The sequence below is a fragment of the Pituophis catenifer genome, unplaced genomic scaffold (assembly GCF_029215685.1).
Source record: "Pituophis catenifer annectens isolate HBS135680 unplaced genomic scaffold, rPitCat1.0.hap2 SCAF_1, whole genome shotgun sequence".
NCBI classification, from domain to species: domain Eukaryota; kingdom Metazoa; phylum Chordata; class Lepidosauria; order Squamata; family Colubridae; genus Pituophis; species Pituophis catenifer.
Window position 1 is genome coordinate 144,299,412 of NW_027256881.1, and position 144,179 is coordinate 144,443,590.

At 37.3% G+C, this 144,179-nt stretch overlaps 3 protein-coding genes across 6 annotated transcripts in view; 2 read left to right on the forward strand and 1 right to left on the reverse strand.

Annotated features, from left to right (window-relative positions):
• Nucleotides 1-3,172: 3,172 nt before the first annotated feature.
• On the reverse strand, nucleotides 3,173-81,589 carry ATAD2B (ATPase family AAA domain containing 2B). Its single transcript, XM_070933016.1, has 28 exons — nucleotides 81,133-81,589; nucleotides 69,911-70,065; nucleotides 65,782-65,828; nucleotides 65,082-65,235; nucleotides 64,058-64,160; nucleotides 62,826-62,934; nucleotides 62,144-62,260; nucleotides 59,859-59,934; nucleotides 58,931-59,029; nucleotides 57,642-57,753; nucleotides 57,271-57,386; nucleotides 55,465-55,639; nucleotides 53,765-53,853; nucleotides 51,649-51,808; nucleotides 50,851-50,941; nucleotides 41,996-42,307; nucleotides 38,604-38,736; nucleotides 34,911-35,097; nucleotides 33,133-33,318; nucleotides 31,452-31,587; nucleotides 29,009-29,190; nucleotides 23,930-24,089; nucleotides 23,112-23,234; nucleotides 15,368-15,505; nucleotides 11,204-11,887; nucleotides 10,233-10,333; nucleotides 7,843-7,971; nucleotides 3,173-6,436 (listed from the first exon to the last, which is right to left on the reverse strand). The coding sequence occupies exons 1-28, from the start codon at nucleotides 81,322-81,324 to the stop codon at nucleotides 6,395-6,397; spliced, it is 4,308 nt and encodes a 1,435-aa protein (XP_070789117.1). The 5' UTR covers nucleotides 81,325-81,589; the 3' UTR covers nucleotides 3,173-6,394.
• Nucleotides 81,590-91,060: 9,471 nt separating this feature from the next.
• On the forward strand, nucleotides 91,061-111,685 carry UBXN2A (UBX domain protein 2A). Its single transcript, XM_070933017.1, has 7 exons — nucleotides 91,061-91,328; nucleotides 96,107-96,157; nucleotides 99,625-99,742; nucleotides 100,583-100,696; nucleotides 101,763-101,896; nucleotides 104,926-105,084; nucleotides 107,359-111,685. The coding sequence occupies exons 2-7, from the start codon at nucleotides 96,117-96,119 to the stop codon at nucleotides 107,552-107,554; spliced, it is 762 nt and encodes a 253-aa protein (XP_070789118.1). The 5' UTR covers nucleotides 91,061-91,328; nucleotides 96,107-96,116; the 3' UTR covers nucleotides 107,555-111,685.
• A 2,564-nt stretch (nucleotides 111,686-114,249) lies between these two features.
• MFSD2B (MFSD2 lysolipid transporter B, sphingolipid) overlaps nucleotides 114,250-144,179 on the forward strand; it is a 55,293-nt gene continuing 25,363 nt past the window's right edge. For 2 of the 4 annotated variants that reach the window (XM_070933022.1, XM_070933021.1), the window contains exons 1-8: nucleotides 114,250-114,630; nucleotides 122,066-122,191; nucleotides 123,964-124,088; nucleotides 131,656-131,779; nucleotides 133,094-133,172; nucleotides 134,678-134,826; nucleotides 143,472-143,562; nucleotides 143,664-143,785. In XM_070933022.1, the coding sequence (XP_070789123.1) occupies nucleotides 114,496-114,630; nucleotides 122,066-122,191; nucleotides 123,964-124,088; nucleotides 131,656-131,779; nucleotides 133,094-133,172; nucleotides 134,678-134,826; nucleotides 143,472-143,562; nucleotides 143,664-143,785 (951 nt within the window). In that variant the 5' untranslated portion in view covers nucleotides 114,250-114,495. The remainder of the gene's footprint in view (nucleotides 114,631-122,065; nucleotides 122,192-123,963; nucleotides 124,089-131,655; nucleotides 131,780-133,093; nucleotides 133,173-134,677; nucleotides 134,827-143,471; nucleotides 143,563-143,663; nucleotides 143,786-144,179) is intronic. The other 2 variants (XR_011599776.1, XM_070933019.1) reach the window with 1 other exon arrangement.

The following is a 144,179-nucleotide window of genomic DNA, read 5'->3' on the forward strand; positions in this document are numbered from 1 at the left end:
TTCTTTTCTGAGCTCATTTTGGCCTCAGTGATTTCCCTAACCTTTGCCTACACCAGGGGTCTGCAACCTTAAACACTCAAAGAGCCATTTGGACCAGTTTCCCACAGAAAAGAAAACACTGGGAGCCACAAAACCTGGGTGGGTGTGGCCAACTCCACATCACTCACTTCCACCAGTCACATGACCCCCCCTAGCCACGCATACCCAGCCGGTCATTAGGGCAGAGAACCAGTTGTTAAAAAAACACCAGGAACCACAAAATCCTTTTTACATCTCTCTCTCTCCCTTCCTCCCCCCTCCCCCCCTCTCGCTGTATCTCTCTATGTCTCTCTCTCTCCCCCACTCTCTCTGTCTCTGTCTCTGTCTTGGCCGCTTCTCCATCCACCGCCGTTGCCCTTACCTTCTCAGGCCAGGCAAGGAGTGACTGGGAGGGGAGGGCGAGGGGTGGGGCCAGCCAATGGTGGGATCACCTGACAGGGAGCCACAGCAGAGGGCCCAAAGAGCCGCATGCAGCTCCAGAGCCACAGGTTGTTAACACCCGGCCTACACTCAGAAAGTTGCCCTTCAGTCATGGCTGGTGCAGCCTTGTGGTACTGCTAGTCATCAGGGAGTTATTGCAGCAAGATTGTGGCAGATATGGAATTCAGTACTTTGAAATATATCATTGTCATCGGCTGGTGCTCAAGTTGAACCAAGTGATTATTTCCCCCTGCTTAAAACAGACATTCATAAACATATAGCATACATGTTATATGAAAAATGTATATTTGTGTATCAGAGGTGGGGAACTTTATGACTTGTGGACTTCAACTCCCAAAATTGAACTCATGGCTGGCTCAGGAATTCTGGGAGTTGAACTCCACATGTCATAAAAGGGCCATAATTCCCCCACCCTGCCTTAAGGAAATGATTGATGTCACCCAGGGAAACACCTTGGACTGATTGAACAAGAGATTTAATAGTAAAGGTTAAATAATGATCTGAGTGATTGTGTTCTTCACTTTTGATCCCTGGGTGGAATGAACTTTATTCAGGCATATTGAACTTGCTTTCCCCTCGCTCTTCTTTGAGTGAAACCATTGGGCCAAACCTTTTCACAGCTCCTTTTTCCACTATTAGCAACAAATAGGGTTACTCTGAGCCAGTTTACAAGATGAAGAGATATTAGAGTTATCATTCCTCTTGTGAAAGAAAAGGAAAACGGTGGCTGTTAGCAGCCAACAAAGCAAAAATTCCTGCTTTCTTGGTTGTTGGCAGCTACAAAAGGGCCATTCAATATAGAAAGCAGTACAGGATTTGCCATAAAAGCCTATATTTACCTATTTTCTTAACCAGAATCGAGCTAAAGAACTACCACTGCTTTGAGGAAGGGTGTCAAACTCATGTCACGGTGGCGTCACATGACATATCAGGATTTTTATTCCTTTTGCTAAACTGGGTGTGGGCGTGGCCAGCATGTGACGCATCTGGCTCGCAGGCCACCAGTTTGACAGCCTTGCCCTAGAGCGTTGGTTCTCAACCTTCCTAATGCTGCGACCCTTTAATACAGTTCCTCATGTTGTGGTGACCCCCAGCAATAAAATTATTCCTAAAACCATTGAAAATATGTTTTCCAATGGTCTTAGGCGACCCTGTGAAAGGATCATTCGACGCCCAAAGGGGTCCTGACCCACAGGTTGAGAACCACTGTCCCAGAGCAATGACAAACTGATCCTGTCATTGCTCCTGTACTGACTGAATTTAGCCCTGCAAGTTGACAGCTTACTGATTCAGCTCCCTACCAGAAAAATAAGCTTAATTATGCAAATAAGCTTATGCATTTGCATAACTAAGTAATCAATAGTAAGACGTCTACAGAGATCCTCAGTCATCCAGATCATGGTTGTCCCAAAGATGCTTTTTTTCAACAGGCAACTGGACTTTCTGGTTTTTCTTTGAAGATGTTTCGCTTCTCATCCAAGAAGCTTCTTCAGCTTCTACAGCAAGATCCTCCTTAACTGAACTCCATAAACCCTCCTAAAAGTGTCCTCCTCTACTTGTAAGCAGCTAATTCAGCATATGCTGACTCCAATTGTTAGGTTCACCAGAGCCCCGTGGTTCAGAATGCCCCCTGAAGGGAAGAGGCAGCAGCACCATAGAGCAGACAGCTAAATTTAACAGAACAGGGCTGCCTGCACACTAAGGGACTCTGCTTTCTACTGCTTTAAGAAGTGAAGATTCAGAAGCTACAGCTGGCACAGAAGGCAGCAGCGCAGGCAGTTCTTAGGGCCCCTGAAGTGGCTCATGTTACTGCTTCATGAACTGCACTGGGTGCTGGTCTGTTTCCAGGTGCAATTCAAGGTGTTTGTCATCATCTACATGGCATGAGTCTAGTCTGCTTGAGGAACTGTCTCATCCTGATGGGACCATCTGCCTTGGCAGAGGGAGCAAACTGTGGATCTTGTTAGCCAAGGAATTTCGACTGGCGGGATCCAGAAGAACCTTCTCTGTCATGGTTCCTGCCCATTGGAACCTCTTACACCCTGAGGTGAGATTGGCTGCTACCCTCCTGATGTTTTGAAAGAGCCTCAAGACTCGAGGTGGTGACTAATTAAAATTCAATGCCACCTGCCCCCCTCCCTCTGTGTCCAGCTTCCTTCTTTGCCATCTTGTCTCCTTGGTTTTAATTGTTTAATGTTTTTATTTGCTATGTTTTTATAATGGATGATTTTAATGTTTTTCAATGTGTTTATGTTGTAAGGCACCCAGAGTTGTTGGATACAAGATGGGCAGCGAATACATTTTATGAATGAATGAATGAATGAATGAATGAATGAATGAAAATCTCTGCATGAAAATTGTTCCTAATGGAGTAAATCAGAATATAAAACCAGAGCAACTTAATTACACAAACTAAGGGGTGCTCAGAAGATATGTGCCTCAGTAGGAGGTATTTTTACTTTTTCCCAAGCTAGTTTGGGAAGGGAATAGGAAAGAATGATACATCTAAATCCACCTTTGTGAACCATAGACCCTAAAGCTGGATCTATGGCTCCCCATTAACAAGAGGGTTTGCTTTTGCCAGAGCAAAAGCCAACCTGAGCGAACCTACCAATCAATGTACACCTAAAATTAAAACATAACCATTATCAAAACGATCAAGAGACTCAGGAGTTTTACTTGTTCTCTTTATTCAAGTATTTCACAGCAGTTATATTACAAATTACAGTAATATGTTCAAAATATCCAGAATTTTAAAAAATTAAATAATTTACTTAACTAATGCAAATAAAGTCAAGATGCAAAAAAGCATAACACAATTCTCTGAATGCAACTTATAGAATCCAAGATTTATTATAGCTGATGAAGTAAATCTTATTTTATCAAAAAACAGACACACATGAATAACCCAAAAGACATCCCCACTTCTGAAGTAAACCAATGTACAATACAGAAAAAAGCAGGTACAAGCTCCAATTCAAGCTTAATGTTGAATTTATATAAAAGGGAGAGAATTATGAGTTGCTGCACATATCCAAATATGACCTCCAACTTAATAAAAACTAAAAGAAAAAAACGTAAAGAAAACATGGGAATGTAAATTGTTAGCAAAATGAAAACAAAACAAAACCAATCACCCAGTTATCCTATAATAAATACATTGGCATATGAGAAAACTCAAATAAGACTGAAAACACAAAACATAAATTAATCACAGCTGAAATTCAAGCTTGCAAACACAATTAACTCCACAGCCATGGTTATCTTAGAGCAGTTTCATCATTATCCCCACAGAAATTTAACCTCCGCCTGGCCTAGGATGTGGCCTTGCACAGGAGTTCATTGGTGATTCATAACAAGATACAGGAATTGAATTTATTGCCAATTCTCTGTGGCAAAACAAGAACAAAAATACAAAGAGAGGCAACCTGACAACATGAATAGAATAACAGATTTAACTCTACAATTGCTAAGCTATTAATAAAGAAAAGCAATACATGGTTAGTGTGGTTTTGGAGCCAGAAGGATGGATATATAATTTTATTCATGTTGCCCACTAACACATTTATAGAAGCTAATTCTTCTCAAAAATCTATAACAATTAGAGGAAGTTCCTCACTTTTTTTTTTTATCAACATTCAAAACTACAAATATTTTTTCCCCTCAACTGATAAACTGGAAGCATTTTTAATGCCAGGCTTGAATTTAAGATGCTCTTTTGAAAATTATTTGACAACTATTTTAAAGGATTTAAACTTGTACAAATTTAACAATTTGTTAAAAATGTATGCAGTTTTTCTTCTCACAAGTGCTGCTGCTACTTGAACTAAAGAATCATTGAACTACAATATCTTAAAAAATGCTGCAAGAACCTGAGACTTGCAAAAAATCATTTTACCAGAAACTTGCTACAAAAAATCTGCTACATTTTATTTCTGAAAGTTTTATAACAATCCTCATCATAATACAAAAATGCTAATGGACTGACAGCGAAATGGCCTAAGCAGATATAATGGCAATAAATATTAACAGAAAAATGAGAAAGTCCCCCCAATCAAGTTTCTAAAATGAAGTACTAATTTAAAAGGTTTTGATTTTAATCGCACTTTCCCACCTAAAAATACAGCATTTCTACAGAAGTCACGTTCAGAATAGCATCCCTCAATGCCTCTCAGGAACCCAAGAGCCAGCGAGCGAGTGAGGTTGGCCTGGGGAGGCTCAGCTAGAAGGACCAGGCCCGGATGTCAACTTGCAAATAAAAAATGGGAAGGAATTACTGGTGTAGCCGATAGCCAGAGCCTGATTCTCAGTTGCGGCCGGCACACGGGGTGACAAGTACCTTAAGCTTCAGCATGTAAACGGCAGCAGGACAGATTACAACCTCCCGTAAACACTGTTGGTAACTGAAATACAAAAAAGCTGAGGTAGCTAAGCATCTCTGCTGTAGTCCAACATTGGGCGATTTCATTTTTGCTTCTTGGAAGCAAAACACAATGAGTTGCATATTGGGGGGGGGGCACTGTACTCCCTCAACTACAGTTTATATTATAAAGGGATATTAGTTTATAGATGACACTAAGACCAAGAGCCATGGGACCATGCTGACCTTTACATGTTGATCTGAAACAAATCTGGGTGAAGCAGATTGTTGGCTGCCTGGAATGTCCTCTTCCTTTAATTCCTAAAACAGGAAAAGTGTCTGAAAACATTCAACTATCACTCAGCTCTGGAGAACGGCAATATTTCAGGGGCTAATTCAGAAGTTCAAGAACTAACCATTTAAGGCTACTTGGTCATTTTCTCTTTAATACTGTCCCCAAAATGAATTGGGGTGAATCAGTTTGGTCTAATTCATATGAAGATGAAGGACTGCAGGACCTACTTGCCTTTCCTGTCTATGACCACCCAGCAAATCTTCGCTTCCACATTAATGGAAGTTTAGAAAGAAACCTGTTTTTAAGGACTTTGAACAAATAAAATGGAGCAACATCAAAAAAAAAAAAAAAACCCACACAACTACAGCCACTTAAATATCCACAGTGAGGCTTTTTTTTTTAAGGAGTATAAAGTTATTTTAGAAATGAATACATCTTATCATTTAAAGATAAAATGAGATTAAACTCATTTTCATAATTTGGATTATCTGGAGAGCAACAGAGAAATGTTAAAACATAATACTGGCTGACATATGACAGTGCAGGAACCTGAAACTGTTCTTTGGGAACACAGGCTTTTAAAAATAACTAACTCTGTCATTGGCTACAATCTCAACTTTTTAATAACTTCCTCCTCCTCCTCCTCTTCCTCTTCCTCTTCCTTCTCTTTTTCCACCATCACCACTGACTAAAAAGGCACATTGAAGGCAGCTCTAAAGAGCCTCATCTTCATATTATTGTATACCAAAGTCAATTCCTTAGTACCACAATTCTTCACTGCCAGCTTTAAAAACAGGCTTCTGTCCTTTACCTCAGAGAATAAAAAAAAGAAAAGCAAAAACAAAAAAAATCTTGGAAATTGCCCACTTAAATAATCAGATCTGCTCTATCCAGTTTGTGGGTGTTTTGTCAGCCTGCTCCAGTTTTGCCTGAAACTTCTCATAAGATAACACATGTAGACAGCAGAAATGAAAGCAGTTTCTGTAGCACCAAAAATCTCTGTGTTGTGGCATTATATTCTTTATTTATATCAAGATACAAATATTTTGAAGTTCTGTTTGGTTCTTGTAGGCTGGCTGGTTTCAGTTACCTGAGACGATAGCACCAAATTCATAACAGAACGTGAGACCAAGAGCGAGCATGTTAAGACCAAGGCTCTGCATATACTTGGTGCAAGTGGAAAGCGAATGGCTCAGAATGACTGCTCTCCCATGAGCAGCCAATGAAAAGACAAACCCGCACACCTTGGAGAGATGTGTTCACAGGAATGTTTCAAACATATCAACTGTTCTTTCCATTTCCTGGAAGGAAACAAGATTATTTGATTATTCATCACCACTCAGAGTAATGTTAAACAATAACATTTCTCTACAGAAGTCTTAAGAAAGAGACTTCAATCTCTTTAGGGTTCTAAGAACTTCCATGCTCTTCATAGTAGTGCCAAAAACTAAGAGACAATTTGCACTATAATTTGGATAAACTTTACTTAGACAAGAGCATCCAACATTAATAAAAATGACGTTTTGTCTGCTTTGTCTAGTGGACCTTGAATGATAAATTAAATAGGAAAGTAAGTGACAATCTTTACATTTTCTCTTGGAAAACCGAGATAAACTTTCTCATTAATATATTTCACAAAGGATGTAATTGGATGTTTTGTTTAATTTGTTTAATACTCTATTCCAGAAAATCACTTCACAGATATATGTTTAACCTTGAGAAATCACACCAATGCCATTTCACCTTAAGAAAAGTAGACAGTTATCAATCAATCAATCATGGATCCATCTTTCAATAATCACAATGGAATTAAAAACTAAATTAATTTTACTATAGAACAGCATTCCAAAAATCAATTACCATTATAACATTTTCACTACCAAATTAAAAAATTGACAACTACTGAGGGGGGCATGGCTTGCGACTGGCGGAAGGACACAAACTCTGGAGCTCCAGAGTAAGTGCCGACATCTCAGCTGTTTTGGGGTCCAAAGAGGACCATAGCCGTAGGGTCGGTGAAGAAAGGGGGCACAAGCTGGCGTGGACAGGGCATCCGCAAATTCCCTGTAGCACCAGCGAAGAGCCTTCAACTCTACAGCTGAGAAGACAGCCATTGAGAGCTGTTACAAAGCCGGAGCAGTCACGAGGGAAGGGAAGAAAGAGGAGAGCTCAAAGTGTTTAAACAACACTTAATGCAATACAAGCAAATTCTGGACAAAATTGAACAGAATTTGGTGCAATACTAGAAGAAGTGCCTCTGCCCTTTATCAGTGGGGATGGAAAGACTGCTCTTGTTGTGATTGTGGTGCTGATATGCAAACAATTAAACATATTATGCAAGATTGCCCACAATATGTGTTCCCTAGAAGAACTGCACGAAGCAACACCAGATGCAATCGCCTGGAGAGCTGAATTGGATATCCAGTTATGTTTTGCATATAATTATTTGGACAATGTGCATATGTCTACTTCTCTTCTGTCATGTTCTCATCTTACGCTAAATAAATATAAATAATATTGAATATGAAACAAAACAAGTCAAAACATTTTTTTAAACAAAGTAAAGTAGTCTAAACACTTTTAAAATAACATTTGTTTTCCTGCTAGCAGAAAGCTCTCTGATACACAACTAGCTGGGCTTGCCTTGACTTAAAGAAGATCAGATGAATCACTTACAGCATGTTCTAAAAACAGGTTGCAAACTTACTTGTACAAGTTGCGATTTGTCATAATCTTTACGATGCCGATAGATGCACTGATTAAGTAGAGAGTAGAGCCTCTCCAGCTGGTCAACTGTCAAGTTGTCACTTTTTTTAACCAATAAATCGAGTAAATTCTATGAAGAGAAGTTTGGAAAAAGCTCAACATTAAGTTTGGAGGCAGTGTAACATTTTGCTTAGTAACTGTTTTATGTGGTAATTATGTGATCTAAATTACTAGAAAATTTGTATTGATTGTCAACTGTCAACTATGTGCAGGGTTGAACGATGAGGCTTTAAAGATTTGTTTATAGATAAGACATGGGAAGAAGATATTTTTGTTGTTGTTGCATTTTTAGAAAAAGTGATAAACTATAGCAGTGATGGCTAACCTCTTTGCCATCGCGTGCCAGGAGGGGGGGGCGGGAGAGGTTCGCGTGCGTGTGTGCCCACACCCATAATTCTATGCGACCCAGCCTGCGCATGCGTGCGCAACCCTCCCTCCCTGCTCCTGGCACGCGATGGCCCGGTAGACCCGTTTTTCTTTCTCACCTGGGTTCAAATCCTCTCTATGCATCTGGGGAGGGTGAAAACAGCCTTCCCCACCCCCTCCGGAAGCCTGAAATGGCCCATTCCCCAACTCCCAGTTCGACAGCCTCTCTAAGAGTCTCTGGAGGCTGGGGATAGCAAAAAAGTCACTTCCTGTCCAACCTGGATTTGGAAAACGGGCCGTTTTGGGCGTCCGAGGGGGTGGGGAAGGCTGTTTTCGCCCTCCCCAGATGCACAGAGGGGATCTGGAGCCAGGTGAGAAAGAAAAACAGGCCTCCCCCACCTAGAGGCAGGAAACAGCCTGTTTCCCTACTTCTGGTGGGCCCAGAAGGCCCGAAAATCAGTTGGCTGGCATGCGCATGCGCGCCAGAGCTGAGCTGGCGTGCCCACTAATATGGCTATGCGTGCCACCTGTGGCACGCGTGCCATAGGTTCGCCATCACGGAACTATGGTATCAAAATCGAAGTTACATTTGCACAGGACTTTCTGGAAGGAAATGAAAAGAAGGTGATAAAAAAATAATTTGTGGTACATTATTTGATGGGGTTAAATTACAGTATGACAATTGTCTCAGGTAATCCTTAATGGAATCTCTTCTGATTAACGTTGAATGATGATGCTTTAAAGATTTGTTTATAGATATAAGACTTGGGAAGAAAATATTTTCTTTGTATTTTTAGAGAAAATGGTAAGTTATTGTGTAAATAAGTGAAAGAAATATAAAATTTACTTACTAGATTAAAGTTAAAATAGTTATTGTCATTTTTTAGTGGATTTTTGCTGATTAAGATTACCGTATTTTTTGCATTATACGACTCTCTGGACCGTAAGACGCACCTAGCTTTTGGGGAGGAAAACAAGAAAAAAAAATCTGCCCCTGTCTCCCATCCATCGGTATTCATCTGGCTAGCGTTGTTGCAGCAAGCAGCAAACAGCCTGGTCAGCTTCAGCATGTTATCGCAGCCTGATTTAGCACAAGCAGCTGATTGGTGGTGAGATCCCGCCTCCCGGAATACAGCTGATCAGCTGTTCCAGACCGCGGGGATCGCCACTGCCTATCACCACCACAGTGTGTCCCCTTTTCGGCCTCCACGCACCCGTTTTGGCCTCCGCATGTCCCATTTTTGGCCCTTTCCAGGCGGCGGGATTGCTGCCACCAGCATAGCAACAGTGGCGATCCCTGCTATCTGAAACGAGCCGAAAACGAGACGTATGGAGGCTGAAAACGGGGCACGCAGAGACCAAAAACAGCTGGTGGGTGGGGGCTGGCAGGTGGGTGGGGCTTTGGCAACATTCGCTCTATAAGATGCACAGACATTTCCACCCACTTTTGGGGGGGAGGTTCATCTTATAGACCGAAAAATACAGTAAATGGTAAGGCTTTATTGATTGTGAATACATAAATATGGAATGAAAAGATTGTTAAGAGATGTTAGAGAAGTTACTGAAATTCTTTGTACTTCTCTTGATGAAGGGGAAAGTAATTTCTTTATATTCTTCTTCCTTTTTTCTTTTATATATTTTTCTTCTCTCACCCATACTTCTCCTCTCTGCACTTTCATCTTTTTTGTATTTTCCTTTGTATTAGTTTTTATCTTTGTATTTTTAAACTCGAATTTACAATTAAAAATTATTTCAAAATTCTATATATTAAGGGAGTCTCTATTTTTTTGGTTGAGCAACAATACTAAATTATAGTAATTTGATACAACTTGACTTTATGAAATACATTTAATATATAGTGAAACAGAAGGGGACATATTTTTAATTTTGTAACAGATACTTGGGAAAAAGAAAAGAGAAAGAACAAAATTCTTTCTCTTTAAGAATGTATCCAGTTAACCTTACCATTAGCCTGACACGGTCAACAACTACAGGAGGTATAGGGTCTAACTGTTCCTCTGGAACTTGTGTCAAAGTTTTCCGAAGTTTCTTATTTTTCAATGTACCTGCAAATAAATATGGATGAGATTACAATAATTCTAAGATGTTATTCAACTGCATTCCAAGCAATGGAGTTAAATTTATTAAACGGAAATATTTGGACTTAAATAGTTCTCGTTAACTTGTTTTATAGAAAGTGGAGGCAATGACAACATGGCTTTTTAGTTATTTTTCATCATTTTCCTTCTCCACCCATCATCAAGGCTAATATTCCTCCATAGAAATGGGGGAAGTCACAATGAAATTTCAAATCAACCTAGGTTAAGCCTTTCCTTCCCAACTTCTTCTGAATTCATGTATCTATCCAGTTGACCAGATGTTCTGAGGTTTTTCCAAATATATAAATATTAATAATATTATAAATTAATATAATTTATTGAAAACCTCAGAATGTCTGGTCAACTGGAGAGATGCATGAACAAAGAAGAAGTTGGGAAGGAAAGACTTAATCTAGGTTGATTTGAAATTTCATTGTATCTTGAAGCCAAGATAAACTTGGTCAAAAATGATTTGAATCAAGATAGATAGATAGATAGATAGATAGACAGATAGAAAAGAAATAGATAGATAGATAGATAGATAGATAGATAGATAGATAGATAGATAGACAGAAACATGCATACATACATACATACATACATACATACATACATAATAATTAATCTTGATTCAAATCATTTTGAAATCAGCTTCAAAACATAAACATATTCCAAGCAAAATATTTTGCCCTAGCGCTGTGCAGAATTCAAGTGCTCATCTTTTTTGGGGCTTCTGTGCAAAAACATTTCTTCCAAATCATTTCTGAAATCCTATTCTGCATTTACCTCAATTATGAGATGAGGAAAAGAACAAAAAGTAATATATATTTCATGTACCTTCTTTATCTGATTCGGTTTCTTTAGTTTCCATATCTGTGCTTGGTGATTTCTTTTCGTTATTGCTGCACTGTGAAATCTCACTACCAGATTGTTGTAGTACATGTTCTCCTTCCGGACTATAATTTGAAGCCTCTGATTTTTTGGGAGAGTGGTCATCACTTGTTACCCCTTGTTTGGGTGTACCCATATCAACAATGAGACTGACATTCGACGGTTCACATTTGTCATACTGACATGGTGGAAGAGGTGTGCCTTCAGAGGCCTCACCATTTAGATGGTCCCTCTGGGAACCCGACTCCTCCTTAGAACCCTCTTCTACATTGATCATAACCTTGTTATTTACTACCAAGGATTCATTGGAGCTCTCTTCTGTAGACGGAATGCTATTTTCTTTCCCGACTGTCCCATTATCAAGTCTCTGTTCTCCATGAATATCCATGACATCACATGATGACTCATCGTTTGTTAGAGAAAGATCTCCAGTTTCCTCTCCGTTCTCCTCAGTGCAGTCAATGCTTCCTTCAAGCTCTCCATTTTCCAGGAGTTTGTTATCGTCTCCTTGATTTTCATCATCTGCAAACTTGGCATCATCTTCATCTTTTTTCAAATTATTCACTTTTCTCTTTTTAATAATCCCTTTCCCCCACTGTGAACGTCGTCTTGATTTCCTTCTCAATCGAACTGTATCATGAAAAGACAAAGTATCATTTAATCGACTTCATTATTAGATATTTAAATAATAGTGCTTTTTAATCTATGAGTAAGATATTAATAAAGTCAATATTGTAATATTAAAATACCACCTACCATGGTGATATTAAGATCATCCAAGGTACCTTTGATTCTAAAAAAAAATTTTTTAAACCCCTCTGTACATGCATTAGTCCAAGCAAAATATTGCAGCAAACTTCTGAATAGAAATATTTTATTCTGCTACCCCAAACGGAATGATGATTACTGCAGGGTGGATTAACAAAATGGAGGCAGTTTTTAATATTTTAAAAAAATAGAATTGTAGTAATTATGTGTTGAAAACCAATCCATGAAGCAGAAATCAAAGAATATTGTTAAAAATGTAATAGTGTAATTAAAAATGGATTAATTCCTGATTGTATGATAAAATGGGCACAAAATATTCAGGAACCAATAATGATGGAAACTTGGGAAAAAATATTGTTTAGAAACGTAAAATTTACGCAAGCACAAAATTTAAGAGAAAATTTTTATAAAATGTTTTATAGATGGCATTTAGATCCTAAAAAGTTGGCTTGTATGTTTCCAAATTTACAATCTAAGTGTTGGAGATATGATTGTGATGATGCCACTTACTATCATATATGGTGGACTTGTAAAAAGGTTAAAGCATTTTGGATTAAAATATGGTGGATTATCCAAAATATTCTTAAAAAGAAGATAAAGTTTACTCTACAATTGTTTTTGCTGGGTATAATCACAGATTGTACGGTTATACAGACTAAATTGATTTTAAATTTAATAACTGCAGCTAGACTTTTGGTGGCGCAATATTGGAAGAAGGAAGATTTGCCTACTATTGAAGAATGGACATTAAAAGTAGCGAATTTGGCAGAAATGGGGAAGATTTCGGCATATTTGAAAGAACACTCACAAGAAAGATATATATCGGAATGGAGAAGATGGATTGATTATATTCAAAACAAATATCGGACTAAAAAGTATCAAATAGCTTATGAATGAATAGAAAAATTAAGAGTACTGATGCTTAGTTAGTAAAAGGGGAGTTCAAGTGTGAAGAGGGGGATAGGAATCCTTAGTTTATTAGCTTAGTTTAGCATATGATTGTCAATTGTATACCCTGTATTTTGTTCTGGGAAGTTCGGGGGGGGGGGAGGAAGGGAGAGAAGGGATGGGGAAATACTTGTAAAAAAAATTTTTGTTTTTTTTTCTTTCTGTAAAACTCTTTAATAAAAAAAATGGATTAATTCCTGTCAAAGTTCAGTACCTTCAGAGCCTTGGTGTCTGTTTTAAAGCAACTATAGATTTTTATAAATTTAACAGAAAAATAATGTTTTATGTGTAGCAAAACAGGATAGGTTTTCAACCTCTGATATGTTACGAACGATCATTATCCTGTCTGTATGATTCTATTTAAGAATTCCATCTTGAGATGTGGGTGGAGAAGCAATTTGAAACTTAAAAGAGCTTTTCTTCAGAGAAAAAGAAGCCATTAACAGGGATCAAATAACCAAACCAATTTCTAATTTATAAAGTAAGATTCAAAGATATTATAGAATTTGAGAGTTTAAATTAGAATGAATCTCCTAAAAGTATAATTGTGACTACTATCACATGGAAGTCCAATTAGGAAATTCTCTAAAACCAATGATCTTCATCTTACCTCTTCAGAATTTCAAGAAACTCCCATTCTATCATGAGTTATGAGAAGCTGAACCCAAACCTTTCTACATGTAAATTATATATTCTTCAATAAGCCAGAGTATCTCATTAAAATCAGCACTAGCAATTTAAGCAACGCAACAAAAGAGAAGACATGAAGTGCATTCTGTCAGGCCAACAAGAAAGACAAAATAATTCTGTATCTTGAGAATATTAGTTGTCATCTACAAAAGAAAGAACTATATTTCTGATGTGAAAATGGGCTGGCAATGTTAAGAAAAAAAATAAACAAAAGTTGGCATGTATTTCTAATATTTTGAGAGCACATTTTTAGAACAAGTGGGCCAGGCTGAAAGTCCTATGGGCTACTAGACACTGTTTACAAAGGATATTTCTGAAATTACAATATTTTCTTTGGGCAAGGATAAATCTCAAGCCTTAAGGCAAAATAGCTGTCCATGAGGTTTCACTAATTTTACATGCTCAAGTCATAATTCAACATCAGATATAACCTAAAGTCAGGCAAGTGAGCTAAATAATTAAATAACAACATCAAAAATGTAAATGTGCTTTTGACACCATCTACTGGTAATATTAAGCAACAATCTGCGGTAGGTTCTATAACTAAGCAAAATTTATATTTAGTATAGTTGTTATTTGATGCTTTAGTTCCCAAAATATACAATGTGCATTTCATCCAGTGCTGAGTGAAAATACAAATAATTTTTATTAAATATAAGCAAGGAAATTAGCAACATGTGTGTGTTTGTATGTGTGTGTGTGAACTTGTGGTGTGGCACAAGGAAACAACAATTAATGACTTAATAGCCAGACATCCACCTTCCAATTAACAGCTAAAAGCCACACACAATCAGGAACCAAACAAATACAATGTATAGAAAAAGTCCAGTGCACATATTCTGGAGGGAGAGAAGTTCCCAGATGATGTGCTACAGCTTGAACCTGAAAGCTCGGAATAATAAAGCTTTGGTCTTGGTGACCAACTCAGATTGGATCCTGTATTAGCTTCCTCCCAATCACATTGCAATTTCCATATTTAAATGAGAAAATAAGTAGAACTTGAATTTCTTTTGTTTAAAAATGAAAACATGCAAATAATTTACACAGTGTTTCTTCCTCAAAGCCTATGCTCCCCAAGCAACTTCCATTTACCTCATACTGCTAAAATGTGGTGGCAAAATGGTGGGGTTTTGTTTTTTTTACTTTTTTTTTTTTTTTATAAAATTCAGATTAAAAGTCCAAAAGTTTCTTTTGGGCTTAACACATTTAGTTTGAGCAATTCTACCCATAAGCTCTAACAATGGAAAAACCATCATCTACTCCCCATGATGACATTCTAATGCGCCTTGGGGCTTTTACAAGGCCAACCTCCCCCCCCCACCCAATTTATTTTCCTAGCTTTCTAGAACCTGAGCCAGATTTTTTAAAAACTGTTAATTACAGACAGGAAGCCAATACATGATATCAAACTTGCATGAATAGGTAAAATATAGCAATTTAGTTTTCTATAGTATCAAAAGGAACTTAGATGTCTAAAGCTAACAATGTTGAAAAGCCTTTCCATTCGCTTCCACTTACATGAGAATAATATATCCAATTAAGGTTTTAAAAGGCTAATAAAACTGCTTTTATTGCCAAAACAATCTAAGAAGAGGTAGAGACAGAAATGGTGGTGAAAAAGGAGGAGGAAGAAAGAACAAAGGGTCTTTCACATGATATGCTCAGACGGTCTTCTGGTCACACAAAATAATCTGAAATACTCACATGCACATTTGTTTGCAGAATTGTGCCAAACTGTCATTGCATTTTTTTGCCGGTTCAGGAACGCCTCTTCAGCTCTGTTTTCTGTTTTCTGCACAGTGGAACCATGAGCATTTGTTTGCTCTGCTACAACTGATAAGCCTGTGCACAGAAGGTAAACACAGAAGGTAAACACATTTCAATAATCCAAGCAGCATTAACCAGCCAAGTTTTGGAAATCTGCTGGAATACTATATTAAAAACTGCACAACAGTTAACTGTGTTTATCTTAACACAGACTTACACAAAATATTTATATCAAGAAACTTTAGTTTTCTCCAACAAACGCAAGTATCAGACATATAGCTTCAAACCTATCCAAAAACTGTTTTAAGGGACACTCATTTGGCTTATACACAAAGTTTAATATCCAAAGGGTGGGTGGGCGATTGGTTGGTTGGTTGGCTGCCATGCAAAAACATGGCAGCAAAACATACAGAGTGTATATTGCATTAATTGTCCTATAGCCACCTAGCAGGCTCCATCCTATCAGGAATCCGCAACCTAGCTGACAAAAACCATTTTTAAGGGCCTTCTGGAGGCGAGAAAGCTTGGAATCAACTGCACTTCAATGGGAATGATGTTCCAGAGGGTGGAGGCAACAATAGAAAAGCTATGATCCAGGGTCCTGCCCAACAACATTCCATGGTCAATAGGACCCACAACATACCTCTCTTCATCCTATAACTGTGCTGTAATCCGCTCTACAATGCCAAGGATAAAATATTAACCTCATATTGGACACGACAATTAAACTGAGAATGGGATGGTTTGTATAAAATAATCCAATCATTTCAGAGTAAATGTTTGGTTCTAGCACAAGGCTATATGATTTATAGCTTAATTTCTGTGCTATAATTCTAAAGTCCTATGAGTAAGTTCTACGCAAGGTGTTAATACTGGCTTACAGAGAAAAGTGGACAGAACTATGCTATTTGTTAAGGCACCATCAATGTTCAAATACTATTGCACTTTGACAATAAATTGTGCTCAAAGTTGTTTAGCTTCTCCAGGAAGTGAATTAATTATGCTTTAATCCTTGGAAATCAATAGGACAAGTAAATCATGACTAATTTAAATTCCCCTGATTTCAATAGACCTTAATTTAACGTACATTCAATTCAATGTTTTTTTTCTTAGACCATATATACTGTTATTTAATATTTTAGCAAAGGATGTACACAAGTGCTTTTTTGTGGATTATTTGTCTATAAAACACCATTACAGCCTCCAGTAAAGGACAGTATAGATTTATTTTAATTATGATTCCTGTAGCATCAATGGCTTGCAAAGTGTTTTATAGCTCTTTTCTCACCATCAACCCCATCTCAGGAGGATTGCTTCTACAATTTTAGGGAATGTCAATCAAGAGTGATGAGAAACATGCTCAGGTTATTGATAAGAAATTATGGCTGAGCAAAAATCTGAAACCATGCACTCGGGACAGGAAGAGGAAGATTTCTAGAAGAAGACTTCCTGTAATTGCCGTAGCAAGCTGATAATTGGACAACATTTATGAGAAGAATTGCAATGGGAGACTGGATCCAGGCTGGCAAAATCTCTCAGGAGGAAGGAGAGATGTCCCTCCAGGCAGCAGGTCCTTGTGAACAGATCACAGGAACTGCCATTTTGCAGTTGGCTTATAAGAGTCAGGGCTGAGAATTCGGATTCCACCAAACTCACACTTGTAATGCAATCTTTTATTGGATGTTAAACTTGACTAAGCCTTATTCCTTAATCATTTTTTGGATTTTTTAAATTGTACTGGAAAGAGTAAGACTCTTCAGATCAGCAAGGTTTTACTATACTAATTGGATAAATGTCCTTCTCCTTAGAGAAAAATGATGTAAGTTTGATTTTACAAGTTTTGTATATATAGATTTTAGAAAGCTAATAGAGGATTAAGGGTTCCAAATGGATTTGGAATTATAGCTTTGAATTAATTAGAAGAAATTTTCCCATGGGAAATGACTATCGTTTTGGGTTGTTCTATGAAAAGGGTATCTTCATGTTTGGACCCTAGAGGGAGCTAGAGAATCAAGAAAAGAATGGGCTTCCGGTTTGGCTTCCGTCGCCGTCAGACAGTCTTTCGAGACCGCCAGCCCCGTCGCCCATAAAGAGCCGCCTTTACAGCTGAAAGGCGGCTCGAAAAACTCCATTTCCTTAAGGAAATGTGAGACTGAGCCGGTGAGGGCAGGTAGAGCCCTCTGCGAAGTCCCCAGAGTTCTTTTTTACTCTTGGGGAGGAAGCAGGTTGTGGCTCCCTATTTTCGCTCGCCGCTGCTCCGGGCTTCGGGAGAACCCTGCGTTTTGCAGAGCCAGGCGATGGGACCAGACCAATTAACGAAACTAACAGATCATCTGAACAAGTAGGATGAAATCCGATCTGGGATCCTAAATTGCAAGTATTTCTAACCCTAAGACTGATTTTAAAAGTAAAGAAGAGTGAAAGGAGGAAAAAAGAAAGTTTAAAATGGCGACTGGCTGAGGCTTGAGAAGAAAGCTGAAAGCGAAAGTCCTTCCGTTTGAATAGTTTAATATGTTACAAAGTATCTAAAACAATAGCGCTGGCTAGAAGTGAAGAGAAAAATTCTTATTTCATCCTTCTTCCTTCTTAGAGACTTGATATTGATATTGTCTGGAGAGAAGTCTTTTTCTTTAAAAGGGAAAAAAAAATTTGTTTGTGTGGCAGGATGGCGTTAAAACTGACAGATAACCAAGCTGTGTGTGGGGGGGGGGCTCCCCCATTTACAAACCACATGAACAAGTTGTGAGCTTGCAGATGCAGAAGAATGGATTTACAGACCTAAAGGAATTTGTACTGGAGGAGATGGCAAGACATGATAAGATTATGAATCAGAACCTTGAAAATTTTAGACAGGAAATTAAAGAGTTGGTTCAACAAAAGTATGATATCCTGAAGCAACATATGAAAAGTTTCTTAGATGTAATTATGAGGATGGATAAAGAGATCAATTTAGAAATAGAGTCTAAAATGAAGGAAGTTGATTATAAGATTTATAACTTGGACAATAAAATACAAAGAATTGAAAATGATTTAATAATGATTCAAGAAAAAAGCTCAGAAGTAGAGTTTAAAAAAATAAAGGAAGCTGACTACAAGACTTACAATGTAGATAATATAAAACAAAAGATTGAAAATGAAGCCACAATGATGCAATTCAGATTCATGGAATTTGCGGTCAGAATTAGGGGAATACAGGAAAATAAAAGAGAAGATTTGAGAAAGATGCGTGCTGAAGTTCTGGCTGGGATTTTAAAGGTTAGTCCTGAAGAGGTATCCTGCAAGATTGATAAGGCCTACAGAGTTAATTCTTGGGTGGCAAAGCAAAGGCAGCTGCCTAGAGATGTGGTGATCTACTTTACTGATAAAGAAATAAGAAATGATATTGTGCAAAAGTCTTTTAACTCCACTCTTGAAATGCATGGAAGGAAGATTTGGATATTTAAAGAGCTGCCGCCCAAGATGTTAAAAGCTAGAAAGGATTTTGATTTTTGGTGACTGAGCTAAAGAAACAAAACATCCCATTTAGGTGGGATGTTCCAGTTGGTATAATATTGAGATATCAAGGAGAAAGATATCAACTAAATACTGTTGAAAAAGCGGAAGAATTTTACTACAAGGTTCTTAAAATGAGTTCAACATCTTCATGTATAACACACGAGGGGAATAAAGAAAAGCAAAATGAACAAGAGATTGAAATTCAGGCTAAGCAGATGGAGGTGAAGGTAATGGAAAAACAACAAGTTACAGAGGCTTTTGTGGACGAGCCGCTTCTGGATTCTCCTTCGGAGGCTATAGTTGGATTACCTATAAATACAAGAGAGGCGGCTTTGGATTCTAATGTGATGACTTATCAAGCTACAGACCAGCATGGAAATCAATCAGTTGATATACAACTCCTAGAAAGGCAACCAGGATGGAGATCTAAGCCACAAAAAGTTAAGAAAAGAAGAAGCAGGTCCTACAAAAATAAAATTTTTTAGACTAAACAACAGTGTAATGCCAGTTACTTAAGAGACGATTAAATACATGAAAATATAGCAGAGGCAAAGTATTGGTTTATACTATTTTGAGGAGAGTGACAGATCTCTGCAGTGCTGTACTTTTGGGATGTGGAAGATGGCCTTAAATTGAGTGGATTGGAACTTTCTATTTTGGACTCTTTGACAAATGGATTACGTTTATGCTGAGCTACAAGGCAAGAGAACTATGGGATTGGGGCATGCAGAAGATCTGGCTGTTACCCTAACACTCGGGTGGTTTTTTATATACGAAAACATTTATTATTGATGGGGGCAGATGGTAATTGAAGATACTGAACATACTGTTGGAATTAGAATTTGATGTTACCCTAATATGGGTGATCGAATTAACAATCTAGTTGAAAGACATTATAGAAGATACCATATGGATTACAAGTTTAAAGTCATTTGAGGATTTTATTTACATATGGAAATATTTTTTTTAGTGGTGTGGGCAGAAGAACAAAAATATTAAAAATGTTATGTATGGTAGACCTGTAGGAAAATGGGTGGAGTTGGGTTAGCTTACTGATTGTTTAGTTTAGGAAAAGGGATGTTATGTTATATTAATATACGTAAAAGACTTGAATTAAGAGATATATGTATGGGGGAGGAGGAAATGGGTAGATTATGAGTTGAAATTGCCAAATTAGGATTTATTATATAATTTTACAGCTGAATGTTGCTCTGATATGTATAGTACAGGGGGGATATAATAACACTGTTAGAAAGAAAGGGTCAGTATATGGGGGATGGAGTAAAAGGATGGTAAAGTATTATATAATCTGTTATTAATCTGGGTTTTATTTTGGAGAAGCCACAGGGGGAGGGGAGGGGGAGGGGGGGAGGGAGGAGGGGGGAAGAAAAGGGGAGGGGAATTTGTATTTGAAAAACTTTTTCAATTAAAAAAAAAAAAAGAAAAGAATGGAGCATAACGTAAGTTTTTGAATACTGGCCTGCCAAACGTTTTGATAAAACAGTCAGAGCATGTTGTAATGAAGTGATAGAACAAGCTGTAATGGGTAATTTTGAAATTATTTTGGAAAGGGACTTAAGTACAATAAGCAATGAGGAGGATATGAAGAAAGGTATGGGCATACAAATGGAACTGATTACTTATTTCATAAAGGAGATGTACTGAATAATCATTGACTCAGGAAAATGACTTGGATAACTTTTTCTAACTGGATATACAAAAGGGCTCTGTTAAGGTGTTGAACTTTATAAGAAGTGGCAAACAAAAGAACAAATTTTACTTATTGCATATACAAAAGAAATTTGTTTTAAGTTCTGAAAAAAGTTAGCTTAAAAAAGATGAACAGAAAACTAGCCCTCAGACCCTTTTTGAAGAGGTTAAAAATGTAATGCTTGGTCAACAGTGGAAGCAAGAATATGGCAACGGTCAGTAGGGCATCAGGGACCGCAGAGTGCTGGGGGAGGAGGAGGGGCAAAAGGGCATAGATGGGGAAGAAGATAGGCAGGTAGAGGATTTAAAGTGGTCCTGTAATCGAAAGTGTAGGCAGACTGCCAATACCTGAATTTTGATCACATGGCAGTTGGACTGCTGTAATAACTGTAATGGGACCGATCATAAATCCCTTCTTTCAGGACTGCTGTAACTCTGAACAGTTGCTGAACAAATTGTCGTAAGTCAAGGACTACCTGCATCTTCTTCACTTCACATACATTGGCATCGCTAGAAGCAGGATTTTGTCATACATATAATCCTAAAATGTTCTGATAATTTCAGAGCAATGGCCTGTTTCAATGATGGCATACTGCATTAATTATACTATTGTTCAGTATTCCTGATAAAATTCTAACACTTTTATATGGATGATTGTAAAGTTTTAAAAATGCTCCCAGTGTTCTTTTTAAAATTAATAAAGTGATCTCTGTTCTCCTGCAAAAATAAGAGGTTTCACAATGCCCATATCATAGAAAACAGCTAGAATGTTTACAAATGCATACTATTTGTAATTAATAATGAAATATGGCAAATTATTAATAGGCTGCTATGATTACACATTTGATAGGATTCAATATCTACGAGCAGAAGAGGAACAGAAGTGTATTCTTTTGTCCCATGCTTCTTGCCGTGATTCCAGTGGCAGGGATCTATGATGAAGAGAACGGAGCATACAGCTCAGTGAACTGAGAGTAAAAGATTGTGTGGTAAAAAAAATAAGAAGCAAGTGTAAGTGATTTTGTAAGTGATTCCTTCATAGAACACCTTCCATGCAATTATCAATTACAGTATACTCTCTTTTCACTTTGAATGTTTGGCTTTTCCTTGGAGAGGTATCTGAGGACACAGGGGGAAAGATGTAGCAAAAATATATTCCACCCACCATATTCTGCTGAAGGATCTTGGATATTACCCCATGGTATGTTAAATGGCCTAAGGTTAAAATGTTGTTCAGTTGATACAACAAACATGGCTTATGTTCAATAATGAATGAGACCGACCTTACCACTCTCCTCTTCTCTATAACCCCTCAATGGCCATTGCTAGTTCATTTTAAAATTCTTTGAGCCTCTTCCTGGAGCCTAGCTTGTGTAACAATTATTATGCTGTTTGCCTGTAGCTGCTACCTGCTGTGAACCAAAGGAACAAAACTAAAACAAAGCTTTGGATTATTTTGTGTTTGTCTCCCTGATTAGTGAAGGCAGCAAGGGCAGAGAACACACTACTCTTCAAAAAGGAACAGATATTGGGAAGGTCCGTGGAGTGGAGGGCAGTAGCCAGCTGCCCTGATCAGATAAATACATTCATAGCTATCAATGCCTGGGACTGTAGAAAAAGCTAGACGTTACCACAATCTATTCAAATATATTATCAGTTAAACAGATATAATTATAATTGGTCTTGCAAAAGCCACTTAGGAAGTAGTTAAAAATCTATTCTTAAACTGGATCTATAGTTAAAAGTATTTGTGGAACAAAAATATAAAACTGCAAAAATGCCTACAAACATATAAAAATGCCTACAAACATATAAAAAGGAACACTCTACTGAAATGCTTGAGTTGGGTACAGTGCAGCAGCAGTCTTCAGATTTCTTATTCCAAAGAGATACATTTCATTTTTGTGTTTTATAAATAGCATTTCCTGAGACAAATTGATTTTTTTTCCTGCATGTTGGAGTTATTTGAATTTAAATATTCAACTAACAAGTTGATTCATGTATTCTAAAACCATTATTTAAGATAGCATCTGAAATAAGCATGATTATTAATTTGCTTAGTCTTCCAGCAGCGACTTGAACATCAACTTTTATTACAAATAATTAGTACTAAAAATATTCTGTCTGATGACTTCAGGTCACTAGAATCCATATATCCTTTTTCAAAGGAAGGAACTGGAGAGAAGGATGAATAAAACACATTGTTGTGCATATAAACTTTTCTTATAATGGGTGTCCAATGAATATTTCACTAACAACTGAGAATCTGGGACTATACAAACAGTATTAAATTTACAAACTGGACTTAAAGGGTCCATTCTCCAAATCAAAATAATGTAAATTAAAAAACAGTGCAGTTCAAAAATTCTTTCTTCTGACAATAGGTTAATTAGAGAGAGTCTATCAAGAATTCAATGACATTTATATATTTTCACTGCCATAGCAATAATATAGAATAAAAACAGGATTACAATACCTCGTTTTCTTCTTGCTTCCTTAATTTCTTCACACATTTTGTTGAATTCTGGGTCCAGCTCAGCAGCAATGATAGCATGTGCCGTATCCTTCAGAGTGCAGGCTCTGTGTCTAATAATTTTATCTATAAAATGAATATAATATAACTTTATAGTATCATAACACACCACAACCACAAATACCTTTTTATTGATTTTTATATTTTTAATAATTTTTGATAGGTATATAGGTATATAGAAGTACTGGTATATAGAAAAAAAATGATACATGTACATCAAACTGCAATTAACAGAGATTAAAGAAATCATATTTCCAGCATGAATCAAGTAGCAAATATAATGTAAATAGAAAGACAATTTATGTCCTCCCCCCACAAAAAAAAATAACAGAAGAAAGCAGAAAATGAGCGAGATGCGTCACTGGCTGCAAAACCAAAGCTGAAAATGAGGAATGCCTCTGAAGATTAGCCTAACAATCAGTTGTTGCTTGCAACTAACGGTTGGCCTGGTGAATTTAACCTTGTTACTACTCGTCTGTCATTTCATGCCTTCTCCTACCTTCTCCTACTTCTCCTGCCTATTCTAGTCTTCTCCCATCTTTTTTCTATTTCTTCCCGCAGCACCTACCCCCAGTGGTGGGATTCAAATAATTTAACAACCGGTTCTCTGCCCTAATGATTTCTTCCAACAACCAGTTCACCAAACTGCTCAGAAGGTTAACAACCGGTTCTCCCGAAGTGGAGCGAACTGGCTGAATCCCACCACTGCCTTTAGAATATTCTTTCATATTTAAGCAAAAGATGAAATAATATTTTCTTACCTCCAGGATCTTTATCAGGATTATATTCCAAAGCATTGCTGCAGATAAGATCTATATCTATGAGAAAATCCTTTGCACTTAAATAGTTGTGTTTATCAATTTTACTTATTATTGTAGAAAGATCCATTGGTTCTTTGATCACTTCAAGATAATCTGAAACCTATAATAAAAATGCAAGAGTGACACAGATTTATCATAACTCTTATATTCAACAGCTTATTTACATTTGCAGAATGTTCAATTCAAAACACATGAACCCTCAAGGCTACAACTAGCATTGATATAATCAATATATTATACTGCTGTGTTCACTCTGAAATTCATTTACTCTGGCACAATTTAAATATTTGCTTATACCGAAGTCATCTTGTTTTGTATAAAACAAGTATTTTTTAAAAAAATCAAAAGTATAGCATACGAATAAAAGACTTCAAACAAATATTAAAGAAGCCCATTCACATATATTTCTATGGTATTTAGAAGACTTAGCAAATACGTTTTACATTACCGGTTGAAAACAGAATCACGAGAGTTGAAGAGTCTACAAGAGACATTACATATTATGGGGCAAAGCTATGATATAAAATCAGGAAAAAAGTGAAATTTCACCCATATTACTCGTGACAGATCCACATTACTATATACTCTGATTTGGGGGCAGGAGAATTAGGTCAACATTTGTGGATCTCTGCACAAACAGCAGTGCTCAGTATAAACATTCTTAAAATACAATGCCTACTTAGAGGTAAGGTGTCCAAAGTATTAATCCAATACATAACTTAAATAACTCTAAAATATTAGTGAAGAAAAGGAAAGGAAAAGAAAAGAAAGGAAAGGAGATAATTTCTCTTATTTTAAAAGCTGTAAAAATCAATTATTACAGGGCTATGCAGATTCTATATTTGAGGCCGTGTAGAAATTACAAAAAGAAATATTCATAATTAAAAATTATAATGTGGAGAAGTATTAAAAGGATGTAGAATCTAATGCACACAACATGCAGGAAACTCAAGCAAAATATAAACCTATAGCACAAACAAAACAAGAAATCTGACTTGGGAAAATGCCTTCTTAATCTAATCCATTTATTCCATCCTCTCAAAAGAAAATTATATACTAACAAATCTGGGCCAAATCTTATTCATTGTTTTGAAAAGGAGAACAAAAATTAAATGTCTTTGTGTAATGGAGGACAAATTTGCAATAGTTAATCTTAAAATGTCAGTAACATGCCAGGATTTTAATGTAAAGTTTATTATGCTGAACTCTTTAAATTTTTTTCTCTTGGTTATATAATATTCAAAAGAAAAAAATTTCTAAACTGGGTCAGGCTCAATATACACAGCAGTATATAACGGAACACTTTAATGATTCATTCCCGTTATGATTTATGACCATTCCACATCTGTTATCAACCTCTTTATGATTACTAATCAAAATAATGTAACCCTTTAAACACACACCATTCTTTAAAATTCTACCATTTCTTTTTATGACATCAGGCTGAGTTTTTGAAGCCATTCAAGCAAGAAGGCTCAGTGCTTAAAAATACCCCTGATGGTCAGTGCCTCTCAAGAACTCTCAAGATGACTCTCAAGAACCAGATGGGTTCAAACACAAGACACTCTAGAATGAGTCATTCTAACCTCACCCACCAAACTAAAAGACATGCATTTTAAAGTAGGGTGCTGGGAAATATAGTAGCAGAATTCTGGATTTTTTTTAAAAAAAGAACTCTAACGAACTCTACCACCCATTCCTTTTCAGCCTAAAAGTCTGCTTTTTAGTGTAGACTACAATACTGCTTCTTGCTCATCCTGATTTCAGCACTGATATTCTCCCAATTGCAATTATAAATTATAAATTCAAATAAATTAGTAAATGTATACACCTCTGTTAAAATGCCAGGATTCTGAGATGTAAAAAAAAAAAAAAAAAATCAGACCAGCATAGCAATAGCACTTAAGACTAATATACCACCCCATAGTGCTTTATAGTTTCCCGTCCCCAACCTTTATGGCTTGGCAGCCATAAAATGGTTGGGGACCCCTGCTTTACAGCACTCCCTGGGCGGTTTACAATATCAACATATTGCCACCAACAATCTGGGTCATTTTACCAACCTTGGAAGGATGGAAGGCTGAGTCAACCTTGACCCATCAGGATCAAACTCCAGACTCTGGACTAAATTAGTCTGCAATGTTGTATTCTAACCACTGTATCACCAGGGCCAGTAGTGGGTTGCTACCGGTTTGCCCCGGATTGGGCGAACCGGTAGTGGTGACAGTGGGAGGCTCCGCCCACCCACCCGGACATCTCTGTGCATGCACAGAAGTGTCACACGTATGCATAGCGAACAAAATTGAAACCCACTACTGACCAGGGCCCCTATTTTTTTTCTACTTTTAATGTAACATAAGTTGTACAATTCAATTGAAAAACAAACTCAAAACTTTTAAGCAGGAAAAATAATAAAAATGTATAATAAGATGGTTTCATGATTATGCACACCCTTAAACTAGAGCATTTTTTTATTTTATGACAGCATTCAGTCTTTTGGGTTAAGAGCCAATCAGCATGGCTTATCTTGCCTTGGGAATCTTTGCTCCCTCTTCTCCTTGCAAAAGTGCTCCAAATTTGTCAGATTGCCAGGACTTCTCCTGTGCACAGACTCTTCCAGTCAACCCACAGATTTTCAATTAGATTCAGGTCTGGGTTCTCACTGGGCCATTCCAAAATGTTGATCTTCTGGTGAAGCCATTCTTTTGTTGATTTGAAAGAATGCTTAGGTTTTTGTTTTGTTGAAAGGTGAAATTCCTCTTCATCTTCAGTATTTTAGCAGAGGCCTGGAGGCTTTGTGCCAAAATTGACTGATATTTGGAACTGTCCATCATTCCCTCCAGCTTGATAAAAGCCCCAATTCCAGCTGAAGAAAAGCAGCTCCAAGCATAATGCTGCCACTACAATGCTTCACTGTGGGTATGGTGTACTTTTGATGATATGCAGTGTTGCTTTTGTATCAAACATACTTTTTGAAATTATGGCCAAAAAGTTCAACTTTGGTTTCATCACACCATAACACATTTTCCCACATGCTTTTGACAGACTTGATGTACATTTTTGTAAATGTAGCCAGGCATGGATGTTTTTCTTTGTAAGACAAGGCTTTCATCTGGTCACCCTACTCCACAGCCCAGACATATGAAGAATACAAGCGATTGTTGTCACGTGTAGTACATAACCAGTATTTGCCAGAAACTCCTGCAGCAACTTTAATGTTGCTGTAGGCCTTTTGGCAGCCTCTTGGACCAGTTTTCATAAATTTTAGAATGACATCGAGTTCCTGATAATATCACTGTTGTGCCATATTTTCTCCATTTGTTAATGACTGTCTTCACTGTGTTCCATGGTATATCTAATGCCTGCAATTTTTTTATACTCTTCTCCTGACTGATACCTTTCAACAATGAAATCCTTTGATGCTTTGTAAGCTCTTTGCAGACCATGGTTTTTGTTGTCAGAGGCAACCGAGTAAAAGTCAAAGAAGTCCTACTAGAACAGCTGAACTTTATATGGGCTTGAACGGAGTCACTTTAACTGATGGCAGGTGTGAAATGACTATTTACCATGAGTTTGAATGTTAATTATGAACACAGCCACACACCTATGGATAAGAAGGTATGAATACTTATGCCACAGGTGTCAAACTCGCTGCATCACATTGATGTCACGTGATGTATCATGATGTTTTTTGCCTTCGCGTAGCTGGGGTGGACGTGGCCTACGAATGACGCATCTGACATATGCAGTCACATTATTCTGTATTGTTATTTTCCCCTAAAACATTTCAGTTTATTCTTCAATTGAATTGTACAACTTATAGATTACAGTAGATGGGGAAAAAATCTGAACTGATTTATCTTGGCCTGATTTTTTTTTACCATCTCAAAAACCTGGCTTTTTAATAAGGGTATGTAGACTTTTTATGTCTTTTATTTAGGCTCCAAGGTGTGTCACCTTCTGCTATTTCTCTGAAATTAAAATCCAGCCCAGTTATACACTTGTAAAGTGCAGTTTCTTTAGATCAGCCTTTCTCAATTAGCACCCTCATATGTTGGATTATTCCCATGCTGATAGAAATATTAAAATATAATTGAACAACCTGAAAATGTTAGGATAAGAAAGGCTGGTTTAAATCATATAAGAGCACATAAATGATACTCCCTTTAAATGTGATTAGGGGATTTGGGTTGCAAAATTCCCTTTCAGTTTCTGTATCTCTTTGCTGTCACCTAGTGGTGATCTGTATTTTTGCAGCTCATATCTTATAGCTCTATCTGTGAATAATCAAACCCCGTACATGCTAGCATAATGGAAATTACATTTTTTTCCTAAGCACATCACAATTTTTATTTCTTGAATTATTTGTGCAAAATTGAGCTCTGAAGTTGACCAAAATGAGTAGATGTCACAAGATTAATCTAAAAAATGACATCCTATCTATAGAAATGACACTATAAAAGCTTTGCCTCATAACAATTAATTTTTTTTCTTTTTCTGCGCAAAGCCCACATTTTTTTTAAGTGGCTCAAACTTGACTAGGCAATTCCAATCCTTTTGTTAATTTGTTATACAATAATTACAGAAATAGTAAGATCAAATAGCGCAGTTAAAGCCTTTAATTTTTCAATTCTCTCTTCAGCTAGAAAAAGGTAAGAGGAGAGATTAATGTCCAATTTGCAGAATTTTCTGGATTAGGCAATATAATTCACTAATTTTTTTCTTACACTTCCAATAGCTCAATGTTGTTTCTTCAGGCATTTATTTCTGTGACCAATTAAAATTATTGCCACATTATAGAAGTTACAGCCTGAACAAGGCAGTGTTAGCCAGATGTTTACGGCAAGATAGCTGTGGCTTTAAAAGTTAAGATTATGCCACCATCCCTGAAAATGCGCAAAATAGGTTAGATGTAGATATTGTCTATGAAAATAAGTAAGAGGTAAATTTTGGATTAATTGCTAGTAGGTCAACTTCATTGTTTGCACATTACTGAAACAAGACCTCTTCAATATCCACCGGTTTGCTGAAGATGTTAAAGCGCTTGTCTGTAGCCAGCCTCTTGGTAACATCTCTGAGAAACAACCGCAGCTCTCTCAATGTGTTTTCTTCCTGGTCTTCCATTCTCTGCTTTTCTGCCTCTGATAACTGGCGGGTAGGAGGTGGCAATGCAAGAGGAAGCACCTCCATATCGGAAACAGCTAAAACAAAACTTGAAGTCAGGCAAAGTAGGCTTTTTGATTATAACCTCCACATACTAAAACCCCAAACCATTATGCTCATCTCAGTTTTCTAAATCACAGAAGAACCACTGAAGTGTAGAACTTTACAATAAGCAATTGTACCCATCCTTCTTTCAATCAAGGAGGTATTGACACCAAACACGATGGCAGGCATTTCAAGCTCCTACGTGACTATTTATATTAATGAATACCAGGATAATTGTGCAAAGTATAGAGCACAGAGAATATGTGCTCCTCCAGATATTCTACAAGTTTCCAGCATTCCTTCACTACTGCCCATGTCGATTGGGCTAATTGGATTGAGAAATTCAAGAATTCAGAATTGGAGGACCAGAGTTTCCCCAGGCTGCTGTAAAAGATTATGCAGTAAACCCGTGATGGCAAACCTGTGGCACACAGAGCCCGCTCTGCTGGCACAAGTGCCATTGCCCCAGGTCAGATCTCCATGGCGTTTCTTTTGTGAACTTTTGTTTCCCTGCAAACGATGAAACAGAAGCTCACAAAAGAAAAAGATCTTACCTCTTGCCACGGTGCCGGTGCTGGGATGCCCCGCCTCCTGCCAGCCAGCTGGTCTTCGGGTCTCTGCTGTGCATGCGTACATGTCCGTTCACATGTCCACGTGCATGTCCACATATGTTCGTGCACACGCATGTCCACACACTCGTACCTTTCAGTTTGAGCATGTGCACGTGCAGTTTGGGCACTTGGTGTCTAAAAGGTTTGCCATCGCTGCAGTAGACACATTTGTGACACTTAATTCCAAAAGGAGTTGGGACCAGCCTTAAGAGCCATATGCTGTGAGATTATAAATTCCCTTCAAGCATTTTCCAAGAGAATAGGACTTTTTCAGGCCAATGGTTGCATTTAGTTTTTTAAAGTGGTATGCCAAGTAGCTCCATAGGGAAAAAATGGCAAAGGCTACTATCCAACTATCTATATCAGAGGTGTCAAACTCAAGGCCAGGGGGCCGGATGCAGCCCGGGGGGTGGTTAGATCTGGCCCACGGGGCCATCCTGGAAACAGCAAAGGACCGGCTCGCAGTGCCTTTGTGGGTGACTTTGTTTTCACTGGTAGAGAATTGCAGGAAGCTGTCGCAGCCGAAAACAGAGCTCGGGAGCCTGTTTTCGCTGGCAGAGTGCTCGGGCCACCACAGGCACCCCCGACACTAGTGATGTCGAGTTGGCCACGCCCACCCTGGCCACACCCATCCTGGCCCCTCAAGGTCTAATATAATCCTGATGCGGCCCTCAATGAAATTGAGTTTGACACCCCTGATCTATATACTACTAAAATTCTTGTGTCTGTAATTTTTTAACTGGGCAAAATAGTGCATCATATTTCAACCAAAGTACCTCAAATGGGCTAACTTAAAGAATGCTACAACCCATTACTCTCAAGGGAATGAAATTTGGGGAAGTTGTGGCTGCTTCGATCCACTGTGCTGCTGTTGCTTCAGTGCCACCACCATGCTGCTACAGTCATGTGATCCTCATTTTCAATATTGGCTGACAGCTTCCTGCTCCCTCGTGTGTTCCCTCACTCTCTTCCCCAACCAGCAGCAGCAACTTACTTGTATTCTGGGAAGGGAAGGGAGGAAGAGGGAGGGAGGGTTTCCAACTCTCACTATCAGTTTTTCGTAAGGAAATTCAACAATGACCCAACAAGTCAGATTGTCTAGTTCGATTTCTAATTATCCTCACCAATGAATTCCCCACTCTTCAGAGCTATTACATAAAATGTTCATGCAGGTCATGTTTTTAACTGAATTACCAAAAAAAAAAAAATCTTCTGGTTAATTATTGCCACAATATTCTATCACAATATAATTCAGTAAGAATTTTGCCTGAACAGGCAGCATTCCACCTTCATTTATAGTGACCTATATTAACTATTTCATCCCAGACTTGCATTTACCCAGCTTGGAAATATAATCCTGACATTGTTAACCATTCAATTTGGCATGACCTGCAATCTTTGTCACTTAATTTTTTATGCTCAAGTCTGCAATGTGTATTAGCTGCTAATTGTGAACAGATCTGGGACATGAACTTTGATTCCACCTTAAAGCTAAAACTGAAGAGTTAGGAAATTATATTTGAACATAAATCCCATGTAGTATAATGGTCTATTGATGTTATTTTTAATGTTCAAATATGCAAACAATATTATTATCATATGGAAAAGATATACATTCCAGATTTTCCAAATCATTAATTTACCTGTGTGTTTTTTCCTTGGAGGTGGCATTGATGCCTGATTGAGAACGAGCTCTTGGAAAAATTTGTGCCTGTCTTCTTTGCTAGGTCTTTGAATATAAAAAACCTCCTCATACTGAATTTTAAAGATGCACTTCACCTACATGAAAATAGCGGCAATTAGAAATATTGAAAATACATTCTGGCTATTTCATAACCAATGGTTAATGGTTCAGCAGTGAGGAAGAATATCAATCTGTATGTAGAGAATTGAAATATTCTGCCATTTCACAATTTATGTTGTCAGGAATATTTCAAGTCCCTGTAGGTATACCTGTTGCCCTTTCTCTATGAATGATGGACTACAATTCCCAGTGGCCCACATCAGTTATTCCAGTGGTCCAAAGAATGAAAATTGTAACCCAACACTACTGATTAAATGCTATGGAAGGATTTTTCCATGGTGTCTATAAAGTAGTATCTGGTCTCAAATTACTTTCTCAAAATAAACTGACTTAAACATCTGTTGCCCAGAATATTGAGTCCCACAAAACACTGAAAAATCAGAGCAGATGGCCGGAGCCATGTACCATTTGAATATGGCTACAATAATAGGTGAATATTGAAGAGGCTGGTATCCAAAGAACACTTTAGGCAAATCTAAATAATCATAGAACATTTTCTCTGTCTCCCCTCCAAACTGCAGACCTATGACCATGTACTCTCTGCTTATAAATTTGCTATGAACATAATGGAAAGACTGATCAACATTACACCTTGTGGTCCATGCTATGTTTAAAACTGGGCTGCTCTTTTGTATCTATGATAATAAGTTTTATAACTTCTTTTTGTCTAACTTTTCATTTGTAAATCTTATAACATTAAAAAAAAATTTAAAAGATAATCCCTTCCCTCCCTGCTCTTTCTCTACTACTTTATGAATGGTCAGAATGACCATTCAAACTTTTCTATTATATATGGTATAGCAGAATTAGATAGGTCATCTTGGCAAGTAATAATTTATTATTAACTAGTTATACTGAGTTCATTGGCAATAATTATTGTCAAAACAAGGTAATATAAAAGAAAATCAACAGTTCACAATGTTTTCCAATTAATACAAGGCCAGTTATTTCAGCAATCATGATGTAAAAACATAAACATATAGATCAGATATTTCTTCCATTTTAGATCATTTGTAAATATAATTACCATCTAGACAAAAATGTGGAAAGCCAGTTTGGTGTAGTGGTTAAGATACCAGGCTAGAAACTGGGAGACTAAGAGTTGTAGTTCCACTTTGGACACAAACTCAATTGGGTGACCTTGGGCCAGTCACACTAGGAGTCAATGGCAAACCACTTCTGAAATTTCATCAGTAAAACTGCAGTCAACACTGTCTCAGAGGCACCCCCCCCAAAAAATAAAATTTTCAGCCTCTTATAATTCAATTTTTTTTAAAAAAATTCTCTGTCTAATAATTTATGTTAGCAAATTGCAACCTCTATTTTTAACACATAGCAACAGAATTGTTAAATTCCTTAGGATATAAAAAGATTCTTACATAATGCAGTGGAGTGGAGGTTTCCCTCCCCCATACAAAAACTGACAAAGTTTTGCATCAACAAATTAGGATGCTTCAGATCAGGTTTGCTATTACCTAAGTGGTGCTTGTTTATTTCCCAAGAAATTACTCCATGCTCACCTCTTCAGGCAACTCACTATACATTGTTTCAGAGGTAGAAAGTAGAAATATTGGTGAGAACGATGGTATGTCTTGCAGCAAAGTTAGAAAAGTTGCTCTCACAGTTTCACTGACAGCTTCCCACCAATCACCAATATGAGGCATGTAAACAATACTTGGTAGGGTTCTCCTTGCTTCACGAAAGATCTAGTTGAGAATATTAACATTAACAATTATCATTAACTAAATATTTAACCAATACTTACAACTGAGGGCAGAAATAGTGTTATGGAACATTTCAAACAGATGTTTTTAGTAGAATATCCCTAAGCGTTTACATGCGTATAGGAGCATTTGTCACATAAAGTATATTTATGGTTTCAAATTTTCCTTGGATAACCTTGATTTTATAGGCCCCAATTTAGCAAACTTTGATTTTACTTGCAAACAGCTTATTTTGCAAACCAATCTATATTGTTTTGCAAACCAATCTAGACTATTTAAATTACCTAAAGTATGTACACTGAAATAAATAACATAAATTTTGCAAATTTAATTTTATCAAATATTTCACTTTAGTAGAACTTTTCCTTGAACTTTTCCATTAAATTGTTAAATAAATGCTATATAATAAAACATCAATCTTTTACTATAAACAATGGCTTTGCACCTAAACATTAAATATTACATTCACTGCATACATAAAAATTAATATTTAAAATTGCTATCGGTATTAATTTTGAAGCATAATTGCTTATTGAAAAACTATTTTTCTATACACCAAATGGGATCTACGAAATCCCTACAAAATTAACAAACAATAAATTATTTCTCTCTCCCATACTGTCTTTGCTCCTCTATTATAAAAAGGGACACAATATATTCTATTTGCCTGAGAGTTTCACCTCCTCACAAGGCAAATAGAACATAGGCAAGATGACAGATCATTCCAGTGGTAACCCCCATCCTTTGGAAAACTCTTATCTCAGAAGTATGGCTCCAACAAATTAAGTTCAATTCTACTACTCTGTTTAAATGTGTTTTTCGTATTTCATTTCTGGAGCTTTTTTGTCTCTTATAATTGGGGTGGGATATGAAATAAAATGAAGTACTGTGAACTACAATACAATAAAACTGGGGAAAAAATGTTCACTAGTCCAATATCTGTCTTGGGCATAAACTGAAGTCCAGAAGAGAGGAAAAACTATTTTAAAATATGAAAACACCTGTGAACTGATTTTCTATGCTGTCCTGAAACACAATTTGGTGGTGAATAATTTTGCTAAATCTATCTTTTTTTAAAAGTTGGTTTCTGAAATGGTTGCTGCAGCATTGTTATCCTGCTCAGTGGCATGTCTTAAGCATATTTGCTTAATTCAAGCTTCACTAGGGAGAGCAAGTAGTTCATTCTGTAAGGATTAATCTTAATCTAATTTAAACAGATTCCTCTCCTCCACTTGCTGTTTTTCATATATAACCAGTAGCTGTATTTCTTCTATGACTGTGTGCTTAATCTGTGTCATTCAAAAACAATATAAGCATAAAAAGCTATCTGACTAACAAATCAGAGTAAAAATAACCAGAAAGAAGGTTCTTTCTTTACCTCTGCCCACCTCTTTTTCAAAACTTTGTTTTATATATGGAATCTATCACAGAAGGATCCTTAAGTATTTCTAGCAACACTATACCTCAGAGGAACACTGATATATTCAGCATTTATAATTTAATGAAGGCCTCTATACACATTGAAAATTCAATAGGTGCTATATTAATCAAAAGCGATATAAATGCAAACTAACCTGTGCGCATGATTCTTCAGGTGTTTTGGCACTGACCGAATAAAGTGCTGGCAGATCTAATCTGTGTACAGCAATTTTTTCAAGAGAATGTAATAAAGCTGGAGCAAGGTGTGAAGTCTGACCTGAATCCCTTTCTCCGGAAAGCAGTAATCTTGGCCTGTAAGATGTGGGCTGGTGATAAGCTGACCTGCAACAAAAATAATATTTTGTTCAGATCCACAAAGCACTTATCATAACTTCTATATTTTTACTACGTTAGCAGAATGTGAATAGCCTGAAATATTTCATTGTAGTATATTTTCAACATTGTCTAACTATTTATCAATACTTTGATAGTCAAAATATTGTGTTTACAATTTACACACAAAGAGATTAATGTGAATTGTGCTATATAAGCAATAAAGCAAAATGACTAATTCCACATAAAAGACTTGTTCCAGCTGTGCTATATCCTCCCTGCTCCGGGCAATACAACTATCACAATAAAAACTATTGAGGAATAACTCTGAATTATTTTAAACTATTTTACTTTTTACTCTGTTTTAAACTGGAAATTCATTTAGGCAATGACAAACTGTAATGATCATAATGAACAAAAACAAACTAATTCAGTTCTAACACACATACACAACAATTTAAATAACCTATATATTTTCTGTTGTAAAATTTTAAGTATGAAGTTTATTTGAATAGTCTTTTTGCTTATATTATAGGGATGTATTAAATATTAAGAGTTTCACAACACACAACCCAACACAAAAAATTAAACTTCTTTGAATCATTAAAGCAACCATGTCTCTTGCAAAGCTCTTCCGGGTGTTCTGGAAGATGCTCTGCTATGCCCACTTCACTTTGCTTTCTGCCTAGTGAAATTGACAATCATGTTGTTCCCCTAGAAAAATTACCCTAAAAGATTTCCTTAAAACACTACAAAATTTTTACGGAATCAAAACTCGAATGAAACTTTCATATTACAGATGAAAACCAGCATATTTACTAGAGAAGTGATATCAAAGACTTTAAGTGTGCTACTGATTTTTAAAACAACTACAAAATATCACTATCCTTAATATAAATCTCCCTATATTTTATTGGTTTTATTATGATTGCAATAAAACTATTCTGAGTAAATATGTATATAGCAAAATAAGAAAATGCAGCTCTTGACCTGCATGAAACTTTCTAGATGGCCTACACAGGTTGGAGTGCCTGCCTACCCCCTAAATTGCTTCCATTGATTCCCAAAAACCTGCAGCACTGTTTTGTTTGTTGTTTGTATTCTGAAAAGAAGCCTGGACCAGAGCCATGATCCATCTATGGATAAAAAAAACTAGTCTTTTTTCCACTGGAAGGGAAGAATATAATTGTTTCCATCTGTTCTTAAGAAAACCTCTGCAGAATTTTTTTCTGTCAGAGAATTGGGAGTCTCAACAAGTCTTGGTGCCACAATGCCTCCTATTCATGGGGGAGGGGGGGAGAGACACCCAGTTTTTTAGAATGTTATATAAAAAGCACAAGAAAGAAATTAAGTGTAGGAAGTAAACACTTTTTAAAATGAACCTATCTGATTTGGTTTATGTTTCACAATAAATTTGTGATCAGCCTCACAAATCCTTTCACTGGGCAAAAATCATATAGGCCTCTTACTGTGTCTACAGAGAGCTGTATATCCTTTTTAAAAAGATGTTTCTTGCTGCAGAGGGACAAGCCACAAGATTATCTAGAGGTTTCAGTGAAAAATGCTCCAGGCATCGGCAAATAGTCACTTGAATTTGCTTAGATTGATTTAGTATTGGATTCTGACTGATCAAATCCTCTCAAGATGACAATAGCAAGATCTTCTGTGGCTCCCTAGACCCAGTTTGAGTCTATAACTTCTGAGGTCTCTTCTCAGGTCAGGTTTTCAGATATATTAACACACCCACCTGTTTCCAGATCATCCACATTTCACCACCACATGTCACTTAGTGATGTTCAAAGTTACAATGGACCCCACCAAAAGGTGCGGGGGACTGGTATCCAATTTGGTGGGTCTTGTTGTGGCTCCGTTACCTGAGCCTGTGTCATCGGCAGGAGAGGACTCCGAGAGTGAAGGAGAGGAGTTGGCAAGGCCTCCCTCTCCAGGACCCTCCTCTCTGGCAATGCCTTCAGCGTCCGCCGAAGGTCAAGAGATAGGGCCGGGGCCAAGCACGTCCACGCAGCCACAGGTGGACAGTCATCAGTGAAATGAGTCTTGGCTGGATCCTCGGCAGCATCGCAGAGATAAGCGCGCGCAACAGAAGAAAAGGCGTGCCAGAGATTAAGCTGAGTCACTGGACCACACCCCACAGGGTATAAAAGGAGGTGAGGTGGCCATTCAGACTCTGTGACGGACAAAACTAACTACTATCAAGTCACATTGTATCTTTGGAAACAACATTATCTGCCTTGGATTTATTTTACGAACTGGACAATGCTTGAACTGTGTATATTTTGTTTATGAGTAAAGTTCTTGGCAAGCAGTTACTGGGTGGCTGCCAAGCCTCTTATCGGAAGAATTGGTTTTCTGCCAGTTTATTTAACCCCCGGCTGTCTGTTTGTGTGCGTGTGTGAGACGGGGACAGAACAGGTCTTCCTGAATTCACAGTTGCTATTCAATGGTTAGATGGCAGCAGTGGCTAGGAAAACCTTTATGCAAATTCATCAAGCGCATCAATTATCCTATCAGAAGCAGGAGGTACAATCTTTCATGCTTGCGTTTGGACTGTAACAATACATTCTACATGGGGCTGTCCTTGAAGGCCATTCAGAACGTGTAGCTGGTCCAGAAGGCAGAAGTACAGGCCATTAAAGGCATGTCCATATGACATCTTTGTTTTGTGAGTAACAATAGTTATAAGCAGACTTTTGGGTGCAAGTCAAGGTGCTACCTATTATCTATAAAACCCTTCATGATGTAGGGCCTAGGGAATTGTCCATTATCCATAGCTCCTGTCCACCCTAAATTATTTGACACAGTTGGCATAGTCAGGGTTCCATCAATTAAACTATATCACCTGAGGGGGAAGTGCATCTTATTTGCCATAGCACCTGATTCTGGAACAATATTCTCCCAGAGGTTTGTGTGTCCATCACAATGACCTTATTTAAACAAGCCCTTAAAACCTGGCTATTCCCTCAATGCCTTGGGCTGGAATGGATGGCAGACCCCTTGTGAAATGATTGGCATATAGCAATTCGGGTTATTTTTCTCTAAACATTTGCTTTTTGTATTGTTTGTACAGTACATTGTACACTACCCAGAGTCATTATGGAGTTGTGCAGCCTATATATTAAAATAAACAAAATATGATGCAAGGCCTAGTTTACTTAATTTCACTTAAATATTTACCACAGCAATGTTATTTGTAAAATAATATTTAACTTCGAACTGTGAGGCCATATTATTCCACCACACAAACTCTATTATAATTGCATTGGATTACTACATTTAAATATATACTTTTCCACAGAGTCATTAAATAGCTATCAAGAATCATTATTTGTACTGTTTGGTTCTTAAAAGCCTAATGTGAATATATGAAAAAATTGTTAGACATCTCAATTTTTATATTAAAATAATGTTGTACATAATATACTAATATGCTTACTTGGCATTGCAAGAGATATGTTGTTTAATTCTTGATGAATACAGTACCAGAGTTATTAACTTACATTGTATAATGAAGGTAAGGTTTATGTACAGCAGCTGGTAATTGTTTCTTTGGTGATCCCGGCTGGCAACTTGTTTCAAATATTGATGAAACATTTTCATCTTCACTATCATCCAAAATTAAATTTGGTGCACCTGTTTAATTAAAATAAAAATTTTATTAATATATAATATTGATCCCCTTAAAAGTACTAAAAGTACAATTATTTTCTAACACAGATTAATATATGCAATCCTTTCACATAGAAAAATTTAAAACGTCAACCCCAACATATTCAAATATTTAATCTGTTTGAAATTCTTTCAACCCTGTTATAGGATTGATGTTCTCAGCTATCAACACAGTTCCTTTAGGAGCTATCATTCTGGTTAGAAACAGTGATAAAAAGTAAAGGAAATAAAAGTATTTTGTATCAACTACTTAAAAACCTCCTAAGAGTCTTCATCAAAATATTATCAGAACACAAGTTCCAAGTAGTCTCAACATTTTCTGACTTTGAGGACAAAATAACAAACAAAATCCAACCCAATGAGATTTAAAGGTCAGTCATGCAATTTCTGCATTCTTATACAAGGGGAAAACTAAGGCATCTTTTGGGTTTCTGAGAATGTCAAATTGCCAAGTCCGGTCTAAATATTGCTAAACAAAATGAGCTTGGAGTAAATCTGTACTCTGAAGAGAGCAATAATAAACATAGAACACGTTATGTCAGAATATTCATATATAAAAAAACCCAAAATAAATATTTTTTCCTAATATTTAGCACTTCACTCAAGTTCATACATAAAGCTGCTTTATTTCAATGCCTTATCTGTCATTATTTAGAATAATTAAGAATAGATAACACAATATTTTTCCCACCCAATTGTCTGGCTAAACACAGTCCAGTGATTTATTGAGCCAGGAAAGAATTATAACTTTGCATTTGCAAGACTTTTCACTGCATCACATTAATGTAGAAGAAGCTCTGAATGATATTCTTCCCGCAATATTTTCCAATAAAAGTAAGAGTTGCACTTATACAGAAGTGATACTCATTGCCCATTATCTCACTTTATTCACCTAACTATTGGGGACTGATCACAGCAATGTCTAAAAATCAATAACAGTCATCTATCAAATCAAGAAATATATAACTAATTAAATTACTGTACAGGTAGTCTTTGACTTATGACTGGTCGCTTAGCAACTGTTCAAAATTACAATGAGCCTCCATAGGGCTACTTATGACCAGGATTTGAAGTTACAATGGCCACTCTCTCCCCACAGTCACACAATTGGTGCTTAGGAATCAGCTCACAGTTGTGGCCATTTGCAATGTCCTACAGTCATGTGATTGCAATTTAAGTTTTTTTGCTGGATACCTGCATTTACTTCTGGCAAAAAAGGCCCATTGTGGACAATGGATTTGCTCAATGACCAATTGTGGTCAATGACCACAATGATCACAATTATCATGGTTCACTTAATGACTGATGCAAAGCAAATCATAAAATTGGGTGCAATCACACGAGGACCCACTTAATGTCCAGCATGATTTCCAGGCTCAATTATGGTCATAAACTGGGGACTATCTGCATTTGATTATTTATTTATATTTATTGATTATTTATTGATTATTGATTATTTATTGATTATTATAAGCCACCTCTTGGTGGCTTATAATAAAATGACAATTTAAACATCTAAATTCTGACATATATGAGAATAAGAGAAATAAATATTGTACAATACATTGTTAGCAAACTCATGAAAATGCTTTCTGGAATAATTCACTCTTTAATCATTTCCAAAAGGCTAGAATGGAGGGATTGACCGACTGCCTGAGGTTGTGTTCTCCTCTTCTTGGCCTTTCCTCATTGTCAGGATGATTTATTTGCCAATCAAACTACAACTGCCAATCAAATTGCAGCACTGGGCAGGAGGGCAGGCAAGATGGCTGCAAGGAAGTTCTGCTAACACAGGCCTCATTAGGAAGAGGTTAGGAACCCAAATCCAGGAGTCAAAGTAAAGAGACAAACTACAAGATCAGAAGAGGCTACAAAAAGGAGGCAGCGACTGAGAAAACTAGAGTGGGGAGACAGAAAGAGATGATTCCTTCCCTCAGAACTGTTATGAGGCAAAAGGTCTTCAAGCCTTTTCCTTCGAATGGAATAAAGACTCAGAAGAGGAAAAAAATCAAGAAGGCCAGTCAGAAACAAGGAAAACAAAGATTAAAAAAAAGTAATAGTAAGCAAAGATTTTTTTAAAAAAAGTAAAGACTTTGACAGAACAGAAATAGCAAAAATGAACTAAAAAGAAAAGACGGATTGAATTCTATAAAAATAAATGTCTAAGTGTCTAAGAGTGGTCTTGAACAATTCTGCAGAGATACACTGGGAATAAGACAACAGAAATATGGAAGTCACGAACAAATATATAGGGAATATAGAATAGAAAGCTATGAAAATATAGTAAGATTGGACTTTGAAGAAAATAGTGTAAACAGCTTATAAAGAACAGTTAAAACAGAAAATTGTTTTATTATTAAGATTCATTTCTGCACTAATCAAAGGCATTTATAATCTACAATATTCCTCTATTTGTAAGCTTTCCTGTTGTAAAATAAAAATCTCTTTCCATCCATTGAAGGAAAATACAAAAACCCAATCAATTTCCAGTGTTTTGTGTCTATTGAGTCTGGGTCAATTTGGTTATTAAATGATTTTTTAAAAAAAGTCTTACAAAAGTGAGCAAGACTGATTTTCAATGGGTATTCTAAGACAACAGTGCTACAACAGAGAAGCAGCGCCACCTAGTGGGAATTTGAAGGATAATCGTAACGACCACTTGTTCAATGTCATTGTAACTTCAAATGGTTTCTGAATGAGTGGTCATTAACTGAGGATTATCTGTACTTTTTTTTTCCTCAAAACTCAAGGCAAGTTTCTGAACTTTTTGTTTTCATAATGGTTTCTGAATGTTTTCCTGAAGCCATCCCCTTGGCTCCCTAAATTCAGAGAGCAAAGAACTCTCTTAAATTATTTCATATATGCCCAATTTTTTTTCTGCCATCAACTTGTTTTAATTGGTTTTTTATTATAATATGTAACAGTACAACATTTTTCGGTTTTGTGGTGTTAACACATATATATGCATTATTTACATGTTATTACATATTATTTACAAAAATGTTGCATCTTTGCATTGGTTATAGTTTAAGAGATAGTACAAATAGTAATGTTCAATTCTATTTGGTCATTATTGATTATTCCTTGTGCCCCTTTTTTGTTGTTTTTATTTTATACTTTATTGCCATTCACTTCTACGGCTCTATCATTTCAAAAAAGCAATCTTAGATTTCTACAGGAACTAAGGGGTTGCCATAAAATGGATTAAAAACATAAAAAATACCTTCTCTTTTGTCACCCTGACTGAATTCAGCATGAGGAAATACTTTGTGTAAAACAGCCAGCATTTCGTTGAAGGTTCTTTCCAACAATGGTCTTATGATGGGAGACAAAGCATGCCCTGATGATGTTACAGCACGTTGAGAAGCAGGCACGATATTCTGCATTGCATGATAGAAGTCTTGTGCACTGAGAACTATTGAAGAAACATCAAGCTGCAATTTTTGACTGCTCACATAGATCTGAGGATAGCGCCGTCGCAGGGCAATCAAGGCAGCTTCAGTACAAAGTGCTTTTATGTCAGCGCCACAGTATCCTAAGGCATGAAAATAAAACATACAGTGGTTCTATTAAGCAGTATCGATATTTTGTGCATGTCAAGCACGTCCACAAAGCTGAATGTGAGCAGCAATATTCTACTGCACTGAGCAGTGTGTGTAACTTAGATGATCTAAGAAAATAAATATTGAAATTATCTTTTAAACAAAGAATACTCAATCCACATGAAGAAATCTGTGAGAGAAAATCTAGGAACCTATAAAAAAAGGTGAAAATATACACAAACAAATTAATGTTAATGGTGGTCTATAGATACATGAGTGGAATTGCACCCAAGCTAGCTAGGTAATAAAGCAGTCACCATGACAAAATGGATTCTCTTCCTACACCAAAATGTCTTTTGGGAAATGAGAACCAGAATAGATCAGGCACGAAAGGATTTGAAAATTTTGTCATTTCACATATAATTTATAAACACACACATGCACGGGGGGGGGAGGGAGGGAGGGATGGGGGGAGAAAGAGAAATCAATTTCAAGAAAGTATTTGGCAAATGACATCTACCCTGATTTAATTAAAAAAAAGAATCTTTGCTTTGGGTTCACAGGGAAGAACTTCTATTTTCTACACTGAAAGCTCAGTAACTAAACAAGGTAGTGAGTTCTGTCCCTCTGCTTCCATGGTAACTATTTAATGATCATCCTCTCCAAAGATCAAGGAGCATCCTCACTGCTAAAGTGCAAGTTTCATAGATCATTCTCTGAACAGCTACAGTTAATGTGGTCCTGCAAACCTTCACAAAAGCACAAAATGTTTAGATTGCTATAAAGTTTGGGCTGGAGGACCTTGCAAGATTATTTCCCATTTTCTAAGGAGGTTTGAACAAAATTAAGTGGTTTGTAAAATTAATTCAATTTTATTTCCACTATCTGAGAGCCAAGAACTGGGATTTTTCTGAGCAATATTCCAGTGTAAACAAACAAAAATCCCCTTTTCAAAATCCATGTTCTTTCATAGTATTTGCTATCAATAAATGCCACAAAAATCTAATTTCTGTGCTTTATTAGCCTCAATTTTAGCTCTCCATGGATTTTTTAATTATCTTATGGCTCATTTTCTCAATTTAATTATCAGGAGATCCAATCTAAAATTAAATCCTAATCACTTTCCTTTTGGAACGAATTGCGTTCCAACATGTTTCCTTCTTTTAGGCAACTCTGTTAAGTAATTATACTGCTCAACAAAGTAAGTGCAATCTTTCAAACAAAAATTAGATATTTGTACAGTGAAATATGCAACACTTAAAATTTATACAACTTGGCTGTAATCATTTTATGTCTCAGTGCATTATTTTACCATTCCTCTTCACTGACAATTGGTATCTTAGTGGATATAAATACTTTTTAGTACTAGGTGTTAGTAAAAACTATCTAAATAATAAAACTCCCCTTTGAAACATAGTAAGACATTGAGACAAATAAAAGGTAGCTATTAGCAGCCACTGTCATATCACTCACTTATCTGACCATCCATTGGCAATATTCTATGTCTGTGTAGTGACCCTGGAGGCTGCTAAAATAGGAAGTTTCTGGATGAATAAGCTCTCTAATTAAAATTCAAATGATGCAATGTTCAAACTCTGGCCTGGAACTACAGATTACTAGGCATAATACACTAGTTTATCAGGAAAAACAATAAAGTTATTTACCTGACACTATAGTGGAAAGCAGAAATAGGCACCCTTCCCCTTCCAGAATGTTGACCTATCATTCTAATGATTCATTGTCATTGGTTAGCTAGTGGAGTTTGATAAATGGTTTATTTCAAAACTCCTGTGAGGGGCTCCTGGTTATTTATTTATTTATTCATTAATCAAATGTATGTAACTCTCCATCTCACAAAAATGACTCTGGGAGACATACAACAATATGATAAAAAAAATATATGTAAGAAACAATCAATACAAAAATATAAGCATCAACATTAAAAGATAAATATTATAAAAACAAATATACAAACTCTAGATAAAGAGAGAATAAGAATAGCCAGCTCAGCAATGAAACCATCTAAGTGTGTCTCCAATTCCCTGGGAACCCCAGGCCTGATGACACAACTAAGTTTTGAGGAACTTCTGGAATGTCAAAATTCCAGAGCAATATCATCCTAGAAACATTACCAACTAAAATTTTATGCAACATAGTTGCTACCCTCATTATATAAAACAGATCAATAAACTGCCAAAGTGTCAGAAACAGTACACAAGGGTACTTAATTAATATTGTAAAATATTGCTATAATTTTTGAGAAAAGAATATTAAAATGAATTAATGAATCTTTACAAAAGCACAAGTTTAGTTTAGTTTAGTTTATTTGATTTATATACCGCCCTACTCCCGAAGGATTCAGGGCAGTGAACAGCCAAACAATAAAATACATAAATACAAAAAATTTAAAAACCAGTTAAAATCAAATTAAATCATTTTGGCCCAGACAAATTAAAACACCCCAATAATTTAAAAACAGATTAAAATTTACATATTAAAAGAGGGAGGAGATTAGGCCAAGCCTGCTTGATGGAATAAAAAAGTCTTCACAGCGCGGCGGAAGGTACGCAGATCCGGGATCCTCCGTATCTCTGGGGGGAGCTCATTCCAGATGGTTGGTGCCCCCACAGAGAAGGCTCTCCCCCTAGGGGTCGCCAGCCGACATTGTTTGGCTGACGGCACCCGGAGGAGTCCCTCTCTATGAGAGCGTACTGGCCGGTGGGAGGCTATTGGTGGTAGTAGGCGGTCCCGTAGATTATATAACAAAAGTTATATAATTAAAATTGCAACTCAATCATGTGAAAGTGCAGAATATGTGACATATTTCTGAGAACATAATTCTTGCAAAATGTGTCTGTTTGTCTATTTATCTATCTATCTATCTATCTTTGAAGGCTATCCACTCAGAATGATTCTGGGTGACATATGGAATCAATACAACAATCAAAACCATAAAAAAAAGGAAAAGGCAGCCAAACAGTCAAAGAGAAGAGGGTCAGGACTGTTTGGATCTCTGACAGGAAGCTGCTTTACTGGGCAGGTATCATGACAGAGAAGGCATGTCTCCTACATTTCTTCAGATTACATCACTTAATAAATGGAAACACGCATGCGGACAGTCAGTTCTTACAAAATAGGCAGATGTAGGCAACCACCAACATCTTGAATTGCACTTGTAAACCTACTGATAACCAGATCAGGTAACAGTGTTACATGGGCATAGCATGCCATGGCCATAACTCCTTGTGCCACCATGTTCTAGACTACCTGAAGTTTCCAGATAGTCTTCAAGAGCAGTCCTCTGTTCACTGCATTGCAATAATCCAATCAAGAAATAACTAAGACATGAGACCATGTGAATAAGCGCAACACACCCACTCACACACACCACATATCAGGGTGGATTTGATTTAAATTGAGTTGATTTAAATCACAATTTAAATCATGATTTAAATCACTAGTAAAAAGGCTTGATTTTAATCAACTTGATTGAAATCATAATTTTTAAAGAGCAACTATCATCTCTGCTACTCCTTTGACCCACTGTTGACTCACCAATAGTCCCAGTGTTGCAGAATATACAGCCTCATGCTACATAACTAAGCTCCATTTCATGCTGAATAAACTAAATTATTTATGTATCTTAAATAGAAAACTATCTTACGATAGATTTTTACCCCAAAAGTTTTTTATTAAAATAAATTCGATAAAAATAAAAAAAATCTGATTTAAATTAAAAAAAATCCAATTTAAATAAAAAAAATCTGTTTTTTTTTTATTTATTTTTTTAAAAATCATTGATTTTTATCCACCCTGCCACATACTCTGGATTTAGGTGTAAGTGCAATTGTAGCACAAGAAGGATTTATACAAAGGTCTCTGGGCTGCAGCTGCCATCTGTTCCTCAAGTAGGAACTGTGAGCTTTTTAATGAACCAATATACAAATAATAAAAAATAAAACTCAAGCTTGCTCATAGCATAGTTGATTTTAAAGTACAAATAAAGACAGTATAGTGTGATATTCTTTGATTTACTCTGTCTTGTAACAAACAGAAAGAAGAAACTTCAGGATAATATTCTCAATAGTCTGATTATAGATTATAGGAGAATTGCTTTCCTGCAATGTGCTAATACACATTATACTTAATACACAATGTAATACACAGACACACACACACACAATATTCACATTTTAAGTTTTAATTAATTTTTATATTTTTATACTGTATTTAATTTTATTTTTTTCATCTGTGTACACTGTTCAACAGTAAAATATCTTGTATGTTTTGTCTGCATTAAAATGGCAAATAAATAATAATGCATTTTTGCAATGTGGAAATTCATAATATTTTGAAAAAAGATGGAATAATAAATAGAAAAGAATTCCACATATAAAAAGATATGTAATGTTAAAGAGTATTAAATGAAGTATGATTTCAAGAAAGAACTAGCATGCAAGAGATTGACATGAGAGACATAATATGTTTTGCATTTACCAAATTGTATTTTGGAACATCTTTACAGTTATTTTGCTTCCGTATTTAAAAAGAATACAGCTTGAAAAATTTGTCTGAAGTAAAACTGTGCAGAAATGGAAGCCGAAACTAATATAGCTTGATGCACTCAGATCAAAATAAGAAACTACAATTCAGAAAAGTTAGTCTTAAAGTGGGAGTAAAATAAGAATTATCCAAGCTTTATGGGAGAACTACAAGCATCCTAAATAGCATTGGATCTGTTCTGCCCCAGCTCCGGATTTCCGAGGATATTGACACACACCAACGGTCCTTATCAAATTTATTAAGTAGCAAGAATAAACAAGACCGGCAAAGGTTGGCAACCAGCCCAGAAAACAAGATATGATAAACCAAAATACTCTGATAATAATATGAGTTGTTTCCAGCAAGAACGCACTAGCTGTATGCAACTTAAATAGGCTAAGAGAGTGGCCAATTATCCTCAAGCCCTACTCTCGAGTAGACCTCCTCCTCCTGAGTAGCCACTCGTGCCTTTTGGCAGCCCCGCATGCTCGAGCATTGAGGAGAGGCTCCTCCACTTCGCTCTCTCCACTTGAAGGAGCCTCTGGAGGTTCTGAAGGCCCTGGCTGAGTCTCTGCCTCTGGCACCACATCCTCTTCAGCCACCTCGCTGTCCGACGCGAGCGCTGGCTGCGCAGGCTGCTGGCGCAACCCCACACCAGCCTCGTCGTCGGGATCAGCCACAATCCATGCAGGACGCTGGCGGGCCACAACAGGATCAGTTAGTAAGTCCTCACAGGCAGAAGATGCCTTAGAATATACACATAAAATATAGAAAAGGGATACTAATGTGAAGTAACATAATCTAACTTCAGGTTCATCTGATGACCTCTGCTAGGTAAAGAACTTGCCAGGGAGCTGAAATTCAAGAGAGGTTTTTGAATTTTAATAATGTCTCCAATGAGACAGTCTCTCAAAAATTAAGTATTTTAATCACAGAGTACAGAATGTGTAACAGCAAGTAATGAGTTAAACAAAAGAGGATGTAGTTAAAAGATAGAGGGAAATAAGCTACATGGAAAGTTATAAATTCCCAAGTAAATAAAGTTCAGTTGTCAAAAACCTATAATTCAGCCTTGTTCCCTATTTAATATATTATTTTCATTCATAATATATATTTAGAGCGGAAGAGTGCACTAAGAAAATCAGGCTGTCCATAGACTGAAGGCTTAGATTACATAAACTAAGATATATCATGCTAAGATGTGGAATTAATATAAAGAAATATAAAGAAGTTATAGATGAAGCAAGTGTTCTTGGAAAGTGGAATAAATAAAGTAAATTTAAGTGACAAAAACAATGAGATTTGTTTCCAGATGGAAATGGAAGGGGAGGAAAAGTCTTGAATTTTAGTTCATGTCACAAACCATACATTACAGAAGCAATTGCAAACTGGAACAACTAAATTGCCTAAAGAATGGACACCCCGTTTTTTAAGAGCAGATTTTAATATTGCCTTAACTGGTTTATCACAAAAAAAGTATATGGGATATCAGCACATATCAAATATATCTGATAGATACTATAAAATAACCACAGACTGGAAGAGAATTTTGACTGAAGAGTCCTCATGCGTATGCAAGGAAATGTTTATAAATTATCTATTAAGTACAATTTGATGCAATCAGGGTGGTCTGTTAGCATGTAAATTACTTGTGTGGGTTAAAAATTCTCAAATTTTCAAGAGCCAGAAGCATGTGACTTTTATTTTATAACCTTCTATCATTATCATCCTGATCTTACCAATTACTTCCATATCCATATTTTTTTCAAATTGTTTAGAAAATGTTACATTTCCATTTAAACCTGCATTTCAAACTGCAGAAAAATTTCTGCAGGGCTTCAAATTGGGTTTTCCTAAGACCCGAATGGCATAAGACACAGGTAGATCACCACCTACCAGTACTTTGATAATGCATTCTGGGTCCCTTTTTCAAAAGATGACCCAACGAAGTATGCTTCCATTTTTTTTATGCCTTTCCTAGCCATGGGGCCGTTGATCTCGCTACAGTGATCTTGTGAGACCCGGCCACGAATTGGAATGTATAGGTTTTAATGTTTTTTTAAACTTTTGTACGGGATATTGTTCGCATTGTTTTATTCTTTGTTGTTAGCCGCCCAGAGTCCCTTGGGAGTTGGGTGGCATAAAAATGTGACAAATAAATAAATAAATAAATAAATAAATAAATAAATAAATAAATAAATAAATAAATAAATAAATAAATAAATAAATAAATAAATAAATAAATAAATAAATAATAAAAGTTGCATTATATAGGTATTTAATGCAGGTTTGTATGCAGGATTTCTTAAAGCCCCACACAACTATAAAGTCTATTAAAACTTTAATTTTCCTTCCAAAATAATTTCAGGCTTAAGAAGCCATACAGTAATAACTAGGATTTGTGTGCAGATTCTAAGATCAAAATAAAACATTAAAACGTTTAAACTAAGCACAAATCATTGAGTGAAATCTATGCAGCCTTTTCTTCTTTATTTCTTCTAAATCTATCTTAGTGGCAATATCAAAAGCAAGCAAACTTTTCTCCCTAGAATTCCACACAAGAGGTGAATAATACAAAGTGTTTATCAATGGCATCAAATAAAATACTAAGTAAACATGTGAGTCTAAAAGATGCACATAAATTTTTAAAATGCCAAACAGATTATGTATTACAAGCTTTTAAAACAAAAGGTGGCTCATCTTTGTAAATGATGAAAAATGTTATTCTTTTATTAGACTTGCACAATGTTTGTGAGATTTAAAAATATAAATCTATTTTCAGTGGAAAATTCAGAACAAAAACTCTGGGATTTTCTCTATTTTAGATTTAGCAGATTTTCCTATAAATCTAAGCAATCACAGCTCATTATATGGCACATTTTTATAAGATTTATAAGAGAGTCTTCACATTCATAAAATATCACTTTTCAAACTGGAATATTGGCCAATGAAGGACCCAACTTGTATTTTCTATCTGCTAAATGGTTGCTGTAGAGTCACTAAAAGAATCTACATGAAATGGATTTGGCACATGCTTTCTTACACCAGACAAAGCTTAATTTGTCATTTGTTGGATAATTGTTTTCTTCTCACCAGGAGATGTTGGGGTCTTTGCAGATCAAAAGTGGAAGAATGCTGCTTCGGAGATAGATGTTCCTGTGGATGAAGAGGATAATTCGGATGTGTACAGTAGCTGTCTGAATGGACGGTGTTCAGTTTAAAATGTTACTGTTCTGTTTGGAGAGTTGAATGATCTGATGCCGTTGTTTTTCAAAATTGAAGACTAACACAAGATTGACAGAAGATGAGCATTGTTTTGAAGAGACTGTGTTTTTTAGTGATGTATTTGCAATGCTAAAGTATGTCTCTTAGCAATCTTACTCTGATGCTCTGTCTTTAGTAAGAAACAACTACAACAGTTGCTAGTGTAGTAAGATTTATTTTGTTCAACAAATCTACTATGCAGAATTTCATGTCTGGTGTTCCATAATATGTTTTAGGTATGTAAAAGTGCCCAACTCAAGAGACAGAAAATCGTATCCTGTGCCAGTCATTCACTTATGCTAATTATACTTTAGAATTTGGAGGATTATTAATGTAGATATTTCTTAGTGCAAACCATATCATTAAAATATAGAAAAGCAAGCATTTATCCCAATTTTATTTGTGGAATAATTATGGCTGATATTAATTTTTCCTTATAAAACTTTATCATATTAGTTTTGGAGTTATTTTGCTTAGTCACATAAAAGAACATGGATCATGCCAAGATTTTTCAAAATATGTTAAGATTTGAGGTAATGACAGGAAACTTTGGCAAGTGGCATGAAAATAAATATTTACATTTTCTGACATGAATTAACATGAAACTTCAAATATAAAATGGAAAACTTGATCACAATTAGAAATTTAATCAGAAAGCTTCAAACATTCTTGAATGTTCTTTCAGGAATGAAAATTTACAAAGCAAAAGTAATAAGATGATACCACTCACCAACACATTTTTCAGCTAGTTCTCCTAAAAAATGATTGGACAATTTTGGATTCCAGTCCCTGGTATGAATTTGTAAAATGTGCTTTCTTGCCTAACAGAGAAATAAAGAGATTTTAAGAATTTCATCACAAAACTATATCAAATACATCACATACAAATAGTTCATCAACTTCTCTTTTAATATATTTCCCCTCAAATCATTTAATATAGAAAATTTACTGAACTAAAGAAGTATCATAATAAAGATTGCTATTGGAATGTTTAGAGTATCAGTAGATAACAAAATTGACCCTAATATATTTTATTCTAAAAGCAGCTAAAGAAATATGCATTATTCTCTTTTAATGCTATATTTATAATATTTATATAGAGAAGTAAATAAATATTATAAATATAGCATTGCCAATCTAATAAATATAACTGTAATGATTCAAAGGAATTTCAATAAACATATGCTAATATAAAAATTGATGTTGTGAACTATGCAGAAATACTTTGGTTGGTAAACAACATGCTCATAATCAATGAGCTTGTTGGACATGACTGTTTTGAATAAGTTCCACACTCATATTGGAATGAAGTGCATTTTACCTGGTTTCAGGCAAAAGCTGACAATTCCACTGGGAATGCGGAAGGGTCTAATATCTTACATTGGGACTGATATGATTTAACTGCCACAATTTTCTACATGTAATAGCATTATCTGAGACTATGAAGTTATCATTTCAAAAATTGGCTTGGAACATAAAAGCACAAGAAAATATAAGACACACAAAGATGGCCTTTTATATGCCTTACCTTTTGATCAGGCAAGCTAAAAAGAAATTCCCTGTCAAAGCGACCTGGTCTCCTGAGTGCTGGATCTATAGAATCAAGTCTGTTTGTAGCACCAATGACAACTATTTCACCTCTGTTGTCCAATCCATCCATGAGTGCAAGTAATGTAGACACAATAGAGCTAAAACATATTTTAACATAATTTTGTTTAGGGCAAAGCATTAATAGATACATGCAGCATTTCAAACTTAACTTTAAACAAACAATACTGAAGTGACAAGTACATATTGCCAAAACGTAAGGTAAAGGTAAAGGTTTCCCGTCCAGTCATGTCCAACCCAAGGGGGAGTGCTCATCTATTTCTTAACCAAGAAAGCTTGCATTGTCCAAAGACACTTCTGTGGTCATGTGGTCAGCATGACTATATGCCAAGAAACACAGAATGATGTTATTTTCCCATCAAAGTGGCACCTATTAATCTACTCGCATTTGCATGCTTTTGAACTGCTAGGTGGGCAGGAGCTGGGGCAAGTAATGATAGCTCACCCCATTGTATGGCACTCAGGTCTCAAATTTCGACTCCAGCTGACAAGCTCATCATCTTTAACCACTGAGCCACCACAGCTCCTTTTGCCGAAAAATAATTAATCCTATTTAGACGTTCATGATTTCATGAATTGGTTCCAGTTTGTGGCCCACTTTTCAATTTCCAAGACACTTAAGTTAGTGTGTTTGCGTGAATTAAAACCAAAATTAAAAAAAAATCTTAAATATCTAAAATCATTAATCAACTTGAAAATCCTGACTAAAATGAAGTCTTACCTTCTTTCTTAAACACGAAAACTATGGGAGCTAAACACAACTCTTAAGGAAGTATTTTTTAATCTGGGCGTGATGCAAGTGATAGATCACTTCTATGGGCTAGATAAATGGAATTTTGAAATCAGGCTACATTTTTAGGAGATCTTCTATTTTCAATTTTAGTGTTTGGGCACACTCAGATAGGTGGTCTTAATTAAGATTTAAAGGTTAAAATCTGTATTTTAAATTAAAACTGAAAACAGTCTGCAAATTTCATGCACTTAGTGTCATACAGTAGCTACCAAATGTTGCACTAATTGTGTAAGACAAGGAAGTCTTTCATCATCAGATGCCATCTGATGCCAACTTCACTCTCAGATGCCAACTCAATTGTGGTGTAGAGTTTAAGATTCTAGCTGAGAATCATAGTTACTGTTCTGATCCATTCAATAACCTTAGTCTGAATGTTAATGTTAGACTTACAGAACAGTAAGTCTAAGACAGAGGTAAGAAAGAAAAGCTTCTCTTCCCCTCAATTGTTTCTTCAATGTTTTTATTTAGAATTAACCCGGATAACATAAATATTTTAATTGTGATGCTATTAAAAAGCTAGAATACCATCTAATTATCATGAAGGTTTTCTTTGTTAGATAATAATCTGAAAGGAAAGGAGGAAGTTTGAAAAAGGCCTATCCTTTTCTTGAATTAGTCAGTCTCTCAATCTATCTCCAAGTAGTTTATTTATTTATTTATTTATTTATTTATTTATTTATTTATTTATTTATTTATTTATTTATTTATTTATTTATTTATTTAATTTGTATACCGCCCTTCTCCAACAGGACTCAGGGCAGTGAACAGCTATGGTAAAACGTAACATAAAATTTAAAAGCAATTTAAAAAACATTAAATAATTTTGGCTATCCATTTAAAACAATTAATGTTTATTCTCATCTATGTCCTTTTTGTCTCTCTGAGTAAAGTAGCCCTGTTTTCATTGCACATTAAAATGATTCCTTTTTGTATACCAAGAACACACTAAGTTATATTCAGCATCTAAGAAAGGCCAAATGCTACAGTCACTGGATCAATGGAATATGGAAGGCAAAAGGAACTGAGTTAGGCTGAGTAGCACAAGCATTTGATAAACTAGATCTCTAATTGTCCCAAAGCTTTTCAAAATGGCAACTGGGCTTTCTTGGGTTTTTTTTCTTTGAAAACATTTCTCTTATCATCCAAGAAGCTTCTTCAGTTCTGACTGGTGGGGAATGGAAGAAAACCTCCACTATTTATGCATCCAATGCTACATATACTAGAAGTAATATGCTAACCTCACCTGTGAATTTGGTCTTGTCTACTGGAACGGACTGGGGCCAAGCCATCTATTTCATCAAAAAAGATTATGGATGGCCTCATCAGGTATGCCTGGGGTAAGCAACAAACAAAATTAACTGTAGATATGAAAATAATTTTTATACTTTTAAAACCTACGAGAAAATTTATCTTTAATTGCTGTATTGAATCAGAAACACTAAGGCCCTTGAGTTCACTCAGAATTATAAAGCCAAGAAAATGCATTAACTCTGCCCTGTGTACATACTGCAGATTACCTTTGACAGCTAATAGGTAGGCTTCACGATGCAAAAACCTGGTAGCCTCCACACGAGTAGTGATAGGGTGGATTAAGATTGGGAGTAGCCCCATGTCAAATGTGAAAATAAACTTTAAAAGCTCTGAAAAAAAGAAATTGGGCCATCTTTGTAGAAGCTTATTGAAAAATATTTCTGCATTTAAAAGCAGTTGATTTTTTGAGTTTTCTGAAAATTTCCTTTCAGCTAAGCTCAGCTCCCAATGACTTTTACTAATGATCTAAAACTCACAGAGCTTTCTTGGCAACCTTACTGAAGTGACTTGCCTCTTCGTACTTCCAGGATATATTTCGACAGACTATCCTACAGCTCTAATCTTTCATAGTGGTCTTTCATACATGTACTAACCAGGCCCATCCCTAGTCAGCTCCACAAGATTATCTATTAGTGGCTAGGGTGTAAACTATGTAAATACCATCTCATCCAATACCAGTTACACAGATACTTTTTTTTCTGACATTTTCATTTCCAAGAACTTACATGCTTTGAGGAAACTATTTTTATTCTTCAATCAGTACAAAAATATCAAGAGTGTCTTTGAAGAAGTACAAGCAAAAATACAAGAAGCCAGAAGAGTTGAGTAATCAATATCACTTTTTTATCTCTTGAAGCAAAAGGAGCCACTGCATTTTCTACTGATTTGACGACTTATTCCGGTTTCTTTTTTACTAGCAACTTCATTTATTCATCTTTCTGAAACATAAATGTTTTTATGGGCATTTCCTAACAAATGAAAAAATACATTGGCCAAAATCGGCCTGCAAGATCTATTAAGTCTATAGAATTCCAAGTGGAGACTCTTTCCCTTTCTGGAACATCAATCATCTAATGATGGAAGATGAAGCAAAGCAATGGGTCTTCCTCCACCCAAGATATTCAGTGTCAAAGGACTCCATTCTGTGGAGAGGAAATTGTCTCACTCATTAATACAATTAGCCTTTTAAAAAAGGGTAACGGATGCTATTTGTCCTTTGGACTAGAGATACGGCAAATTATATTTGCTTAATTTTCAGAATGAAAATCATAACCGGAGGAAACAAAATATTTCCTTCATGTCTTCTTATGGTTCCCGGTTACTCCCAGCAATTGTTTCTATTCTTTGCTGTTATTTCATATTTAATGACCTTTTTCTTCTTCCTATAATGACTCCAGCAAATATTAATACAGGAACTACCATGATCCAAGGTAATGAACTCAGTCTGACAATACAACAACAGGGACTGGAAACAAAATCAGTTTTCATCCAGCTATTCTGAATGGGAAATACTTTTGCTCATTATGGTATTACCTTTGCAAACATAGAAGGATATATTAGCAATTAGCAAGAATGTTCAAACGGATCCCCTGCTTCAGCTGAAGGATTGAATACATAAAATTGTGTACTAACTTGATCAAAGAGGAGTCGAAGCTGCCGTTCAGATTCACCAACCCATTTACTGAGACAGTCTGCTCCCTTCCTCATAAAAAAGGCAACTTTTCTGTCCCCATGAGCGCATTCATTGGCCAGAGCTCTAGCCACCAAGGTTTTACCTGTTCCAGGAGGACCATAAAACAAACAGCCCCTGAAGACAAATGGACAGATACAGAAATCACTATTTCTTTTTCTTCATAAGCAGCCCAGTATTTGCTACCCACATAAGGAACACAAGAGCTCAGTGATCTGTTTTGGATACTCAGTGAAATAAAAGTTATTGCTAATTAAAAACAATGAAAGAGAAAAGTAGAAAATATTTACAAGGAGTGGTTATTATTTTTAATCTATGCTATTTTTTTCTATTTTAATAAAAATGTCATTCACTTTTTTCTAATACGCTGGGCCAATTTATTGTTGCATATAAGCATCATAAATTAACATGAACATCAGAGATAGGGCATACATGTGACATCTCTGATGTTGGGTGTCAAGCGGGCAGCTATATAAATCAAACAAATATTCTAAACAAATGCAAATGAATAAAGTTATAACACTAACTTTGTTATAACTAAATAACAATTTCCCAAGCTTCCTGTGTCTCATGCAACCATTAGTTCTGGTCAGGTGGAATGAAAACAGTGATGAGCCTTGGGACAAAAATTAGTCTTTATTAGGAAAATCCTATGCTTAGCTGTCTCATATAGCACATATACAGCATCAAACTTTTACAGTAAGGAATTTTGCCAAGTCTTAGTTTCTCTGGAGGATCTCCATGACTATTTCCATTTTTATTGGCATCCATTCATCTTTAAAAATTCAATAGTTCCTTTCATAAGTCGAAGAACCCACAATGCTATTCTGCTTCTGTGTTACATTTAAAAATCAAGCTGCTTTTTTTATGGTCTTGTGAAGAAATCAAGAAATCAAATCTAAATTCTGCATTCCTAAATTACATAGATATGAACATAAGTCAGTGAGATCTTACACATATCTGAAGACTTGACATACTTAGGAAGCCTTTTAAAAATTCCAGTTTTCCAACCATTATTGAAATCAAAAGTTTCATTTTAAAAGATAATTCTGAATAAACAAAGTCAATTGCATATTTTTTGTACAGGATGGATCAATATTGATTGATTCCACATTTTACAATATTACTGAATTATTTCACTATTTCAACTATTTGTTAGTGGAGAATGGTCTGTCTGACAGCTCTATTTTCTTTAGCTTTCTCACACTTCTAGATTGACAACTTCAAGAGAAATTATACAACACAAAATTGTTAAAAATGTAAAATAAATTTTCTGCAAGAATTTTTTTTAAAGCAAGTTATTTCATCAAATGTCACACAAATGTATTTGACCTAGCCTATTATCATCTCTCAGCAAACTTCAATTCCAGCAACTTTCTCACAACTATTCCATTTTTCCAGAGATTTGGAGGCATATTGGGACATGGGGGAGAGAATCTGATCTAGGAATGGCTTTTTTCCTGCTTAAGTCAAATGGCTGAACCCAACTGTAGCTAGCAAAACCTGGAGGGTCCCCCCTTCAAATAATTTGTCCCATATTGTATCTTTTAATCTGACAAATAATAGGATTTTAAAATAATGAAATATAGGAAATAATTATGTTGGCCCATGTGGTTTATTTTAATTAAATTAAATTAATTCACTTGTGTCCACTTCTTTATTAAGCTATTCTTTAAAATAACCCTAAATCCAACAAAGTTTGTGTATTCTGGTAAATTAATTCAAGTGTAAATATGAACAAAGCCTACCTTGGTGGCTGAATTTTGAATTTTTCAAATATTTCAGGATACAGAAGAGGAAATATAACCATTTCTTTAAGTGCATGGATATGATTGCTCAACCCACCTATACTATCAAAACGGACCTAAAAGGAAGATAAAAAGCAATAAAAGAAATTAACATTTGGAAATTTAACTTATCATTTGCCCCATTTACGTGGAAAAGCCATCAGTGTATTTCAAAATGTCAGTAATAAAAACATTATCCAAAATGGTCTACTTTTAATCTGGTGTAAGTAAAGTAGCTATAAACATTTAATTCTTTAAGATTGAATTTTACAAAGCAGCTTAAAGATTTTCCTTTTAGCACAGTCAATTCTAAACAAAGAAAAAAAGCACACCGATTTGTCAAGAGTCATTGGATCCACGTCAGCCAAGCTTGCTCCAACTTTCACTCGTTCACGTAAAATTCCACTAGCCAAATCTTCTGCTATGAAATTCATTGGCAGACACCTATGGCATATTAAAAAAAATCCATAAATTACATGCTGAAAAAAGATGCATGCATGCATAGAATGGAACTGTGACTTTTCAGGTACAATATTTCATCTTGTCCCAAAAATAGAATGAGAATGTTAATCATTAGAGAAAAAAATATATATTTTTCATGAAGACATAATGGATAAATAATCCCACTGCCACCCCCAAAAGTAAAAAAAATTCTAATAATACATCGAAATAAAATTGGGCTGCATCTGAAATTACTTTCAGTGAAATTTTGCTAACAATGGAGGAAGGAAGGAGGCACTACATTTTAGAAACAGTAGGGATGGGCCCAGTCTATAGCTCATGTAAAGTCCCTGGCTGCCCTTGTTCAGATTTCTTATTCTTCGTATTCTTCTTCATTAAGACTTCAGGCGCTTGTTAGCAATCTCGCACAAAGAAAAAAAAAACAAATCCAAAGGTAAAAATTTTAGTCCACACATTCTGATAACATCAGTACACCAGTGGCTGTGCCCCGTCTAACTTTCAGAAGAGTACAAAGACAATATTCAGCCCCCAGCCTAAAAATGTTGCCATTTTCTTTACGATTCCATTTGCCCTGAAAAGTTGTCAAATGGGTGCATGATTCTGTAGAATAACATTGGAGACATTCTGAGCCATGATGATAAGAAAGATGTTCTACTCTGTTCTGGCATAGAAGGTACCAATTAAAACTAAAGAAGAATAATCATCAAGAAAAACAATGCCTCACTCCTAACCTCCAATAGAAATGCGAATTTGTTTTCACAGATGGGCAGGTCTGAAGAAATCCCATGATATAAAACCATGTTTTACATGTATAATTTCTATGACTAGAAGAGAATATTTGTAGCTTAGAATTGAACTGTGGGGTCCTTGGTGTTCTCTGAGTGTAGTTGTTTTATTGCAGACATTTCATTAACAAGCTGGATAACATTATCAATGAGCACTGATGATGTTTCCTAATTTGGTAATGAAACATCTACAAGAAAACAACCAAGCTCAGAGAACACCAAGGACCATACATAACATATATGACCATGCCTCATATCAGCACCCTTAATTAGAATAAAACAATTTCCACATGGCTGGCAAATTTCATCAGGCCAAGCACATGAAACCAAGTCATTTTTTTCCCTTAGCTGAATGACAACAAAGAAATTGTTACCGGTTTCTCGCTCTTGCCATGCTTTTAGATTTTCTTCTTTCAAAACGTTCTTCATCTGAAGAGGTTGTATCACTACTATGAATGGCATGTTTCTTTCTCCTGCGGAAGCAATGGAACATTTAACTGAAGATCAGCGTGCACTGAATTGTGCTTAGTGAATGCTAACAAATAAATAATTAAAACAGATTTAAAGTTGCAATGTCTTTTAATGCTTCTCTTGTTTTCATCACTTGAGTTGGTTCAGATGCCACAATACACTGATATGTCAGAGAAACAACAAGACACAGCAATCCCTGGTCTTCCCATATACACACAAACACTGTTGTTCCAATGTAAGAGGAGAAATTGTGGTTTAATTTTGACTACAAAAGAGGATCAACATTTCAAGTTTTTTTAAGACAGAGATTAAGCCACAATTTCTAAGTTGAAATATAATGGGAGAAAGAAACCCTGAAATTAACAGAGGTAATACAGTAGGTCATTCTCTATTAGGCACAGAACAAGAATCACCCCATTCATTCCTCATCAAACTTTACTGCAAAATTTAATTTACCAGCCCATCATTACCTCTGAACTAAGTCTGTTTTCAAAAAAGCTGAAAACAATTTTATACATACACAAAATGTAAGAAACTGACAAAAAACAAAAACAAAATGACAAAACTATTCAAAGATAGTTCAGTAAAATTTCTGGCAGGAACGGCTTCCAGCATACCAAACTATGACAATGGTTTAGAGGGGTAATTTGCAAAGTATTCCTCTGCATTGTGTTATGCTGTCTTTCTCTTTTATTTTATAGCTGTAACAGAGGAAGAATGCATTGGCTTAGCTTTTGTATTTTTTACCCAGCCAATTCTTCCAGAAATTATTCCTGAAATTCCAACATGATAGCATAAAGGTAGTAGAAAATATCCTAATATATTATTTACCTGATATGGCTTCTTCTTGCAGGAGATCTATGAATGTCAAATAATGTGTTTTCCCTTTTCTTTTGGTGAGCTGGAACTAGATAAGATAATCAACTTTGACATTTAAATGTTTTTACAGAACTGTATAAAAATCTAGTTCCTTGATGTAAGGCAGAGGGGTCAAACTCAAGGCCCGGGGGACGGAACCAGTCCACAGGGTGCTTAGATCTGGCCCGTAGGACCGCTCTGTAAACAGCGAAGGTCTGCCCCGTGGTGCCTCTGCCAATGAAAACAGAGCTTGGAAGGGCTGCATGTGGTCCTCCTGAATTCCGTTTTTACTGGCAGCGGGTTCTAGAAGGTCATCACAGCTGAAAATGGAGCTCGGGAGCCCGTTTTCTCTGGCAGAGTGCTCGGGCCACGACAGGTGCCCCCGACATGAGTGACATTGAGCTGGCCATGCCCACTCCGGCCCCCCGAGGTCAAACAGAAGCCTGATGCGGCCCTCAATGAAATAGAGTTTGACACCCCTGCTGTAAGGCATCTTACAGCAATCAGAAATGTTTGCAAATAACATATATTTCTTCATCCTCTCTTCTCCAAATTTGTTTTTTAATTCTGTTTTTATGTAAGATACTCCTTACATTAAATACTCCTACTCACAGTTGTATTTTAATGAAGCATATTAAATTCTTGTTTTAGAACACTTTTGACTAAACATTGTAGCATAATAAAGATAAAAGCTTTAAGACAGCAAACTCTGTATTGCTGACTTATAAAAGAATTCTCATTGAAATACAGTCATGTGCAAGTCTGTCTTTCACTATGGCCTAGTACAATGATTTAACATTACCCACATAAACAGAAAGGCAAAAAAAGCCAGGTTCAAATACTTCCCAACTCTCCTCTCCAACACGATCAACAAAAGAAATACAAACCAAAATCTGGTTAGTTTAAGAGTTTGCATGTAATAATCAGCTATATTAAACGAATTCTGTACTGTTAAACAAAGTACCAAAATAATCACAGAGCTTAATTTATCAGAAATAATTCTAGGTAAGCACAAAATAGCAAAGCAGAAATCTGTTAAATCGAAACTATTTATTCTTTATGAAAAACGTAGGGAAATGGGGGAATGAGTAAGCATTGTGTCTTGCATGAATTTATACTAAACACTTTGCATGCAATTCCCCAAAACATGTTCTGAGTGAGTTGCCTAGTGAGTGGACAGAGATCTTAGAGGCATTTCTAATTTTATCAAGTCTAACAAGTAGAGGCTGTGGAGAATTATTCATTTATTTACTACATTTATATCCTGCCACAATCAGAGCTGAGGTGGTGCAATACTGAAGGCTACTTCAGCTGACTGCTAGCTGCAGTTCAGCAGTTCAAATCTCACTAGGTCAAGGTTGACTCAGCCTTCCATTCTTCCGAGGTGGGTAAAATGAGGACCCAGATTGTTGGGGGCAATATGCTGACTCTGTAAACCGCTTACAGAGGGTTGTAAAAGCACTATGAAGGGGTATATAAGTCTAAGAGCTATTGCTACCAAACAACTCTTGGTGGTCACATAAACACAACCACAAACAGGACTGTACCTACTTTTTTCAGTAAGTAAATCAAAGAAAGAAAAATACAGGACAAATAAGATGATACCATAAGTATCTGTTCAAAACAGTAACAGCCCAAACTATCAACTGTTATAGAAATCTCCCTTTATACTATATGTTCAACTGCAAAAAAAAAAAAAAAAAACACTTAGAGAAGTAATAAATGTTGTTTATTTTTTTCCTACACGCTTTAAGAGCCTGAGTAGTGCAGCAGACTAATGCTACTGTTAAAGGTAGTATTTAGCTTCCAGCTGCCTGCAATTACTGCGAGTTCAATTCTCACCAGGCTCAAGGTTGACTCAGCCTTCCATCCTTTCTAAGGTAGGTAAAATGAGGACCCGGTTTGTGGGGGCAATAAGCTGACTTTGTATAAAATATACAAAAGTATGAAGGCTATTGCTTAATGCCTTGTAAGCCGCCCTGAGTCTCCAGAGAAGGGCGGCATATAAATAAAAATAAAAGTAAAATTAAAAAAAATTACAGAGAGTAGCAGATAATAGTAGCAGATTCTTTCTTCAGCCATTTTATCCTATTTAATTTTAACATTAAATAAATTAAATTTAGAGGAACGATATTTTGCTGAACTTTATTATGAAGTTGATCCATGATCCATTTAGTTCTAATTTAATGCTGTAACAAGAGTAAGATATTGCTGAACCAAGTTATTTCCGTTACATAAATATTTTTTAAAAATCTTACCTATAGGAGGCGCTTGATATCTATCTACTGTTTTTCTTTGTCTGAGATTATATGGACGATCATTTTCTTCTCCTTCTGCCTCCTCTGCTTCAATATCCCCATCTTCTTCTTGAGATTCTAGAAAAATCCCCATTAAATATTTATAAAAGTGCACTAAGGTAACTTGATAATATCTATTAAAGAGCACCTGTTACTTTACAGGTGAATTTTATAAAATGCAACACTGATTTAATAGTTTACAATATTCCAGAATGAACTTTATAATATATAGATAATTTTAATATTTTTAAAAACACTTCTTGAAATATTATAAGATATCTATGAACTTTGAACACATGAGAAAGCTGTTATAATTTCAAGATCAAAACTATAAATTGACAAGAAAGGCCAAACAGCAAAGATATTTTCAAATCAGAGTCCTGAACAATTCATTCAAAAGCACCATGAATGTCTGAGGAAAAAAACAGCACTGATTAGCATTTATCAAGCCATGAAGGAATTACCAAAGCCTGAATCCATAACTGAAGAAGACCTGTCTGTTGGTATCCAACATTTAAGTGTATAGTTTGATTAATAAGTTTTTCTAGACTATAAAGAACTCAAATAACTTGTGTTGTTTTTCAACGTAATAGTATTTCACTTGTATTTATCGAAGTAGCTGTCAAATTACTATCACCATTACCTTCTTCTTCACCTTCTGTAGAAACCTCATGGTGGTTCTGGATTCCATAGCTATTTCTCCTTAATGATTTCCTCCTCCTTTTCACTCTTGAGTACATATCCATGTTTTCCTAAAATAAAAACCTCAAGAATGATCTGCATCGCTAACAGCTAAATATATATGTAGCTTCCAACTATATAGTTAATCAAACTCTGATAGTCATAACAAGTATTTTAATAAGAGAGAATCTGCATGTATGCAAGACAGAGAGATGCTAAAATCACTAAACAAATGTAAGTATCTTTATTGGAAATTCCGATCAGAGTACTGAGTGTTCTATCTTAGGAACTATAAAAGAATTCATGGGAGAGTACAGAAAATAATTCAGTTATTGTATCTATTCGGCACATAGAAATATTTGATTTTATAAGAATGGAGCATCTGTTCTTGAATAAGCTCCCACATCTGGAGACAAGGGAGGCACAATCAGCACTGTAGAACTCACAGCAGCAAGGCACTCTCTGACTAGCTGGTTACAATTCTCTGGCCTTGCCACTATGTGGCAATGTGAGGCACAGGTTGTTGCTGCCCCAAGAGCTGGAATCTACAGAAATGAGCCAGAGACTCAAGAATTCTACCACTCAGAGCCACAGCTTCCCAGCAGCCAATAAGGTAGCTGGGAAGGGCGGGGCTGTTGCAAGCTGGCCAGCTCATAGAAGGGAAAGCCTTGTTGCCTCATCAGCTAGCTTCCATTTATCCACTCATTCACCACAGCCTGTTAATAGTTGTGCAAGCCTCCAAAGTTGCAACAGAGAGGACAGAGGAATTGTTTTTCCTGTTCCTGCGACTTGATTTTAGATATCAGTTGCTACTATTTAAAGGAACCTAGGGAGTCACAAGCCCTGAATGCCAACCAGTAAAACATATATATGTAGATGGGACTGTTTCACATTAATCATATTGTCTTACAGATGATTGACTACCCTATAATCCACCACAAACCATGTCACTTCTTATGAGTTATTGTATTTTTTATGAGATAGTACAGTGTTGACACCTGTTTTTTCCATAGCCAGCTGTATTGTTTTTTCTTTCCCTTCTGTTCCTGTTATAAGGATTAAAAACTATATACAGAATATTCAAAATTCATTTGATCCATTTTTATTAACAAGTGCTTTCGATGCTAGGCTATAACGTACTCAAGGCTTAAACAAAATGTAAGGAAAAAAAGATGAGCAGAGAATTAAACTTACAAATTCAGTATCTGTCCACATACGCAACCGTTCCACTTCACCTGATCGCCTGTTCCGTCGGATGTTAATATTGTCCATTTCCTGAAGAACAGCTTCAGCAGTACTAACAAGAAAAATTGTAGAAATTTATTTACTTATTTATATTCTTTATATTTTTATAAATAACTCAACACACGCAATACTCCCACCTCCCCCTATTTTTCCCACAACAATAACTCTGAGATGACTTGTTCTGAGAGAGAGTGACTGGCCCAAAATCAAATATGTAACAACTGCCTTGTGATATTGTTAAGTAAATACAATAAACTGGATCATAATTAAATATGGTTAAAATTAAATAAGATCCTTATATGATTTTGGTCCAGTAAATAAATCTGCTAGTAGAAACACAAAAAAGTGATTTTTGCGTTACAGCATTCCTACATCCTTTTTAGAAGGAATCCTCAGTGCCAAAGAAAGTTTTACTGAATACAAGGGGCTGCATTTAAGGAAATGAACATTATTACTCTCTTCCAGTGTGAGCAAATTCATATTTTATCCATGATTTACAGATATAGTTCAGAGGCAAAAATCAAATTAGAAAAATATGAGTCCAAAGTTTTTTCCAATATTCTCTATAATTCCTGAACAAACTCAACTATTAAAATTCTGGTTCACATCGTTTATTGCAGGGATAGGAGTTTCCCTTTCTTGCTGAGCCTCATTTTTTTAATGTAAAGTTTTGCCTCTAAGATGGTGTGACCATAAAGTGGATAGGCTGAAAAATGTCTGATCCATTTCTTTTCTATTTCCTAGGATACAGAGTACATAAAATAAGTACAATAAAGTTCTCAGAGATTGAAATCGGCTAGCTGAGTAAATTAAATATTTACTCTACATTGTTTGGAAGCTGAATATTCAACCTAGGGGACATCTTTTTAAATATATAAATAAAATGTTTCTCATGGACTGAAATATAACACAAACATAATTTTAACAATATCATGAAATTTTACACTATTATTATTGCACTATTCCAACATACCTGTTTACCAATTGGTCAAACAGTAAACTCTGATTGAGACTTTCAAATCTGTTTTTTCTAGATCGACAACTTTTTCTAATTTCTCTGCCTCCATTTATACAGGCATGGTCACCATCTCCCTTTTTTTCTCCTCGAAGAGAACAGCTTTTGAGAGCTGCAAATTTCAAGTTATAATATTAATATTGAGAAATAATAAGTATTTAGGATGTGTATAACAAGGTGCATGGACTGTTGCAAATGTGGAACAGTTGGGTTTATATAGTTCTTGTTGTTTTAATGGCATTTACATGAATGAGCTACCCAGAGTCTTATGATTTGAAAGGTAAAATAATTGTGTAAAATATTTACACACACAGACATACATAGTCAAATTATTTTATCCACAATAAATATTTCAATTTTAATGATAACTGTATATTACTCTGCAGCCTTCATGCCAAATTTGCTTTGAGGGATTTGGGGTGCAGTCTAAGTAGAATTAGACTAAGTAGAATGGAGCCAGGAGCAAGAAAATGGGAAATAAATGAGGCCAGTTTAACAAGTGGGTACTTGGTCACGGAACAATGAATGTAGCTTTTTCTTTTTTTACTTTTTGCACTGAAAAGAGTAATATAGCATATTGAAAAGTTAGGGAGACAGAACATTAAAAATATAAAAATGTTAAGGATCAGAATAAGCAATTTAACTATGAAGTACTTACATAAACTACGACCATTTGGTAGAGTAGCACCAGATTGAGAAGTTAACCTAAGAACAATTTAATTTGGAAAATTAGTTTGTTGTATTAAAATTACAATTCACATAATATTGATATTATTTCTATTCTCAAGTGTTACATATTGGACATAAGCTGCTATAATTTCAACTCTACAAGTTATATGAAAACTATTTATATCCCATCTGTATATTTTAAAACAGTTAAATAATTTTTATGCTGCTTCTACAAATGAGGAGCAAAGTTAATAATTCATTGAAAGCAGGAAAGTGAATTTTTTCATTACAGATGTCCACACAGGAGACTACTTTCAAATGATTGACAAAACCAAGACAAAAAATGTAATTTATTTTACTTTTGAGTTGAATTATGCAGTCAATTTAGTGATAATTTTTAGAATATCTCTAGAACCACATCTGCTTCCAGAAACTTTGCACAGCTTGGAGAACTCAAGTTCTCTACCTCTGGTCTAAAATCATCAATGAGAAAGCCTGGTATCAGTCTTTAAATTTGGTATTCATTTAATGAAGTTTAGCATTCCTAATTTTTTTACCATTCTGGAAAGCATTCAAATAAGGTATAGGTTATTCAGTGCATTCCCTTGAAATAATGATTTGTATTGATCTATCATCATGCTTCAAACAATGTCAAGCTACTCAATACAACATTTTTAATTTGTATGCTAATGTGATAAATGCTTTCAAATGCAAACATTTGAAAAGAAAATATCTGTTGTAAAAGAAAACTTTAATTAGTTTACATTGATCAGTTTATATGTTCCAGTGCTATAATGTAGTCTATATTTTTTCTTTGAAAAGAAAGCAAAATACTTTCAAGCTGAAGTAGGGTCCTACCTCATAGTCACAATACAAAATAGAAAGTAACGTGTTTAATTCTTAGCATCATCAAAAGCAGCTCAATTTATTTTCCTTAGTTTGAACGGTAATTATAGCGAAAGTTATAAGTCATAAGTCATAAAATGATAGGGATCAAAAAACATTTAGAGTTCCAAACTGTAGTTTGAGTATTCCCAGGTTAATGAAACCATTCTTATTCTAGAATTTTGTCCTAAGCCTGTACAAATAGACAACCTATTGTGAATTTACCTACGATTCAATCAAATAACCTACTTTAATGGTTCTAAGACAAAAAAATAAAGGAGTAAAGAGATTTATTTTGATTTTGTACTGTTTCCTATTGTGGAACGTTCAACATCTTTCAAATTTTCTTCAATTCAAAGATGGAATACAAGAAATATGCTAATGGAACATTTTAAATGGGATTATTTTATTCCAACTCAGAACATTTTTTTCTTCCATTTTGTGTTCTTACCTAATAAAAGGGACTTTCCACTTGTGGAAAGTGCTAACTAAAACTAATGTTACAAATAGTACTAATCTAATATTACAAATAGAACAATAATATCTACTATACCAATTATGAAATGAAAAATGGCAATAATCAAAACCTTGACTTTTTTTTAATTTTAATATGCTTCAGCCCCTATTACAAAATGCAACATTATCACAGAAAGAACTTGTAACATTAAAACTTTAAATAATTTACTGTCCTTAATAGCTAAGGAGTAAAACTGAAAAGAGGATATAGATATATGCAGTGGTGTGCTAGTAAATGTATTAACAACCGGCTCTGCTGGCTTCATTCACTTGACTCCACTACTAGCCACCTAACAGCTGATTGACACAATACTAGGTATAGCAACTCAGTTCTGCTATCTACTGGCTTGCAAAATACTAGAAAATTCAACAATAGGCTCTCACGAGCAATACAAGCCTGTTCAAGTACATCATTGGATGTATGTGTATATCCCATCACCAATACTATAATAAATCCAATCAGACTGAAGAAATCTTTGTTTTTGATGCAAAGCTAGGAAATATATCCGTAAAAACATTCAGGTGTATGCTCTTATGGTCCTGCCATAATTAGGAAATTCATCTTCACAAGTTCCCACAGGCATAATTTTTACATTAAACCCAGCATCTAAGGATAAACAGGGATATCAGCACCAAAGCTTTCATGCTTTTCTGTACAAGTAGTCTTCAATTTATGACTGTAACTGAGCCTGGCAATTATGGCCATGGGCTGTGTCAATCATAAAGCAGTTCCTCATGGGATAACCCCAATTTGACAATCTTTTTTTGCAATGGTCATTAAGTGAACACAACAGTTGTGAGATGAAAGAAGCAGTTGGAAGGCGAATATAAAGGTTGTTAAGCAAACACTGTGGTCGTTAAGTGAACCCACTGTTTGCTACGGGGTGTTTTTCCCCAGAAACAGAAGTAAATGTTGGCTTCCGGAAAAAAAGTTGTAATCACAGATTACATGACTGTGGAGTGCTGCAAAGAGTTGTAAATCAAGGCCAGTTGCCAAGCGCCCAAAATGTGGTCATGTGACTGTGTGTGTGTGTGTGTGTGTGTGTGTGTGTGCACATGATGTCAGAACTTAAAAAACAGGTGATAAGCAGCTTTTCATGAGTCTGCCATAATTTTGGTCATTAAGCAACTCAACATAATTTGTGGACTTCCTGTACTCTCTTCCCAGTTTATCCTCCATGCCAATACTAAGATGAATGCTAGTTTTAAACTGATGTTGCCATTATAAGTATTACTGCAATCAAAACAGAAGAGAAAGAGAAGTGAATGTGTCCTCTTTGAGTATTCTTGCCACAGAAATCAGGAAGCGCACACACACACACACACACACACACACACACACACAAAATGTGCCTCTTCAAAAATATACAGTATATAAACAAATTTTGAAAAATTCAGGATTTAGAGCTCACCATAGAAATAAGAGTTCTTAATTTTTCCTTTCCAGAGACCAAGTATTAATTGTATTTCTAAATGTATACTTGTAGAATTCTTGCCTAAAACATATGAATGCTGGCTTTTAAAAAAAGGAGGGGGGAGTTAGATTTTCTCATGTTTCTCTCTTGGGGGGAGTGTATACATCACCACCACCATCATTATTCCAAACTGGTTCTCTCAGCAATAGAACAACAAAATTGAAGGATATTTAGATATTGGCTCTAATTAGCATAAATAATATGGAAATTATTTATCAAGATTAATAATATTTAGCAGTGCCATTTTTAAAAACATCTATGAGCCTTTTACTTCTGATTTCACACAATTCATGTTTAAATGTTCATAGATAATGGAAAGTCCATTAGGCATGATGGTCCTCTTGAAATGGACATTGTCTCATTTCAGCTTTTAAAGTGGGGAATCAGAAATATTAGCATTCATTTGTGCAGTTCCAGATACCTAATACAATAATTTTAACAATTTATCAACTCTATACTTTGTTTTATTTTTGTTTAAAGTAACATTTGTTCTCTTTCCTGCAGAACAAGTAACACATGCTGAAAAGAATCATAAATAATATGTGGTCAATTCAACTCCAAAGCCTAATTTGTGTGTGTTACATGGGTTAAACTATGTAATTGCTAGGGAGCAATCTCACAGGTCAAATTTGGAGTTAACAGCAAAAAAAAAAAAAAAGCTATTAATTTGTAGCAGAAACAAACATGGCTAATACTTTCTATTGCTAAAGAAAACATGGAACTAGTTAAACTTATTAACATAATACTATATGCATGGAACAGACAAAACTGTACTGTGTTCACAAGAAATTCCAGATGTCTTAATGTAAGCAACAGATGGAGTTGCTCTTTTTCTTTCCCATAAACAAAATTTGTCATCTGAAATAAAGTTTGGGGGGGGGGAGAGAAGGGAGGAAGCGGGAACAAGCTGTACCTCATGCACTTATGCATGAAGTCAGAATCTCTGGCTAAAATCAGTTACTAATGATGAATTACGCATGATGAGAAACATGGGAGTGTAGCATCCCAAATTTAGGTTTCCCTTTCTCTGCAACATACAATAGATTTTAGTACATAGTCTGGAACAGAACCCGATATAAGGAGGCTATTTTAAGTAGCAGAAACATTTCTTTAAAGGGAGTAAAGATTTTGCCTTAATCAATAATTTAAGCTGTTTAAGAAAATGATCAAAATTGTACACGTGTAAGTACACGCCGACATGCGCATACACACACAGGTTTTTAAAATATTTAATATGCTTACCGGGACTGACCAGTTGAGACACTCCATTCCTCTCGCTGTCCAGTACTGCGAGATTTTGATTTGTCTTTGCATACAGAATCAGCATGTTTCAAGGTACGTTTGGCTGGAGGAGATATGTGACTATCACTCAAACTACCATCACTACCATCATCTCTCTAGAGAAGAAAAAAAAAAAAGCAAACAGTTAGTAGTAGTCTAATTCATGACATTGTTCAAGATAAATATTCTCCAATTCAGGAGGAGTGGGGAAGAACTGATTCTTATTCAGATAATAGCAATCATCCTCACCTGAAAACTGTAAATCTAATTCTAGAAAGAGGGTATGAGAGATATTGAGGAATTTGCTATATCTTTTTCTGGGGATTAAAGCAAATTTGAGCTTATTTGTCTGTTTTGTATTTACATCTCATAACGATCAAATGCATCTCTTAGTGATTTACAAGATATATAGAAAATTACTGAAACATCAACAGTAGCCTAATTTTAAAATGTCTACTATCAATAAAACATAATGGACTCATATGTTGAATCAATATAGGCATTAATGGCTAATTCTGCATTTTAAATGCACTACAGAATTTTCTTAATGCAATCAGGGAGGGAGCCAATCTGATTTCCACTGGAAGTGGTTCCAAATGCCAACATTTATATTAACAAATATTTTATTATTATTATTACTTCAATTTATACAATTTATTCAGCCCTAAGGCAATCAAAGCCACTCATACAGCCACTCATAAAAATGAAAATGAAAACCAGTTTAAACAAGTAGCTCAAATAAACAATTAAAATGACCTGAAACATGAATTAAAGAACGATATAATGAATATCAAAATTCAGAATGATCACACCAAGCCAACAGAATTTAAATTACTGCAATTGATTTTAGGACATGTTTCCTATATTGAGTTTTATGGTGTTAACTCACTATATATTTGACTTTTACTTTACACTTTTTTAAGTTTCATACTTATGTATAGAGAAGGAGCTCTCCTCAAAAATATCTGATATCCAATTTAGGGTTTGAACGCAGGTGATAAACAAATGCTCCAGGAGGATTGCTTTCTTATTTCCCTCAATACGAATGCACAGGACAACTTTGAAGAGTTTGGCTGGTGGAAGTCTTGCCCTTTTGGGAAAGGCTCACACTAAAAAAACTGTTCCAGGTAAACACAAGCAGAAAGTCAGGTGTCCTTGCCCTGTCTTGGTCAGAACTTCCCCCCTCCCCATATTTCAGTAACAAGAAACTATGGCTCCCCAGAAATAATTACAGGTAGTCCACAACTTACAGCCATCTATTGAGCAGCTGTTCCAAGTCACAACAGCACTGAAAAAACTGACTTTCAACTGGTCCTTGCATTTATGACCATCACAATGTCACTATGATCCCACAATCAAAATTTGCAACCTTCCCAGCTGGCTTCTAACAAAATCAATGTGGGGAGGCGGGAGCTGGATTTGTTTAATGACATTCACTTAACAAATGCAGTGATTTGCTTAAAAGCAAAAAAGGGTGTAAAATCAGCTGTGACTCACTTAATAACCATCCTGCTTAGCAAATTGGGAATTGTTCCCAATTGTGGTTGTAAATCAAGGACTATCTGTATATCAGGGAGCAAGGCTTCTCTCGGTTATGCTTCATACCCTTGATATCACCAGCTCACAAAACAAGTAGAGGAGCTGATCAACACCATTTCTCCACTCCATTTACAGACACGCTGTCACAGGGCCTCTGAAGTATACAGAATGGTGTTTCTGAATGTAACACAGGAAATAAAATTGTATGTGACAGGTCAAAACATACATAAAATAAACCCCTGCATTTTTTTCAACAATTATGCAGGATGTTTGTACCATTCCATACAAACCTAGTTACTAGATTCAGAAACTTCAGATATATTCCATACAATAAGAAATAGAGTTCTGGAGGAAAAATACCTACTGTATATACTTTATTAAATATTAAATAGTCAATGGCCAAGTTACACCCTACTTTGTACACAAAGGTGTGTCTATACTGTTAATAACATACAAAATGCTGGGATTCAATCTTGTAAGGGTTCTGAGTAATTCTATTCTATGTAGAAACTGAAGCTACACAACTGGTTTGAAACCTGTTTCAGTGGTGTGGGAGAGCTTAACTAGATAAAGCAGACAAGGCAAAAACATTACAGCATCATTGTCTGAAGTCATTAAGCAAGCAATTTTCAATGTAGTGTAATTAATACCAATAATAATGAGATCCAAAGGACATGAACCCCCCCTTCCAATAGCTTCAAGAGATATTTCTTCTTTATTTCAATAACTATTTTAAGACTGCTTAATAGGCACTTGTATAGGAAGAAATGTATGTTCTTCCTCTACAATGATTTCTCAGGTGCTCTCAAAATGTGTTACAGAAAGACTGGAAATCGTTATAGAGGTATGAAGAAATACCCTTTTTTCAAGTACGGTAGATTATTGTGAAAATTTCCCCTTCCCTTTTCTTTTCCCATCATAACTCTATAACATTCACTAGGGCTGTATAGTTCTATTTCTGATTTTTTTTAGGGGGTGGATTGCAGTGGGGATGGAAAGTCTGCATCTTCAATTCTTTCTCTATCAAGGTTATCTAGTATCAAAGTTATCAAGGTTATCTATCAAGTGGTTTACTAGTAAACCACTGCTTTTTACCATTCAAAATTACCACAACCTCCCACAAGATCCCCACAGGGCTGTGTCTTGAGCCCACTACTATTCACTTTGATGACCCACGACTGCTGTGGCAAATCTGCTACGAATCATATTGTGGAAGTATGCAGATGATACGGCAGTGGTGGGTCTTATCCAGGACAACAATGAAGATGCTTATAGGGAAGCGGTGAAAGCTCTGGTGGACTGGTGCTGTTGTGGTCCGCCACAGCCTGAGGAGTTGGCAGCGGAGTCGGACAGCGATGAGGCTGAGGAAGAACATGGGCCAGTCCTGGAGGCTGGGGAAGGCCCGGATGAAGGTTCTGCGTCAGAGGCAGAGATGGGGCCAGGGCCATTGGGGAATGAGGTGCGGACTCCAGAGCCTCCAGAGACTGATAGGAGTGAGGCAGAGGAACAGGAGGAGCCTATTCCTAATGCACGCATGAGAAGAGCTGCCAGAAGGCAAGAGCAGCTCAAGCAAAGAGGACAACTCGGGAGTAGGGCCAGGAGATGATTGGCCCCTCCCATAAGGCTTAAAACAGACCAGCAACGGTGTTTGGGCTTTGCCGGAAAACAACGTTGGTAGCTTCGTCTTCTTCATCTACGTCTTGCGTTGATTTTTGTATCTGTGATTTCTGAATGTTTGCCAAGAAAGGCCTTTGGCAGTTTGCCTAATTGGATCAAGGTTTGCGATAGGACTGAGGAATTTGTGTTGGGAGGAATTTGCTTTAATTTAGATGAAAGATGCTGGGAATGAAGTAATTCTCAGCTGTTCGAATAAAGTTTGTTTTTTCACTGACTGATTTTTCAACTACTTACTTGGGCCTGGGTCACAACAGGTGCAATAAAAGTAAGCTGGTTCTAAATGTTAATAAAACAAAGGAGATCATAGTAGGTTTTAGAAAGAGCTGGCACAGTCATATTCCATTCAGTATTAAGGATGCAGCTGTATAGGTGGACAACAGTATTAAGTATCTGGAAGTGCAGATAACTAACAATCTGAACTGGTCTCTCCACACGTCATCCTTAGTGAAGCGTGCAAATCAGTGTCTGCATTTCCTGTGTCGGATGAGGAGAGCATATCTTTCGAAGTGGTTTTGGAATATTTCTACCAGGACTACCAGATTCTGTAACAGCTTTGTTCCCTATGCCATCCGTCTAGTAAACTCACAAAATTCGTTTTTCTCGCCATTGTACATGTACATCCGAACTAGACTGTGTTGTTTCTCTGTGTCATATAATATATATGGGTATATGGATAATTTTGTGTTTGTTTGTTTGTTTGGACATGTTTATGTAGTGTATATTGGAGGTGATGACCCTTTGAGAGCTGTATGCACTGAAATTTCATTTTAATGTATGCTGATTAGCGTACATTCAAAGTGACAAAGTTATTCTAAGCCTCAGAAAGGGTGCTTTATGACCCATAAAGCACTTTTAGCCATCATAAAACTTCACACTATTGTCCCATTTCCCCCCACACACATCACATGAATGCATTTGGGCACTTGGCCACTAGTTTGCATTCACAACTGGTTGCCAAGTGCCCTACCATGAGCATCATTTGGAATCTTCTTTACTGGTTTTCCCACAAAATCATTAGGAAAGTTGCAGGGAAGGTTGCAGGTAGAGGGGATGGAAGAGAGCTGATCCACAAAGGATTTCTCCTTTTTGTACAGAGGGGAGGGGAAATCTTTTGGCAGGCTTCAGGAACGGAGCTGAAATTCTAAGGATTTTACACATGTCCTTTACCAAGAAAAACAAGTATCTTCCAAAGCAAATTAAGCTAGCAGTACTCTCTATGTGACTAATATTTAATGTATAAAAATAATTAGGCTGAAGGATAGGTTATAAAAATTACATATTTACATAAAGCAGTTGCTTTTTTTTTCTTTTAGTTTTTTTTAATATAATTCAAGTAGAATATTATCCAGCTGAAACAACAATGTACTTTTCCAACTAATAGATGTTCTTCTTCTTTACTTCCTCTTTTACCACTTGAGGTATTGAGAGACCATTTTGGATGTCAAGGAAAATAGATGTTACTACTGTAATTAAAACAATAAATGGAAAAGTATGTTTTCTTACAGATCTTTTTCTCCAATACTAATAAAGCAAAATAAGAAAATATTCTTAATAGTCCAAACAATCATGTTCTCCATATATATTAATTAGATGTGCTAGTTAGCTTAGGAACAAAGTGGATTACAACAGTCAAACTGTACAATTTTAGAGGAATATTTTAAGAAGGGGAAAAAGTCAATTTTTAATGAAAAAACATTGGCCATAAATATGAAGCAAAACTATATGACTGCCTGTTTTTTTTCTCCAAACGTATTACTATCTGAGAATAAAATTAAATACAACTATATCTGGCAGTTAAAATAAAACACTAGAAGAATACTGATAAGGAAAAGAATACTGATAAGTATTTTGGAGTTCTCTATACACTTTCATACCAGAAATATAAAACCTTGGGCAATATCCAACAAAATAGGCTTATTTGCCACCAGAGTGTATTTTTCACCCTCACTCCAAAACCCTGCATGATTCCCAAATCTACTTCAGAAAATTTATAAATCTCCTAAAGCAACTTTGGCAGGACAAAATATGTCTCCTTGAGGAATACTGTCTTCTCACCACATCTCTGTACAGTGAAATGATATTATTAGGTTAATCCCTGATTTGGATTAGCTATATCAAACACTGCTAATTTAACACCAACCAGGTATCTCACAATTACCATCTGTCTTGATTGCTCAGTTCTGAATGTTACTTTTAAACAGGTTATACTTGTTTTACGTATCTTAAATATTTCCAGAATGGAATACAATGTGGCCATACTGTACTTCAGTGGTGGGTTGTCCCCAGTTCATACTGGTTCTATATAACTGGTAGTAAAATGGGCAGGAGGCTCCACCCACCGAGCCCAACATCATCAAAATGCTTCTGCGCATGTGCAGAAACTTCTGCACTTGCACAGAAGAGCGTGTGCAAGTAAAACCCATTGTGAACCGGTAGTAAAGGTAAGTAGAACCCACCACTGCTGTACTTGTTGATGGCCTATGGCAATGCCAGGTTGGGGATGGTGGCACATCCATCCTTGTGCTCCTTGATTACTCAACATCTTTTGAAACCATCAATCACAATACAGGTAGTCTTTGTTTAACAACCAGAACTGGAGCCAGCAATCCAGTCATAAAGCAAAGCAATCACTAAGTGAAAACACAATTGTGATTTTGCTTTGCTTTGCTTTACAGATCTGGGAAGATCTTTACAGACCTTTTTCATCATTGATGTAACTGTTGCTAAATGAAGCAACCAATAAAACAAAACTTAGCCTCCTGGCCTAGGAATTAGAGGCTCCAACGCACAGAATTAGATTGTTTGAGGGACCATTTTTCTCCCATGGTTTCTGCTTATACAGTAAGAGATGTCATAGATGGTATATTTCAAGTTCCCTTGATTTAAACAATGCCATCTATCATTATCCAAGAAGCATACCTTCTGCTTGATCTTTGGAACAAGATCCCTTCAGAAATCCATGTGACTCTCATCGTAATGGCATTTCAAAAGGCCTTGAAACCTGGCTGTTTCCCAGAGTAGGGCAGGATAGGGTAAATGGCGTACCACAGTCACATGAACTTATTTTACAAGGGTTTTGCCAAAAACTGGCACTTCTGGTTTTCAGCAAAACCATACCACTTGGTTTACTTAATAAATACTGCAACCACTTTACAACTGACCACCACCCCAAAAAAATCCTTGTTTTTTTTTTTTTTAATTTGATTTATATGCCGCCCTTCTCCGAAGACTCAGGGCGGCTTACAATGCGCTAAGCAATAGCCTTCATCCTTTTGTATATTTATACAAAGTCAGCTTATTGCCCCCACAACTGGGTCCTCAATTTACCTACCTTAGAAAGGATGGAAGGCTGAGTCAACCTTGAGCCTTGGCGAGATTCGAACCTGCAGTAATTGCAGGCAGCTGGTCTTAATAACCAGCTTAATAACAGGGTGCCTTAAACCACTGTACTACCAAGGCTCCAAGGTTTTATGACAGGTACAATATACAACCATACAACCATAATGGACAGGCTCCATTACAGTCGCATGCCAATGACTACTTGTACCTACAAGTAGTGCATTGATGGGACAGATGTTTATCTTGCTTATCACTATGTTTAATGTTTTTGTTATTGTTGATTAATATTGTGAGCAGATTAGAACTGTTTTGGAGAGACACCTAAATCTAATAAAATAAATTTACATCATTATCATTATTATTATTACAACTTATGTGGTTTCTCCTAAAAGCATATTCTCAAAATTTTAGCTACAGTATATGAGTGCCTTTAACTACAATTTTTATTCAGATGTTCTCTAATCAAATTTATGAAAGTCCAGTTTACAATGAGTTTAAATAAGGTACAACTGAGAAAATATGGAACAATATTTTCATTAACTGAATACAGAATATAAATTTTATCAACGTATTGCGCAAAGTATAACTAATTAAGTCTGCAGCATGCCTAAATAAAATCACTATGAAACAAATTAAATCAACTCAATATTTATTCTATACAACCCTACATTAATATAGAAGACAGTATGAAGCAGACATTCAATAATAACCCAATAATGGATTCTTAACCATAAAGCCTTCTACCCTAAACATACCGGTACTTTAATTACAAACATGAGGAGGAAAAAACTTGCAGTTAGAAAGTTGGAGAGTTCCACCCTGCAGCCACCTGTCCTCTTTTCCTTCGCAAAGAATGCCTCACTCGCTTGCTCAGTTTTGGTTCCAAAGCATTTTTCAAGAGAAGATAGTGGATAATTGCAGAGCAGGTAGGTTTAAACTAGGGAGGGTGGAGAGTAACCTGGAGAGACTGGAAATACAGTAATCTATGAAGACAACAAGGAGTCTAAAGCTAGTAGGATGAGGGAGGAGAAAGGGAGGGGTGAGGAGGAACACATATATAAATCAAATGCTTACAATGTTATTAGATTAGCCGCTGAAGAGATGTGGTTAATTTATGTTGATATAACCAGCTCCATTTTCAAAATCCATGAACTTTCTAAGCCTTCCAAGAGATGCCTAGAAGTAAATCTATAACCTCATTTAAAATTTACACTGGAAAGTGCTTTTATACTTTTAAATCAAGATTTTCTGGAAGTCTTGCAAAAAATATGCATAAGTAAGACTGCACATACAATTTTTTCAGTGGTACTAAGTAAGAATCTCTAATTGTCCAGGGAGCAATAATTTACAAAGCATCATTTATTACAATGACAACTTTTGTGTCTATATCATAATGAAATTTATGCTTTCTCATTTATAAACAGAATGACTATTTAAGCCAAAGAAAGTTACTGTGAGAATGCTTCAAATTTTATCTGACACTTTACAGCATAGGTATATACCTTTTTTATGTTGAAAGATGCATAACTTTATTTTTTTTTTTCTTCTTCTCTTCAATCATCTCCAATTCCTGCCTTAGGCATAAAGCCAGATGGGTGACCTTGGGCCAGTCATTTTCTCTTAGCCTACAGAGGAGACAATGGCAAACCACTTCCAAAAAACCTTACCAAGAAAACACAAGGACTTGTCTAGGCAGTTTCTGAGAATCAGACAGGGCTAAACAGAAGGGAAAACAAGGAATGAAACTAAAGACCCTCTATCAGGCCAGAGTAAATAATATTCTAGGCATCTAAGGTACAAACTTGCTCAGATTTAGACTGAATGGGCAGATCCAGTTAAGGTAAGAGAAGCATGGTTTTTCTTGGTTAAATGGGAGAGCTCAAGCCTATAACTCCAGAGAAAATGTACAGCACGCTTGGAACTGTTAAGCTAGTCACCTGTTTGTTACTCTTTGCCTACCCTGGTATGCTATGGTATTGGCTTCTCTGAAAGATTAAGTGGTTCCATCAGCCTTTTAAGTAGTCATGCACTCTTCCTTCAAGAACTGATCACTGAACTCAATCATCCTGGATAATATTGATTCAGTTTTCAATCTTCATCTTTTTGGGGAAGATCACTGAATAGTGGTAAAACTGCAGCTACAAGAGGATCTTGGTTTTAACAAATTATCTGGATCCTTTCCAAGTCTGTGTCCATTGACTGTTGATGACCTGTGGTAGAGGTGAGGTAGGAGTGGTGCAACAATAATGGGCTTCTTAGATCTCTCCGTGGCTATCATCCTCAGACCATGAAAAAAGTGAGAGTTGGAGCACAATATTACCATAGTTCTCCACTGTGGCCAGTTCTAGTTAGTGTTAGTAAATAGGGAGACTAGTAAGTGCTAGTAATTAGGGAGACTGGAGCCCCCAATTTGTGAGGTACCTCAGAGATCAATGCTCTCACACCTACTGTTTTAACTACAGAAGGGCATCAAGAAAGATCTGAGGTCAGATATTATCACTACATTGATGATACTGATTATACAAGTCAACTCCTGGACTATTAAGCAATGGTGGTCTAAAAATTTCACCAAAAAAATCAATTGATCAATTAGTATGCAATGCATCCATCCCATTACCTTTTAAGCTCCAAACACTTATTTCTATGGTGCAATATCAGAATATTCATAGCTGCATTATGAAATATCACATGCAATGTGATATGTACTTAGTTTAGAAATAATTGAAAGTACTGTCAGTGTATAACAGGTTTTAGCAAAATGTATCGGACAAGTGAGTTACTTTGGGGTACTACATTTTCAAAACCATTGCCAAAGTAACCTTAAGATTTTCCAGGAACTCAACAACAAAAACAGATCCTCACTGTTGCCTGTCTCTGCGTGGAAGTTGCAGACACACTGGCCCCTCATTATAACACACAGGAGAGCTTTTAAATTCTCTCAATGCTCTGCAAGATTGAAATAGCATATGAATTCCAAATGTGAATGACACGGAACTCTATGATTCACACTGTTAACATACACATGAAAAATATTAAAAGCAGCTATTTTTAAAAGTCCATGAAGTAATCACTTATCCTGTTTTTTATCAAGGTAAAGAAACGAGACCTGCATCCAAAAACGTAAAACGTTCAATTAAAATGTATAAAATAATCTGAAACATTAGATTATCACTTTCACTTGTAAATCTATTTATTTATTTCAAACACAGACTGAAAAGCATACAAGTAGCCCTCGACTTAACAGTTCATTTAGTGACCGTTCAAAGTTACAACAGGACTGACTGTTTTTCACACTTAGGACGACTGCAGCATCCCCATGGTCACATGATCAAAATTCAGACACTTGTCAACTGATATTTATGACAGTTGCCGGTTCCCAGGGTCATGTGATCACTTTTTGTGACCTTCTGACAAGCAAAGTCTGTGGGGAAGCCAGATTCATTTACCACGTTACTAACTTAACAGCAGTAATTCACTTAACAACCGTGGCAAGAAAAAGTCGTAAAACGAGCCAAAACTCAACACTTAACAACTGTCTCACTTTGCAACAGAAATGTTGACTCATTGTGGCCATGAGTCGATATTGACACCTGAAAATGATTTCAAAGCGTTTGGGGGGGAAACAACAGCTCTTCAAAAAATTAAAGTTGGTGCAGTTTTAAGTCACTTGTGTTTTTCTTTTAAACGGCACTTCCACTTTCAACCAGAGAGGGAGCTCCGCTCCAAACCCAGCTTGCTGCCTGGCACAACAGACACAGAAATGTGGGTGAAAGAGAGAGAGGGGGGGAAAAAAAACCCCCACACATATTCTTGTAGCGGCTGTCTTGTCAATTGTTCAAAGCCAGACAAATCCCCTCTTTTGCGCAAACCTCTCTCCGGCTCTTTCGCCCGCGCCAGGCCATCCCTTTTGCTTCTCCTCCCCCTCCCCACTTGCAACGACCGCCAGGCTTCTTGTTCGGCTACACTCAGGCTCTCTTTAAGTCGCCCTACCTCAAATGACCTCCCTCGCAATCGCAGCCCGCCTCCCTCTCCTCTTCTTCTTTCCTCCCCCCTCCCTCCTCCTCTCTCCCTGAGCGCAGCGCTCTCTCGCCGCTCACGTCTCCCTCTCGCAAACATTCCCCAGCCGCCAAACGGCGCTTCTCCGCCACAACCACCAGCGCTCTTTCCCGAGGGCGTCCTCCTTCCCCAAATCAAGACAACCCCCCCACACACACACACACCCGCCCGTTGTCCTCCTCCGACCCTACTCCTCTCAACCTCCTCCCACGGGGCTTCGCAAGCCCCTCAACCACGGCGGGAGAGCCTTTTCCCCGCTCATGCCAAGAGTTCAAGCAGGACACCCCCCCCCACTCCACCCCCAATCCCTCTCTCTCCTCCGAGCCAGCCGCTGACACTCCAACCTTGACGGCCGCACCGAGACAATGAGACGCCGCTCCGCTCCCCTTGCGGCGGCGTTGGCGGCGACCCCTTCCCCACCACCACCACCACACCACCACCACCACCAGCCGCCCGTCAAATATGACTCGAGCCGCCGGGCTCTTCGGACTCTTTTTCTAAAATGCCCCGCGCTTGTCCCGGCTTCGGCTCCCCTCTTTTCTTGCTCCTCGTCGCCCCCTTCCTCGGCTTACCCGGACCGAGTCCTCATCCTGACCGGCCGCTGCTGCTGCCGCCGCCGCCGCGGCTGCCGCTGCTGCTTTGGCACTAGTCCTAGACAAGCGGGTCCTGGATGAGATGAAATGGCTGCCGGACCCCGGGACCACCGCCGCCGCCGCTTTCCCGGAGAGACGCTGAGATTGGGAGCTCTTTCGGGTGTTCACCATGGCCTCACTGCAGCCACCCCGGGAAGGGCGGCGCTGCCGCTGACTCCACCGCCTCTGTTGTGAGGAGCGAGACCGCCGCTGAGCCAAAGAACAAGGGCCCGAAGGCGCGGAGCGCTTCTGCTCCTCCTCCTCCTCCTCCTCGTTCTCAGCTCAGTCACCCACCACTAACTGGCCGCCATTACTCGTTCTCTCGTCCCTTTCTCTCCTCGGTCACGGCGAAGCCTCCCGCTTCCACTGCGAGGCGCTGCTCCGCCGCCGCCTCTCATAGGGCCGCCTCTTCTTCCACCTCCTCCCTACACCTGGCAACATAGAGCTGGAAAATGATGAGAGCGTGACATGTAGCCTGAATTTCCGGTGAAGAGTGAAAGCCGTCATAGGCCGCGAGTGTCTATGAGCCCCGGTGGTGCCGCTCTATCTTCTTTCATCTCTATGATGGACGTTCTCTGTATACTGTACTGTACTTTTTACATCGGAGGCTAAAGTGGGGGGGGGGAAACCAGTCATGTTTTAGGCCGGAAGTGCCTGTAGGGATCGCTCTGATGTTTTCTATGCGTGATGCAATACATGCGGCGCTCTGCAATGGTGTGCTCTATGGTTGTTTTAAACGGGGCGAGGTTAATGAAGGTGAGGGAGGCGGGAGGATGTTTGCATGTTTAGGTGGGAGCCTCTCGGGAGCTGAACGAAACTGCTGAAACTGGGTTTCAGAAACGGTAACTAACTGTGATTCAGTATTTGCTTTTCTCGGAATGGAGAAAGTGCAGAATCTGATTAAAAAGGATTTCTTCTTAGAAAAGCATGTTTTACTTCGTTAAGTCATGGAAACCTGTTCAACACGTTTCATTCCATTGATTCTTCCATAGGAAGGATTGTCACCTGGAGCGTAGCGAAGTTTATTGCTCGGTGTTTGTGTTTCTTGCTAATTAACCTGAAGTAATGCGTTGGGCTCCCCGAAACGTACTCACAAAACTCTGCCTGTAAAACGCCAGTCGAATATATTTTGTTTTCCAACTTAAAGGGATACCTTATACAAAATATGCATTTGTATTAAGCTAGTTTCTTGAATCTTAAAATTATGTGAAACCTTTCTGCTTGTTCATGCAATACACTAAGCCAAGATATGGTGTGCTCGTTTTTTGTCATTTAGCACATTGCATTAATCCATCGGATTGTGGTTTATTCAAAAACCATACATTGCTTAATGCTTTGGGTGAATATAGTCAAATAAGGCAACCGTAATTTTGTAGTTAGCCTGCTAGGAGAAACTACTTTAAGTTGTTTGAGGCATGTGAGAGTATTGGGTTTGTTCACAGGATTGGTGAATGGCCTAGTTCCTTCTCTAGGAGGATTAGCCGATTGTTCTCAAAAGCAGGCTTTGAATGACGAATATCTGTTCATGGGAAGGTTTACTTTCCCCATTTTCATTGGGAATGGGATCATCACACTATGTGCAAAGAAATTATTTGGAGAGCAGACTGAGAAAAGGGGGAGAATGGAGCTATTATTTTCCGATACTTCTAATGACAGTGAAGTACATTCCAACTTCTGTAAATTGAGTAGAAAACAGTACATTAAAGAGAATAAATCAATACCATCTATATTACACCAATAACATAATAAAAACAAAAGAATAAAATATAAACAAAAGACCTTTCGCTACTACGGTATAAGATTACAGCATTCCAGCCCCAAGACCTGATGGAATATTTATATTTTTATAGCTTTCCTAAACTGGAGGGAAGGAGCCATCCAGTTATCTGGAGGAATTAATGTTCTGCAGAAGGAGGGCAGAAATTGACAAGCTTCACTTCCATGGTCTTTGGATATGGCATTCCCTGAACAAAGGGACTTGAAGACTGCCGATTTACCAGATCTGGTTGGAGGGGCAAATATTACTGAGAATATATAATCCTACATATATTCATGTGCTGAATCATGGAGGTAATTAACACCTTGAATTGCATACATAAGACAGCTGGAAAATCTGAAGTCACCCACATTTTGGACCTGTAGTTTCTAAATTGCCTTCAATGAAAGCCCCACATAGAACACATTGAAGCAGTTTGGATACCTTCCCATTCCAGGAACAGTTGTAAATGACAGACCTGATGGAGATATGCAAAAGTCTTCCTAATCACAACTACCACCTGCTCATTGAACAAGAGCTGTGAATCTAGGAGGATCACAATGTTACTAGCCAATTCCACCAAAGACCACAAGCCCATCTTGAATTCTGGAATGGGATGGTTTCTGAAACCAAAACCACTCCCATCTTGCTTGGATTATAACTGAACCTTTCTTACCCAACCCAACCCTAATAGTCATCAGACCTCTGCTGACCCCTCAATGTCAACAACTATTTGCTGTAATGCCAAAGATGTATTATTACGTATCATCAGTTGTGCTAGACAACAACCTCTCTCTGTGGCTTCAAATCTGAGTAAAATAGAGGGGGGAGAGCATTTGGCTCTGCAGCATTATACAGTTTAAGAATATTGGGTCTGATCTCTACCACTGATTGGAACTGCCTGTTTATTTAGAGGCAGAATTAGTGAACAGTAGTGCCACCCATTTCCAACTTTTAGAGGTTGTCCCAAGCAATACATATAGGTAGCCCTTAACCTATTATCACAATTTAGCCCAAAGTGTATGTTGTTAAACAAGACGGTTAATAGCAATAGCACTTAGACTTATATACCACTTCAAAGTGCTTCCAGCCCTCTAAGCAGTTTACAGAGTCAGCATATTGCCCCCATTTTATGACCTTTCTTGCCACAGTTGTTCAATAAATCACTAAAATTGTTAAGTTAATAACAATTAAGTTGATCATTGTTAATTGAATGTGGCTTCCCTATTGACTTGGCTTGTCAGAAGGTCACGAAAGGTGATCAAATGAACTCAGAATACTGCAACCATCATAAATACAATCCAGTTGCCAAGGGGACGAATTTCAATCATGTGACCATGGGGGTGCTGCAACAGTTGTAAATGTGACAAACGGTCATAAATCATTGAGTGCTGTTTTAACTTCAAATGGTCACTAAATGAATGGTTGTAAATTGAGAACTATCTGTATGCATCGTTCTGTGTGTATACGCAGATAATCCATTTCCTGCAGAGCATACTGTAGTTGCAGAGTTGTTCCTGGAAGAATCCTAGAAAACTCTCTGTACCTACAATGAACTTTGGTACCTCTGTCAGAATCTCTTAAAACACACACACACACACACACACACACATATATATATATAACTCATCACACGCAGTTAGTCCTCGATTTACAACCACAATTGAGCCCAAAATTTATGTTGCTAAGTGAAACATTTGTTAAGTGTATTTGTCCCATTTTACAACTTTTCTTGCCACATTTGTTAAGTGAATCACTGCAGTTGTTAAATTAGTAACACTGTTGTTAATTGAATCTGGTTTCCCCATTGACTTTGCTTGTCAAAAGGTGATCACATGACGCCAGGACACTGCGACTGTCATAAATGTGAATCAGTTGTCAAGCATCGAAATGTAAATCACATGACCATTGGGATGCTGCAACAGTCATAAGTATGAAAAATGGTCATAAATCACTTTCTTCAGTGACATTGTAACTTTAAACAGTCACTAAATGAACTGTTGTAAGTTGAGGACTACCTGTACATATTTTTGAACATCAGTCACATCCAGTAAATTTATTCTAAATCAAACCGAAAAAGGTAAACATTGCCAATTCTGCTTCTATGATTGAAATATTTTTTCCAAGAATAATATGGCAAATAGGTGAACATTCGGGACTATAAACACTGGAGGGCCAGCTCTTTTGCAAAAGAGCAGCAACATTTCCTTCTTTCTTTTGCTGGAAGTTTTATTTTTCCCTAAATTGTTTTTTCTAAGCTGTTTGCCTCCTCCCTTTTTATGGGGGCTCTATTATTTATTTATGCATGCTTTCCCTGGTCACTGCAGTCTTCCCAAGGCAATTTGTAATACAGTACTGCATCAGCAATATTGCAATATGAAAAGTTCGTAAGTTATCTTCAAGAGAATACATTTCTATTTTTCTATTCAGAAAGATTTCAACAATAAGCAAGTACAACCAATTTAACATATACGGTACTGTACATTATTGCATAATGTCATCGAAAAGTATCTTATGAGAGAAAATAGAGAATTTAATAAAGTACTCTGATGCTCTTGCTTTGCAGAAACTCCTTGGTTTTGTTGTTTGAGAACTCCTATAGATACCACCGCATTTAGTGTGCTGAATATACCTTCAGCTATTCCTTGAAAGAACCTCTGGAGGCAATTCCTTCCCTCATTGCTCTTCATGTATATATGAATCATCCATCTCACTTGCTTCCCTAAAAACAATGGTACTGCACAGAAACTTATTAAGGGTTGCAGAATTACCAAGTGAAATGTAATATCCAAATAAATCTGTAGGCTGAAGAATATGGGTCTAGTCTTATTTTTAAATTTCAAAATTTAAAATTTGCTGTCTTAATTCAAAATTAAGACAGCAAAACATCATAAAGGAATATACAGAGATTTATTTTTCTGTGGTGGGTATGTTTATAAATAGGAATATTTATTTTTATTACTGTATCCTACCTTTATTATTTATAAATGAGGCAGAAAACATATCCAAAACACATTTCTCCTCTTATTTTCCCCACAACAACCACCCTGTGAGGTGACTTGAGCTGAGAGTGACTGACACAAAATCACCCAGTTGGCTTTCATGGCTAAGGCAGGGCTTCAGCTCACTGTCTCCCACTATCTAGCCTCTTGGAAGACATCTGCACATTTTCATTTTCTTTCTCCCACTATAGCCCCGATTACCATCTTCCTTAATACAGGTGGTCCTCGACTTATAACAGTTCATTTAGTGACTGTTCAAAGTTACAACAGCACTGAAAAAAGTTACTCCTGACCATTTTTCACATTTATGACAGTTGCAGCATCCCCATGGCCATGCGATTTACATTCGAATGCTTAACAACTGGTTCATATTTATGACGGTTGCAGTGTCCTGGGTCATGTGGATTACCTTTTGCAACATTCTGACAAGCAAAGTCAATGGGGAAGGCAGATTCACTTAACAACCACTTTATTAAGGAGAAGGACGGTATATAAATTAAATAAATAAATAAATAAATAAATAAATAAATAAATAAATACTAACTTAACAACTGCAATGGTTCACTTAACAAACGTGAAAGTCATAAAATGGGGAAAAATTCAACTTAACAATCTCTTAACTTCTCACTTAACAATATTAATTTTGGGCTCAATTGTGGCCATAAGTTGAGGACTATCTGTATTATGGAAGTTTTCGCAAAAAGGGACATAGGGAAAGAAAAACAGGAGATTGTAAAAAAGAGGAAATTTCTTTCCTGTTAAGCCAGTCTTTGCTGAATCAATCCCCCACCAATAATGGGAAGACCTTTCTTTGCCCATAGAAAGCTTTTGTTGGTTTCTTGACATTACCATCACTTTTCTGTCCCTTTTTCATTTTATATTAGGTCCCTTTTTCATCCATACTGTTATCAACCTAAGAATGTCATTAATAAACATTTTTGAGAGTAAAAATCAGTTTTAAAACATTGGCGTCACTATCAGTGCAGTATCGCTTAGCTCTGTGGATGCAAGACAGTAAAGATCAGACAAGTCACTGCACATCAGTGAAGCCATTTACTTAATGTTAATTTTCTCTTGCAGAGAGATAGGATTTCAGTCTTTGTTTACATTACTCTCCCTCTGTCATTCTCTTTGTTTTTTGAACTTTATTCATATGAAACTCACATGAAATATGTTCTGCAAAAACTAGTAGTATGTACTGAAAAAATGCCCAGAGGGATTGGAATCCCTAAAAGAGCATTATGAACATATGGGGAAGGGAGGAATCATTTTTCTAAGCAGCTTTGAAACTGTTAACCATTGGTTAATATTTGTCCTGCTTGCATCCAATTTACATTTTGTTTGGAAACAGATATATCTTTAAATTTCAATTTGGAAAATGACTTCTCCTTATGTCATATTTTCATTATTTTCTGTAACTATAGAGTAAATCTGTAGCAGTTGGCTCCTTTGTTAGAATCCTTTTCTTAGAAAATATTCATTCTACCATTTGTGATAGTAATTCTGCAAAGTTGCTATTTGACCAGCATAGGGAACTGAAACAGATGTTGGGGAAGGATTTTGTAAATGAGGATTAAGGAATCAAACTTTCTGCTTATTGATATTTCCCTTCATAACCCTTGTAAATTTGCTGAATACCTCTTTTAATAAGACTAATTATTTTGAAAAACCTGAGACTTCCTTCACATACCTCAAGGGATATCCTAGTTTCCCTACCCAGTTAATCATGGATGATGTAACTTAGTCCTGGGTGAAAAGAAACAACAGAAGGTCTAGCTGAGTTATGGAATACAACAAAGTTACCGGCTAGAAAAATAAATCTTGGTCTCCAGGAGAATTTGGGGCTGCTGATCAACAGATGTTTGAAGCTAGGCTCTGCAGTTACATTCATTATTTATATTTGTAAATAAACTCAAATGTTATAAAACTCAAATGTTACAAACTTCCAATGACCATGCGCTATCTTCAGGATTTTTCATCTTCAGAGAAAGTATTGTAATAAGATGTTTCTCTGTGGCTAATGGATATATTGATTTCATGAGACTGTGAATTTGGAATCACAAAATGGATGCATTACAAGTCCATGGCAGAATTGCAACTGCCAGTATTCCTCACCGTTGCCTAGGACAGTGATTGTTAACCTTTTCCTGACCGAGTGCCCAAAGCGCTCCCGAACCCCCAAAATGCACATGCGCCCCGTCCCCCGCGCATGTGCATGGCCCCCCACGCATGCGCCCCACCCCAGCGCATGTGCACACGCCCCCCGCACGTGCCCCAGTCCATGCATGCGACCTCCCTGCATGCAACCTGCCCCCCGCGCATGCGAGGTAGAGACCGGAAGACCAGCTAGCCAGCAGGAGGCACACACACATGCGTGGCGGAACTGAACTGGGGCACCAGCTCACAAGCCATTAGAGGGCGCTGCGTGCCACCTCTGGCACGCGTGCCATAGGTTCGCCATCACGGGCCTAGGAGTTGTAATTAAGGAATATCTAGAGAGCTACAGCTTCTCAGGATACAAATGTTCCAAATGAAAATGAAGTCAGAATTATGGATTTTTTTTCTCTACATCTGCACAGGGTGTCTTATATGCTGACTAATGAATTTGTAAAAAGGATCCATACTGATATTGACATATTGATCAAATACTGCATGTTGACAAAAAAATATACTTAACACAAGCAACTTTCTATCATTGCAAATATTTGCATTAGAGAACAAATAAACTATATCTGCTTTTTACCGACTATTCTTAAATAGATATTTGGTAATAAGGGATGGCTCTGCATTAATTTAAGATCTGCAATTGTATGAAAAAGCATCCTCCTTTTGGAATTTTTAAGCTTTTATATATTTTGGCACTTATCAAAGCATTATTGGATCCTAACGATATAAAACCTAAGTCTGAATGAACAAGTAACACGCAACTTTGGTGATTTTTCATTTATTTCATGACAAAATACATGCTTGCAGTAAATCAATGTGAAAAACAATCGTCCCTTAGTTTCAGTAAGTGATTGCATCATGTTTTGCTGCAAGAATTGCATGCAAGCACCTCCTGAATTGGTGATCATATATCATCTATGGGGATTTAGTCCCATTTCTCTAACAGCCAAGTAACATTAGAGGCTTTATTGGCATAAACTGCTCATTTTGAGTCCTGCCAAAGTGTTGCTGTGGAACTTTGATCTGGACTTAATGACTTTGCCATTCTAAAACACTGAAATTGTTCTTCATTATTTACTCTCTTGTAGACATGTTTTATATGTCTGGGGTCACTGTCTTGACCCACTTGCATTTCATATGACAGATGACCAATATTCTCCTGTAAAATCTGATATTCATATTCCATAGATTTCTCATTTATGAAACCTCCTGACCTCCCTTGGCTTCTTTCAAATGCTTTCTGACAAAGTGACAAGTTTCAGTGTTTTTCTTAGTGATTTCTACCTTGCTGTTCTTCCTTGAACCCCATTTTTCATCAACTACTTTTCTGAAGTTAGGAGCGTGAATCTGTAACCATGCAAAAACCTGAATTCTCATTAACTCTTGCTAGTCTGACCAATGCAACTTTTATAGAAATCATGGTCCAAAACATTTGGAGTGACTCAAACCAGAACATAGTACACAATACTTGTGGCTTAGAGATTGCAAGCAGTCCATTCTTTTCTGATTCCCAAGAATCTCCCCAAATGAGATGAGTCAAAATTTTAGGCCCATTTTGGGAAGTGTTGGAGGATTTAAAGAATAATATCAGTGCATTAAAGTTTGCAGGTGCTTGCAGTGCTAATTTTACCCTTTAAAACTTTTGAAAATTCTTTCCCAAATGCCCATAGTCCCCCCCCCCCCCAGTATAATGTGGCTCATTAAAAGTTACATAAACATTGGGGTAGTCCTCAGGCAGCCAACGTTTGTTCATCCCTAGATTAAATAAATAATTCTTTTGTTATGGCAACATAAGGCACATTAATCCTATAAATGGCAGACATTATAACACGTTAAGTCAAACAATTTAAAATTAATCTTTTAGTCTCTTGTTTCTATGGATTATTGTGATAACCAGTCTCGGGGAAAACACAATGCCATACACAAAGGTAAGATGTAGTTGACAATGATATGCCATCCCAAGATGCACCACAGGCAGCCATGCCTTTTTAAAAAATAGATGGTATGTCCAGTTGTTTCCAAAACAGCATTGAGCAGATGGAATCACTGGATACACTCAAGAGGCAGACAGATATTCCTGAAAGCAAATGAATCAGAATTAGATATGTTTTCCTTATATTTCAGTGCATTTTTTCTGTTCATAAAAATTTTGAGAAATGGCCTGAGTATTGATAAGCTTTCTTTTTGGGGAAAAAAATTGATCTAAAACTTAACTTTAAGCAAACCTATTAGAAATAGAGGAGCCAGCCATGTGATGTCAAGCTGTGTACTGTATTAAGTTTCTGCTGTATAGTTTGCGCTGCAAACTAGTTTCAGATAGGATCCTTTACCAGTCCTATACCGTAGCATTCACAGGTTAAATCATAATGTGGTCTGATTTTGACTTGGCCATGAACCATGAACCCGATCAACTGATTTATTAAAGAAACCATGGTTAAACGAAACCACGACTTAGCTTGAAATGCGAACCACTCCTTTTGCAGATGGGATAATGCTAACCTGAAATAGTAAAGTTGCCCCGTCCAACAACCCCTTAACAACGGTATCGCCTAAACACGCGCTTTACTCAACTTGTACAAAAGTCGGCGGTTTCTATCTTCATTCTGCAAGTCCTTGCGGTATGGGATTGCGATTCTGCACGTTTGAGCACGTTTTAAGATAACCTTTATTGTCACTTTTTTCAGTGAACACACCGGCACACATTAAAAATGATTTTTTTAAAAAAAAAAAAATTTTTTTTTTACACTATCTGACCTCTTGTACAGTCTGAACCCATTTCTCAAAAGACAACGCCACGGGGCTTCCTCTCAGCCTATTTGTATTTAGGAGAGCAGACAGACGATTTCCAACAGCTGAGCTGCTGCTGTCGCGTCTCTTCGCAAGCGTGACCAAACTCCGCCGCCGGAGCATTCAACTCGCGCTGCTGCTGCTGCTGTGCCAAAGGCAAAATACAGTAGGGATATAAGGCGTCCAGAAGCCGCCAAGATCTTCCAATCCGCTCCTCCCTCCGGATCAATAAGAGCCAGCAAGGTCCTCCCCTCTATGGGCGGAAAAAGAGCCCGATGCTGCCCCTGCCAGACGCGCTGGTCGCCGGGGCTTTACGCAATCTGTTCCAAATAGCGCAGCGTGGCGGCCGCCGGTTTCTCCCTTTTGGGGAGGGGAAGTAGGTGAGTAGTGTCGGAGGGAGCGACGCACCGGCCCTGGAAAAGCAGGTAGGCGGAATTGACAGGGATTTCAAGCCGTTGGGCAAAGAAAGCCCAGGAGTGCGAAAGTTAGCGCCGGTAGCAGAGAGTGGCCTCTCATCGAGCGGGAACCGTGACTCGGCACCTTAAGGGACCGGCCGCGGGAGTTGGCGGGTTTGATCAAGTTGCGTGAAGGTGGGAAGAGCCTTCTTTCTTTCTCTTCCCCCACCACATCCCCATCCCCGGGGGAAGGCCGGGAGTGGGTGCTTTTGCCGGGAGGCAGGACAAGCAGCAGTTTATTTGATTTCGGAGATGGGTGGGGAAGGGAAGTCGGGCGTTTGGGCGCCCAGCCCAAACTTAAGCGGTTTCAACGAGAAGGCGCCCCAGTGGCGCTGACGTTTTTACTAGCGCCGCCCATGGTTTTTCATGGTCGACACAAGTTCTTTAAAAGGGTGCTGATTCTGCAAAATATAGTTTGGCTGAGGGCCAGACCGTGCTAAACCACAATGTATGTGTGGCTTTGGCCGGGAGCCAATTGTGGTTTATTGGACGACCTACGCGTAAATGGAAGATAGTGCAGCCCAATGAAGTACGCGCGTCTCAATCTCCTCGCGCCGTTCCTTTGCCATGTATTGATTCAGTTTGCAGTCCATTCCGAAGTATCGCTTCGAAGCAACCTCTGAAGAGTTCATACTGTAGGGTATTTTTAGATCAAAGCGTCCAAGTCCTTTCTGATTTCTGTTCTTCCGAAGTAAAGCGAAAGTTGCTCTCCTGAGGAAAAAGAAAATCCATATTGAGAAATACCTTCAGTACGCGAATTAAAGATTTAAAAATCATTGGTTTCGATGTGAATTCCACATTATGCTACTGGAAAATGTGACTGGCCAGGATAATTTATGATTAGGTGGATCTGCATACCCAAGAAGCTGGATTTCTTCAGGAAACCATGGTTAAGTTAATTGTGTGTTGCGTTAGACATTGGCAGTGAGGGATTAGGAAAATAAGACGGTAACATTTGGGAAAGGATAACAGTGTGACACAGGGGTAGTAGGAAGATCCTTGTTTTAAAGCTGGAACTGCAGCTTTAAGATTCAGATAAGATTTAAAAACAATAGCTTACATTACAGCAGAAGTCCCTTCATTTTTGCTAATCAAATGTTACTATCAGTATATTTGGATTGTGAGATATAGAAGGAATGCTTATTTTGCGCTGTGTTATAAATAGATTAAAATATCATCAGCCTCCTGCTCTTTATCTCCCTCTACAGTATTTATACTATGTGAAGTTAAGTTTTTTTGTACCAAAAAAACATTGTGCATTTGTTTCTTGTTAATGGAGTGCAGTAGTGCCTTCTGTCTTTCTTGATGCCCAGAAAAATCCAATAATCTTATTAGAAAAATAGGGCTTTGGATATTTCTGTTGCAAATCTGTCAGAATTTGTTTAACCCCTGCATGCAGTGACGTTTTTAGAAGCAATAGGTTTTCTGGACTTTATTTGAGATACAGTACTGACATGATTGTCATGATGTCCTGTACTAGAAAACTTTATGGGGATCTGGTCACATTCCTGGGCTTCTCAGCAGCTTCTGATAACACTAATCCTAACCAGATTAGAAGGGCAGAGTGAGTGAGTGAGTGAATGAATGAATGAATAAAATATCTTAAAAGTAGTTCCATGCATAGAATTTAGTTAATGTGATTGATTGGTTTTGGCAAATTTATAGCAGATACTTAGACAGTTTGGCTTACCATATTTACTGAATATCATGTAATATATTTACTCAAATCATGACTTAGTATGACATGAGCCACATCATTGGGTTACATCTGAATCCTTAGCTATGATTTAACAATGAATTATTGAATACATATAGTTGGACGGTTCACAAAATATGTTCAGTTATAAACCATTATTTATAAAATACGGTGGCTTAATTCACATATTCTAATTTAAAACCAAGAAACTTCATTATGGCTTTGCATGTTATGAGAACCTGAACAATTTACAGATAATATTGGCTTGGAATTTTAGGAATTATGGTGCCAGTGTAATTTGTTTCTATGTAATGTGACTTTACGCCAGTTATTCTCTTTCAGTTCTGCCTATAGGGCTGGTAATGCACATGTAAACATAGGAAAGGCCCATTGAAAGCTATATTGTTCCCTTAGAAAAAGTGGGTAGAAATGTCTGTGCATCTTATAGAGCGAATATTGAGGCGGGGAAGAAGGGATTGGCCTGTCCTTACCGCTACCACTGCCTGTCACCGCTGCTGCCGTTCGCCACTGGGGAACACTGGAGCCTTCGCTGCCAAGCAGCTGATTGGCGGCTGGATCGACCTCCCAGAATACTGCCGATCAGCTGTTCTAGGCAGTGGGAATCACTGCCGATTGCTATCGCTGCCAATCACCAAATGGCAGTGGCAGTGATAGGCAGCGGTGGCAATCCCCACCGCCTATAACAGTTGATTGGCGGTATTCCGGGAGGCCGATCGAACCGCCAATCAGCTGCTCGGCAGGGAAGGCTCCAGTGTTTCCTGGTGGTGGTGGCAGCTCAGCTCAGTTGACTGGTGGTGGCCGCAACAGAGCGGAACCCTGACACTCTGGGGCTGTGCCCAACCCTGTCCTGGGTCTGCGATAACATGCTGGACCTGACCAGGCTGTTTGCTATTTGCTGCAAGGACTCTAGCCAGATAAATACTGGATGCATGCTGGGAGGCAGAGGCATTTTTTTTCTTGTTTTCCTCCTTTAAAGCTAATGTGTGTCTTATGGTCTGGTGTGTCTTATAGTGCGAAAAATACAGTAATTATGTGAAGAAATATTTGCTCCTTTCAGATTTTTGTCTGTTCTGCCAGACAAAACACAAAACAAAGTGTAACATAAAATAATCCTTGAAGTCACAAAGAATCCAACAACAGCTTGTAGATTCCTATAGGGATCTAAGTTTACAGGTTACTGTTGAAAAGCATTTGGATTTCTGGAGGGACATGACAAATAGTAAAAAATGAACCTTTGGGGATTACATAGATGTTGTTCAGTTAGAAAGCAAACACTATGTTTCAAAATAAGAACTATATACCGACCCGTTTATCAAACATGGAGAAGATAATATATATGGGAGATGCTTTGCTGCCTCTGGAAATGAATGACACACCATCACTGAAGGAATCTTGAATTTGGCTTTCTATCAGAATTTTACAGGAAAATACCAATCCAACTGTCGGTCAGCAAACAAAAAAGTTGATCATGCAACAGGACAATAATCCTGGACATGGAAGAGAACAAATGAAGAAAAACAACTTCCGTGTTTTAGAATAGCCAAGTTAAACTCCAAACTCCATTTATAGAAATGTTGCAGCAAGACCTGAATCAAGCAGTTCATGGTTGCAAAACCTTAAATGCTACAGAGTTGAAGTAACTGCAGTGAAGGTATAGGGCAACATTTCCCACGGTGGTGCAAGCATTAGACCGTCAGTTACAGAAAGAAGGCTTGATTGCAGTTATTTCAGCTAAAGGACTTTACAAGCACTTACTGCTTGTAATTGCCTAAGGAGCACATTACCTAGTATACAATATTTGTTTATGAAATAAAATACTGTTGCACAACTTTGATGTTATTTATTTACTCAGATTCCTATCATTAGGACAGGCAGAAAATATTTGGCAATATATGTAAAGAGATCAGCAAATCTAAAAGAGGGCAAATACTTTTTCACAGCACATTAACTATCGTGACTGGCAGTCAACCACAGCCTTGTGGTATGTACGTTATGTGAAGCCATCAGAGTTTATTAGTTTTAATAGCAAAAACAAGTAGTCCTCATTTAGGACAGTAATGAAAAAGTCAATTTGTGATCAGTCACCACATTTATGATCTTCACATGTAAGGCAAAAGAACAGTGAAGTTCAATCATAAACACAATTGTTTCACTTAGCAATCACTTAACAACCAAGTTGCCAGCCCCAATTGTGCTGCTAAATGAGGACTATTGTATATGCATTATATAAAGAACATTTTTTTACTGCAATAGCTTAAATATGTACTTTTAGTAAGCCAGCATGTATATTTTTTTTTCAGAATGAACTACTGGTGTACTAATAAGAGAAATTGGCCTGTCTTATAGTTATGGCATGTCTGGAACCTTTGAAACAAAATTAACTATGAATATAGTTACACTTGCATAGGTGAAGGCAACATAGAATGAGGGGAAAAAAGAAATCATTGTTTCTCTTTTATTAAAAAAAGAAGAAAATATATGTGCAAATGTAAGATATTTCAATCTTTAAAAAAGAAAGGAAAGGAAGTTTACATTTGTGAAAGACAAACAGAATGGTATTATTATTTGGGATAATAATTTACATGAATATCATCTACCACCATGCTAGTTTCTTTTAGTATTCTATTTTAATCCCTTCCTTTAATATATTTTTATGAACTGGAATTTTAGCTGCATTGAAGGTGCACTTTGAAGTGCCACTGGCACTGTTTGGGCAATTTGACTTTTGTTGACAATTTAAACTAGGAATTCTGGTCCTTTGTATAGTTAGCAACCATCAGGGACCTATGGAGCTGCCCTTTTACTCCATAACAAATACAGGTAGTCATCGATTTACGACCACAATTGACACCAAAATTTCTGTTGCTAAGTGAAACATTTGAAAAATTAAGTGAATTTTGCCCCATTTTACAACCTTTCTTGCCACAATTGTTAAGTGAATCACTGCAGTTGTTAAGTTAGTTACACGGTTGTTAAGTGAATTTAAAAAGTTGTTCTCTTTCATGATGGTAATACTTTGTTTTAACATTAGGTGGAAGAAAATGCAAGAACTTGACAAGATTGAAATCTTGAATCCAGAATGGTAGGTAGATTTTATTACTTTGATTCTTGCTTATTAATAAACCGAATATGAACTGAAGCATATGTTTCAGCTAGTTTTCTGTGTAATGTATGGGGCTAGTATTAGTATTGTTTAGAGTGGAATGAAAGTTTAAGCAGATGCTTCAGTCTTCTGAAGCTTTTAGTTTGCCACTAAAGTTGGCTGTTCTGGAGAGTCAGTGTCAACTGCTTTCAGTTTTAGAGGAGGAAGATGCTTTGATGGAAGAATTACTCTATAGCTTAATAAGGAAATCAAGATATCCAAAATCAATAGCAATGCTCATTGGAAGAAGATATTTCATTCAGAATTGTAATTTAACGTACCACATGGGACGAGTGTTCTAAATAAGTACAGAAGAAGAATTAACTCCACAGAAATCAAAAAGAGTTGCCCAGATGCAAAGATTATCGTAAACTTGTGAACACAGACTCTCTTTTATTGTACAGTCCAAATCAAATAGTTATACTCCAAAGAATTTATGATAAGAGGTGTGAAAAATTTTTGATTCTAAAACAGCTGTTTCAAGTTCTAAGTAGGGTTGTTCCAACCTTGGTGGCAGTCTTCCCGAATTACTCCAGAAGTATTCTGAGCTTGAAAAGATCCTGCTTTGGGCTTAGAATGCAGTATCAGTTCTAAATGGTGCCATTTGAAGCTCAGAACGCTTCTGGGGAGTTGAAACTATTCATTTCAAACTTAAGACATTTCAAATTCAAGACACTTTAGTCTGTGAACTTGATGCCATGCTGCATTTAGTCCAAGTCTTTTATCTTTTCCCTCTAGTGGTATTTTATCACGAGTACTTCCAAGCAGCAGAGTTCAGCACTGTGTGAATCCCTGAAAAAACTGCTGAAGTGTCAGTACATGTTTAAAATACAGATGGGAGAGAGAGGAGGGTAGAACTCTCTGTGTATTTCTTTTATGTGCACAGAAGAGATGAAGCATACAGAGGTATTTGTGTCTCACTGTGTCAGAAGCAATCGGTTTTCTGTAGATACAGTAATATCCGCTTAACCACCACATTTGGGATCAGTAAGTCTTGTCACTAAGAGAGACATCATGTGACTGCAATGGACCATCACTTCCCATTTGGTTGTTAAATGAGTCACTGTAGGTCATTAAGTGAGTCATGTAACCACAAGTCACGATTTTATTGCCAGCTTTATTAATTATACTTGTCAAAAGCCAGTTGTGAAGCTTGCAAATGGTAATCACATGACCAAAGGGACACTGCAATGGTCACAAGTGCAAGACCAGTTGTGCGATTATTTTTACAATTAGGCAAGGATTAAGTACCTAAATCTGGAAAGAGGTAAGATTTTGAAATAGGTACGAATTGAAATGTTTGAGGATTAGTAAATGCAGTGATTGCATTGATGGCATAATGATTCCAATCAAAATTTCTCATTATGCTCTAACATTTCTTTTAAAATTTAGATTACGGAGATAATATTCTAATTGTTATTCTTTGTTAGGCTTTTGTGTGTTAAAAAAATGACTTGTCCAGCATTCCCACATTTAGTGTCCTATAAATTTCTGGGTCTTCAATGCCCACAATCTCATAATGCTGAGGACTGTGTAAATTGACCTCTGGTAGACTGTATTGGAGCAGAATGAGAAAGCTTTCCTTAGTTATTAATTATTAGTTAAGGTTTCTGTTTCTTTTATTTATTGTTCAGCTGACTTTTAAATGTTTTTTCATAGCAGTAGATTTCCTTTTCAATGCTTTCTACAGTCCTGAATGAACAGGTTGCTGCAGCTGCAGACTTGGGCAAGTGATATAATTTGTATTGGAGTAATTATTAACTCTTCTCCTTCATAATAAATTATTGAGTTATACTTGCCATTAAAGAATGGAGCTGCTCTTGGCTGAAGATTTGGGTAGAGAAGGTTTCATTTTTTAAAAAACCACAACTCTGCATATAAGAAAAGACAGATTGTGTTTCCATTCCCTTGATAACTGTAACTGTATTTTCTAGGAGAAGAAAATATTTTCTTAGTATTTCTTTGATTGCACATATGCTAGCAAGCAAATTTAAAAGGATTATTCTGTCACACTGTTTTAATAAATGAAAGATTTTTTTATATATATGGCACTAGTACAACTTCTATCTCTTTCAATCAAGATAATTGCTTCATTATATGGTACTATAGTGAAACAATAAACTGTTAAGAAAGCTGTGGTAGATAGGCTGACAGCTTGAATGATTATCAGACACCCTACATCATACATCAGGAGACCAGAGGCTGCCATATGCAATGTCTTGGAGACAAATTAAAAATTAACATGAAATGACAGATCTTCTCAACATCCTTCGAAACACCACTACAGTAAATAAGCAGTTCCAGCAATTATACTATTATGTCCTATTAAGTAACATGGAGACAGGGATCTCATGTTAACTGAGCAAGGCTTCCAGCCACAGTCTATAATCCACAAATAAGCATGATATCTTGCAGGAAACTTCCAGTAGAAATGTCCAGCTGATACAGCCAGCATCCATTGCAGTCATTGGAGTAGAAAATGCAGAGCATTCACTGTATTATTACCTGGTAACAGCAGCCAGAGCTGTGCTTCAAATGTCAGAGAAGAAAGAGAGGGGGTGCTCAACAGGTAGCGCTACACACAACATGGGCCACAAATCACTTTACTAAGGGACTTCTGGGGTTCCATGCTGCCTAGCCTTTGTCATTCCTTTCCTGGCAAAGTGCTGAATGGCAGTGGTGGTGGCTGACTCCAGTACTGTGAATCCACAGATGTCTTTCAGACATATGTTTGAACTTTTTTAACAGCTGTTTTTTTAGAGGCACCACACAAAACATGGAAGAAGATGAAGGCACTTCATTCCAGATGTATCTACAGTGGCAAAAAACATTTTAACCCAAGTAGAAATATTTGTAGTCCTGCAGTACTATAATCCACATGTTTTCTTAGCTTAATTTCAGTTCCATTAATATATAAAGAGATTCTGGTCTAACAAATGACATGCTAAAGTAGACCGGGGGGAACAGTTATTGTGTGTGATGTAGAAGGTCCTGTTTGTCTTACTGGAGGAGGAGATTTTTATCTTCTCCTTTTTATATATAACTTGGGGAAATTAGTATATCTAATACTCCTGCCTTTTATTTCCCTCACAACAACTCTGTGAGGTGGGTTGGGCAGAGAGAAAGACAGTGACGTGCTTTCATGATGCTAGATTACCCTTTTCCAACATGATGCCCTCATGATTACTATAACTGTATTTGGCATTGAGAAATTACCCCTTTATCGTTGGGTTGGATTGAACTGGAATCGTCTTATTAAACTAAGGACTATTAAAGATATAGTACACATAGATATATTCTGAAATGTTTTAACAGTTCTGTGAAAAGCAAATTTACCAAACATAACCTATAGGCTATGTTTAATTCAAACAATGAGTTTTATGTGAGTTTTCCATCTTACTTTGCAGGATTTGCCAACCCAAAACTGATGGCCAAATTCAGAATGGTACAAAGCAGAATAATTGTGTTGATAACCTTTTTGAAGAAGCTCAGAAAGTTGGGGCCGTATGCTCAGAGCAGGCTAAGGTAAGTTTAAAGTAAATGGATGCGGGTTTGTAAGACGTAGTTATTTAAAAATTAAAGCAGTTTTTATTTAAGCAGTAATGTTTTCCCCTGAAATCAACTAACAGTCAAAAAAGAAAGGAAAATGAAGTAGGAAAAAGAAGATAAGGAGGAAAAAAATAAGCAGAGATACGCACAGCAGAGATTATGCCAGGCAACAGGCTAAAACATATGCAGCTTGGACTTGTGTGCTATTTGGATTCTGTCTTAGGTCAGATTATGATTAAATAGCTGATGTTCAGTATATTTGTGAAGAAGTGCATCTATGGATGACAATGAGGAATTCTCTTATTGCTCTACTAAAGAGGAAAGTAGCAAGAATTAATGCAAAAACTACAATTTCATTTGATAAGCATCGGTTTTCTAAAACATCAGTGGTAAAACAGGAGAATGACTCAAGAACAAATAAGTGAGGAATGAAAGTGCATTAAATACAAAAGCGTTTGTACATGAAAAAATAAGTACATGAAGAAAGGGTGAATGGATCAAGGGGAAGCAGAGGCCATAAGTCACAGTTGGATGAAGTTGGCAGGCTAGCGGCCAGAGTCACCTTATTGGTGAGAGGAGCAGCCTATAAATTTAATAAATAAATAAATAAACAGAAGGCAGTGAGTGAAGTAAAGGACATGGTTAGAAAGAAAGAAAATTTACAAGCATCAAAAGGCACAGTGAAAGATGTTGGTGTATACAGGCATTTTGGACTTATCTTTGTGAGGTACTGCTCATATGTTTATACATTTATTCTTGCATAAATGGTGTGGCTTAGCTCTTGATATAATGATAATTTGTGTTTTCATTTTACAGGCCGATACAATTATTACATTATGGAAAAATGGGTTTACAATAAATGATGGTGAACTCCGAAGTTACACAGATGTTGCAAACCAGCGCTTCTTGGATTCCATTAAAAAGGGGCAAGTCAGATTTGTATTAATGGGGTTTGCACATTACACTCTGTAGTGACTGCCCAGTTTGGGCAAAATTTTGGATATACTGTCTACTCAAAATGTGCATCAATTCAAACTTTTTTTTTTAATGATACCCTTCTTTGAGATATGTGAAAGACAAACTAATCAAATGGCATTCCATGTTTGTTTGGTAATATATTTGCTGGCTGGTGGGCTGTTTCAATGGACAAAGTATATGTTGACATTTAAATTCAAAACTGGTCTTATATATGGAGATGCTTCATTATTATACAGTATATGGAAAAAAAATGAGAAGAAAAAGCTGAAAACAAAATGTTTGTTTGTTTATTTGTTTGTTTATTATATTTATATACCGCCCTTCTCCCGAAGGACTCAGGGCGGTGAACAGCCAGGATCAAATACATAAATATAAAAGTTAAAAACAATTTAAAACCAGATTAAATACTTTGGCCCACAATTAAAACATCCCATTAAAATCCAATTTAAAATTTAAAACCGTTAAAATTAGGCTAGCCCGGGTTGCTGGAATAACAAAGTCTTCAGGGCACGGCAGAAGGTGCGCAAGTCAGGGATCCTCCGTACCTCCAGGGGCAGCTCGTTCCAGAGGGCAGGAGCCCCCACTGAGAAGGCTCTCCCCCAGGGGTCGCCAGTCGACATTGTCTGACCGACAGCACCCCGAGGAGCTCCGCCCTGTGGGAGCGTACTGGCCGGTGGGAGGCTGTCAGTAGCAGAAGGCGATCCCGTAAGTACCCAGGTCCTAAGCCATGGAGCGCTTTAAAGATGTTAATCAACACCTTGAATCGCACCCGGAAGACCACTGGGAGCCAATTCAGCTCGCACAGGAGAGGTGTTACATGGGAGCGCCCCGTCGCTCCCATAATCACCCGCATGGCCACATTTTGGACCAGCTGGAGCCTCCGGATGCTCTTCAAGGGGAGCCCCATTGCAGTAGTCCAGTCGGGAAATGTTGGACTATGACATACACGTAGTCCTTGATCTATGATTGCAATTGAGCCCTGAAATTTCCATATGTTTCAAATATTTCTCTTAGGGAGCTGCCTCTTGAGTTACAGAAGATCTGTGACAAAGAAGAGGTCGATGTGAAGGTGGATGATAAGATGGATGAGTTATATATGTCACCGAAGGCAGTATTTCATCCTTTCTCTGGAGCAGGGTATCGATTGGGAAGGTGAGCAGCTTCATGCTTTTATGGTAGTAACTGAAACTAGCTTATGAAATGAATGGAGGTGATGGTTTTCTTTCATTCTTCTTATGCTTCAATCCTCTGCCTATATTTACTTTTGAGTAAATCTCAAAAAATGTATAATGTGAATAAGATGGCGCCTACATTTCTGGATTTTGAAGAAGACTTCTATAGGTAGTTCTCACCTTACAACCACAACAGGAACCAGAATAGACTCGTAGACATTAACATAATCTATAGCAGGGTGTGAAATGCTACTGGTTCGGGGCGGTTCTCCTGAATCAGTAGTGAAAATGCTACTGGTTCGCCCGAACCAGTAGTAAAAAAATGCTTTAAAAAGTAAAAAAAAAAAAAAAAGTTCCCACGATCGCACCGCACAACTGACACTGAACTTTTTTTAAACTTTTTTTTTAGCATTTTTTTACTACCCGTTCGGGCAATAGGTAGTAAAAAAAAGTTTTAAAAAGGTTCCAACAATCAGCGGTGACAATCAGCTGTGCCGTGGGATCCTCTGAACTTTTTTTTTAATTTTTAAAGCATTTTTTTAAACTACCTTTTGGGGGGGGGGTCCATTTTTGCTCCCAGGAGGCTTCCCTGAGGCCTGCTAGGCCAAAAACGTGGATGCTAGGAAAGAAAGAGATGCTAGGAAAGAAAAAGAGAGAGGGAGAGAGAAAGAAAGAAAAAGAAAGAGAAGGAGGGAGGGGAGAAAGAAAGAAAAAGAAAGGGAGGGAGGGAGGGAAAAAGGAGAGGAAGGAAGGACCACAAACCTGGCACTAGACGCAACTTCAGAGGATACCTTGAAAGAGCACAGCAATCCAGGGCTGGAAGGGACCTGGAGGTCATCTAGTCCAATCCCCTGCTCCAGCAGGACATTGTTAAAGTGAGTTTCTGTCTTTTGACCCCCCCAGTCACATGTCTACATAGCCATCCCACTCAGTCACATGACCCTACGCCCGCCAAGCCACGCCCACAGAACTGGTAGGAAAAAAATTTAGATTTCACCACTGATCTATGGACTGTGCAAAAGAGACAGTCAACCAGCCCAAAAGAGAACAAAAAGATTCCAGCACCTCTCCACCAGTAATCGGCACCCAGATCAGCATAGATTAACTCAAAGGTTAACTTCAGACCAATCAAGTAAACAACACCCCAATCAAGAAACTGCCAAAGAGTCATCAGTAAACAGCCCAACCAAAGAATCTCTAAGGCCGCCCCCACCAACACTGACGGGCAAGCCACTAGAATATTAAACTGACAGCAAACAGCACTCGGTGTTTGTTACCTAGTTAGGGTAATGAAACGCCTGTAAGAAAACAAGCTCAGAGAGCACAAAGGACCCCTCACCAGAATTTCTGTTGTCAACTTGTTAAGTGATTTTCCAACTTTTGCCAAACCTGTTAAATGAATCACTGCAGGTATTAAGAGAATCACAGGATCATTAAGCAAATCCAGCTTCTCCCATTGATTTTGCTTGTAGAAACCATCTGAGAAGATCACAAATAGGGTTCATATGACCTTCGGATGCTAAAATCATTGTAAATACATCCTGGTTGCCAAGAACCTGGATTTTGATCACGTGACCATGGGGATGCTAAAATGATCATAAGTGCAAGTCGTAAACAATTTTTCAGTGTCATTGGACGTTTGAATAGTCACTAAATGGATGGTTGTAAGTCAAGGACTACCTATGCAAAACATTTGCTTCAAACTTAGAGCTGAAAATATTGCTGCCTTTCTACTGAATATCCTATCTTAGTATCAAATAACCAGTTTAATAATATTTGTAAATGAAAGAGATGCTGGAAGACTAACAAGAATCATAACAATAGTCCAGTTCTCCCTCTCATTAAGTTACCTTTGGATAAATTCCCTTCAAATTGTACAGCATCACTGTACATTATATCTTAGTATCGTTCCTTTATATTAATTGTCTTTACCTTATTGATAATCTTACTTACCTTTCCCTAATCCAAGACTGGCTTGGGAAGTCTAAGAATGTCAACTAATCTAGAAGACATCAGGTTGGAGAAAACTGACATAATTTGATGTCCTGGCCATTATGTTTCAGGAGATGTTGAATTCTATTCATATTGAGTCATTGTGGAAATCTCTGCTGTTGTTGGGTTTTGGGGTGGGGTGTTTTTTTTTTTTTTTTTTTTTGGCTATATATCAAAAAAAAATATTTTTCTATAAGACCTATCCTGAATATAAGTCCTAGTATGTGCGCCCTAGCATGAGTGGTGCAGTGGCCTAGAGGTGGAACTCTTGCCTCATAATCAGGAGGCTGTGAGTTCGATCATAGGTAGAGGCAGATATTTCTCTCTCTGGGCACGAAGAGAATATATCTGCTGAATATAGTTCCGCATTGGCGACAGGAAGGGCATCCGGCCAGTAAACATTCAGCTCCATTCAGTTGCCCAGACTCCACCCCGCAAGGGCTTACGGGCCATTAAAATACAATGATGTGCACCCTAGCATGTGCGCCCAATATAAGTCCTACCCCCAAAATAAGTCCTACTTTAGTGCCTGGTGGTGCCCACACGAGGTGAGGAGGGTTGAGCTGCCCCATGCATACACTGGCTTACCTCAGGAGTCCCTGCAACCAGGCCATCCATGCCCCAACAACTGCCTCGTGACGGCAGCACCAGCAGCCATGTGCAGCAAGAACCCATGTGGCCGCCAACCGACTTCTGCTTGCTTACCGACGCAACAGAGAGCAGAAGGCCGAGCAACGTGCCAGTGCTGCAGCCACAAGATGAGGCAGGTGTTGGGACATGGATGGCCTGGCTGCAAGGGCCCTGAGGTAAGCCGGTGTGGGGCACATGGGGCAGCTAAAAAAAAATAAAATAAGACCAACCGAAAAGAAGCCCTAGTGCTTATTTCGGAGCCCAAAAGAAAATAAGACTGAGTCTTATTTTCAGGGAAATAAAGGTATTTAGCTACATAGCTCATAAATAAATTATCTAGAATGAAGTGAAATTATAATCTCATATGATTAAAACTTTATTTTTCAGTGCTACACCTAGAATAATTTCCAAAGTAAAAAAAAAAGGTGAAGAAACTGAAAAGAGAAAACCGACAGTAGTGCTAAATAATTCAGAACCTATCACTAGAATCCAGATTTGGTTAGCAGATGGAGCAAGGATAGTACAAAACTTCAATATTTCTCATCGGTAAGAATAGATCACATTAACAGAATTCATTTTGTACAATATACTGTGCAGTTTACAGGATATTTACTTCCTTTCAAGACAAATTACAGCCCACCAAGCTATTCCTAAAAATGTTTACTTAGAAATGAAATTCTATTGCAACCATTGGGGCATACTTCCAAGAAAGTATTAGATTACAGCAAAGTGCCTTTAAAACATTAATTTGTTTTGAATACTGAGCCATGAAATATATTAGTTTTTCAACATTAGCTATGGATAAAACCTAGATAAATATTTTAAAGTATACGTGAAAATAATAGTGTAAATGTTTAAAAAATTCAAAAAAGGAAACACACTGTTAAGCAAAGTGGTATAGCCATTGTGACATAAATGAGCCGCAGTGCATGCCGCATTCATTTTCCACTGCCTTCACACTGAATCAAGGCATCAGAAATTTCGGGAAATCTTATGTCAGAATGATTGCCTTGGCAAGGTTTTTATGCTAGGTTTAGTTTGCTTAGCCCTAATTTGTTGAATAAACCACAGCTGCAATCCAAATTACTGTAAGATAAAACTCTTTTGATTTGCTAATAAAGTTGTGTTTCTGCTTTTTCATACGTGAGTCTGATTGGATTTGATCCAGTATTGCAAAACATTGTATTTTTTTAAACTGTTTCTCTATGGATTGTGTGATATCTATATATATAAAAGCGAAATACCACTCACGCATCTCACGAAATCTTCAGAACTGTAAAGCCTACAAACTTGAAATTTGGCACGTATGTTCCTTTGGCTTCTAGGTGCTCGCTGAAAAAGTTTTTTTCGAAATGACCATCAGATCATTAGTATTTTTTATATTATTATTAATACACTCTGATGCTAAGGAGTTAGATGTTCTAGTCCTCCTTCCCACCTGAAAAGAACTCTGTTCCAACTGCCGTGTGAGCGTGGCCAGCACGTGACTCATCCGGTGGGCTGGGAGTTTAGATATTCTATGCAGAAGTTTTAGTATCCTGTATATGGAGAGGACAACAACTTTGGAAAAACCAAAGGATAGATTGTTCTTTAGCCAGTTTACTCACTGGTTTCCCAATTATGGCCATTTTGAGATATGTGGACTTCAACTTCCAGAATTCTACATCCAGCATATCCAATGATGATAATTTTAGCAATTGAAGTCAACAGGCCTCAAAACTGCTGTGATTGGGAAGCAATGCACTAACATCTTAGAGAAAAATAAACAGTCTGGAGTAATGCAACTCCCCTCCACATGCCATGTATTTCTATACTAGCTGGATACCTGTGCTCCGCTATGAAACTGTGATCAGGCTTGATAAATCCACACTTATAGCTTGAAAATTAATGAGTAGTTATGGATCGGCCTCTCCTCTCCCCTTCTCTTCCTCAGGCTTGCTCCGCAGAAGCCTCTCCTCTCCTATCCCACTTCTCTCCCTCAGGCTGGTCCCATTGATCCTCTCCTATCCCCTTCTTTCCCTCAGGCTTGCCCCACAGAGGCCTCTCCTAACTTATCCCCTTCTCTCCCTCAGGCTGGCCCCATTGATCCTCTCCTATTGCCTTCCCTTCCTCAGGCTTGCCCCACAGAGGCCTCTCCTATCTTATCTCCTTCTCTCCCTTTCAGGTGGGGAGTAGAACAACAACTGATACAGAACAACAGGCTGGGAAAAGCTATCCTACCCCCTTTAGTATATACAGAAAAACTGTTCTTCTTATCAATGACTGACCACGTGGTTCAGATTCAGAAAGAGCAATATCAGCAGTCTTCTAGGGAAAATTAATTTGGGATGGAGGATTAACAATTCATTTGGATATACAGTGGCGATAATGCTTATAACTGTTCTGATTGAGGTTAGAACACCTCCTTTCATTGTATCGCAAACAGTCAGAAAAACCTGAACAGATTTATTCTTATATGAGCATAATGTTTTCATACATAACATAACATAACATAACATAACATAACATAACATAACATAACATAACATAACATAACATAACATAACATAACATAGAAGATGTTAATTTGGGAAGAACTGGTTTTCTAAATGTGTAATGATAAAATGTGTAATGAAAATATAAGTTCTATAGGAGAATTTAAAATGTGTAATGATAAAAATAAGTTCCATAGGAGAACTTAGAATATGCTTGTGTGGTGTTTGTGAAGGTCCTGATTTGCTCAAAATCAGTTTCTTCTAATTGTCATGACGCCACGAAATTTGTTCGTTTAAAATGTGATTTAAAATGTCAGGCATTAATTTTTGTTCCTTTCCATTTTAGAATAAGCCACATCAGAGACTTCATAATTGACTACCAGAGATATCAAGGAAGAAGACCTTTCACACTGACTACTTCACTTCCTTTTCGAGAATTGTTGAATGAATCTCTCACACTAGAGGAAGCTAACTTAAAAAATGCTGTTGTTGTGCAAAGACTTAAAAATAATATTGAGCCTTTCCGGAGTTTCTCTTCTTAGTATTCTCTACCTAAAAGAAAGAACAGTTGCAGGAAAGGTCTTGGAAATGTGGAAGACAATATCCATATAGTAGGTCCCCAGTTTTGATTATTTTAATGTAGAACATCCGACTGTTAGTTGAGTGATTTTAGCTGAATCACCTCCACTTGGGAATAGCAATAATTCCTGTGTTTTATATGACATCTACAGTGCTGCTTTGAAAAGGTATGCAATGTATGCTGAACCCCAAAGGTTTTTTATTATATATATTTTGTTCGTTTGTTTTAAATAGCCTGGCAGAAAGTAATAGAGCCAACCCTACTGAACTGGGCATTCTGTCACCAGTAAAGGAACGTGTTGGGAAAATCTTGAATATTTCTGTAAGTTTGAAGTTGAAAAAATTTTGAAAGCACAATTTGACTTCATTCTTGCTTACTTTTTATCTGTTATAGTTTGATATATTTTATTCTATCAATGCTACAGTATGATATTGACATAACTTAATATATACATTTCATTTGTACAGAAAAATACCACAGGTACAGTTTTTAAGTGTAGTGACTGTTTCTTTTGAAAATGTGTCTCCCAATGTATGCTTTAGGATATCAGAGGAGCAAATGACTAAAATAGCATCATGTCACAACCTCTTTCATATGTATATATAATACACACACGAAAGAATTGTAATTCTGGTTTTACTATTTTGACAAGTGTATTCCTTAGGGACATGTGACTGTACATGTCGGAATAATTCCACATGTAATAATTCCACTTTAATTATATGGACATACCTCTGGTATGTCCAATTGCATTTCAATTGCATTTCAATTGCATTTTATGCCATTAAAAACAGAAATACATTATTATCTGTAGTCCTGAATTATTTATTTAGAACTCAGCTCTACTGCTTTACTCCTAAGGAATGTTTCGGTTGTTAGTTTTCAGATTGAAGCACTGAATAAGGAGTCTGCCTACTACAGTATATGAGAAATAACGTTCGGCTTTAAAAGGCAAGCCTTCTGCCTTTGGTTTTCTAAATAGAAGCAAGCTTTGAGAACACGTTTCAAGCAACCATTAAGAAATGAAGCAGATTTAAGTGCAGTATTAGAACTACATGTTTGAATTGATTCAAAGGCAGATGGTTTAGGATATAAAATACAGCTTTCATCATTGAAAATGTCTTGGCAGATGGCAGTTCTGGATAGTCTCATCTGGACTTGGAAGCTAAGCAAGATCAGCCTTGGTTGCAACTTGAATGGGGAAGCTGCCAGGGAATTCCAAAGGTGTAGAGTAGGCAGTAAATTTAAAAAACAAAATCCCATAAGGAAGAGGAAAACCAATTCTGTACTGTTGCCAAAATTTTGCAAAAACATTTCAATGAAATTACCAACTCAAACAGTAGTTTGTCATTTAGGAAGTCTGAAATCATTAGAAATACCTTTTATCATGTTGGTTTGATGGGATGGGGTTTATCAAGTGGAATCACATTATTGAGTCCTCCTACCTGCAAAATTATTCTCATTATTCATTTATTACAACTGACATGTTAAAAATGCTGGATATGAAAGAAACAATAATAATCATTTGAAAAATTATAATCTGGCCTGATATCCAAAGGAAAAGGGGATAAGAAGGAAATTGGGCAGAATCCTAATTCTTCAAAGCTGTTGATCAGGAGAAATGGCCTGGAGGACGAGGAGGCAAGTCACAATTGGGCCAACTTGCAGAGGAGAATCCACCTTGCCTTCTGTGGATAATTCAAACATGTATTTTCCAAAACGTCCTGCTTTTGATCACCCGACAAGGTCACTTTCAGGAACAGCTGCATGGGACTTGAACATGGCTCCTGCCACATTAGCAGGAACTAGAATTGAATAATTAAGTCCGCCCCTGCTATCATATTCATTTTTTTTTTATTATTAAATTAAGAAGTATAAGTGAGCTTTGCAGCTGGGACATTTTTTTTCCTTGATAATCCATCTCAGAAAATAAGGCTGCCTTTCTCCATCTGTGCTGCAACGAAGGCATCAGACAAATTATCCCAGAACCTGTTGTGTGTTTTTTTTTTAATACATCAGAAATGGGATTTTACCATCAGGATATATTACTTGGCCTTATTTGTGAATTCCATTGTTCGTTGGTTGCTTTTTTTTTTTGGCATGGCTGGATATGCATCCAATTTAATTTTTTCTCCGTTATTGTGGTATGTGAGTCAAGGCTTTTTAGGTTATGAACTTTGGTTTGTAATTTAAGAATGATGTGTGAACCCAGCCAGTAATGTCTAACTTATTAACTCATCATTGAATAAATCTTGGCCTAGGAAAGTATACATCCAGTATTTTTTGTCTCTAGATAACTATGTTTTAGCAAAAGCACAATATATACGACTTCACAGTGCTTTACAGCCCTCTCTAGGCTGTTTACAGAGTCAGCGTATTGCCCCCAACAATCTGGATCCTCATTTTACCAACCTTGGAAGGATGGAAGGCTAAGTCAGGATCAAACTGCTGGCAGTCGGCAGAATTAGCCTGCAATACTGCATTCTAGCCACTATGCCACCACACCTGGGTGATTTAGGTCACCCAAATCCTGTGGAGTTACTTTTTTTACCTTTTTTCTACACCTTTCATTTTAGTGTAGGTTATGCATCGTAACCTACACTAAAATGCTGATGCATCATAATGGTGCAGTGGATAGCCATGGGGCTTTCCTATACCTCAAGGCTAAACGTAAGAGATCCTGCTAGATTCAAACTAAGTATAATGCTTGGTTTTATTTTATTTTTATGGATTGAGCCAATTAATAAACCAAAGTAAAGCAAAATAAGGCGCTGCGTGGTATATGACCTGGCTTTCCTCCATCTGCAAATTACCTCTAGCTAGCGACCAAGAGGAGGAGCTAAGAGTCAAAGCTGACTAATATCATCCCTAGACCAAAATGAATTTTAAGCATTCTTTAAAAAAATATTTTTATGTATGGATGTGTGCATGTATTTTTTAATTGGTTAAATGCTTTAACACTAAACTAGCTGATAATAAATGATATTATGATCCTCCAAGTCCCTTATTTTGCAAAAACCAATATGGAATATAGTCTCACAATTTGAAACAGAATATAATGTCATTTCTATTACCATTGTATCTTCTTTTGTGTAAGAATTGATTTTACTGATGCAGACTAATGGGGATTTTTATTTGTAAATTCCTGCAATGTAATAAATCTAAACATTCTTCAAAATCATTAAAACTTTGCAAGGATTACAGACTTCCCTACTTCTGTGTGAAATATTGTTTTGTGAACTGTTACACATGTAGATAACCACTCAAAAATGAAATATGCTTGAAATCTCAACAGCAATATGCTAACTTGCATGTCAGCACATATAAAAACATGCATGCATACAATTCAGTATGTGTATGTCCTAGTGTCTCAGGAAACTAAAAGGTCATCTCGTAGGATGTGCTGTATCTTCTGTTCATTATTTTAAAAACTGCAGGTTGTATATCTCTTAACAAAGCACAGAACAATGTGGAGTATAAAATCAGTATAGAAATGTTGATGTCTTCTAGTCTTCTAGTTCTATATGATGTTTCTCAAAGTAACTGATCTTTACATCTTGTTTGATTTTATCTACACATTTGTACATCGGTATAGACACACATAGAACTGAATCTGTTAACTGGAATGCAATGTATCTATTAATTTTAACCAGGACATCTCATCAAAAACATCCACTTCATTTAAGTTAAAAACCATGTTTGAGATATTATTTCATAGCATGCTACTACTACTTACGACCACCATTGAGCCCAAAATTTATGTTGCTGAGTGAGACATTTGTTAAGTGAGTTTTGCCCCAAATTACGACCTTTCTTGCCACAATTGCTAAATTAATCTCTGCAATTGTTAAATTAGTAACCTGATTGTTAAGTGAATCTGGTTTCCCCATTGACTTTGCTGGTCAGGTCACAAAAGGTGACCTGGGACACTGCAGCCATCACCAATATGAGTCAGTTGACAAAAGTCTGAATTTTGATCATGTAACCACGGGGATACTATAATGGTTGTAAGTGCGAAAAATTGTCATAAGTCACTTTTTCCAGTGCAGTTGTAACTTCGAAATGTCATTAAATGAACTGTTGTAAATGGAGAACTACCTGTACATTGCTTCTTTGGTTATATGGTAGAATAATTAAAGACACAAGTATTTCACTGAAAAAGATTTATCCTGTTCTTTCAAGACATCCTCTTTAGATTAAAATGAAGATTGCATTGAAAAGAAACAATGAGAAAAAGGCAACTCAAATTTCCTTAAGAAATAATATTTGAATAACACTATTTAGAAAATGATCTGCAGAATGTTTCACTGAGGTCAGACAATTTATCAGTCATAGCCATAGCTGCATCCAGTTCTTACAATTTTGGGGAGGTGTCAATAGTTGTTAAATTTGCTGTTGAAAATCCATCAATCTCTGTGTTCATCCCCATTCAATACTCAGGCAATTAAAAGGGGGCAAAGAATAAAAATCTGTTTCAGATTTGGTATTTCCACCAACAGGAATGGATTACCACCTTTGACAAATGTGGAATTCAGATTTGCTAACTTTACCCCAAAACCCTATGAAGTAATCGTAACTTGGTTGGAAATTAGATACAGGTTAAACTGAGAATTGTTCCTATTTCATAATATTCTCAAAGTTCCATTTTACACTTTCCATACAAAACTGAACTGGGAAGCTGAAGCATGGATGTAAAACAGGCTATTTGTATTTGTAGTGGAATCTGTTTTATGTGAGATTTTATATTCTGTAAGCCGCCTTTAGTCACCATGTGCGAATAGACGGCAATATAAATTCCCTAAATAAATAAAATAAATTAATTCTTGGTAGTTAAAAGTTGACTGGACTTTTGAAGAGAAATATTAACTTTTTAAAAAATTGGGTTATTTCTGCGATAATACATCTTCACATTTGGAAGTTCATAAAATGTGGAATACTGTATTTACCTGATGGAAATATGGAATGTAATTTTGAACTTAGTCACTTTCCCCTCAAAAGAAAAGAAAAACTACGTCCGCCCCATTGTAATATATTCTCAGAAAATCTAGAGCGCCTTTCCAATTTTGGCAGAGTAAATTAGAGGAGAAAATACACCTCCGTAGTCATAATTTTTGGTGAATACGTGTATGTAATATGCCTGAGATGCAGCATAGTTTGCATTTGTAACGCAACACAGTACTATAACATAGAGACGGTCGCCAAGCCTTTCCTTTAAGTGCAGGGAAAGCACGTATGGCAGTGATTAAGGTACCATTTACACTGTGAATCCCGCTTCAGGCTTGAAAGCCGGCTGGCCCTCATTCTCGTTCCTCACTCTCCCTCTCTCCCTCCCTCTCTCTCTCTCTGGAGGAAAATAGGAAGAGAAAGGTGTATTGGATATGTTGATTTATTTATTATTTATTTATTTATTCAATTTGTATGCCGCCCCTCTCCGAAGACTCAGGGCAGCTCACAATGCATTTAAAATCATTATAAAAAACATTTAAGAATTAAAAACATTAAAACTCATTCACACCATTCTTGGCCGGATCTCGCCAGATCGCAAGAGCGAGATCAACAGCTCCAGGTCTGCCGGAAAAGCCAGTTCTTCACTGCTTTTCGGAAGGCCAATAGGGTAGGGATGGTCCGGACCTCAGGAGGTAACTGGTTCCAGAGAGCTGGGGCAGCCACAGAGAAGGCCCTCCCCCGCCGGCATTGTTTAGCTGACGGGACCCGGAGGAGACCAACTCTGTGGGATCTTACCAGTCGTTGGGAGTTATGCAGTAGAAGGCGGTCTTGAAGATAGCCTGGCCCTGAGCCATGTAGGGCTTTAAAGGTAATAACCAACACCTTGAATTGTGACCGGAGACCAATAGGGAGCCAGTGCAGTTCACGGAGAATTGGTGTAATGTGGGTGTACCTAGGTACACCCACGACAGCTCACGCAGCTGCATTCTGGACCAACTGTAGTCTCCGAACACTTTTCAAGGGTAGTTCCATGTAGCGCGCGTTGCAATAATCTAACTGTGAGGTGACAAGGGCATGAGTGACCGTGAGGAGAGCCTCCTGATCCAAGTAGGATCGCAATTGGTGCACCAGGTGAACCTGTGCAAAGGTCCCCCTCGCCACAGCTGTCAGATGTTGCTCTAATCTTAGCTGTGAGTCTAGGAGGACACCCAAATTGCGAACCCATTCTGAGGGGGACAATTTCTCCCCCCCTCCCCCTCCCCAACCAAGGATGTTCCTCGCCTTATTTATAAAATAAAGGCGGGATAATTTTTTTTTAAAACAAAGTAGTCAATTTATGGTGTACTGTATTTTACAGTGAAGCCAGCCCCCCGTGGCTTGCATTCCACTCGTTGCAACCACCGTCTTCCTGCAACTTTAGTTCCAAGACGAAGTGCAGTGGGCTGCGTACCCGCGCACCTCAGACCGCGACTAAAAAGTGGCTCCGCGCAACGACAGGTTTGCAAAGCCGCCCACGGGATTCCCGGTTGCGCGAACCCACCCCGCACGTCCCGGTGCAGCAACATTCGGCTACAGTGAAATAAAACAGTGCCAGACGGGCAGGCTGCGCTCTAAGGGAGAAAGGAGTGCGGGGGGGGGGGGGGGTATGATGATTTGAGACTCGGGTGCAATGCATGCTTTCGCACGGGGCTCTGCGCTTAAACTGGAAGCAAACGGCTCCTGAACGGGGTTGCAGGCTGTATCCCGTCCAGAAGACGCGTGTCTTTCTCCGCGGTACAGGAATATTCCTTGTTCTACTGAACGGGTCGGGAAGGCTCTGGGCGAACCTGTGGCCAAAACGGCGCGCTTTTCAGTGCTCTCCACACAAGGCTCCCTCCTGCGATCGGTCCCGCCCCGGATTATCAAGTGCCGAAAAGCCGGTGGCAGAAAGCTGGAGAGGCTACTGTCTAAACTGGGATGGCAGGTGTTGGAGCCAAAGATCCGCCGCCGGGGCAACAAGGCAAGCTGCCTCCGAACCCACCATTGCAAGAGACTGGCCAATCCGGCCACTTTCAAGAGCCGGAGCAGTCGCTGGGGCGGGCGGTCGAAGGGGTGAGTCTCGCGTTTCTCCGGTTTGCGCCGTCCGACTTCTTCAGGCATGTTCCAGCGCTATTGGGACGGGGGAGAAGCTTAAAGGTTGCGGTGGTGCTTCTCCGAATCCCTTCAAGACGGCAAAGGAGGAGGTGCAAATTCCGTAGTCCAGGAATCCTTTGGGAGTATAAGTGCCTTCCTAATGTTGATCTCTTGGCAACTGCATGAGATTCACTATTGACTTTCTCCACAATATTTCTTAGACTTATTGATCCTGGTTCCTGGTGGTTTCCCGTTCGTGGGCTAAACCGTGCTTAGTCTTTTGGGGGGTTACAGTAGACTATCAGCTGGGCATCTGATAATAGGAGATAATATACCGGTATATGGGAAGAAAAGAGGTTGGTGGAATGATGGAATTCAAGTACAGTATCAAAACCCTTGTTCTGTAAGGGAAGCAAAATTTTGATCTTTGTTCTTGCAGGATGCAGAACTAGATTGAAGTAGCTTTAGCTGTAAGAGGGTAAATTTTAGATAAACTTTAAAAGTGATCAAAGTACTGACAATGGAAGTAGTTCAAACTGATGGTCTTCCTTGACCAGAGATCTGGCTGTCCCATCTGTTGTGGAGATGCCTTCTCAAGAGCAGGGCATTAGGCCCCCTTCATTTTGGTGGCATCATTTCCAAGGGGGCCAAAACTATAAAGCTTACAGTGTCTATAGTCACCCAACATATTAAACCAAGGTGAAATGAGCATATTACGGCTTAGTGCAATATGTAACTCTAGGTATCGTCCTTCCAAGGAGTGCATTATGATGGTGGGGTTATTCCAATTGAATAATGTAGACCATAAGGGATGTGGGTTTTTTGGGGATGGGGGCGGAATAGAAATTTTCAGTCTCTGCTTTTTTTTTTCCATGATGGCAATAGACATTGGGATGACGTTCATTCTAAAAAGATACAAAAACAAGTGTATCTTAAAACTTCAGAACTATAAAAGGGAAAAATCATTGTCTTTTTCAGGAAGTTAAAGAATAGAAACATGATTTAAGTTAAACCAGGTCCTTGAATAGGTAGAGGTATTGGGGTAATCAGGTAAAGAAGTTTCTTTTTGGCTAAGCACAATCATTATAATGCATTCAACAAACTATGGTTACATAAGCATGAACCACATCAGTCTACAATCCAGGGACAAACCAGTTTGAACACTGGGAATTTCAGCGAATTATGTTAATAATTATGAGGAAGATGGTGTTATTTTGATCTCAGTAAGAGGGCTACAAAGAAAATTATAGTGTACTGTATGGGAATTTAAAATGTTCTTCTAAAACTATTTTCAATAAGTTCTATTAAAATTACCAACTCCCCATTTCAAATAGGCTAACTATAGATTATATGTTTAAAACTTGTTTGCAACTTTCTTTTTAGAAAGTTGTCTTTGCATTGTGAGTTCATGAAATACTTTCTTAAAGATGAACGCTCAAAGAAAGTGCCTACAGGCATTGGTGATAAGGCCGGTTTAGAATATTATCTGACAGCTCCATATTCTGTTGTTCCTTCCAGCTTTGACTGGACCAGTCTGATAATAATGAAGAACAGAAGTAGCTGCATTAGCAACTTATAATTGATGAATTATTCTTCATTTTATATATTAAATGGAGTTTGTTATTGTTATTCAGCTATAAAATTCAAATACACACACATACACATATACAAACACACACATTTAGACCAATGAATAGAATAGAATAGAATAGAATAGAATAGAATAGAATAGAATAGAATAGAATAGAATAGAATAGAATAGAATTTTTTATTGGCCAAGTGTGATTGGACACAAAAGGAGTTTGTCTTGGTGCATATGCTCCCAGTGTACATAAAAGAAAAGATAGGTTCATCAAGAATCATAAGGTACAACACTTAATGATAGTCATAGTTGTACTTGAAGTTGTACTTTAAAACATATTTTGTTATTCACATTTCTGTTAGCCCACAGTGCTCTTTTCAATATTCTCGGTAATGGGGATTTATTCTGACCCAAACTTGCTCCTTCCTTTTATTGGTTTGAATGAGGGATGCCTTTTCAAATTATAATTTCTTTGAAACTTCTGGCTGCCTTATAACAGATTCTCACATTCCACAAAAATGTAAAGTGGTTGATTTGGATTTATCATTTTATGGACTCAAAATAAATATGAATACAATGAAACATATGATGTTGATATGAAAAGTGTGGTGAAACAGACTTTGGCTTAATGCAAACTAAGATAATGACTGGCTCATGCTGAAGTTATCAAATGATGGTGGTTTGGATTAATGCAACATATGAAGTCACACCTACAATATTTGGGTCATAATGCTACCCTGAATGGTGTTCTAGCTTAGTACAGTACTTCAAATAAATTATGCCAAACTATTATGCTAAGGCTTCAAATGGTTGGTTAGTGTTGGCTTAACATGTGGCATATACCTAAACCCTGCAGTTTGCAAACAGTGTGTGAACCTATCCAATAGTGGTTTATTCACACACCATGATTCCTTATCATGATATGTGAACCAGTTAATATGTTTTTAGAAGGGAAAACAATCTAGTTTCCCTACCTGTAGTTACAATAGGAAAGTTCATGACATCTACCATTCAAAGTAAAATAAATGACTATTTTCTGTCCTTTAAAAAAAGCTCTGAATTGAATGCCTGAGCCTTCTTGACTTACTCAGCCCATTTCAGGCCTGCTGCAGCATTGTCATCAGGGTAGGGGTAGGGAAGGCAGATAATTATTTATAAGACAGAATGTTGTTTGAGATTGAGAAATAACTTTATCCAGTGGGATTTAAATGCTATGATAAATTCCAGAGTTTTTATTAATTGTATTAGTTGTATTAGTGCATATAATATTTTTCATATTCTTACCAAGGAGTAAGAACAGACACCTGGTGCAAGCAGATGTTTCATTTTTTAACCTTGGCAATCCATTACTTTCAGTGGGACTGATTTTTTTTAAAAAAAGTTTGAAGTCTCCTTTTTTTTCTTTAGAGTTTATCAGCAATTAACAATACAACAGTATATATGGAGAAACAAAATCCACATAATTTTAATTAGACTACCTTGGAAGTTGGGACCTGGAACTGGGGAGTAGATCATCATTATTTCTTTGCTGTGCAAACAAAATATCTTAATATCGAAGTAAAAATAATCTTCTGTATTATTGTGATATTACCCTTTTTTCAGCCAACTTTTCCATTAAGTTAGGGTTATCTGACTGCAGCAAATAAGAATACTTGTCAGGCCTGGAAGTCATCTTTTTTGTTGAATCTTCAGGCCTGCCACATTTACTACTGTGGGAAACTGGGAGGGGGGATTGTATGGAGCCAGGGTGATACATAGTCATAATAACATTCCTTTCTCAGAAAGTCAAGGACATCTTGCTCTGCACCAGGACGGCTGGAACTGGGAGGCATCTCAAGTTGAGACGGTGCTTTGATTGGACCATTTGATGGACGTGTGGGTGTTGGGCAGGGACTTGAACTTTCCTTTGGGTGGGAAAAACCTTTCAGATTCAGGTTTTCCCAGATTTGCCAATGTGACATTTCTAACAAAATGCAACTTTGAGGAAACTCAAGCCTCAGTTTTCTTTTGTTGGGGGTGTTATTTGCAACCCTGACAATACTATCAGGTAAAGGTTAATGTTTCTAAGTGTTGTTTAGATTATTTTAAAAAATAGATCAATTTAAGATCTTATACAAAGGCCTGGATTGTGACCTGGTCCATTTTAATAAAATTTCCATCAAAGAAGACTGAACCACTTTAAAAGACACCAAAGATATATACCTATTTTTTTACATTTTTCTCCAGTACATTGATCTTATATTAGAATTTATCATGTTAAGTTTCCTTGGTGTTAAGCACCATATTTTTCATTCCATAAGACGCACCTGACCATAAGACACACCTAGGTTTCGAGGAGGAAAATACAAAAAAAAAATTATGAATATGGAGCACCGTCTCATTGTGAATATGGAGCGCCAAATATGGAGCAGCAGTGTAGTGAGGGCAGGAGACGGAGCCTGAAAGAACCACAGATAATTGTCCTCGCATGTGCCAGCTCTGCCTATTGACTCCTGCACTGCGGAAAAGAGACAGAAGAGGCGGGGTTCAGCACTGTAAAAGGACCCCGCCACTGTGGCCTGGCTGCTATTCACCATATTTGCTCCATAAGACGCACAGACATTTCCACCCACTTTTGTGGGAAAAAATAATACTTAAATGAGTTTTCTCTAATTTTGGCCAACGTTGATTCCAATGCTCTTTATGTCAGTCATAAAATTAAAAGTAAAGGGACTTCTATATTCGATTCCCATGTTGCTTTTAACCGATTCAAAAAGTTTGTCCTCTCTTCCAATAGAGTTATTTATTTATTTAGCAAATTTATATAACTGCTCAACTCACACATTGGTGACTCCGAGCAGTTTACAGCATTTTTAAAAATTTAAAAATCCATCCTATAATAAAACTGTTTAAAAAAGCTTTACTCCCCTTCTTGTGATCAGTTTTATTTCCATTTGTAATCCCCAGGCCCACTGACAAAGCTACATTTTTAGATCGTTTTGGAAAAGCAAAAGGGTGGGGATTAACCACACCTCAGGGGGAATGATATTCCATAAAGAAGAGGGACCACCACCAAGAAGGTCCTTTTTCATGGTCCAACCAGATATTTGTTTTGGATGCTTCTGAATTGAAATGATTAGCCAGCTATAATCTGTTGTCCAGGGGCTGCCTGAAAATTCTTTGGGGGAGACTCCTTTCATGTCCCTCTCCATCATGTCCCAACAGATGACAGTCCCTAATCGATCCACAACACCTCCTGCCTTTTCACTCTGGCGGGCCAGTTAGATGCAATAGGGGACAGGTGGTCCTTTAAATAACCCAGCCCCAAGCCATGTAGGGCTTTAAAGGTAATAACCAGTACTTTCAATTGTACTCCAAAGCAGATTGGCAGCCACTGTAGCTCCCACAGAAGAGATGATATGCACAAATCTAGACTTGCACAAAACTGTTCAGGCCACTGCATTCTGAACTAGCTAAAGTTTCTGAATACTGAAGGGCAGCCTCATGTCGAGTGCATCAGAATAGTCCAGAAGGGAGGTGACAGGGCATGGGTGACTCTGAGAAGGGCACGTTGGTGCAGGAATGGGTGTAACTGCACACAACCTGAAGTTTACAAACTGGCTGCCACTACCCCCTGTTCCTTTAGCAGGAATTGCAAGTCTAGGAGAACCTCCTGATTGCCACACCAGGTCAGTCTGAGGTAATGCAACCCCATCCATGACCAAAGGTGATATTTCTCTAGGAACCAAAGAATCAATAACCTAGAGGTGTTCTGTCCATGCAGTTTTCTTGGCAATATTTCAAAAGTGATTTGCCATTGTCTCCTTCCTAGAATTCAGAGAGAGGGACTGGCTCAAGGTCCTATCCAGATGGCTTTGTTCCCATGGCAAAGCTAGACCCAACGGTATCCTGATTTCTAGCCCTGTGCTTTAAGTACCAGACCAAACTGGCACTCTATTTTTATGATTAACATCATAATAAGATTTAATATTTGGAATTCTGAGGCTTCCTTGGTTAATATGCAGCTGATGGAAACTCCCAAAATATCTGTGACGTGTTGTTCCCTATCCAGGCTCATACCCTTTAGAGGTAATCCTTGACTTATGACCACAATTGAGCCCAAAAGTTCTGTTGCTAAATGAAACATTGGTTAAGTGGATTTTGCCTCACTTTACGACCTTTCATGCCACAAGTGAATCACTGCAGTTATTAAGTTAGTAACATGATTGGCTCAGTGGCTAAGACGCTGAGCTTGTTGATCGAAAGGTCGGCAGTTCAGCAGTTCGAATCTCTAGTGCCGCATAAAGGGGTGAGCTCCCGTTAGTTGTTCCAGCTTCTGCCAACTTAGCAGTTCAAAAGCACGTAAAAAATGCAAGTAGAAAAATAGGGACCACCTTTGGTGGGAAGGTAACAGCGTTCTGTGTGCCTTTGGCATTTAGTCATGCCGGCCACATGACCACGGAGACGTCTTCGAATAGCGCTGGCTCTTTGACTTTGAAACAGAGCTGAGCACCGCCCCCTAGAGTCAGGAACAACTAGCACATATGTTGTTAACGATGTTCCCTTAACTATTGTTAGGGGAATCTGGCTTCCCCATTGACTTTGTCAGAAAGTTGTAAAAGGTGATCACATGACCCTGGGACACTGCAAGCATCATAAATATGAGTCAGTAGCCAAGCATCTGAACTTTGATTACTTGACTATGGGAATGGTGAAATGTTCATAAGTGTGAAAAACGGTCAGAAGACACTTTTTTCAGTGTCGTTGTAATTTTAAACAGTCACGAAATGAACAGTTGTAAGTGGAGGACTACCTATAGGCCAATGCCCTTTCCGTTTTCAATTTATTAAGTTTACATCCTGTATTTTAATTAAAAATAATATTCTGCACTGTAAACTTCAGGTATAATTCTTGCGTGTCACTAAATTTCTTCAGATTGGCTTTTTAGGTATTATTTTATGGCCCACAGCATTTTCTTTTCTAAAGTTGCCTCATTACTCCAGTTGCCTATACCCAGTCAGCAAGGCAGTGCCGTGCAATTAGGTTTCTTTTCCTAGAGCAGAACAACATATGTTGTGCCTGAGCAGGCGCCATTGCATGTGGCCGTACCTGAACTTCTCTCGGTACACAGCATAAAATGAAAACTTCAATAATAAAAGACAGTCTAGATGAGTTTTCCTGTCGTTGGTTAAGCACATTAGGTACAGCCTCACAAAAACGAAATGAAAAAGAAGAGGATAGAGATTTTTTTTTCCTGCAGGATCCAATCTGAATTGGTCACTGGGACCAGACCACATCTGCATCCAACTCAGAGTGGATCCTAATTCCAACATTATTCTAGGACCCGTATGTTTTGTCTGGACTATTATAAAGCTATAGGAGCAATATCAGGATAATCTAGCATATTTAAAATAATATTCAGAGTAACTTTACTTTTATAACTGTTTTGTTTATTTCTCTGTACGTTCTTCCATACATAAATAGCACTCCAGTGAAAATTAAAATTACTTAATACCCATTTAAGTAAGTACAAGAGATTTTACTGTGGGGAGAGCCAGTTGGATGTTCATAGCAACAGAAAATATTAAATTCTCGAAATATATTACAGTATTGATAAGATCCATTCCAGAATTCCTGAGCCAGTTTTTTAAGATATTCAGGTCTCTTCGTCAATCTAAAGTTAAGCAAGGTATAGCCAAAGGGAAGAAGAGAAGTGAGGAAAGATTTGACAGCGGTCATAAAGTCTTTATATTGCCAGATTCGTGCATTACGTAGGAAGAGGCATCAACTTTATATTGAATCGTATCCTGAACTTTCAAGAAATTATTTGGTTTTTTCCCCACACCTTTTCAGGTTGCTCATGAAGACAAACTCTCTGTGTGCAGCAAATTATGCTATGGCATTGGAGGGGCTCCAAATCAGGTTGCGAGCAGTGCCACCTCATTCTTTCTGCAAATCTACCTCTTGGATATTGCTCAGGTAAGCATTTTTGGAAGCCTAAACATCCTCAGATTCCAAGTTTAAACTTGAGATTTAGTTATTTAAGAAAAAAATTACAGTATATGGCCACCCAACTCACTCTCAGTGGCTCCCGGTGACTTACAAAGATATTGCCATGGTAGGTCATGTCATGTGTGATTACTTAACATTTAATTCAATTTATTCAGTTTTTCTCTGGATTCCATACTCAGAGAAGAAAAGCCATGGAAAGCAATTAAGATATGAATGGTTAGTTTATATTATTAACCAAATTTTTTTCCAGAATTTGTTTCGCCCTGCTTCCCATAACGAGCTGATTGATTATTATAAAGGTGAACTTTTGATTCATATAAACTATTTTATTTATTTATATCCCACGTTTCTTATTTTATAAATAACTCAAAATGGCAAACATAGCTAATACTCCTTTTTCCTCCTATTTTCTCCACAACAACAACCCTGTGATATAACTTTAGCTGAGAGAGAGTGACTGGCCCAAAGTCACCCAGGCAGTTTTCATGCCTAATGTGGAACTAGAACTCACTGTCTTCTGGATTATAGAATAGAGTAGAGTAGAGTAGAGCAGAGCAGAGCAGAACAGAACAGAACAGAACAGAACAGAACAACAGAACAGAACAGAACAGAACAGAACAGAACAACAGAACAGAACAGAACAGAACAGAACAGAACAGAACAGAATAGAATAGAATAGAATAGAATAGAATTCTTTATTGGCCAAGTGTGATTGGACACACAAGGAATTTGTCTTAGGTGTATATGCTCTCAGTGTACATAAGGAGAATAAAATACATTCATCAAGAATAAAAAGATACAACACTAAGTGATAGTCAAGGTTACTAATAAGCTATCAAATCGTACTAGGAAACAAATTAAAACAATATAAATTGAAAGATACAAGCAACATGGTTATAGTAATAAGTGGGAAGAGACAGATACTAGTAAGGAAGAGAAGAATAATAGTAATACGGTCTTAGTAAATTATTTGACAGTGTTGAGGGAATTAGTTGTTAAGCAGAGTGATGGCATTCGGGAAAAAACTGCCCTTGTGTCTAGTTGTTCTGGTGTGCAGTGCCCTATAGCGTCGTTTTGAGGGTAGAAGTTGAAACAATTTATGTCCAGGATGTGAGGGGTCTGTAGATATTTTCCAGGCCAGCATCTTAACACCTAGTCCTAGACCAAATTATCCTCTGAATGTTCTCTCCATTTATCTTTCCCCATCATTTAGAGAGCAGAGGGAGGGTCACTCTCTTGATATAATAAAGGAAAGTCTCCTTTGAATCATCTTTCACTGTCAGTGACTTCATGGAGCAATCATGTAATTTTCATGCCAACAATATTGAAGTGATTTCTGTTGTATTTTTCTGTAACGTTCGTCCAATATTTTGAAAAACTACCTCCAAAATCTGTGGGGTGTGGATTATATGACACCACACACACACACAAAAATCAAATGAAAGTTGTTTATGGAGCACAATTCAAGGTTTGCTGTCCTATTTCATAGACAATAAAAACGATAACTATTTTTGATAGTTAGAATGGGGCATGGTACGGTATTTATTTTAAAATGTGGAGCAAATTCCAGATGAATAAAATTACCGGTATTGCAGATCAACAAAGTTTCTCATAGAACATCGTAGTCAAAAATGACCATGCTTTATACAAAATATTGTGATTTGAGCAAGTTATTTAGCACTGACAGCTTCTTTTGATAAGTATGTTGGACTTCAGATAACTGACGCTTGTTTTTTCAGATCCCACCATTCCAGGCCTCCTTGGTGCAGGTCCTTGGCAGAGCATGTGGAGCAGCTGCAGATCCTCTTGCAGGCTTTTTTATTAATCAGAGCAAAACAACCAGGTTTGGGCAACTCATGCCTTGGTAAGCAAACTGATATATTTTCTTCTTTGTTGAAAGCTTAGAACAGTGGTTCTCAACCTGTGGGTCGCGACCCCTTTGGGGGTCGAACGACCCTTTCACAGGGGTCGCCTAAGACCACCGAAAAACACATATTTTCAATGGTTTTAGGAATAATTTTATGGTTAAATTATAAATTAATTTGCTGATTTTTAAAGTTCCGATTTTTTAATCATAAGAGATTTGTTAGTATTAAAAATATGTTAAGTTATATGCAAAATGTTTATAAAGGAATCAGATCGGGAAGTCTGAACCTATGATAGATAGAGGAATAGGGTTTTTTTCCCCTTAAATTCCAATTCAAAAATATAAATTAGAAATCTAATCCAAAATTTTCTTTAATCATATAGAAAAGGCAAAATAGATGACAAATCTTTCCAGACCTTATCTCTCAAGAAACTGAACATTTCTTAGATTATGAGATTATGTGATTGATTGATTGATTGATTGATTGATCATGTGCTGTCAAGTTGATCTCAACTCCAAGTAATCACATAGATTGATATTCTGCCTGAAAATCAGTTCCTTACTTGATCTTCCAGGTTTTTCAATGATGCATCCATCACTACTATAGCTAAATCAATTCGCATTGCTACGGGACCCCTGCTACCACCAATAGCCTCCCACCAGCCAGTGCGCTCCCATAGAGAAGGGCTCCTCCGGGTGCCATCGGCCAAACAATGTCGACTGGTGACCCCTAGGGGGAGAGCCTTCTCTGTGTGGGCACCTAGGATCTGGAACGAGCTCCCCCCGGAGATACGGAGGATCCCGGATCTGCGCACCTTCCGTCGCGTGCTTAAGACTTTTTTATTTCATCAAGCTGGCCTGCCCTAAATCTTCTCCCCTTTTAAATATAAATTTTAAATATAAATTTTAATTTGTTTTAAATTATGGGGTATTTTAAATTCAGCCAAATTATTTAATTCGTTTTTAATCTATTTTAAATTTTTGTATTGATGTGTTTTATCTTGTGGCTATTCACCTCCCTGAGTCCTTCGGGAGAAGGGCGGTATAGAAATTTAATAAATAAATAAATAAATAAATAAATAAATAAATAAATAAATAAATAAATAAATAAATAAATAAATAAATAAATAAATAAATAAATAAATTGCTGCTCATCATCTTCTCTTTCCTTCTATCTGTCCCAGCATTACAGCCTTCTCTATAGAGCTAGATCATCCAAAGTAGGGTAATTTGAATCTGGTGAGAATTTTGGATTTGGATAAATCTATTGGTTTATTTTCTAGATTGTCCAGAATATTCTCTGAAGTTTTCTCCAATAGGAAGTTTCAAAAACATCAATATTTTCTTTAACAGGCTTCTTTAAAGTCTAGCTTTCATTTCCTCAGGTGTCACAGGGAACACTACTGTCTGCACTCTTCTGCTCTTTGTAGGTGTAGTCATATAAGGTGTCTGAATATCTTTTGAAGGCCTTTATGACAGCTGTACCAAGTGTTTGATGTATTTCAGGACAGCTCCTTCTTTTACTCTAGATCAGATGTGTTTAACACGCTACCCGCAGACCAGATTGGCCCGCGATAGGCTGCAGAGTTGGCCTCCGAGGCCATCCCGGAGATGGCAAGGGACAGGTCCACACCCACCCCTGCACCCCAAGGGCAAACAGACTCCTGATGCAGCCCGTGACGGGATTGAGTTTGATATCCCTGCTCTAAATGGTTGCTCCTCAAATGCAGAAACTGTCCAACCTTTCAGTACCTTCACTGTAATTTCTAAGACTGTTTTTTGTAGCTCTCACCATTAACAAATGTTCTGGGATTCCCATTTTCCTAAGCATATTCTATCATTTAACGTTATTGATTCAGTCCAAGGCCTTTCTGTAATCAATGGAGCACATATTGGCTTTTTTGGCTTTCTTAAGCTATCTGGCATGCATCAGAGATAATGTTTTCTTCAGCCTTTCTTAAAGCCAGCCTGAGCATCTGACATCTCTTTGTAATAAAATCAGTATCAAACTAAGCATTATTTTATTATCGTGTGAAATTAAAGACATAGCATGATAGTTTTATGGTCTCCTAAGTCTCTTCTTTTTGTTTTTGTATTGGAATGTAGATTCCAATACATGATTCTTCCAATCAGTTAATCACAGTGTCATGTGGAGTAGTTTGCTTAGAAACGTTACTACTGCTTCTGTTGCATGCCATATTTCTATAGAACAGAACAGAACAGAACAGAACAGAACAGAACATAATTTGGAATGGAATTAGAATAGAGTAGAGTAGAGTAGAGTAGAGTAGAGTAGAGTAGAGTAGAGTAGTGGACGTGGTGGCTCAGGGGACGACTCTGACCTTGTCGATCGAAAGGTCGACAGTTCAGTTGTTCAAATCCCTAGTGCCATGTAACAGGATGAGCTCCTGTTACTTGTCCCAGCTTCTGCCAACCTAGAAGTTCGAAAGTACGTAAAAAAAAATGCAAGTAGAAAAATAGGGACCACCTTTGGTGGGAAGGTAACAGTGTTCCATGCGCCATTGATGTTTGCTGGCCACATGATCACGGAAATGTCTTCAGCGCTGGCTCTTCAGCTTTGAAACGGAGATGAGCACCGCCCCCTAGATTCGGGAACGACTAGCACATATGTGCGAGGTGAACCTTTACCTTTATCTTTACCTAGAGTAGAGTAGAACAGAGCAAAACAGAACAGAACACATGGAATTTGCCTTGTTTGGTTATTTTCAGATAAATAGCACTTTCATTTTCTGTTCATTGATTAATTTATATTTCTATTCATATTCCAATCTCTTAGTATGGATGAAATTGGACTCTTTTCCTCTTCAAATAACCTCTATATGTTTGTAGTTTAGGCTAAAATACAAGGATCTTACAACGAACGAACTAATGGTAAACATTCTTCTTGTTACAAAAAGAAGCCAACCCACGATGTTTGTTGTTCTGTTCCCATAAGACTCTATTCTACAAATGATAATCTACACTAGGAAGAGGGAAAGTGCTACACAGCTAGATATTAGCATTATTGTGGTTGACTGTTGTCTTATCAGCCTTCTGCAGTGTACAGTAGATTAGCCTCTTGTACAATTCCTTTTTTTCTCAGAAGAAACTGTATTAAATGATGACTTTACAATTTTTTTCTTTCAAATAGATTGTTGTCCTCAAGACAATTAGAATTTAAAAATAAATTTATTTTGTAATAGCCTTAGCAGGCGGCATTACATAGCTGACCTTGCCTGATCTTAAAGATTTGATCCAGGTTAATACCTAGATGGAAAACAGCCCGATAGATGTAAAATCTGCCTGCTAATCTGAATAGTTAAAAACATTGCAAAAGAAAGCAATTACAAGACACCTTCCCTAAGTCACTAAGAATTGAGTTATACTTGAGGGCATCTGTATTTTTTTAGTAGACCTATCAGCCAAAGCCCAATGTCTTATTTCCACACACACACACACAAGCCAACAGAATCTTATTGTACCATAAGATTAGTACATTTATATTTATTCCAGTACAAGATTCCTTAAACTATTATCCATTTTATCAGGTGGACAGAGCATTATTCTATAATTAATTAATTAATTAATTTTGCACTTCTTAATCACCCATCTCCCTTGGATGTCCCTCCTTAAATGTCTTTAGTTGATTTTCAGAATTTTAGATACAACGGAGCTGATTTAGAAAATAATAGGATGGGCTGCTGAACATAATAATGGAAGAATGCACCTAGATTGACTCTAAATGGTATCTTTAATCTGTACAAGTAGTCCTCGACCTACAACAGTTCATTTAGTGACCGTTCAAAGTTACCACAGCACTGAAAAATGTGACTTATGACCATTTTTCATAGTTACGGCCTTTGTAGCATCCCCATGATCGTGTGATCAAAATTCAGATGCTTGGCAACTGGTGCATATTGATGACCTTTGCTGTGTCCCAAGGTCATGTGTGAACATTTTTTGTGACCTTCTGACAATCAGAAGTCAATGGGGAAGCCAAATTTTATTTATTTATTTATTTATTTATTTATTTATTTATTTATTTATTTATTTATTTATTTATTTATTAAATTTTTATATCACCCTTCTCCCGAAGGACTCAGTGCGGTGTACAGCCAAGATAAAAAACCAACAATATAAAAGTTAAAAACAATTTAAAATTATTAAATAGTTTGGCCAATAATCTAAAATAAAATAACCCATTAAAATAATATTTTAGGCCACCCCTGCTTGATGGAATAATAGCGTTTTAAGGGCGCGGCGAAAGGTACGAAGGTCGGGAATCCGACGAATCTCCGGGGGCAGCTCGTTCCAGAGGGCAGGTGCCCACACAGAGAAGGCTCTCCCCCGGGGGTCACCAGTCAACACTGTCTAACTGACGGCACCCTGAGGAGACTCTCTCTGTGGGAGCGATGGGAGGCAATCGGAGGCAGAAGGCGGTCTCATAAGTTTACCTAACAATCAGGTTTCTATCTTATCAACTGCAGTGATTCACTTAACAACTGTGGTAAGAAAAGTCATAAAATGGGGCAAGATTCACTTAACCAATGTCTCACTTAACAACAGAAATTTTGGGCTCAATTGTGGTAGTAAGTGGAGGACTATCTATACTTACCAACCTTTGGAGTCATCCTTATAGATTCTGTCCTCACAACCCTCAGCAGAACCCTGGTTATGTTGGCCTTCTCCTCCACCTCCTCACTGACCGATGGAACTTAGTTGGGGGACTGGGAAATAGTGAGTTACAGACCACGACTCACTGTACTTCCCCACTCTGGGGAGTCTCCAAAACCCCCTGTCCAGTAGTGAAATTCAATTTTTTTCCCTACCGGTTTTGTGAATGTGGCATGGCGTGGCTTGGTGGGCATGGCGGGGGAAGGATACTGCAAAATCTCCATTTCCACCCCACTCCCCGGGAAGGATATTGCAAAATCTCCATTCCTACCCCACTCGGGGGCCAGCCAGAGGTGGTATTTGCCAGTTCTCCGAACTGCTCACAATTTCCGCTACCGGTTCTCCAGAACCTGTCAGAACCTGGTAGATTTTACCCCTGCCCCTGTCCCTCCAGTAAGGAAGAGAGCTTATCCATTAACTGTTGGCACATCTCTGCCCACGCTAGCACATTAGCAGTTATCCAAGTTGTTCCCTTGTCTTTCCCTCGCCACCCACAGCTATTAAGAGATTTCAGTTTTCAGCATTGGTACCAAAGCAGTCAATCACGGTCAGCTGTTGGGCCTTGCCGCCAGCTGATTGGATACAGTGGCCAGAGGGAAGTCAGAAAAAGAGTGGAGATAAGGCCCTCCCTGCCACACAATCTATGGGTTTCTGGGAAACATAGTCTGAAATTATGATCCTGTGACTGTGTCCAACTGTAGGGACACTGCACTGGCCACAACTTTGCAAATACAACTTGGTGTGAAAATCCTTGAAATTTCAATCACAGAAAAGTAATGGGCCCTGAATCGTGGATGCATTCTTTAAATTATTTGAAGTACCTTGAATCAAAAATTGTTCCCTATAGTGTACCCTTTTGACCAATTGAAGGTTACAAATAGGCCAGCAGGAGAGTTTTAGTAATACATAGATTATTTCATGAAAATGACTTCTTATGTGATAGGACTTTATTTCATTTCATTTGGCAAACACTCTTTCCATCCATCCAAAAGCTTGGGAATGTATGGAAAGCAGAATGCTAATGAGCATGGAATATCGGTTCTTTCCCCCATTACACTATATTTGGCCATGGCAAGTGCTGTTGTGGCAGATGAACTCTTTATATAAGCATCAAAAGGTTAATTGATGCATTTTGTTTGATATAGAATCCAAACATGGAGATAATACAAGCTTGTCTAGATATATCCTAGAAATATATCACTCAGAAGGCTGATTTGCACATCCATTCTGAAGAAAATGAACCTCCTGAACCAAATCATTTTATCACTTTGGGTCTCAAATTGGAAAGACATAAAAGTAGGAGGAACCCCATAACCATTCTGGTATTCCCCTACATAATTTCTACACACAGTTGTCCTTTTGAAGTACAGCTAGTCCTCATTCAGCAACTGCAGTTGGAACTGTCAACTCAGTTGTTAAGCAACACAATCGCTAAGTGAAATTGTGAATGTACTTATGTACCCTGTTTCCCCCAAAATAAGACATCTCCTGATAATAAGCTCAATCGGGCTTTTGAGTGCATGGCAATAAGGCCAAGCGCTTATTTAAGGGTTCAAAAAAATGTAAGACAGGGTCTTATTTTCAGGGAAACACGGTACTTACTTCAGCCTTCCTTTGCTTTGCAGACCTGTGAAGGTTGTAAATGCGAGGATTGGTTACAAAATTAGTTTTTATCACCATCATAACTGTGAACTGTCTCTAAACAAGACAATTGCCAAATGAGGTCTACCTGTAAAGTTTATTCACTTTTGAGGGACTTTCATCATTATGTGTTTTTTTTTTTACTCTGAATTATATGAGTTGTGTTAATTTACAGTATAAATTGTGGCTATTTCACTACAAGCCTTCATAAGCAGGTTCTAAAATGTTCCACCTTAAGAACAAGGTAGAAGCATCAAATATGCTGAACTAAGTTTTTCATGAATTCTATCTTTTTCTTTTGTTCTTCATTATTTGTGATAATGTATTCTTGTCTATGTTGCATGAATGGGATGGTTAAAAATGCTCTTCAGATAATACTATTCTGATGGGATTAATCTGTGTGTTATCTATTCTTCCCAGTTTTTGTTAATAACATCCATGGTCATCTGATTACATTGTGTAGTAACAGCTTTACAAGAATGCTGGAGAGTTCTGTTATAACTAGAGGTCATGCTCTGGGAAATAACTGCCTCTGCTCACCCCTCACAAACAGCAAAGCTAGAATATACTGGCTTTTGTCCCTTCATGTTACACCAACTTGACTGATACACAAAACTGTTTATCAGGCATGAGTTCATTTAAAGGTTGTTTAATCTGTTTTACTGATTGATGTGTTTATTTGGTCTTGTTGCCATGAAAATAAATGGAGGCCGCATCAGGCCCACATTCATAAAAACTGCATTTGGATGTCAATGACTGGTAGATCTTTACATTGGGCATGTGTGCACAATACGATAACCGTGTTTAAAACTAATTGTGGCTAGTGATTATCCATGGGCGTTACAGTAGACTGTACAGCAGATTGCGGTTATCTGTAGTTTGCCAGTCATCTTTCCTTTCTTCGTTTGTAAACACCATTGAGTTTATGAAATTCTGTATTGAACCATTTGTAAGGATATTTTCATAACTGAAATTTAAATTAGCATTTACATTTTTGGTCTCAGCAAATGCTGAAATATAGAATCTAAGATGTACATTCAAATGTTAAATGGCTGTATTCTGCTTTTTAGGAGAGAAGAAAAGTAATTTGAAAAGCAATGTTTTCTGTTTTTGATTTGTTTTATTTCAATATTTATCAAGTATTTATTATTTTATTCCATATACTCTCAACTCCTGCATGGGGTGGATTATCTAAATAGGGCTATTCTTTCCATTTTACTTCATGAATACTCGTTTGCTTTCACTCCAGGTTGTTGGGTTGCACACCATTCACGATTGTGTCCTATATCTTGATGTGGTACTTACCTCCCTTCATATCCAACCGAATTCTGTGGTATCTGACATTTTATTGCCTTTTCCAAGCCCTGAGTACAGTAAGTTGACTGGTACTGAAAATGATTTTTTTAGATATAGAAAACATGTATTTCTGGCTATCATATCAGTGAATTACACATTTTTCTCAGATAAAATGGTGTACCTGTTCAGTCATACAGTTCCAAAAGGGAAATACTATATATCTTTGAGATAATTATATTAACTGAGTAATTAAAAGAGACTTAACGAAAGGAGCTAACACATGATACTGCTCATTATATTTTTAATTACCATAATTCCATTTGTCTGGAATAAGATCTCTTACTCTAGCAGGGGATTGTATTGGAAGACCTCCAAGGTTTCTTCTAACTCTGTTAAACTATTTATTACTATAGGACGTCAGGCTTTTTGTCTGCGTTGACCACCTGGATCAACATAAAAATAGCCATGCTCCCAGAATGCCAATGCTTTATTATAAAGTTGAAAAAATGTTTGGTGTTGTTTGGAACTTCCATTCAATGATTGCTTGATCCTGTTGGTTGGCATATTTTTTAAGATTATGATTGAAGTATGGCTTCTGTGTCTTGTAGAAATTATCTGCCATTCATAGGAAAAAGTCAGAAGGAGTCTTGTAGCATCTTTTCCTAGTAACACAATTTATTAAAGGGCATAAGCTTTCTGAACTGCAACTCATTTCATCAATGGGTAGAGTAGCTTAACTGATGTAGGATTTAAATAGATGGGATGGAGCTGTGAATGGAAGGGGAGGCAGGTTGGTTATGCAGATACGTTACATGTGAGATAGATTACAAATACCTTATGAATTAACAATTAACATGTGTTTTAAAAATCCCTTGTATTTGTTGAGACCTTCAGAGAGAGACTGAAGCCTTTTGAAGTATGCACGTTCAACCATCTCAGTAATACTGTAAAATTTTTGTTTTTCCAAATTGATCATTCCAGATGGTCATTTGTTGGGGTCTGTGCTGATGCCGTTGGTGTACATTATTGTACTATAATACTGCTATCCTGTAAAAGTAAATATTACATGGCACTATTGTTATATCATAGTTCACTAGAAAAATTGTATCGTAACACCATAATACCATCATGTTAATTTTTTATTTATGTTATGTATTAGATTAGTGTGTTGGCTATAATACTGATCCAAAAAAGGTTGGGATTTTTAAAATTAATAATAACACTATTTTATGCTAATAAATAATACCTTATTAACAATTTTCCAATACCTCCATGTTATGAGTAGCAAAAGTTAATGCAAATCATCACTATGCAGGTTGAAAATAAAAATGCTGTAATTATTTATTTTTTTAAACTATTTGTGATAGAGCTGCTAAGTATTTTTGCTATAGCTGTACCAGGTGCCATATTCTGCTCTCACCATGTTTCTGAGCACAGATCAAGCAGATCGCGATTCAGCAACTGCCTACCGTGAGTTTCCAAAGCCAGCTTTTGATTTTGGGAGGGTGGGGGAGACATTGGGTAGGGTGGGGATACAGCTGTGGTCTCCATTTTAGGACGGGGCTACAACTTTCTTGGAGAGTTTTTAAAGGATGGGGACTCTTTGTTTATTTTTTCTTTTCAACTGTGTTCAATTCATTCTAAAGATTAAGCAATTTGCTCATTGTGCTTTCTGCCTCAAAACGGTCCTGAAACACAACAAGATCATTCTGTGGGATATAGAAAGAAGCCATTAGAGCCACCCCATCATTTTATCTATATAGACCTAATGGCTGGTCAAATGACCATCCTGGTGAAGTTTTATTCATTGTTAAATCCCTTTGATGATATTAAGGCAATACTGTTAGTAAAATGAGAAAGTGAGAGAGAGAAGGTGACTAATTTGACATTAAGGTTTTTTTTACAATTCAGTTTAACATTGATAAAAACGGCAAGAGAGGGAATATCTTTTGAACTCACTGCAAACCGTACTGTGTTGTAGGTCTAAAGCAGGGGTGAAATGCTACCGGTTCACTCCAGTTTGGGCGAACCGGTAGTGATAAAATTTGGTGCGCACTGCACATGCACACGCAGCATGCATTTGGCATGTAGCACGCATGCGTGGCCAGCGAATGGGTAGCAAACCGGTTCAGATTTCACCACTGGTCTAAAGTCTGCTTTTTCATGTTCTTAGAGAGAAAATAATCTTTCCACATTCACCACAGTCCCTCATGCTGCTTCATATATTAGCATGTTCTTGAGCAAGTTTTTGAAAAAACAAAACAATTCAGGTGTTAATAAACATATAATGCCAAGCTAAACACTTGGACAACTTTTCATTCTCCTTACTTCCTTTGCAAATTCTGAATTTATTCTCCACCATATGGATGGAGTAAATGGAAAGCACTATATGAGTCGTTCCAGCTCTGATTTGAAGGGCAAATGCAGGCAATAGCTGAACAATTCAAACACAGAGACAAACTGCAGTTTCTGTTCAACTAGAGAAACCTAGAAAGAAATGGAGCAGAGAAAAGGAAATGTGTGGGCCTGAGGCTCAGTCAGATAGGGACAATTTATGACATGTAGATTTCCATTTGTTCTCTGGGGTCTGTGCATTATGCTGGAAGAGATAGTTTTGTAATAAACCATTGGTCTTTAAGTAATCCCACTTTTTAAAAATTTCCTTGCACATATTATTTCTTGAATCTCTGACTGCTTGTTACAATGGCTCCCCCCTCTTGTTATAGTACAATTTGATATTCACTGCAGTATACATATAAATCACTGTTTTACTGTTGAAAGCTGGCTAGAGGGATGTGTATGTCAAAATCTGCAAGATGTGCTGCATTTACAAAAGTTATGGGGTTTTTTGCTCCTGAAGCTGTACCCACCATTCTGCAGATTTTGAATGCCCTATGGAGAACGCTATCTGTGCCTGTGGTTCAGCATTCATTAAACAACCCAGATTTGTAGAAGTGGCTTGTTTTCTTCCCTAGGAATGGTATTTGAAGTTCTTGGAACGCTGATTGGAGCTACGCTACACGGTCAAATAGTTGCTGGTGCTCACACTTCTAGTCATTGTATCCAGAATGAAACTATAGGGCTGCAACAAAACAGCTCTGAAGTCCTAGATGTCTCTTATGGAGTAAGTCAAAAAATTTTGTAATGTTTTTATAGTGCTACATTACACTAGAATGAGGACGTCAAATTTAATATAATAGACCCGCTTCTTAATAATATTTTTGCAAAGCAAGTCTCATTTGAATTTAGTGGAACTTACCAAGAAATGTTTCTTATTTCAGTTTATGTCTAATAACTTTATGTCTTCACTGTGATTTGGAGATCATGAGGACTTGTCAAAAGGTGGCAAGACACAAGGCTTAGTGTAGATATGAGAGATGATCCTATATGTGCAAAATCCAGATGTATGCCTGTGTTGCAATATTTTCAGGATCAGACTCAATAAATTATATAAGAGTTAAGAGTTCAAATATATTTTCTTTTATTTACATAAGGCATTCTATATTCACTGAATATTCACAGATAGAAGCAAAGAAGAGAGTGTGTGCAGCTCCTTATATATACAATGGGCGGAGCTAGGTATGGGAGTGGTAAGATATGAATACATTAAGAAGTGAAGAATAAATTAACCCCTGATATCCCGTTCATATACTATTTACATATTAGAGAATAAGGCATTTACATGTGACAAATCCCCCTCTAAATGCCGATTCGATATGCTACATCTATTACATTCAGATTCAGAACAATATAATACATATAACTTGGAAGTCAAGTATTTATGTTGTTTAGATGGCAAAGGCTTTGTCAATATGTCAGTTAATTGTTCTGATGTCTCACAATGCACTGCTTTAATAAATCCATCTTGAGATAATTGTCTCACATGTTTAAATTTTATGTCTATATGTCTAGATCTCTGTCCAATAGCGTCAGATCTAGATATTTCAATGGCTGCTTTATTGTCTTCATGCATGACAAAAGGTAGGGCAGGTTTTTTCCAAACATCAGAAATTAGATCATTAAACCATACAAGGTTATTTGCTGCTTTAGATAAACAAACATATTCCGCTTCTGTCGTTGAAGTGGCCACTAAATCTTGTTTGCCAGTGTACCAGTAAACTGGACAACCGTTTAGGAGAAATAAGTAACCAGATGTACTTTTTCTGCATGAAGTGTCTCCAGCCCAATCTGCATCTGCGTAACATGTGAGTTTCGGTTCCTTGACATTATTAGGTTCTAACATTAAGCAAAAATCTAAAGTATTTTTTAAATATCTTAATATTCTTTTAAAAGCTTCCCAATGATACATTGTTGGTTTGCTGACATGTCTGGACAATAAATTGAGGGGTAAAGCGATATCAGGTCTTGTCCAATTAGAAATGTAAAGAAGTGAACCTATGATTGATCTATAAAACGTGTTATCTTTGAATTCAGGGGATGATTCATCAGCATTTCTTAGGAAATCAGTTTGCATTGGAGTATCACAGGGTTTTGCATCATTTAGATTACATTTGTTCAAAAGTTCTATGATCTTATCTTTCTGAGAAAGCTTGAATCCCCTTCTAGTTTTACTAATTTGAACACCAAGATACTTATTTACTTTACCTAAAGATTTCAATGAGAAATGTTCATTTAACTTTGTTACAAATGTTTCTCTTCTTTCTTTATGTTTACCTATATATAAAATGTCGTCCACATAGATTAATACAAATTCTATGTAATCATTACCCTTTTTAACAAAGAAACAATTATCAGCAGTAGTAGCATTGAATTCCATAGTTTTAAGTACTTTCACTAAACAATCATACCATCGTTTACCAGATTGTTTTAACCCATATAGACTTTTGTTTAATAACCAAATCTCATCCTTATTTGTGTATTGACTGTGAGGTGCTCTTACATATATTTCCTTATCTAATTTTGCGTGTAAATACGCAGTCTGTATGTCATACTGGAATACATCGAGATTGAGTGCTGATGCTACAACTAGAGCCGTCTTGACACTTTCAGTTCTTACTGTGGGGGAGTATGTGTCAGTATAGTCCTCTGGATATTTCTGTGCATAACCTTGTGCAACTAATCTAGCCTTGTATAGAGTATTTCCTCCCTCTAAATTTTTAATTTTATATATCCACCTAGTGCCAATGATTGTTTTGTCCTTTGGTGCAATTGCAGGTGTAAATACATTTAATCCTTGTAAACTTTCCATCTCTTTTGCCATTGCTAATTCCCACTTTTCTTTTTCTTTAGGAGGAAGTTTTAACACTTCCTCATATGTGTTAGGTGTCGTAGATTCTCCATCCATATGCATTATATAATCTTTGTATTTGTTTGGCATTTGGTTTCTAGTGTTTCTAATTGTTTTCTCAGGTTTACTATTATTGTCATGCAAATATCTTGCTTCCTTTTTTGTTAATGTATCTGTCTTTATTTTGTGTTGACTGTTTGTCCATGTTTTAGTTTTGTTTCTATATTTGTTGTCATTTTGCTTTTCTACAGATTTTTTCTCTTGGGATTTTGTATCTGTGTTGTTGTTTGGGAATATTTCATTAAGATGTATTTTAGACCAGTTGGCCTGTTCATGAAACACAGCTGTTCTGGAAACTATAAATTTGTTATTATTATCAATGAATCTGTATCCTTTTGTACCTGTCTCATATCCCATAAATCTAAGTCTTCTAGACACATTTTCTCCCTTTCTTCTCAATTGTTTAGGTATGTGTACGTCTGCGGTGACTCCAAATATATGCATGTGTGCTAATTTTGGTTTCCTATTATACATCACTTCATATGGTGTCTTATTTACAATGCTGGACCAAGTTCTATTTTGTGTGTAATTGGAATATTGTAGGGCTTCTGACCAGAATTGTTTGCTTAAGCCAGCATCTTCCAATGTGCATCTAATCATGGTTTGTAATGTTGAGTTCTTCCTCTCTGCAATTCCGTTCTGGAACGCGGAAAATGGGCTAGATGTGTAATGTAACATTCCTCTGTCCTTCAGCCATTGGGAGAATTCCTTAGACATGAATTCACATCCCCTATCTGTCATTATTTGTTTTATTTTGATATTGTGTTGTGTTTCTACGCGTTTGTAAAACTCTTTAAATTTCTGAAAGGTTTCATCCTTGTGTTTTAATGTGTAAACAAATCCATAGCGACTATAGTCATCCACAATAGTTAAGAAGTAACGTTTTTTATAAATGATAGATGGAGTTAGTGGACCAACCAGGTCCATGTGTACTAAATCAAAAATTTTGTTAGTTGACCTTGTTGATTTTCTAGGCCTGGGACTAGTTTTTAGTTTTGTAGATTTACATACTGAGCATTCCAAATAGTTTTCACAATTTTTTATTTTAACACCTTCTGCGTGTTCAGTCATTTTCTGTACTACAGGAAAACTGGCATGTCCTAACTTCCTATGTAAGACATGAGCACACTCATCATGAATTGGCTTACCTATTTTTGGTTTTTTCTCATTATGTGCATCCTTGTTATCATGAGCTATTTTACATTCATCATTGTCACTGTTGCTAATGTTTCCATTATCTGGTTCAATACAATCTTCCATATTTGAATCAATGTTGTGTAACCATTTCTCCTTAGTTATTAAATAAGGTAGGCCTCCTTTAATCATTACTGTACCTATATCTGTCTTATTTTTCTCCAAAGTTGCTTTTCCTTTTGAAAACACAATATTAATATCTGAATCTCTGCTTAGTTTTATGGCACTTAATATGTTATGAGGTATCTCAGGTATCAGTAATACCCCCTCTATTTTTCCTAGACCAGGTAAGGTTACATTCCCTCTACCTAATACTTGGACCTTTTCTTGGTTAGCTACCTTTATTACAAATCTATCTTCTATAAATGAAGATAATATATTTTTATTATTAGTGGTATGATTGGTTGCTCCAGAATCAATAAGCCAATTATTATCCTCAGTTTGCTGTATGTTAGTGTTATCTTGCTTGTTTAGTCCATTTAGTGAACCAGATTTTCTGTCCTTTGAATTATCTCTGCCCCCTCTATACTCTTTGTAATTTGGTGGGCTTCTATATCTATGTCTATCAATGGAAGACTGTCTATAGGTGTATTTGTTTCTGTGTTCTGACCTATGTCTTTCTTTTGTAATTTTGGGACAATCTCTTCTATTGTGTTCCCTGGATCCACAATTGTGGCATCTGAATGTTTCATTATATCTTTCTTGGAAAGCTACTTTTCTATATGGTTTGTGTTCTATGTGATTGTTAGAGCGACTCTTCCTTGAATTGTCTTCAGCTATTAACTTATTGGATAGACTTTCTATGGATAAGTATCCTAGATTGATTGTGTCTAAATGTGACATATAATTGTTCCATGATGGGTCAAGTGAGTTGATGATAACACTTTTCATTGTTTGGTCTGAAATCACCTCCCCCCTTAAATGCAGTTCAGCTCTTATTTTGTTTAAAGATATTAAATGTTCACTTATGGAAACCCCTGGTTTTATCCTAGAAGAAAAGAAATCTTTAGACATTCTTGTGGTGGTAGCTACACTATCACTGTGAAACAAATTAAACATGCATTGGATAATTTCTGAGACAGTCAGATTTTGCTTAATGCTGTGATACATGGCAGGAGATACACTAGAAATTAATAAGAAAAATGCTCTATGGTGTAAGCAGTCTAACTTTAGAGTCCAAGGTCTTTTTGGGGGATTAGTGATGAAAAACAGTAAGTTTTCTTTCATAAAGACAACCTGGAGCTGCTGATACCATTCTTGTAAATTAATGCCATCTATTCTCAACTTTGGGAAGTCACTGGGCAAGTTTCCGACATTATTAGGTCCATTACTTACAACCGGAGGTAGTCCGTGGTCTTGTAAATGGTGGAAATTACAAAACGGCGTGGGAATGCTCGCGATGAGTCTGCAGGGTCCTTTCAGCAACTCATGTCTTTCCGGGCCGTCTGCGTTGTCTCGCGCATGCGCGTTGCTCATTTCGTTCCTGGAGTCGTCGTGAGAGGTTCTCGTCGTTGCGGCTCGCTCGTTCAGCTCCTCCTCAGACGAATTGGTCTCTGGCTCGATCTTAGGGGTTCTGACGATGGCGGTTGTTCTTTTTCTTCTCTTGAGAGCGTTGGTGCTTGCATCGGTCTGCGGTGTGGGACGGTATTTGCAGGGCTCTCTTGGTTCAGGCGTCGGTGCTCTCGTCGTCAGGATGGGAGTGGGTAGATTTTGAGACGTTGGCTTGCTCGTCCGTTTTCTGGTTGACTTTTTGGTAATTTTTAGTTTTGGTCCAAATGCAGCAAAAAGCGTCTTCATTGCTGACTTTATTTGAGTATCTGTTGAATCACCTTCACTTTCTGATTCTGATTCTTCTGAGGTGTTTGATTTTTCTTTTTCGTTTTCATTTTCTAGTAGTGCCTTTCGCGCCAGAAGTTTTGAATCAAGTTTTCTGATTGGCTCTGCTTCGCTCACTCTGGAGGTCTGTTGAAACCAAGATGGCTGCCATTCAAAATTTTGCGCGGGATCACTGTTTTTCTTCTTTATAGCGTTCTTTTCAGTAGTCGTATCACTTACTATTTTTGAGTCTTTTGACTTTTCGGTAGCGATGTGCTTCTCTCTCGCTGCTCCGCTGTTTTTCAACATGTCTTGGAGGTTCGCGATGAGGCTTTCATCGTTTTTCTGGCTCTTTAACAGTTTTAATATTTCTGACCTGAGTTCGTTGTTTTCTATTTTAATTTCCTCTCGGTCATCATCTTCATCTATTATTTCTTCTTCTTCAGTCGTGTATTCTTCGGATTCTCTCGAAATTGCATTTGTGGACTCATTTATTATTTCTTGATCCGTTTCCATTTCTTTGCTGTATGCCCTGGTGTTGGGCCTATCTCTCTTAGACATATTTAAGTTTTTATTGAGTCAATTCAACCATCCTCTGCTACCAGCTTGTTGCAATATTTTCAGGATCAGACTCAATAAATTATATAAGAGTTAAGAGTTCAAATATATTTTCTTTTATTTACATAAGGCATTCTATATTCACTGAATATTCACAGATAGAAGCAAAGAAGAGAGTGTGTGCAGCTCCTTATATATACAATGGGCGGAGCTAGGTATGGGAGTGGTAAGATATGAATACATTAAGAAGTGAAGAATAAATTAACCCCTGATATCCCGTTCATATACTATTTACATATTAGAGAATAAGGCATTTACATGTGACAGCCTGATATCACTTAATTCACATAATGGAAAAGCATAAATGGGTAACATTATGGGTAACATTGGGTAACATTGCAAAGTTATACATGTGAATTAATTGTATGAGGAATGGGACAAGGAATCACAGGGACATTGCCGTGCTGATTTCACTCTGGCCCCCCCATTGTAGTCAACCTATCGTGGGCGTTCATTCTCAGCTAGCCCTCCACCAGCACTCCTACCCTGCCACTGGTCTCCCCCCCCTCCCCCACCCCCCATTTGGCTATGGGCAGTTCACTTCAGTGAGCGCGGCAATGTCACCAAAATCTGTTATCATTTAGTTCTGTAAATCCTTCAGTTAATTTCTAACCAAAGTTAATTCTAGTAATTTCAGTAATTAGCAATAGCATTTACTTACATACCACTTCATAATGCTTTACAGCCGTCTCTAAGCAGTTTACAGAGTTAGCATATTGCCCCCAACAATCTGGGTCCTCATTTTACCAACCCCAGAAGGATGGAAGGCTGAGTCAACCTTGAGCTGGTCAGGATTAAATTCCTGCTGTTGGCAGTTATCATGCAGTACTGCTTTCTGTGCCACCAGTACTAATTTCTAGTAATTTTATGAGTAATTTTTCATTTAGCTTTTACAAGCATTTGATTCTCACTTGCTGAAAATAAACTACCCTGGCTTTCAGTGCAATTAAGGAATCAGCACTCTGTCTATTAGTCAAGGATAGAATATATTTGCTTCTTATTTCAGGCAGAGCTAAGGCTGAATGAAACAAAAACATTAATAATTGTTAGCTAGGTTCCTGGTGATTAAATGGACAAATGCTTCTTTCTTGGCCTACCTTCAGTAATATCTCTTATTTCTCCAAGGATATTCAGTAATCTGTTTAATCACTTCCCTCAATCTTTCAAGAGCCACTTTGGTGCAATATATCAAAGCTAGAAATCAGGGGATTGTGAGTTCTAGTCCTGCTTTAGGCAAAAAGTCAGATGGATGACCTTGGCCCAGTCACTTTCTCTTAGCCCTAGAAAGGAGACAATGACAACTACATTTGAAAAACTTTGCCAAGAAAACTGCAGTCTTGTCTCCAAGAATTGGAAACAATTGAATGGAAGAAAAAAAACCGTTTCACTTCTAGTTCTCTATTGGAATAAGAAGGAAAATGCTATTACAATTCTAGTGCACCAAGAATAACTTAAGCCTGTGTCACTCACAGGCTGTGGATAAGATAAAGGCAATGTCATGGGAACACAGCAATGAAAGGATTTTGACAGGACATGTTTGTATGATACAAGTCAGCTCTTGGAGCATTTAGTTTGCAATTTTCCAAAGAAAAACAAGTATACCCACATTTTTCAGTGTTCTTTCAGTGAATGCATGTTTTGTATTTTGTAGTGTCCAAAAGCCGTGGTGGCGCAGTGGTTAGAATACAGTATTGCAGGCTAATTCTGCTGACTGTCAGCAGTTCGATTCTCACCAGCTCAAAGTTGACTCAGCCTTCCATCCTCCCAAGGTTGGTAAAATGAGGACCCAAATTGTTGAGGGCAATATGCTGACACTGTAAACCGCTTAGAGAGGGCTGTAAAGCACTGTGAAGCGATATATAAGCCTAATTGCTATTTCTAATGCAACTATTTTGGCTCTTCTACTCACATTCTAATATATAGTTACATTCAGGTGTGAAATGCTACCGGTTTGCTCCGGTTCGGGCAAACCGGTAGTCATAAAAACTACCAGTTCGGGCAAACCGGTAATAAAAAAAAGCTACCGGTTCAGTTGAACCAGTAGTTATCTACTAGTTTAGACGAACCGGTAGTTTAAAAAAGCTACGGGTTCCTGCGAACCAGTATTTCCAACAATCAGCTGTGCCGCACGGTTTAGTTTTGCTAGAAAGCAGGGAATCCTGCTTTCTAGCGAAGCTAAATTGCGCGACACAGCTGATCCTCCCCCTTGCTGTTCTACTTACCTTCCCAAGCCTCCTTTTGGCGCATGCTGCGCATGTGCACACAGCGTGTGTTTGGCACGCACTATACATGCGCACGCAGCGCACGTTTGACGCACAGCAAACTGGTTCAGATTTCACCCCTCCAGCGGCTGCAGGAGGTTCTACCCATCCGCATGGACATCATGACGTCGCTTTTTTACAATGTTTTAAGCCTCTGCGCATGCGCAGAAGGCTTTGTGCATGCACAGATGGTGTACGCGAGCACATTAGCGAACCAGTAGGGAAGATAAATAAATTTCACCCTTGGTTACATTGTAGATGTTAATTTAGATATTTAAACTTTATCTCTGACAGCTTTAGTTCAGCAGAGATTGCATCTAGTCCAACAGATTTACAGAAGACAAAGGGAGGTACTGCCCTAAGAATAAGATCATGCAGACAACTAAAGAGGGATTCCCCTGAACACAGACAAGACTGATAGTTCTTCATTTCTCCCATCTACCAACAAACTAATCGCTTTACTTAGAGAGTTGCTTGTCATTAGAGCTCTATTTTGTTTAGGCCATTATTTGTTTTTTTTTATTGTTTATTTCTTGCTTGTATCATTTGATTGAAATTTTCTGTCTTCTAAAGAAAAAAGTCTACATGATTGCAGCTGGGCTAATAGGAGGCATTTACCTTGTTGGCATCCTTTCCCTGTTCTTTGGAGTGGAAGAAAAAGTTGGTGAGCATATCTAAACCTTATTAATATTTCTGGGTGTCTATTTTCTTCATTTAATCTACAATCTCATATAAACAACATTGTATATATTCCACCCATTATAGATCCATACACCTTAATGCCAGACAAAAAAGTTCCTTTCTTTAAAGGACAAAAGCATGCCATGAAGCATCAACCATATTTGATATTTACAGCAGCATTTCTACTGATTTTAACAGCAGTTCAGGTAATTCTTATCTACCTAGCGTTTGCGTCAACTTGGTTTGTCATAAATTGCATTGAAGAATCTATGCTGCTGCATCGTAGGAACTTAATCATATGTACTGTATGTGATCTTATTTTCCCTAAAGAGCAATCCTATTTTCCCTAAAAATCAGCCTAATGTCTTCTGGGGGGGCATTCAGAGATTTTACTGATTTTGACTATCGTGACATTTTTATTGTTTATCAAAAATGTATAGATTTTTAAGTTGAAAGTCAGTGGGCGTGATCCAGTGGTGTCACAGTTACTAACCTCCTTCATATGAAAAGAAAAGATACAACTTATGGCACAAAAAGCATGCATGCCCAGAGGTTTTTAATATGCTTTTATATAAACGCATATCATATTTATCATTTATA

Bases quoted from the DNA above. Each gene is read 5' to 3' on its own strand.
- ATAD2B (XM_070933016.1), bottom strand. From the start codon at position 81,324: ATGGTGAACACCCGAAAGAGCTCCCAATCTCAGCGTCTCTCCGGGAAA. The intron at 24,090-29,008 runs GTGGATATTGAA...TTTTTATTATAG, and splicing joins TTAACATCTTCAGCAAACCG to GTTTCAGATTATCTTGAAGT. The intron at 15,506-23,111 runs GTATTGTAATCC...TTCTGTGCACAG, and splicing joins GGAAGCAAGAAGAAAACGAG to GCTTATCAGTTGTAGCAGAG.
- UBXN2A (XM_070933017.1), top strand. From the start codon at position 96,117: ATGCAAGAACTTGACAAGATTGAAATCTTGAATCCAGAATG. The intron at 99,743-100,582 runs GTAAGTTTAAAG...TTCATTTTACAG, and splicing joins TATGCTCAGAGCAGGCTAAG to GCCGATACAATTATTACATT. The intron at 105,085-107,358 runs GTAAGAATAGAT...TTTCCATTTTAG, and splicing joins AACTTCAATATTTCTCATCG to AATAAGCCACATCAGAGACT.